A 144,179-nucleotide genomic window follows, 5' to 3' on the forward strand; every position below is an offset into this window, starting at 1 on the left:
TGGGATTTTGGGATTGTCAAGCGATGGGATAAAAGTCAATCAGCATTTACAGACGTTAAATGTCCAAAAGTAATCGCGAACTACAATAAGAATATGGGAGGTGTAGATATTCTTGATCAGTCCATAGAATACTACCGGTCCTTCATCAAAATGAAAAAATTTACTCTAAAAGTCATTCTTCATTTTTTTGACCTTTCAATTTCGAATGCTTGGCGATTGTACGTATTAGAATCAATTGCAACAGGAGCACCCAAAAATAAAATAATGGACTTATTGGAATTTCGAATGCAAGTGGCAGATGGTCAAGTCAATGCCCCAGAACGTAAAAGAAGAACTGATATTGATCAACAAGATGAGAACCTGTGCCTGAATACGTCTAAGTTCCGTCGACAGAACCTACCTTCTATGGTCAAAAGGTATGACGGGTATGACCATCTTCCATCATTAGATGAAATAGAGAGTCCAATATTGTGCAGAATGGAACGTTGCAAAAGTAGATCTAAGATACTATGTACCAAATGTAAAGTTTACCTTTCTTTGTCTAGAAAACAAAACTGTCTGCAGGCTATCATACAAAGTAGATATGTTTCAAAATAATTTTTGAGTATTTTTATTATTTTTTAAGGAAAATCATTATTTTTTTGTTATAATTTGATTTACCTTTAATATCTAAAGTGACAACTTAAAAGTTCGCACTACTATAAATATTAATTAAAAATATGTTTTCTATGAAAATATTTGTTTTGTACCATTTTACAATAAAAACCTGACGCAGTCACGATCGTGCACTAAAGCAGTTTAAGTCTGAACATCACGATCGTGCTGGATCCCCCTACGCTAAGGGAGACGAGGGGGGTTTTTTTAAATATTTATTTAGAGTACCTTATATAATAAATAAAGATGTTCAGTAGTAAAAATCTTAATTTCAAAAAATAAAAAATCAAACCTGAAAGGGATATAGGTACGTTTTAGAACCTTTAAATATCTGTATACGAATTTTATGTGAAATCAATGGCTTTTATCTCAGATAGTATGTATTAGTATGTGCTGTTCTTTCTCACTTATAATAAAGAAATCTAATTTTTTATGATACTTGCCTTTTTTGTCATAAGTGTACATAAATGTACCTATATATTAATTTTACAAAAATCACAGAAGTTAAAATGACAAACCAAAAAAGCACCAAAATGTCCTTAGTAATTAGATACATTGGGTACACATAAAACATCGTGTATTTTTTCTCCCATCCATACACAAAAAGAGTGGGCGCTGAAGCCGAATACCGAAACCTATCATCAAGAAAGCCATTAGTTTTGATGTAGAACTAGTTGTGAGAGTTATGTCTTGATTTTGTAGCGTTCCACATTGCAGGCGCGATGTTTGTTCAGATATAAATAAATAAATTATTTACAAATATCTCTGTTGTAATTATGTTTTGTCTCAATGAAAGGTCAGTTATTTTCTTGGAATACTGATATTACGGACGGACAGAAGACACGAAAATAAAAAGTAAGTCCAATATTTGTTACTTTAGAATAAAAAAGTTACGCAAAGTATAAAATTATGAAATTTTAATTAAATGTTTTGCTAAATTCAAATATTTTTGTTTAAACATATCGTTTGTGTTAGCTTTACTATGCATTCTTTAGTTAAACCAAGTAGGTTCCTGATAAAAGTCTTAGTCCACATGTTTATTAAAAACAATTTCCAATAAGTTATTATTTAGATAACTGATATGAAAAATATTTTAACTCACTTATGTTTTCTTTAGGCGATAGCCTTGTAATAGATTTTAGATCACATTTTTTTCCTTTTTTATCATTACGAGATTTTTAGTACTTTTCTTAAATCTATTTTTATAAATTTATTTTTTTAAATTTTTATTTACGTAAAGTATTTAGTTATCAAATTAACAAAATGTTTTCTAATAGATGCTTTCTATTATAAATTTATGATTGGTTCCTTCTTTATATTTTTCTCATTTCGGGTGAGAGGTTATCACTCACTCATCACACTATCTTTCCCATAGTGATTCTACACTGCCTCTCCCAAGAGAAGGTTAAGTTCCTGCAATTTTAATTGTTTGTATTATACATATATATATATATATATATATATATATATATATATATATATATATATATAAACAACACAGTTTATTAGGGCTGCAGTCAGTAGGTTTGGCCGGGATGTTATAGAAACACTCTTTTGACTTTTGGTCGAGCTTTCGGAATTCTTTTATTCCTTCTTCAAGACACTGTAATTAGAAGTAAGTGTAAATATTTACAACATATCTCAAATTGTCATTACAACTTACTAGTCGTTGAGATTATTTTTCTAAAGCTACGACACTCAACATTAAAAACACACATATAAAATATAACATTTAAAATAATGGACAATATACATTTTAAAATTTAGTTGGAAATTTAAAATTTTGTTAGTGACACCTTTTCATGGTGTGTTTTGACTGATCCATGGAGAACAGAAAAAAAAACAAAAATAGTGTGATTAAAAAGTAATTAGGAGTTCTTGCTATTATATTAATGGAAGTAGTATCTTAAACCTGTCTTGATAGTGTGCAACATGTTTTGTATGCAGGTATATTACGGTGTATTATATGTGTGTTTTTAATGTTGAGTGTCGTAGCTTTAGAAAAATAATCTCAACGACTAGTAAGTTGTAATGACAATTTGAGATATGTTGTAAATATTTACACTTTCTTCTAATTACAGTGTCTTGAAGGAGGAATAAAAGAATTCAGAAAGCTCGACCAAAAGTCAAAAGAGTGTTTCTATAACATCCCGGCCAAACCTACTGACTGCAGCCCTAATAAACTGTGTTGTATGTTTATATCGACAGTCAATAATATCCAGTATTTCTTGTATTATATATATATATATATATATATATATATATATATATATATATATATATATATATATATATATATATATATATATATTCAGGGATTCTACAGTATTCACTGCCTTCTCTCGCTCAACCGTTTCCATCTCTCTCTGTTTTCCATTCTCCATCGTTTAGGCCTCTCTTACTCATGGCGTCGTCTACTTCGTTCCTCCAGGATTTTCGGGATCGTCCTCTTTTCCTACTTCCTATGGGTCTCCATTCGGTTATTCTCTTTATCCATCTGCTGTCGCTAGTTCTTCTTACATGTCCATACCACTTTAGTCTTTTTTGTTCTATATATGTTAATATGTCTGTTTCTATTGATGCTCTTTGCTTTATTTCGTCATTACTTCTTCTATCCATTCTTGTTACTCTGCAGCATCTTCGCAGGCATTCCATCTCTGTTGCTACTATCTTACTGCTGTTTTTCTTGTTTATGATCCAATTTTCAGTCCCACATGTCATAATACTTCGCACTAATGTTTTATAAATCTGTGTTTTTGTCTTCATATTTAGGTGTCTATCCCACCATACTGAGTTAAGTTGTCGGATTGCTGATGTTGTTTGTCCTAATCTTTGTGTAATTTCTTCCTCCAAGTATTTGAATTTATCCTTTCCTTTGATTGTTACGTTGTCATCAATCTGTAGATCTTCTATGTCTTCTTTACTTGTAGATAGGTACTCTGTTTTCGCGAGGTTAATATCTAGGCCAGCCTTGGTATATTCTTCTTGTAGTTTCTTCATCATGTAGCTGAGGTCGTCTTGGTCTTGTGCAATCACTACTTGATCGTCTACAAAGCTTAACGTATATAGGTATTCGTTCCGTACCGGTACTCCCATGCCTTCACATTTTCTTTTCCATGTAGTCAAGGCTTTCTATAAGTATATTTTGAATGGGGTTGGAGATGTGGAACAACCCTGCAGGAGTCCTTTTGTTGTGGTGAAGTCTTCTATGATTCTTGTTCCCATTTTAATGGACACTTTATTTTCTTTATACAGAGCTTTTGTAGCTTCTATGAGTTCCGTCTGTATTTCTAATTTGTACATTGCCTCCCATAGTTCTGACCTTGGTACAGAGTCATACGCCTTTCTCAGGTCCACAAATGCCAAATATATATCTCTATTTTTTGATTTTTTCTTTTCCAACAGTTGTTCCAGTGTGTATATGTGGTCCATGCATGATCTTCCTGCCGTGAAGCCTGCCTGATCCTCACCGATTTTGCCTTTTATCGCTTGCTCTATCTTTTCTCGCAGTATCTTCCCATATAATCTTCCTATTGATGATATTACGCTTATTCCTCTGTAGTTTTCGCATCGTTTTCTATCTCCTTTCTTAAATATAGATGTCATATATGCTTCCGTTCATTCCTTTGGGAGCTGCTCTCCATTTATGGCTTTCTGAAATATCCATTGTATCATCAATTGTTTTGTTTTTATCTATAATCATTCATTTGTCTTGTCAACACTACAAACTCGTGTAATATCTTCATTTTTTCATTCCAAATAACTTTCCAGCCATTTTTAAATATTTTTGAAGAAAAGTTTCTATACTGACGTTGTATTACATTTTTTGTCTCTAGTAAAATGCTGAGGTGAGCGTCATTGAAGTAGTGCCACGACACGGCGTCACGGAAGTAGCGCCACGAAATAGCGGTTTTCACGTACTCACTACTCTCCATCAATTCGTTTTTAGTCATCATCTATTTATTCTTAGAAGGTTTAAATTAAAAACTGCATCAAAATACCTAACAAAATACAGTATTAAATAAAAAGTAAATCATTAAAAGAATATCTGTCAATAAAAGATGTAGTACAAACAGAAAAATAAAAGAGCGATACTAGAATTCAATAAATGTCATTCGATTAATAACAATATTGAATCATCTGTTTAATTTTTTATGACACTTCTCGCTTTAAAATAATTTCATATAAATACAATGTCGGATTTTTACAATTTATTAGTTCAACTATTATTGTGTTAAAGTGCGACAAAAAAATTATTAGTAAAACCAACATTTTAAGTTGGATTTACGCGACGAGGGGAGTCCGTTGTATCCGTTGTTCAACATGTAAACTTTTTCAATTTTATTAAATTATATAAAAAATCTATAGAAATAATAAATAAATAATAAAATAAGTTATGAATTTGACTTTTGTTTTCCAAAACTTCCACAAAATTTATTAGAAAATCTTATCACTACAGCTATTTCGACAAAGTGCCTTTCTCAAGCGATCTATTTTTGGTATGTGTATAACACTTTATAGTCTATAACGAAATAAATTGAGGAGGGTAGAACTGTTTGTCTGAAGTTGGTCATGCAGAATTATGTCTGTGTTTTTTAATTTGTTAATTTCCATAGATTCTAATAAAGAGAGCTTCTTTATTTTGGATGTGAAGAATTTGAAATGCGTCATTAAAATAATGATTATGATTTAGAAGGTGAAGTTCGTATGTAGAATTTGTTTTTTTGTTATTGAAAGCTCTTTTATGTTCTGCTATACGTTTGTTAAAAGTTCTACCAGTTTGACCGATGTAAGTTTTTGGGCAGTCAGCACATTTAAGTTTGTATACACCACTGTGTAAGTGCTTTTTATTTTGGCTCTTGTTGTTTTTAATATATTTGCCTAAGTTGTTTGTTCTAAAAGCTGGTGTTATCCCTTTCTTTTTATGTGTTTGGTTATTTGTGTTGATATTTTCCCTGTATATGTAATCTGAGCAGAAGGTACTGGGTTTTTTCTCTGGTAGTGGAAATATTAATTTCAGGGCTTTCGTGTGTAGTTTTTGATTCAGATTTTTATTAATTGTTTGCTCGTCGTATCCATTGTTTACTGTTATTTGCTTAATGATATTTAATTCTGTCTCAAAGCTGTATTTTGACATCGAAATTTCTGTTAATCTATGTAACAGGCTATGATAGGCTGCCAGTTGATGTTGTGTTGGGTGGGATGATGAATTGTGTATAGTCGTGTCAGTATGGGTAGGTTTATGAAATACGGAGAACTCATGTTTGTGTTTATGTCTAAATAAGTAATAATAAAATTACTTTATTCAATTTTAAAAATATTATTTAAATTTTAAAAATACAGATAATATGGTATGAAGCTTCGGGCTAGTCTACAGTACCTATCGCCTACTGTACCACTTTTTTTCTTCAACATTTAGAACTATATTCTATAGTTCTAAATATGGATATCTCTCCAAATTTTTTGGGAGAACTTCCTAATCGTTGAAGCTGGTGCATATTTTGATCTAAAATTAACGTTCACATACACTAGATATCAGAAATCTACAATTGGCTACATCTTGACTAACAGGCATTCAAGACAATAAATTCAGCCAGTATAATTAGCAACCATAGTATGCTGTTGGGTAAAATTAGGGTAAAATTCAGATTAAAAAATAACCCATATTCAGCGATTAAAGGACACAAAAAATAATATGATGAAAGAGTTGCTGGTGTGAGCACATATTCCCTAACATATACATTTCCCTGACATTCAAAAAAATAATACGTTTTGTGTACCATATCTGTTTTATCGACAAATCCAGAAGGTAATTAGGAAGCAACAAAGATATAAGTCAACTAAGAATGAAAAAAAAATAATAATAAAAAAGAAAATAAAAAAATAAAAAAAAATAAAATAAAAAAATATAAGAAATAAGTAAATAATAATTAAAAAAAAAATAAATAAAAATAAAAAAAAATAAGGAACTTGGACAGTCCACAGTAAAGTAGCTATTGAATTAAATAGATAGCTGCAGAAGAGTTTGCTGTGGAACTCTGAGGACCTCATTACCTATTTTATATATAAATAACTAAAAAGTACCTAATAGAAAAAAAAACTAGAAACAAATTACCAAAAAAAAAAAGACTTAGTAATAGATTTAGGATAAGATTGTATAAGAAACAATGACTAATGAAAAAATGAGTAAAAATTGTAAGATTGGCGAATGGATTTAGTGTCCGCAGTCATAAACACAAACAAACAACAACAACAACTAAGAATTAAATGAATATCTAGAATTTTATTGAAAAATAATAAATAATAACATTGAAATTCACATCTAAACATATTTTTTAAATTAATACCAAACTTTATAACAAAAAGTTTATATCTTATAGAATAATATAAGTGTGACGTTTATTTCTAAGTAGCTTAATTTTTAAAACGTTAAGTCAAAGTTCATGAAATGTTTATGTTTTATTTACGTTTTCAATGAATAGTTCATATTTTTCTGTTGATAATAGTTCGCTATAATATATACAGGGTGGTCCTTAAGTAATTGTAAAAACAAAAACCGTAGATTCTGCGCTTTAAAATATTACGATTTAAGCCAACTTGCTTTAATAAAATATTGATATTAAGAAAGATACAGGGTGTTAAAGTGGAAATTTAAAATTTTATTTTTCACTATAACTTTTACGTTTGTAAATATTTTTAGACAAAAATTTACAATTGGATGCTATTAAGTAGGTTAAAATATAATGTTATGCATACTTTAATGTAACTGATAGAGGGCGCGACATATGTCACATGTGTGGCATAAATTTGAGCTTAACTTTTTTGCTCTTTAAGTTAGCTCTATTTGTGTTAAAAAATATTAAAGATACATTAGTTTTACAAAGAAAAGGTATACTTATTAGTAATCTCAAAATTCAACCGTTTTCGAGATAATCGCATTTTATAAGTCAGCTGTATAATAATATTTGTGCGGTAAAGCACTGAATATCTGTAGATAAGCATAATTCATAGTTTATTCTAATTAAAACAACTCAAAGATCATAATGTTACATCACAAAATGTCTGCTATTATGGCTGCTAAATGTCTTATTGGAGAAAATATTCTTCATCTTCTTCTTTAGGTGCCGTTTCCGTATTCAGACGTTGGCCGTCATTATTTTTACAATTTCCCTTTTCTATCGCTTCTTAAGTTTCTATAATGGCGTTGTATTACTTTTTCTCTATTGTAAAATGCTGAAAACCCAAAATATGTGGTTTATGCAAGATGTTATACCTCCACATTCTAGAAAGAAGGCAGTGAGAACATACTTAAATACAACTTTCCTGAACGTTGAATTGGTCGTGGTAGTCATATTCCTTGGCAATGTGGTGAGATATTGATATAATTATTTAATTCATAAAAAATTCCAAAGGAATACTTATTATTCATTACACAGTAAACACACAGGCAATTTAATTCAATATAATATTAGTTCGTTAGTAAATCATAATAGTCCATTTGTTCGAGATGTAATTATAGTTACTCGTAAGCTGTAACGTAATCATATAAATAAGTAATGTCATCGATAGGTTATTCCATGTGTATATAAGTAACCAATAAACGAGAAACATCACAGTTTAACACATTATTTAACCTCTGCGACAAATAAGATATAGTTATACAAAAGAATATATTCATCCATTATACATTATAGCCACCACGTAGCCCAGAATTTATTCCGCGTGATTTTGGTGTATGGGGCGCATTAAATCAAAGTGTTTATAAGAATCCCATAAACATTCGCAACCAACTATGGGAAGAAATAAATACTGCAGCAGTTTCTTTAGAACCAATGATGCTAGTTAATATGAGACGATCTTTTATAGAATATATTGACAAATGAATTAAAGAAAATGGTAGTCATATCGAACAGTTACTTTGACAAAAAGTTATGTTATTTAGTTTAACTATTTCTTAATTTGGTTTGTAAACAAAATGTTTTGATTATGACTTTAATTTAACATAAAACGTAAAATCCTATTATTCTGTTATTTTGTCAAATCCTATTATTAATTATCCTGCTAATATATTTATTTTATTTAATATTTCGTTTAAACTATTAACTTTATTAAAGGTATTTTATACCAAAATCCCGCTGGGCTCATGGACATCTACTTCTGTAGGTATTTTTTCGGCGCTGTACCTACATACCTGTTTGGCTGTATTCAGCAACCATCTGCCTAGACACTGATTAGATGTGCAATCAGTCTGTATTTTTATTTGTATAATTGTTGCTGCCTGTTGTTGGCGTGGATATTTTCTTGGAGTCTGCTGCTAAAATTTTTCGGCTGTCTCTCTCAGTTGTGTGTACTAGAGCCTTTCTTGGATGGTAACATTTGTTACCCTATCCTGCCATTGTTATCTATCGATGAACCTGTAGCACATCGTCTCTGTTCTTTCTAGTTTCTTCCAGTTAGTATCTGCTGCAAAACTCCACACTGATAGTGTTAATAACGTCGCACTCTAATGTAGGCCTGACAATTATATCTTCTTGGCTTTCCATAGAGAGATGGTCTTGATTATATATGGCTGGACGCTTTGTCGCTAATGCCTTCCTCTTGATTTGTTGCGTGTTTCTGATGAAATTGAATTTTCAGGTGAAGTGAACTTCCAGGTACTTAACGACGCCTTCCCCTTGGATTCGGTTCCCTTTTAGCCTGATTTCTTCTTTTGGGACCTGGCCTGGTAATTGAAGATGATTGGGTCATTTCTTCATTGATATTAAGTTTGCGTTTGTAGCTCTATTCTCTCAAGGTGATTTTCAAGTTTCTCGATGACTATTCTGTTATCTTTTGTCGCTGTGTAAATTGTCGCTTCTTGAATAATTGCATTCTAGACATCTTTTGGTCTACTGAAACCTGGAAAGTTGGGCTGGTCAGGTATGCTCTCTTCACATTGGAGGATAGAGCTTTTCTACATCATATGCTTTTTCTCTCTCCAATATGACCATTCCTGTACTTCTATTCCTGTTAAAATCGATTTTTGCATCGCTACTAATTCTTGCTAGTTTCAGCTCACAATTTCTTCCGTTTATAAATTCAAATTGGCATTCCCTTATAATTCTTCTTCTTTCCGCATGTTTGTACAGTCTGGTAAATATCAGTCTCTCCAATATTTCTCTTGGTGGTTCCAGAGGATCTCAGAGATATTGGTTTGTATCAGTATCAGCATGTATCAGTTTCCAGACTTTATTGCCAAAGCTCGTATTAATACCAATCGCATTAGTCATAGTCATAGTCATCTTTATTGATCCTTTAAGACATTCAAAATAAATGTATAGGATACGTCACTACAGAATTTGGTATAAAAAACATTAATGTGTATAATACAATATACACAGTGTAAAAAAAATTGACAAAACATAAAATATATAAAATAACATTTTTACAAGTAAAATATGAAGCTATTGCAGTTTGTCCTCAAGATATTCATTTATAGAATAATATGCTTTTCTTAAGAGTAAATATTTAACATTTTTTTAAATTTAGAGATAAGTGGTATTTCTTTCACCGTTTTTGGCAAATGATTGTATAAGGTCAGTCCCATATATCTGAAGCAATTTTGAAATTTGGATGTTCTGTGTTTAGGAACTCGTAAAGATTCAGCACTTCTTTTATTGTAGTAGTGATTGTCTGAATTTACTGAAAATGTATTGATTTCCTCTTTGACATCTTTGACATTATGATACCTAATTAGTTTCCCATTTATAAAATACTAAATACTAATGGAAAAATTTTACTGTTATTAAAAAAAATATATTTTAAATGCGAAATTCTACATTCCTTGATAAAATTTAAAAGGATTTGACGATGATATAATTTTTAAATTTTCTTCGTTCGTCTACTTGACTTTATTTGCCTTCTTTTTCAAATTGATGAGCAACTAATTTTCTGGTAGCAATAAAATAGTATTAACATTTATTTACCAAGCAATAACATACTTTTTCTTCATTTAATAAGATAAGGTTTTAATATGTATAAAATTATAAAATTGCGTCTGTCCTCCTAATATCACTTGTCTTTTGTTTATATTTGCACACAGCCCCAACAGTTAGTTCTATAAAATTATCTTCTAGGGATAAAATTGAATTATACAATCACTTATTTATGTTGGTTTTAATTTAATTCAAACTACGTAAAGAAATGGGCTATTGAAGCATTTTTGTATTGTTCCCTTCAGAATATTCGTGTTATTAGTGATCAGTGGGTAGTTTTTATCTCCGATAGTTTACATTTGGTGTTTTTGATTTGCTGGTAGGTACTGTTTACTGCAAATATTTGTTATTATTTCTAAACTAAATAAAAATTAATTAGTCTTCACATAAAGCAACTTAAAAATTACTTGCGAAATATATATTTGTTGTGACATGCTTTATTCTTTTTATTTTTATTCCAAAGAGGAGGGGGCTATCCTAAATAGGATTCCTCCAAAAGTTTTAATCTGGGGTCATCCCAACTTAATACCATCCACATTAATGTCTTCTATAAGCCTCTTCTATCAGACCTTTGGTCATCCTGCCCATTTTCTATAAAAAACTTGGAATTCCTCAAAACAAAACAAAAGTGAATACTCCGTTACTCGGAATTTTCATATCATTGTTTCATATCATCATATTTCTATCTTTGGTCATACGAATATTAGTCATATTCACTTACATATTTGGCCTAACCTAGATCAAAATGTTTTTTATGGACTTCTTCTGTACTCCTTTCACGAACTTAACACTTAGCAATTTTTCGTATGAGGTGTTTATCATTTCAATATAATTGTTTCAAATGTTTAACGACAAGTTCGGTGGGGTACATTTTCCCCAAAACTTGGTTCCGGGCGACCTAAATTGATTTAAGTAGACGTACAAGAAGATATTTTAACTCAGGTCACTATCGATCCCAAGATAAGTAGATATCTACAGATACTGTAATAAGTCGCTTTTCCATTCATAGTATTTAATATTTTCTATTTTGAAAAGATAAGAATTATACTTTACTTCACGACGGTACATTATTTATTACCATCTGATCTTCCACTGAGGTTGCAATTTTGTAGATATTTGCTTACTTTGCATAATAATAATCACATGCTTTTATCACATTTTATAAAATTTCTGTAAAAACCACTTTCAAACAAAATTTTCTGTTGACATTATTAGCAAGTACGTAATCAGCCCAAATGAGCTTCCCCCAAGAATGAATGGTGCAGAATACATACGTTTTCTTTAAAAGCACATGATGGAATTAATAAATGATATTTCTTCTAGGCTCACGTCCAAATTTTTGGTTTATGTATGATAAAGCACCAGCTCATTACACATTGGAAGTTTGAAATTACTTTAATTTACCTTTTCCACAAATGTGGATTGGTCTCTCAATTTGCTTGGCTCCCTCACGCAATCCTGAAATTAATTCATCCTTTAAATTAATATTTTTGGAACAATATTATTACACTTCTGTAAAATAACCTTTATTAAAACACCAACAGTATAACACTATTTGATGATTTGAATAATATAACAAATTTTATTCAATGACAACTATTCAAAAACTCAAAAAATACTACTGTTAGTTAATTTGTCAATTTTATGTTATATTTTCTGACGTTCCAGATATTACAAGATGTTTCGGGATTTTCTTAATACTAGATTCTAGATTTTTTTAATACTTCATCTTTTTCGTCAAGGGACTTTTTCTATATGGTATAAATCTTAAGGGAATGTCATAACACTGTTCCTTCCTTTAATTGTTCGCTTCGAATAACTGGTCTATCAGGGACCGACTGAAGCTAACAGGATGGATCAGTTCCTTGGTATGGAGCTAATCTCTTTATATGAACTACCTTGGGTATACTTCTTGCTAAAAACTAAATGCGGTAGATTAGATCGTTTCTTTTATGCAAGATGGTGTACGGGCCTTCCTAGTTTCATTGAAGTTTCGGACAAAGTCCTTTCTTACGTTTGGGATTGCATAACCATACTGATCACCTCTTATGAAAGTTGCCCTAGTAGCGTGCGTGTCGAGTTTGCTTTATCACTTTGAAGCTTCATTCAAACTTTTACGAGCAAATTCGTAGAATTTTTTTTTCAAATTTTTTATTCACATCAGGAATGAACGTTCTTCTTCGTTGAGAGGCAATCTTTCGAAAATAAGATCATAAGGAAGCTTCATTTCTCTTCCGGTAGTCATAATCTTACTTACTGACTTACTCCGTGGCGTTACAACCCTTCGAGGGTTTTAGCCGACTCGACAACATGCCTCCACTGTTTTCTGTCTTGAGCAACCTCTATCCAATTCTTCACGCCCATAGTGCTTAGGTCTCCTGCTATTTTATCTCGCCACCGGAGACGAGGGCGTCCGCGTGGTCTCCTTCCAGTTGGGACTTCCTCCCACACCAGTCTTACTGTTCGTTCGTCAGAATGTCTTCTGAGGTGTCCTGCCCATTGGAGTCTTCTAGACTTTATTTCTTTTATGATGTTGGCGTCTGGTTAAAGTTCGTCGAGCTCTTTGTTAGTTCTTATCCTATATTGTCCTGATGCTTCATCCAGCATAGGGCCAAAGATCTTCCTTAGGATTTTTCTTTCCCACACACATAGTCTTCTTCGTACGTCTTGTTAGTTGTTTCGATTTTATAAGGTTTTGGAGGGCAAAAAGACATCTGTTGCCGGCCTGGATCCTGTTGTTTATTTCTTGTGATCCGTTATTGTCTTCAGTTATTGTTGTTATAAGATACTTGAATTCTCTAACGCGCTCAAAGTTAAAGTCATCGATGGTGATGTTGTGACCTTGTTTTCGTTGATTTGGAGCCCCATCTTCTCTGGTTCCTTCTCGAACCTCACAAGTCTCCTTCATCCTTAATCGTGTGTTTCCTATTAGATCAATATCGTCTGCAAATGCCAGTAGTAAGTTTGGTCCTTCTCGATGAAATACTGTATTGGGTTTTTCGATTCTTGCACTTCTGATTATGTGTCCAGAGCTAAGTTGAAGAGTTGTGGTGAAACTGCATCTCCCTGTTTTAGTCCATTGTTTATTTCAAATGATCTGAGTATTGTTGTCCAACTCTCACCTTACATTGTAACCGTTCCATACACATCCGTATCAACCTGACTAGTTTTTTTGGAAAGTTCCTGCATCGCTGTCCACAGTCTGGCCCTGCATACTCTATCAAATGCTTGTTTAATATCCATGAACATCTGATGAAGCTCACGATCAAACTCCCAGCATTTTTCCATTATCTGTTTTATTGTGAATATCTGGTCAATGGTAGAGCGGCCCGGTCTAAATCCGCATTGATAATCTCCAACGATTCCTTCTGTGTATGTTTTGGTTTTTTCTAGCAGGATGTTTGCAAGGATTTTGTAGGTGGTGTTTAGCAGTGTTATTAGTCATCATCGATGGAGAATAACCAGTTGCTTTATGCTCGGAACTTTTATAGGCGACCAGGAATAGAGAATATAAAATTTTTTTCAATCTTTTTAATTATCAGCGACAAAAATTGAAAAATATTGACAAACAGTTCTATTATGTCTTTTGACATTTTCGTTTAATTGTGGATGGAGAGGTGTACTGCGAGGTTTCAGAATTCAAAAGATTTTCATTAATTCTTCCCATATTTCTTGTATAAAATTTTGTCTATCATCAGAATATAAATCTAAAGGAACTCCATGACTTCATACAATGTGTGTTATGAATGCTTCTGCTACTGTAGTCGCTTTTTGATTAAGAAAGAGTGCAATTTCAAGCAATTTTGAAAAATAATACATTTCGACCATTAAGTACTTGTTTTCTCTCTCTCTCTCTTATCGGAAGTGGACCACTGCAAGTCGTTCAGAAGGCTCCCGGAAAGATATTATTCTATTTTACCATGACTTCTTGTTCTAGGACCTTTTCTACCGTTACATAAATCGTATTTGGCACACCAATCTCCTACATCTCATTGGCAACTGTTCTTTTAACTCCAAAATGTCCTCCAGAAAGGCTGCTCTGAAGTTTTTTCAACACCCTTTTAATGTGCGATATTAAGTCATTATCTTTCTTTTTACTCTTTTTAAGGTTTTCCAGGGAAGCCTAATAATTATCTTCTTCCTTTTTAACAGTGGTCATCCAGAGACTAACTTTTTCAATTATATTCTCTTGGTTTCTTAACATTTCTATTTCATTTTTACTAATCACTAGAATTTCCTTCAAATAAAAAACTTGAGAATCCAGAGTATCTTTTTCCTTTCTGTTGTTAGTTGTGGGAAATCGATTTTTTAGAGAATTATAGGTACTATTCCATCTAGACGACCTTCTGATTGCAATTATTAATTTGCAATTATTTTGCAAATTTGCCATTCTTTTTGTTAAAGATTTTGCAGTATGTGCAGTAAGAACTTGTTCCAGAAAATCTTTAAGTGCTTGAGGGTACGCAAAATGCAATAATCTTTTAATATCGGCTTCAAATTGTTGCAGGCTTTCGTTATGTTTTTGATATCGAACTTTTAGCTGACTGTGGAAAATCTGCTTTAGATGTTGCTGACCATATCTTATCTTTAAAACTTGAACAAGAGATGAATAACTAAGTACATCCTGGGGAAGAAATTAAAAGATGGGTGCTGCCTGTCCTCGAATCGAGACTACTAAACACTACTGCCATTTCTTCCTCAGTACAGCCATTTGCTTTAGCTGCAGGTTCTAACTGAAAGCGATAAGTTTTCCATGCTGTTTAACCCTGGAATGTGCGTGGTTTTAAAATTTTTCTAGTTCTATTTCCGTCTGGTTGAATTATCAAAGCTAATGAAACTGTTTTTTCAGATTTGACATTAGTTACTAAAAATTAGTTACTAAATAAATAAAGTGGAATTTTTGTTTATAATCGGCTATTTGTCTTTCTTAATTAGTTTTTAAATCATTTTGATGTTATACAATTTTATTTTCTAAATCGATTTTTGTATCGTTCTGTTGTTCTTCTAATTTGTCTATTCTACTAGTAATTTGACTTACGTACATCTAACTGAAAATTTTCGTGAATTTGTGCTAAACTATTTATGATTTCTACCCCTACTTTCTACATATCTCCATCTCCTCCTACTTTTTGTGTCTACGCTTTTCCTTCAGCTCTTTCTTTTCTTCTCTAAAATTCAGTGAATCTTGCATTCACATCTCATTAATCCCACCGCTTTTACCAATGTTACACTTTTTTAAAATAACTTTTTTGTTGACATACCAACAATATAACAATACTTGACAACAACTTTTACTCAATGACAACTATTCAAAAACTCAAATACACTGTTACTTAAATTGTCAACTATCTGTGTTTATATACATTTTCTGACGTTCTAGACATTACGAGACATTTCAGGAATTTTCGATGTCATCTTGAATATTCTAGAATTTTAATACTTTTTCTTTTTCGTTAAGGGACTTTTTCTATTATGGAATAAACTTTACGGAACTGTTGTAATAATATCAAGTTGGCTATTTACAATGAACTACTATATAATTGTTTTCAACTTTGGGATTAATAACCAAAGTGACAACAAATAAACTGAATGAAGTAATAACACTATCAGAAGAATAACAAGGTTTTAGGTCGGGAAGATCATGCACTGACACTATATTTATAACGAGGCAAGTGCAAGAGAAATCATTAGAATAAAACAAACCTGCATATCTATGTTTCGTGGGTCTTAAAAAGGCATTTTGTCGGGTCAAATCAAAGGATGTTATCCACTTATTGTACGCAAGAGAGATACCTTTAGGAATAATCAAAACGATCGAAAATATCTACCAAAACAACACAATAAAAGTAAAAGTAGAAGAAGAACTAACTGACCCTATTGAAGCTGGCAATGGGATAAAACAGGGACATTTCCTGAATCCTCTATTGTACAACCTGGTTATGGATGAAATAATAAAAAAAGTAAGAACCAAAAAAGGATGCAAAATGAGAGAAAAACAACTTAAAATAATCTGCTATGCAGACGACGCAATACTACTCTCTCAAAGTGAAGATGATTTACAACGTATGCTGCACCAATTCAATATAACCTCCAGAAAATTTAACATGTTAATTTCCCCAATCAAGACAAAATGTATGGTTAGCTATGGAAAGTTCGAAATAGAAGTGGAAGAATAAGTGAACAGAGCAAACAGAGCCGCAGGTTGCCTGAATTAAACAATATGGAGAAATAAAAATATCGAAAGAAATGAAAGGCAGAATTTACAAAATAGTCATCCGACCAATAATGACATACGCGGCAGAAACACGACCTGACACAGAGAGGACAAAAAGGATTTTAGAAACAGCAGAGATGAAAACACTTAAAAAATTGTAAAACACTATGGAACAGGGCTAGAAGTACAGATATACGACGTAGATGCAAGGTGGAGAACATCAAGGACTGGGTAAGAAATAGAAGAGTAGAATGGAATGATCATATAAGCCGAATCACAACAACTAGCGTCATACAGATGGCAAGAGACGGTCCATTAATAGAAAGAAGGGAGACCACGAAAACGATGAAACGACAACTTACTGGAGGCACATTGAAAAACAGACAGTCATGTCTAGATAAATAGAAGAAGAACTTTTCGATAAAATTCAAAGAGATGCTGGTATAAACCGACAAAATCGAGCTTATAAAGTGGTTATAGTGACACAGTCTTTAGTTCAGCATCTAAAAAAGTGTGTATAACTTAGTAGTGGACACCTCGATTTTTATTATCATCCTGAATTAAATAGCAAAAATACTAGCGCCATTTTAATTAACATCAAATTTTAAAACATGCACATATTTTAATAATTTAAATGGCCTCTATACTTATTTTAGACCAATTTTATTTGATTTTTCCACACAACAATAAATACGCAAATTATTATCCTAACTATTTATGTCTGTTGAATACAAATGAACCAAGATTATATATGCTTCGCTGATTACCTAACTAAAATGAAATAAAAAATGTCATAGTATGATACAAATTGGCTAATTCTCCAATAAAAATATCTTTAAAAAATTGAGTAGCTGTTAATAACACATTACGTGATCTGCGAAATATTTCATAAATTTGCAAACGAATTATTCGCATTGCTCAATGTTAATCGTTGATAGTGTTTCAAATAGTTTTGGTTATTTTTAAAAGATTTGAGTTCTCTAAAAATTTAATGACACTATTTTTTTATTTAATTAGACATATCGCAACATGTTAAAAAAAGGTATGATATTTGAATATAAGGCAGAAAAAATTTCATCTGCTAATTAAATCCAACAAAGGCCAGGAATAGTATAGTAATCATCATCATTAGAGCCGTACAATCCGGTTGAGTTTATGATCAACGTCGGTTTAAAATTCTCTTTTAGGCCAATTTATCCTCTGTCTTTCATAGTTTGCCGTGTGTTTTTACTGCAATCATAACTGTTTTACATTTCTTCCTGTCTCTAAATTTTTCTTTTCAGTTTTTGGTACTCACGTCTAGGGTATAATATAATGAAATTTAGTTGGTTGTTTCTCAATCTCTTTGAAGGTTGGCTTTTCATATGTTGAATCCATTCGAGGCGAAGTTCCTTTATATTTCTGACAATATTTACCGCTTTTACTTCATTTTTCAATTTTAGGATTTATTTCCATTCTTATTTCTCCTTCCCTTGTTACATTTGGGTCTAGCATTATTCTCATGAACATGAAGGCTGGAGTTTGATAATGCTGAAGACAAAGAAAAATCATGCAAAATAAATGCAAACTGCAAAAAATTAGGGACCAAGGCATCTATATTAATCACGATCTAACTTCAACGGAAAGAGAAATGCAGAAAGAAATAAGACAAAGGGCAAAGGAAGAAAAATGAAAAGGAATCTAGTGAGAATTGGGTTCAACAAACTAACTATAGGAAAGTAAAAAAAAACGTAATAGACACAAAAGTTAGAAGGGATCCAGAAATAGGAAGTGGGCACTATTTATCAGTAATAAAAATAAAACAAAATAAGTGAGATAACAACATTAACAAACTTCAAGAAAAGCAACAAGAATATGAAAATATTAGGTGATATAAATTGAGAAATAAAGAAATTCTGAAAATTACCAGATAACCATAAATGAAAAGCTAGAAAATACTAAAGAAAAGGTAGAGGGTCAAAACGTAGAACAACTATGGAACTACTTTAAAGATATTATAATAAATACAGTGAAAGAAGTATGTGGAACAACTAAGAGGAGCAATAAAAGAAAATAAAAGAAATAAAACAACAAATTAAAAGAAAAAAAATGTTTGGAAAATCTACTTACAAAATAAAACACCAGAAAGCTATGAAGAATATAAAAAGGCCGAACTTTTCTGGCGAAGAAAATGAAATAATAAACAGATGGAGAGAATATTTCCAAGAGTTGCCACAAAATCACTGCTATCAAGAAGAAAACAAGCTGTTAAACCAAAGAATAGACGAGGATAATGTAGATCCTATAACCATAAATGAGTTGAAAAAAGCTATCGCAGAAATGAAAAAACGGGAAGGCATCAGGGTATGACAGAATAAGTGAAACGGTAAAAAAATGGGACAAAATGCAACAATTGTTGTTGACAAAATGAGTTATTATTAAAGATATTTAATGCCAGATGAAGAGTAGAATAGATACCAATTGACTGGCAGAAGGCTCAGATAGTACCAACAGAGGCATTACCAATAAATCTAACTGCTTTGAGAAGGTTGGAGGTCTTCGAGATGTGAATGTTTCGAAGTCTCCAGTGGAAATCTTCAGGAGTACTAAGAGCTGTACTTTAAATGCATTGGTAGTATATTGGCAAAGTCGTACTGCGCATATTTAATTGGTTGTATTCTTCTTTATATAGGTTTTTTGACTTATTTCGAACTAAAAATAAGCAAGCAATATTTCCAGATGTATTTATCCTCCAAACATTTACTGAATATTCTTATATATATATTCTTTATCTTATATCTCTATATATATAAGAATGATATCTTATTTTGAACTAAGTATTAATCCAAAATTATAAAACTTTTTTGCCAGCACTTATTATTCAAAATAGGGTACAATGGATAGGGACGACTGGAGAGAAATTCTTGAGGAGGCTAGTACCCACGCAGTGTTGTAAAGCCAGAATGATGATGATATTCTTAAAAAGAATTTTTCATAAATTCATCTGTAAATTTTATATTAATTACGAAACATACACATTTGCGTTACCGCAGTCAATTTCATAGGCACATGCATCTCAACCATTGCATTCCATAGTTCCAGGTACTACGTGTGGTGTACGTTTAAAATATTCCCATTACTTTTCAACCATTTTTCGAAAAGTAAATATTTGATCAATTACCGACATTCCAGTGCTGAAGCAACACTGATAGTCGCCAATTATTGTATTAATTGAGCCAGTATATTATTAAGCCAGTATTTTATATGTAGCATTGATTAGTGAAATCGTAGCAATGGTATAACATAATATTTTTGTAACTTTTTTTTCCTGTAGTACTTTTTTAAAAAACCAGTTTTTAGTATTTTTTTCTTTGTGCATAAAAAATGCCGAGTAAAAAAATAGATTAGAAATGAATTTTCATGTTATTCGCAGGTCCACAAAATATCCATTGGATCTTACTTACCTTCTTCTTCTTCTTTGGGTGCCGTGTCAGTATTCAGACGTTGGCCGTCATCATGTTTACAATTTCCTGAAACCTTTCTCTGTCGGCTGCTGCGCGAAATAATTCTTCTACTGTGGAACCACATCATTGTCTAATATTACGCAGCCATGAAAGTTTCTTTCCATCAATCCATCTCTTTCCTTCCACTTTTCCTTGTATTATAAGGCGAAGTAGATGGTATTTAGGTCCTCTAATTATATGGTCGAAGTATTCTGTTTTTCTCCTCTTTTATGGTGTTTATGAGCAGACGTTCTGAATTGATCATTTGAAGAACATCTTCATTGGAAGTGTGCGAAACCCACGATATCTTTAGGATTCTTCTATAGCACCACAATTCGAATGCTTCTAACTTGTTTAGCATTGTGGTTTTTAACGTCCATGTCTCACAACCATACAATAGGATGGACCACACATAACATTTCAGGACCTTCTTACGAATATTCATCGACAGGTTTCTGTTGCATAAAACTGGTTTCCAGGTCATAAAAGCCTTACGTGATATTTCGATCCTGGTTATTATCTCTTCATCAGAGTCACAATTTACATTTAACCAGCTGCCAAGGTATTTGAAATGATTTACCCTTTTGATCTCCTCTCCATTAAGAGAAACCTGACCTTGATCTACAATGATCTTTCCAACTGCCATCCACTTTGTCTTTGAAATGTTGATTTTTAGGCCTCTCCGATAACTTGCTTCACTGACTAGATTTAGTAATGTTTGGAGATCTTGTAAATTTTCTGCAAGAATGGCTGTATCGTCAGCGTATCTAATATTGTTGATTTCTTTTCCACCTAGTCTTACTCCCTCTTGTCTGTCATCCAAAGCCTCCCTAAAGATTTCTTCAGAGTACAGATTAAAAAGAGTGGGTGACAAAACACAACCCTGCCGTACTCCACGTTTGATGGATATTTTTTCAGTCGAACTGTCTTCAATTTGAATAGAGGCTACTTGATTTTAATATAAGTATGTCAGCAGTCTTATATCATAGTGGTCAAGTCCTGTTGCCCGTAGGCAATCGAAAAGTGTATCGTGTTGTACTCTGTCAAAAGCCTTCTCGAAGTGGATGAAAGAAATATAAACATTCTTTCGGAATTCACAACTTTTTTTCTAATAGAGCGCGGTTTGTAAAATCGATTTGCACCTTCAATGATTATATTCCTCAGTTGTTGTTCGTTCATTACTTCTACAACATACATGACATTTTTCATTAAACTCCAGAAGCAAAAGTCAATACCAGGTTCATATCTATTAGGATATGTACCTCTGGATGGCCAATACATATTCGCATTAAGCGTTTAGAGTACTACCCGAAATGATATCCCATAACTTCGACATTGTGATATTTTATATGATTCTAATGTTTACCAGTACTTTGTTTGCTCTGGAAATTATTTTCACCATTTAATTTGTTTGTAAGGATTTCTGGCCCCATTACAGTATACTCTACCATTCCTGTCCAAACATTTACTTTAAACATCCTGTGATGAAGAAATCTTTTCTCGTGGGTGTTTTCTTGTCCTATGCATGTTGACGATTCGTAATAGCATGTCTGTTAGGTAGGTAGCTTCTTCTATAATAAACAAAACATGATTATTCATAAATATATATATACATAATAACAAATTATTAAGATCATTTTAATAGTTAATTAATAATTGAAGAATTATTTAATTTTTTCTCTAATTAAAAATTAAATTACATTGTATAAAAATTTTCCGAATTATATGTTGGCGAATTTATAATAATCCACAATAAATATAACAGTAAAGATAAAATAACGATTCAAATAAAACATGATGAAATCTTTTATAATACACACGGGTGTTTTTATTAAAATATACATGTTATGCTCGGAAAATGCATTGGTTTTTTCTCTATATATTATTGTTTCACGAACATTATGTCAAAATAACATCATTAATAATTTAAATTACTAGTTAATCTTCAAAATCTATTGTATATTCTATACAGCATAAATAAAAAGGTAAGCAAAAATATCGTGTACTAATACCTTTAGCAGTGCCCTATTGATTTATTTTCACATTTTTGTATATTATTTTAATCTTTATACAAACATAACGAACTGATAGCATTGAGACGTTGCCTAGTTTTTCTCCAAATCTCATGTAAACAATTATTTTATTTATTGGTCTGAATTCCATGACAGAACCTTGAATACTATTTCGTATAACAAAACCTATTCCAAATTCATGTTGATTGTTGAACTATCAATATAAAATACTATTGATTTGCCGTTTTTTTTTGTTTCCACTATCAATCAACCTGATTTCCTGCGAGATCTGTGATATCCATATCAATCCTTTTGTTGTTTTTGTCGCTGCTACAACCCAGTACCTGCTGAAAATATTCAAGGATGTTAATGTTCAGATCCTTTTTTTCCGTGACCGTCGTCGTATATCCGTTATATTCCGACAAATTTCGTTAGTTTTCATGACAAGAGGGCCGTTTACAAGGTAAGATTGTTTGTTCTATTCTTAATCCCCTTTTAGACGACCATTTCTTCCTTGGAGGTTGGTTACCCGGTTAATCTCCAGCAGAGTTGCTTAGGTTTACCAAGGTTCACCGTATACCCACGTGGTCAAGACCACACTGCTTGGAGATGAGGATAGGATTTCAGTAGGAGTAGCTAAAGGTGTTATTTGGAAGTAATAAGCATAATGCCTATATTTGTAATGCCTATCCGTTTCAGATATTGGCACCATCATGGCAATCTGTACTTTGCACATTGCTGCTCTGAAAGATTCTGGTTGTTGTGTTGAACCTCGTACGTATATTTTTCAGTCAAGAAGTCCTTAGTCTTCCTGATCCTCGTTTTCCTTCTACTTTTCGCTGTAAAATTAATTGCAGCAATCCATATCTTTCGCTGTTCCTCATGATGTGACCGAGGTATTCGATTTTGGCTGGTTGTAATGTGGTTGACAGCTGTTTTTCTTTTTGTATTCTTAATAAACCGTCCTTGTTAGTAACGTGGTCGGTATAAGATATTTTTAGGATTCGAAGATAAAGCCCCATTTCGAAAAACTCAATTTTCTTAAAGGTAGCGTCTGTGATTCGTATCAAGATAGGGGTATGTTTTAACTCTTTCTATTCGTTGACCGTTCAAACTGATTCGTCCAAATTACTGTTCCTTCTTAAAGATCATCATATATTATATTTTCTTAATGTTTGGTTCACCTAGATCCACCTTCAATCGGATGGAGCCTTCTTCAAGAGTCATAACCTCTCTCTTGATACAAAAGTAAGAATGCTGCGATGCTACGTCTTCTCTGTCCTTTTTTATGGTGTTGTTGAGATGTGGCTATATTGGAAAATACTTAAGATCCCGTGGACTGTCACAAATGAGGTGAACCTCAGAAGAATGAATAAGAACCGAGAGGTATTGACCACCATCAAATCCCGAAAGTTACAATTCTTCGGACATATTATGCGAAATGAATCCAGATATGCTCTCCTTCAAGCCATCCTGCAAGGAAAAATATTTGAAAAACGAGGTCTAGGAATAAGAAGAACATTTTGGTTAAAGAACCTCAGAATCTAGTTCAATACAACATCTGTGCAGCTTTTCCGCGCTGCTGCAGATAAGATAAAGATTGCCATGATGATCGCCAACATTCGTAACGGATAGGCACATCAAGAAGAAGAAGAAGGGTTTGGTGAAAGTACATACCTATGATTTACTTTTGTGGTCCTTTTCATAAACGGTCTTCATAACTGTCCGCGTATCTGATGTTATGAATACATTCTCAGTTAATTCGAATTCCGGCTTCAACATACTCTATTGCTACTTGAAATATTTCCTCAGAGTATACGTTTAACAGCAGGAGTAATAGTATACATCCCTGTCGGATCCCATGTTTGATTTTTATATTATCTGATTCTCCTGCCTCTGTACAGATAGATGATGTTTGATTCCAGTAAAGATTGTTAATAATTCTTAGATCACCGGTGTTTATTCCAATATTTATTCATATCTCCATCAGCTTGTCGTGCTTTACTGAATCGAACGCCTTATGGTAATCAATGAAGCATGCATAAGTATCGCAATTCATGTCTTATTTCATGTCTATCAAGAAATGGCACTTCTATACTAAAGGGAACCTCTCTCGTACCCACGCATTCCGAAAAGCAAACTGTACACGGCTGATTTTTTCTTCGATGGCTCGTAAATATTTTTGTTAAGCGTTGAGTACCGTCGGTGTTAAATAGTTTTATGAATTCAGCGTATGCATATGATATTCATGCAGTATGCAGATGATACAATAGTGTTTTCCAATACCATAGAAGGGCTGCAAAACTTAATGAACAAAATAACGGAAACAAGTAGAAAATATGGACTGGATATAAACACCAGAAAAACCAAGCTAATGATCATCAGCAAGGAAAACATAACTGGAGCAAATCTGTATGTGAACCAAATGAGAATTGAACGTGTCTCACAATACAACTACTTGGGAACTATAATCAATGAGTCGTGGGACAATACCCAAGAGATTATATGTCGCATCACAAAGGCAAAAAGACCATTCTTGACTATGAGTTCTGTGTTCAAGAGAAATGACCTCACCCTAGAAACAAAAATAAGGGTTCTTAAATGTTATGTGTACTCGGTGCTTCTGTACGGAGTAGAAACGTGGACATTAAAGGCGGAAACTCTATCAAAACTTCAGGCTTTTGAGCTATGGTCATACAGAAGGATCCTGAAGATATTATGGATAGACAAAGTCACCAATGAAGAAGTACTGCGGAGGATGAACACAACTGCGGATTTGGTCAACATCGTAAAGAGCCGTAAGCTGCAGTACTTGGGACATATAATGAGAAATCAAGGCAGATACGAGCTACTTCAATGCATTTTTCAAGGTGAAATTTAAGGAAAAAGGGCCCCATGACGAAGAAGAATATCCTGGCTTACTAACCTGAGAGCATGGTATAGAAAGACCTCAACACAGCTATTTCGTATAGCAACCAATAAAGTCATCATAGCCAACGTTCGGAACGTACAGACACCCTAAGAAGAAGAGCATATGCATTGTCAGATCCAGGAGCGTTACCATTTTTTAGTTGTGATATTACTTTGTCCGCTTTATCTGACGTTATTGGTAAATACTCATGTAGGTAGGATGTAATTTTTCGGACCTATTATTATTAAAAGTTCTTGTATGTATGTATTTGGTCCATATGCAAATTTCTTGTTTTTTATCTGTGACTCTTTATATTAACTCGATCTATGTAGACCTCACAGTGCGTTCCTTATCTCTGATGCAACTTTCTTTCTGATAAAACCTTGTCGAAAGGTTTATTATTATTAACAATTATTATAAATTTAAATATATAGAGCATAGGTGGTTCGTTCTAAAATCACATGTGAATAACTAAAATAATCGAAAACTCTTTTCAGATATTTCAGCTTTATTTAGAAATGACGCTCGTAATATTTACACATTAGTCCGGTTATGTAAATTTTTAGGTAAATGTATACCTATCCGAATTTTTTCCATTAGTTCCGCAACTATTAGGCCTACCTTTGGTAGAATTTCTACATTTTTAAAAGACTACAAACCATTATGTATATCTAAAAGATTTTCACCCAAAACTGTCCAAACTAGCAATTAATTAGAGCTGAGTCTGAAAATGAGAGCCAGTACGTTCTACCATTTCAAAGCATTAATTATTTCATCTTTTAACCAGTGGCGGCTGGTGTGGTAAAATTTTGGGTAGGCCAAGCCAGCAAATTACATATAGCTATGTGTAATCAGTGACGGATCCAGAGGGAGGGGTCACGGGGTCATGACCCCCCGCCCCTAACTAATTTTTTAATGATTTCTCTGTTCATTTTAACTTCTGCGTTGTATCTAATTTTTGCGATTTTAGATTTTGCATCTAGCAAATTGCGAACACAAAACGCCTTCTTCTGTACTTCCTTAAAGGACAGGAAATTACTTAAATGTTCCTTGCAACTGGAGTGTTTTTTTGAGGAGGCAGACATATTTTTTAAATCAAAGTATCCTTCACAAGTCCATACACATTTCTTATTAGAAAATAACAAACACGGTCAGCAATATAGTCTGTTTTTCGTAATACTTCCAGACAAACATTTGTAGACATCATACCAAGAGCAATTAAAAGTGCGCACCTTTTTCCCATATTTTTGTCAATACGCAATGTTAGAGTAGGCCTTTCATTCATAATATTTTTTTTTTCTATCAATTTCAGTTCTTCTAGATAATGGCGATTCCAATAGTGAAACAACAATGTCCAAACACTCACTATCAACATTACTATTACTGCAACTTGGTAAAGCGTCATAAAAACTCATTTTTATTGTATCAGTTATAAATCAATCTCACATATATAAGTTGCATACAATCAGGCGATATAGAAATCATGCAAATGGGATTTTTTTTCTTCGAATTTTACCAATTTTTTTTAAATTTATTTGGGCAACCGTGCACTTGTTTCCAATTGTGTTGTTTGTTTAAAAATATGTTACAATTATACATTATTACATATTTTTTTATCATAATTTAAAAGATAATTTATATTACAATTCGATAATTACATTACAAGTGACAACGATGGTCGACGTAGGCCCGATCGTCTGGTGCCTAAGCAGCAAGCATAAATACGACAATATAAATCGTTGTCCGGCAAGCTGCTTAACTTCAAACGCTTTTTGTACGGCGATCTTATGTGAGCTGGGTCGGCCCGTTACGATCGGGCCTATTAATGATATTTAAAATGCCTAGAGCAACCAAGAGGTAGGCGAAGACCAGGAAGGCCTAGAAGAAGTTGGAGAGAAGGAGTTGATAAAGAAATCAGAGAAAGAGAACTGGAGGACGATCTATGGAACGATAGAATGAGATGGAGATTGGAAATCGGAAGACGTCGAAGAACGTTGTAAACCGACATTATATATATATATATATATATATATATATATATATATATATATATATATATATATATATATATATATATATATATATATAAAATGCCTGAATACGATTCGATGCTTTCTGTGGTAATATAATAACATAGTTGTTTTAACAGACGTTAATATATTGAGTGATTTAGTACATTTAAAAGTTATTTACATGCATTAACATAATTTTTGAATATATATTTTTCAATTTTAAAGCTCTTAAAATTATTGGGTAGGCCCGGCCTATCCTGCCTACCCCCAAAAGCCGCCACTGCTTTTAACCTTCCAAATTGACCACCTAATTTAAAACTATGCATTGGCACGTCACTGGTTGTAAATAATATTAAAATACATAATCGATAAGACTTTTCTTAGAACATTAAACCGTATCCCAGTAGGAACCTAGATAAATAAATACAATTTATCAGAACGATAAAATTTTATTTATTTAGGTCGTCAAATTAGTAACAAAGAAATTAGTCCCTCATTAAAATTTGTTTACTGCAGTGGCTTTCGAGAAATTTGTTTTGGTTAGTAAATTAAAAGTTTTTATAAAAGTGAAGTGTATAATATTGATGGTTACGCATAAGGTATCTTAGTAATTAAAACAAGAAGTACTAATCTAACAATTTTATTGCAAAATAATCTCCACAATTTTTAGGATCAATGACATCTTGACAATACAACTTTCCTGGTAATAAACCAATTTGGTTTCTCATTTTTCAAAATGAAATAAAAGATTGCCAAAATTATATAATGTTATAATCCCTATAGTTGTCGGTAAATTTTCTATAATCTTATAATTTTAGATATCCTTACTATATTTTTGTCCTTCCGATGTACAATGTCTTACGTCATTGAGAAATAGATGAAATAGTTAGGAAATAAACCAGATATTGTTTTCCTCGTTATTCCTAAATGGTCGAATTATATATTTTTTAAATTGAAGCCGTCTATCAAAGAGAATTTCTATTAGCATTATGTTATATGAAAAACTTTTGTTTTTGTAACCAGATTATCATCGAAACTTTTTTTCGGAAGCCGTCTTTTATAAACCGGTTACAGATATCTTATCAAATTAAAATAAGAAGTGCTAATCCAACAATTTTATTGCCAAATTAATCTCCACAAATTTTTGGTCGTTAGCCAATTGAATTGTTGTACATTTTCCATTATTAATTACACGGACTTAAGATATTCTTGTTAATATTGATAAGACTTATTTTTCCTAACAAAATATGATCTTTATTTAATTAAATGAATAAGTATCTCTTCTTCTTCAGGTCCCTTCTCCTATCGGAGGTTGGAAATCATCATCGCTATTTTAATTTTACTGTCCGCGCTTCTGAATAATTTAGCCCTAATAAGCTAATGAGCTGCAACCGAACCACTGTCTCAAATTTCTTAGTCAGGATATTTTGCGTCGTCCTGGGTTTCTCTTCCCTTGTATCTTCCCTTGCATAATTAACCTAAGTAATACGTACTTCTCGCCCCTCATTTTATGACCCAGATATTGAATCTTTCTAATTTTAACAGTTTTTATGACTTCACATTCTTTCTTCATTCTTTGTAACACCTCTATATTAGTTACTTTTTCAGTCCACGATATTCTGTGGATTCTCGTGTAGCACCACATCTCAAAGGAGTTTAATTTTTTGATTTCAGACTGTTTTATTGTCCACGCTTCCATGCCGTATAGTAAAGTAAAGAAACGTAACAACGTAGCATTCTTGTGCGAATCTCTAGATTAAGGTTACGGTTGCAAAGTAAGTTCTTCAATTTTATGAACGTGTTTCTTGCCATTTCTATTCTAGATCTGATTTCTTTTGTTTGATCTCCATGTTCGGTTAGCCACGTTCCTAAATATTTATATGTTGTTACTCTTTCGATCGTTGTATTATTGATGATCAGGTTATCTACATTTTGTCGTTTTTTTGAGAATATCATTGATTTCGTTTTCTTGAGATTCATTTGCAGTCCGTATGTCACTTGCAAATATGACCGTATCGTCCGCATATCTAATATTATTAATGCTATTTATGTTGACCAAAATACCTTCCACAATATCCAATAAAGCTTCTGGAAATATCACTTCACTGTAGACGTTGAATAAGAGTGGTGAAAGTATGCACCCTTGTCGAACTCCTCTAAGTATACTTACTTCCTCTGTCAGTTCTCCTTCGACTCTTATTCTTGCTTTCTGATTTTGATACGAATTCGATATAATTTGTAAATCTCTACTACCTATGTTTTTGGTGTTAAGAATACTTAAAAGCTTTTCATGTTAAACTCTGTCAAAAGCTTTTTTAAAATCTATGAAGCAAGCATATATGTCCTGATTTATATTCAGACATTGTTGTGTCAAAACATTGACTCCGAATAATGCTTCTCTAGTTCCTAGACCCTTTCTAAAACCCATCTGTGAATCACTTATTTCTTGTTCTAATTTCATGTGGATTCTGTTATGTACGATTTTAAGGAAGGTTTTCAATGTGTAGCTCATTAATGCAATTGTCCGATAGTCATTGCAATCTTTAGCATTTGTGATTTTTTGAATCGTTACAAAATTGAGAGAAGCCATTCTTTTGTGTTTTATGGCATAAATAACTTCCTCTTTCATTATATCGGTCCCGTGATTTCTCCGTCAACTTCTAATTGTTCTACTTTTTGGTCATAAAATAGGTGTTCAATATATTCTTTCCATCTAGGTAATTTGTCTTGCGTTTCAGTTATAGTGGTACCATCTGCATTTGTTAATATCCCGATTGGTTTGTTACGATTTCCTGAAATCATTTCTTTAACCTTCTTATGGGTGTTGAAAGTGTCATACCTTACCTCAAATTCCTCAAATTCTTGACATTTAATGGTTGTCCATGTTTCCTTAGCTTGTTTGATTTTCTGTTTTATTTGTCTATTAATTTCTTGATATTTAATTTTATTTTTGTTTTTATGTATTCTTTTTTCGTCCATCTTTTCGAGAATTTCTTGTGTCATCCATTCTTGTTTGGCAGCTTTTGTAAATGTTAGTGTTTTCCGTCCCACAGTCTCTATTGTGTTCTTTATATTTTTCCAATTTGTTTCAATATCTGTAGTGTTCTTATTTTGTTGTTTTATTTCTTGGATACTCTGATTTATTTTATTTCGAGTTTCTTGGTATGTATTTGGTTCTCTTAGTTTATCAATGTATATTTGTGGTCTAGATCCTTTCATTAATGGTTTTCTCAATCTTACATTGATATTTGCTACTACTGGGTTGTGGTCCGAGTTTACATCTGCTCCAGGGTAAGTCTTCACTACTGTAATAGAGTTCTTCTACCTGTTCCTTATCAAAATGTAATCTATCTGATTTCTTATAATTCTATCTTTGTTGTCTCCAGGAGCTTTCCACCTGTAGAGCCGGCGGTTTGGTAATTCAAACATTGTATTCATAACTACCAGTTCTTCTGTTTGGCACATCTGAATGAGTCTTTCACCACGCTCATATGTACCTCACACAACTCTTTCAGTGGAACGTTATCCTAAATCATCTTCAACATCTATGAATTAAAGGTGAATATATTTATTTGATATTATGGTGTATATTTACTATCTACTAGATAAACATGTTTGATTGTTTGTTTATATAATTTTCTAGAAACCATTTTAATAAATATTTGAACATTGTTAATTATGGATTCTATTGGTATTATGATGTTTAGGTCTTTCGTAATTTTAATCTCTAATAAATAAATATATCCAGTCCTATAATATTTGTGATTATGTGTACCAATATTATCGTTAATTTATTTTTCTTTTCTTTATGCCAATTTTTTCTTTTATTTTTAAGATTTTTTCATCCTCCTATTGTTTTTGTCATTCTTGGAACATATTGCGGCTAAACGCAGGATAATTAGATTTTACTTTTACGTAAGCAATTGATCCTTTGCATTTTACGGTAGACCACGGTGAAGTATATAAATATAGTTTTTTGCATAAATCGCTTCCAAGTATTACTAGAGATTATAATTTCTAAAATGGGTAATCCAATCTAAAATGGGCAAACTAATTTTTTCTTGCAATAATTTTGTAATCCCACTAAAACTTTCAAATTCATTTTGAAAATTTAACATTCGTCAATTAGGAGAGCCTAAGGACATTCGTTAATAATTTTTGAGCTAATAAACAATTAGAATACATTTTTAAATTGTTTACCATTTTTTTTAAAGTACGGATTGAAAACACTTTAATCAGGATACAATTTTATCTGGACCAGAAGTTTTTCCATGTTTAAGTATGGACCACAAGTTTAATTTTATATTTTCGATATCTACACTTATTTCTCCTTGGTCGTTTTTGATTTTTTTTTATTGAATTCTTCTTGAATTTTCCTGTTTGTTATTTACTTGAGCTTCTTGAAAACACCAAATAATTGATATTTCCATGTCTCTGCATTTATCGTTGACTTCCTGTTCTTTTCCTTCTCTGATTTTTGTAATATCAAATATTTCTTGATTTGTTGGTATTTGTTCTTGCTAGTTCTGATCGTTTGTGTCTCTTTTTTATTCTGGCTATGTTTGTAGATGCTAACATCTCCTTTTAACACCTTTTTAAAATATCTGATCCACTTTTTCAGTTTATTATCTATTTCTCTTACCAATTGTCCCTCTTCTTCTTGATAATATTTTAGGTATATGAATTTTATATTGATTTTTTTTTATTTTTAACCTCGTGATAAACATTTCTACGACGTTTACTTTTTTTTTTTAATAATGACCAATTTTAGTTTTAAAAATAATCTTTTCTGTTGTGTATAAATCTTTTTATCTTTTTTCTCTTCTTCTTCAAGTGCCATCTCCGCGGCGGAGGTCGGCAATCATCATAGCTATTCGGACTTTTGAGACGGCTGCTCTGAAAAGTTCATTTGATGTACATCCATACCACTCTCTCAAGTTGCGCAGCCATGACATTCTACGCCTCCCTATGCTTCTCTTTCCTTGGATCTTTCCCTGCATAATCAAATTTTCTTGTTTTAATTGTATTTAAAATTTCTATTTCTTTATTCATCCTTCTCAGAACCTCTTTGTTTGTGACGTGTTCTGTCCATGATATTTTCAGAATTCTTCTGTACACCCACAGCTCAAATGATTCCAGTTTTTTCATTGATGTAGCATTCAAGGTCTAAGATTCCATTCCATAAAATAAGGTCGAAAAAACATAGCACCTCGCCAACCTAACTCTTAGTTCCAGTTTTAAATCCCTGGTACATAGAACTCTTCTCATTTTGTTGAAATTTGCTCTAGCCTTTTGTTTAAAATATATAATGTGTTTATACACGGTTCACAATTTGTCGATAGCTCACTACAAGTTTAACCCTAATTAGAGAGCTGAAATACAGAGAGGATAGGTAATACGATATAATAGTAAAAACCAACCTGAAACTGACGGTTTAAGATGTTTTTGACTAACCCACCTTGTATCTGAAGGAATACAATACCTTATAATCCTATTACGAGGATATTTTGAATGGTTACAGACGTGTTACACCAGTGTCGTAGAGTATATGATTGAAACATTTTTTTGAACTAAATAAATATATTTTTTAAATTGTACTTATGTAAATTGTATTTTTTAATAAAACTTCTTTATTTTATTCAAAAATAAAAAGTTTCTTGCCATTTGTAAAAGATACATTTATTTAATTAAGGGGAAAGGCGCCAAATGTCGCCTGGCATAATTTCCAATGTGTTTTAAATGTATCCATTATTTTCGAATCCGTAGAAAACTAATAAATATTTTTGAAAAATTTAAACGCAGAATGAAAGATTACATTATTACTGAGGGCAGAAAGTCCCTGAAAACTTCTACAATGTTTATTTTAATATGTTATGTAACAGGGGTGAAAATAAAAGAGAAAATATAGTATAATTTTTAATTGAAAATATTGCATGCAAAAGAAACTTTTTATTTATTGTAATAAATATTTCATTCTGCCTTTAAATTTTTCAAAAATGCTGTTTAGTTTTCTCAGGATTTGAAAAAAAAATGGATACATTTAAAACACATTGAACATTTTGACAGGCGACATTTTGCGCCTTTCCCCTTTAATAACTTACGATGACAACTATTATTACTTACCTTATATAATTACGATTAGAAAACTATTCAAATTCAAAATAAATAGGATCAACTTCGGAATCCGAGTCATCTTGAGGGTTAATAATTAACGGTTATGTCTCTACGGTCGCATCAATTATGTTATCAAGATCCCACATTTTTTGTTCTTCTTCTATTACATGCCTTATTGCATCTTTCCAGTTTTGTTCTGTAATATGTTGTAAAGACTCGTATAACAATTCACGTACAGCTTGTATTTTATATAACGTATTTTTTCTAGCCACATAACTTTTCATTTGTGTCCAAATGAGTTCAATTGGATTTATTTCGCAGTGGTAGGGTGGAAGTCTAAGGACTGTAATGTCTCGCCTTTCCGCCATTTTGCCAACTACGTATTCCTTGAACTTAGATTTGTGTTGCCGGGCAATTTTTAGAAGTTCTGCTTTTACCATACTATAATTGAATTTGGTGGTATGTGTTCAATCATCTGCTCAAAATACTCTTCGAAAACATCAGCTGTCATCTCCTCGTGGTAGTCTTTTGTGCTTTTGAACTGAAATTCCAACAAACCATGCTTAACAAATCCTTTTTCACTGCCAATGTGAGAAATTATTAATCTACTGCCTTTACCAGAAGGTGGGGAGATACCAGTAGACCAACCTTCCATAAAGGCTTGCCTGGAGCTTAATATATTTTTATCTGACCAAATTTTTTTTAGAGTATGACCTGAGTTTACCCCCGTTTCATCCTGGTAGAAGATGGGCCTTCCTTCAGCCCGGAATTTTCGTATGGATCTTAGATAATTTTTTCTCCAACATATTATCTCCTCCCGGTCAATCAAAAGTGATTTTCGGTCTGATTTCTCCCACCGGAAATTTAATTCTTTTAAAACTTGCCACAATTTAGTTAGTCCGATATGAGGCAAATCCGGGTCTTCTCTAACTTCTTGTAAAATTTTGTTTAGGTTTGGTATTTCTTTTTTGAAAAAAAAAATCCATGAATTTTCCTTCGAATACCATTTTTGGCAAATTCATCAATTTCAATAGGCTTTTTCCCTCTCTTTAAGTGTTCGTTTGTGTTTGGGTTAGCTATACCGTGTTTTTTTCTTTCTGATAGGAACCTATATATATATATATATATATATATATATATATATATATATATATATATAACTATATATATATATATATATATATATATATATATATATATATATATATATATATATATATATATATATATATATATATATATATATATATATATATAGTTGACTCTCCTACGCCAGTCATGTTGGCACAACTTTCGACTATGTTGCGAACAATGTTTGTGGGATTCTGAGAAACCAGAGCATTGTGAACATTCAGGACAATAGTCTTCTCTCTTGGTGAATAGACAGACTTACTGACTGTACGCAACAGTACCTGAACATGCGATCAAAAACGTACTAAACAAAAAAATTGTTTTCGTTCGTAATAACTTCACCCTTTTAAGTTAAGTTTCGAATATAGACTGAACAAACGAGGCACGTGGCCAAAGCATACCCATTATATTATTAAAAATCTGGAAAATTCCATCCTAATTATCTTGCAACGAATAGTACCTTCGGATATGAATTCCAGGTTTTCTAGTAAAGTGATTAAACGCGAAGATTAGTATTGAAAAATATCCAAAGAGATAAGGTATTCTTATTTACAAAATTGTTAATGGTTAAATTCTTATTTTTATTAATATAATATAATTACATAACATTAGCCGTGAAATTTTTCATTGTTTTTTTGCTAAATATATTAGTATTAAAATATTATTAATATTATATATATATATATATATATATATATATATATATATATAACAGTATTAAAAAATATTATATTATTATTTAATGAATAAACACCTCAGGAACGCCTATGGTTTACGACCGTTTTATGAGTTTAGGCACATTTCGTGCTCTCATTAATTTATGAACGGAGAATAAGTCAAGAAAAGTAAAATTAATTTTAGTAGTAAAGCGAAAGTAAATTTTGCAAAATAAATATTTATTTTAAATTATTTAAACAAATTACTCGGTTAAATAAACAATTCACCAATTAACTAATTACATTTTTATAATTGATGCAACACGGCACTCCAAAATAAAAAATACGTGAATTTTCGTTAATTAGAACCGGGATATTACGACTTTTATGAATTTGAAGTTATGAATTCAGTTTTTGAAATACTAAAATCGAGGGTGCAAGTCGCTTCGCTTTAAAACCCATTATATTAAAGCCTTTAATGCCCTTGTTTATTATATATTGTTATCACCAAATTTATCAAAAGCAGTTGTTAGTTACCTGTTTTAAAGAGTGTCTTGGAAAAATCTTAATTTCCCTAGTCTATTAATCCCGTATAAATATAATATTTAACTTATACATGCCACAAGAAAACAGTTGCAGAGCCTCAAAGTGTTCTGAAACATTACAAATTTCATCCCTACAAAATACACTTGGTACAGGAAATAAATGAGATGATCCACACAGGCGACTACAGATTTGTGAGATTATGACTGAGAAAATAAACAGATACTCAGATGATTTGTTTTTCGAATAAGATGGCACATCTTCGCATTATATTATAAACGTAAGCCTATACCTGAATGAACGGTTTATTGGGCAATGGATTGGATGAAGAGGTCATGTATGAGGAACAAGATGCTCGATTAAATTCACCTGGACTTCCTCCTATGGTACTGCAGTACGGTCGCGTTAATCCGAACGGAATCGGGGAAATGGGTTGTTCTGATGATCGCATCTTTCGGATTACCTATGATTTTTTTATTGGGAGAAGAAAAATTGCAAAAACACAATGAAAATAACTGAAAATGCTTTATGTATATTAATAAAATATTATATTATACAAATATATGTATACAATATATTTAATAAATACATATTATCTATATAAATTTCAATGGGGATCAGTAAAAAAATCTGTAATTTTGCCTGTCTCGACGTGCCTATCAAACGGTCCGTCTCTTATACGCCTCAGCATCATGATCTCCTCGCTGCTGTTGAGGTTGTCTTCTACCCAACTGATGACCGTGTTCAGGGCTTTAACAGCTTTTGCAACAGAAATTTTTGAAGCAGGTGGTTCATCATCGACATTCCCCTCTTCGGTTTCGTCATTTTCAATGGCCCTTACAATTTCTTCATCCATGAGCATTTCTTGGGTGTCAATTTCTTTGTCACAGCCATCTGATCCCCATTCTCTAAGAGCTCAGATTTAGTAATTATTGTCGTGTTGTCTTCAGCCAGCTGAGCGACAAGGGACTTTAAAATGCTGTCTTTTTCGTTGGATGAAGAGTCGTCAACATAACAGTCGTCACTAAGTTTGGGCTCAAGTTTTTCCAAGAAAGTTGAATCAAACGTTGTGAAATGGATGACCAACAATTTACTAAATTGAAAATAACATCCTTGAGATTAACTTTCTTCAAAGCTACTACCAGATCCGTTCCACTTTGCTCGTCAGCAAGAATGTTAGAGAGTAAAGCTTTTCAATAGCGCAGTTTTGTGTTCTGGATGACATTCTGGTCCATTGTTTGAATCATAGCTGTCGTGTTGGGTGATAAGATGATGGCAGCAATTTTACCATCTTCAGTACAAAGTTCATCAACGGATGGATAACCAGTTGTCCAGCAGAAAAACTGCCTGACGACGAACATCAGGGACGAATTCAGTTTTGAACCAATCCATGAACCCCTTATCACCCATGCACTTTTTTGCCCTCGATACCATACGGGAAGATCAACAGATTTTACTGCACGAGGCTTGTTAGCCGTCCTCACAATAAGCAAACGAAGTTTGTGAGTCCTTGAAGCCTTTGCACAAGGCATAAATGTGATTATTTCTTTCATAATTTTTCGAACAGGAGCGTTCTTTTTCTTGAGATGACACCAATGTTTGGTCTGGTAACATGCGCCAAAATAACCAACTGTCATCTGCATTGTAAATTTGCTCAGGTGTCAAATTGTTTTTAGTCACAAGTTCTTCAAATGCAGTTGGGAATGGTTCGACGCCGTCGGCATTACTCGAAAGTTTCTCACTAGTATTTTGAGATGTCCAACTCCATGACGTCGTTTGAAGTTGTCCAACCAACCCTTACGTGCGCTAAAAGGTTGGTGATTTGGTGACATTTCACGATGGAAATGACTGGCTTTTTCACACAACATTTTATCACTCACCGGAACAGACTTTCTCCGCTGTTGTAGGAACCACATGAACAACGCACTTTCTACCTTCGGTTGATGGTTTTCCTCTTCCCTGGACCGCTTTCCGTTTCGCTGACGAACTTTTTTGATCTTTTCTTTGTTCTTCATAATTAATGTTCGTAATGGTAGATTTGCCAATACCGAACTGTTTTGATATGAAACTGTAGGTAGTTCCTTGCTGTATCAACTTGAGAATTTTGGTCTTTTGTTCGATAGTTCGATAGTCAAAGTTACGTGTTTACGTAGAGCCTTAGTGATACGAGAGCACTAACAGAACTAAATATGTAGGTGGACAAGAAAAGTAAAAATCGATGTTCGTCATGTTGATTCATGTCGATTCAATCGTGAGGGAGGCAGGGGGAGTCGCGCGAGCCCGTTCGGACTACCGCGTCGTGCGGACGACCTTGGGTTCGGATTAACGCGACCGTACTGTATTTAAAAAACAAAATCTATTTCCTCATTGGAATAACTAAGACGAATAATAGTACATGAATGTAGTCTAGTAACCCCAGAAATGCTTCAAATCGAACAGCGGCTTTATAATAATTGTATGAACGTTGGTGGATATCATTTTAAACATTTAATTAAATAATTGTATAATAATAATGGTACAAATTTCATCTTAACGTAGTTTTTGATGTGACGATAAAACTTTGAAATTTACACTAGCAAAACATAATGAGTTACGTTTAGTTTATGGGTGCTTGAATTCTCCAGCGAAATACTTGTTTAATGATGTGCCACACATCGTTAATTCCCTATTTGAAATTTAAAGATTTGTGGTCTATATAGAGATCTATATCGTTAGAAGATTCCCTTTGGAATAAAACTCAAAAAAATCTTAGGGAAATCCCAAGAATTCTCTTAAATATCAGGGTGGACTCTTTTGAGGAGCCCAGCCTTTATTTAATCTAAGCGTAGAATGAAAATACATGTAAAACATATAAGAAGCAAGTGTTTCAGCAGAAATAGATATTCAACTTAAATAGTAGGGGTGTAGAGTTGTGTTATAGAGGTAGCACCTTTTATCGGAACGACCACATCGAGCGTCATAGGCGGGAGATGGTTCTTGATAACTGGTCCTCATAAGACAGCTAACTCTCACCTATGGCTCTACGTGCCACACCCCGGGCAACTGCATTGGTCTGCAGGCTAAACTAAGTGAGGGTAGCCAGATATGGCGAAAATTTTACCGAGCGATTGCCGGTATAAGCGATCTCCCATTTGCTGACCAACGGCTTCGGGCGGATGAGTTGGTAAGTGGTAGGGATCAAATTAGCACGCAGCGTCTGACCCAGAGTGGGCGGCTGCCAATAGCGTCTGTGTCCAGAGGATCGGCTAAAATACAAACCAGAGAAGGCAACGGGAAACCACTCTGGTATATATTTCCCAAGAAAACTACAATGAAAGCACAAACAGAAATGGCCCCTAGTCCCCGGCAGATCTTAGATGATCAAGGGGTGCGAAGAATCCCCGGAGGAATAGCCTAAATATTTTAAATACAAACTTTAAGATTGCAACATGGAACGTTAGAAGTCTGTTCGAATCAGGAAAACTAGCAAATGCATGCCACGAAATGAAACGTTTAGGGTTGCAGATATTGGGTTTGAGTGAAGTTAGATGGCCAGGTTCAGGTAAAGTTAAAACCATGAACAAAACTTTCTATTACTCGGGTAATAATGATCCGGTTCATCGTAACGGGGTTGGAGTAATTTTAGAAGACAAATATAACAATGCCGTCACAAACTTTGTGCCATTTTCGGACCGATGTCTTCTTATTCAACTATCCGGAAAGCCATTAAATATTAACATCATTCAAACTTATGCCCCTACGGCCGATAAACCCATAGAAGAGCTAGAAGCGGGGTATGATGACGTAGAAAAACTTATAAAGATGACCAAAAAACGAGACCCAACATTTATCTTAGGTGACTTTAATGCTAAGTTAGGTAGAGGAAAAGTTTCTGGATTGATCGGAGACTTCGGACTTGGAGCAAGGAACGACAGGGGAGAGAGAATGAAAGAATTCTGCCAACAACACAACATGGTAGCGACAAATACATGGTTTAAATTACACCCTCGCAGATTGTACACTTGGACTTCACCACAATACAATGAAAACAGAGTAATCCGTAACCAAATAGATTACATATTGGTCAACAAAAGAGATCACAATGCAATCATCAGTGCAAAAACATATCCTGGAACTGACATAAATTCCGATCATAATCCTGTTGTTGCAAAAGTTCGCGCAAGATGGAAACTAATAAAGAAACAAAAACCTCAACACCAATTATTAGACATCAAATTATTGAAAAACGACACCATACATCAGACAGTAAATAAAGAATTAAACAAAAATTTAGGAAATATCGACCACAATAGAATTAGCGAGTACGATGACATAAACGTTCTGTGGAAAACTATTAAAGAACAAATGAACAATGTAACAGAAAAACATCTAAAAGTAACACCTAGAAATAACAAACAGGAATGGATGACAGAAGAGATTTTACAATTAAGGAACAAACGAAGAGAATCTAAAGGAAAAAATGACAAGGACGGAGAATACAAAAGACTAAATAGAATAATTCGAAAAAAAATAACCGAAGCAAAAGAGAAATGGCTGGAAACAAAATGCGTGGAAATAGAAGAACTATAACAAAGGCACGATTTTTTAAATTTACATAAAAAGGTAAAAGAGTTTACATCGACTACCAAGAGAACGACTTTTCACACCATGCTGAACACGGATGGCAAACTGCTAGAATCAACGGACAAACTGAAAGAATGGGAAAACTATATTAAAATTCTTTGTCACGACATACGAGAAGAACCAAGATTGGAAAATAACAACGAAGGGTCAACAATTCTGAAATCTGAAATCATAAATGCAATTAATCATCTTAAAACAAATAAAAGCCCAGGTCCAGACGGAATATACCCAGAAACGTTAAAATTAATCAGCGAAGGAAATATCGAAATATTTGTCCTTTTATTCAATCGCATTTATGATACAGGTAAAATACCCCAAGATTGGCTGGAGTCAATATTCATCCCACTACCAAAAAAGCCAAACCCACAACACTGCAATGAGTTCCGTCTGATAAGCCTTATGAGTCATGCAGTAAAAGTCCTACTAAAAATCGTACATAATCGTATCTATAGAAAGTGCGAAACAATCATCGGAGACGATCAGTTTGAATTCAGAGCTGGCATGGGAACGAGAGAAGCCCTGTTCAGTTTACTAGTTCTCACCCAAAAATGCTACGACCAACAGAAAGATATATTTATATGCTTTATAGACTTCGAAAAAGCATTTGATAGAGTAAGACACGACCTACTATTAGAACGTTTGCAAGAAGTAGGTTTAGATGGAAAAGACATCAAATTCTTAAAAAACTTGTACTGGAACCAAAACGCCAGAGTTAGGATCGAAGGTTCCACATCCGCAGAAGTAGAAATTAGGAGAGGAGTTAGACAAGGATGTGTTCTGTCGCCTGCCTGTCTGCTGTTTAATCTTTACTTCGAGTTTCTATTTAAAGAAGCATTGGAGGATTCCAAGGATGGAGTCAAGGTGAATGGCGTAAATATCAACAGTATCAGATACGCCGATGATACAGTGTTAATTGCGGATTCCGACTTAGGTCTACAACGACTCATCGACAAGACCAACTCGACCTGTAAGCAAATTGGTATGAAAATAAACATTAAAAAAACCAAAGTGATGTCAATCCGAAAAAACCAAAACGTACCTCAACCTTGCACAATAAATGGGCACATTTTAGAACAGGTCAATAGATTTAAGTACCTGGGATGTTGGATCGATAGCAGCCTAAATCCTGATCTAGAAATAGGATCGAGAATAGAACAGGCCAGAAAATCTTTCGAAAAAATAAAAAAACTGCTTTGTGATTCTCGAATAAAACTCGAAATTCGACTACGTTCATCAAAATGCTACGTCTGGTCGACTCTTCTATATGCAGTTGAAACGTGGACCCTTAAAACATCAACCGTAAATAAATTGGAGGCCTTTGAAATGTGGATCTACCGGAGAATACTCAAAATTTCATGGACATCGCATACCTCAAACGAAGAAGTACTGCATAGAATAGGCAAGGAAAAAAAATTTTTTAACACAGTAAAAGTTAGAAAAACATCATACCTAGGCCACATACTGAGAAATAATAAGTACTAATATGCCCAACTTATGGTGAAAGGAAAAATCGAGGGAAAGAGAAGCCTAGGAAGGAAAAGACTATCGTGGCTCAGAAACATCCGACAATGGACAGGGCTAAATTTTGAACAGCTAATAGAACAGCTGAAGATAGAGAAGAGTTTAAAATTGTAGTAGCCAACCTCCATTGCGGAGAGGGCACTTTAAGAAGAAGAACTGAATGTTTTTTACTTTCTGCTATTGAATGTTTTTTTCGCAATTACTGCTTATACTAATGGTAGCAAAGAAAACTATTTCTAGAAATGCTTTCTATATGTTTTTTTTAACTGGTATATATTTTATGCATGTATGCAATGTATTTTATGTGTCTAATAGGAACAAATAAACTGTGTGTAGTGCATTACTATGATAGTTGTTACTTTTCTTCTTAAGCATAGATGGATAGATGGAAATTATTGGGTCGAGTTTTTATAACAATAGAACGATATACAAGACAAATGGATTAGATTCTACAGAACAATATTAATCAAAATTCTCTGACAGTATATATAATTGATCGGGTCGTAAATGGATCGAGTTAGTAGTGACAAGAATTTTAAATATTATTTGTTAAATATCAGTTTATTTTTTCTCGTCGACATGAAACGTCGTTGTATATTCTATATAATTATTATATTTTTTTCTCCAGTTGATTTTCTTAGGGATAATGCCCAGGAGTGCATTAATAGTGTACTACTTGCTTCTGATATTTCAGATGAAGTTATTTATGTAGTCAACGTAAATTTGACATTTCAAGTACCAGTCATATACTATAATACCAAGCATAATTTTACAAGGATTCTTTGTAATAAACCAACAACATTTATTATGGCAGGTAATGTTTATGAGACTTTAGAAAATCTTTACAATCAAACACTGCTTAACAGTCGAGCGGTATTTATAATTTTAGTCGCCGAAATAAGTCCAAAGATTTACAAAATACTAGACGATTACAATATATATAAAGTACTTGTTATTATTAAGAGTACGATGCAAATGTTTGTGTACCAAACTAGTAAAAAAGGTAACTATCAAATGATGCCTTTAACTCTTACCTGCTCAGCACTAAAAATAAACGATTTGACAACTGGAACTACAGAGATCAGCACACTGAAAACAATGTATAGTTTCTTACCGCCTGGAATAGTGAACCAGAAAAACGGTGTATACATAGAAATAGTAAACACAATTATGTTAAACATGAACGTTACTATGGATTTCATCAAAGCAGAAAGTTATGATGCTTTTTTCGTGCCTAGCCAATTCAAAACGGATAAATGTGATTTTTTTATTTCTCCAATCTCTGAACATATGATTCAAACTAACGTTCTTTTGGATAAAACTAGTACGGTTAATATAGACCTGCCAGTTTTCGTTGTACCTCGGATTTTGAAGCCCAAAAATAGATGGAATATATTCTATGAAGAATTTTCGTTGGTGGTATGGTTGTGCTTTTTTGCTGTAGCATTCGCGTTGTATTTGTTGTTTATGTACTTTTATAAACGAGTAGAAATTAACCAAAATGTTGATATGTATATTGCTATGATCAGCATCCTATTTGAGGGTTGTACTAATTTACACATAAAAAGCGTGGGCTTAAGAGCATTGCTGGTCAATTATTTGATATTTTGCTTAATATTAACAACAGTATACAAGTCGAGAATGTTCGACATTATGATTAGAGATATTCCTTCTGAAATTTTTGAGCACAGTCAAGATATTTGGAAATATCCCAATTTTAGAATGTGTTTACCGTCTGCTGCAGTTTTTTACATTTTCAATGCATCAGTTTATCCTCCTTATAGAGAACTGACCAAAAATAATCGATCGTTTGTAGATAAAGGGAAGAACTGCTTGGAAAAAGTAGCTAAAGACAAAAACAAAGTCACGTATCTTTTGTTGAGTCATACAGAATATTATGTTCCTGATTTTTACCTGGATGAGGATGGCAAATCGCTAGTCAATATTTTTGAACTCGATCAAATGTCTGCTTTCTTATGTCTTTGTTTTAGGGAAGGGCATCCTCTTTTTCCGGCATTTAACAGTAAATTAACACGACTAAAGGCATCAGGAATTATTAACCACATTATTCTTAAATCTTCTAGTAAATATAGGAAAGCTGAGGCGTTGGCAAATGCCAAAGATCTTCTCCAATACAACGCCTTAAATGTGGATCATTTGGGGAGTACTTTTCTTATATATTTGTTTGGAATTATGTTCAGTGTGATTGTGTTTTGCTTAGAATATTTTCGTGTTATTTAAGAAAAATAAAAATTTTTGCTAGAGAAAAAAGAAAAAAGGTTTTTTCCTAGTACTTTCGCACTAAAAATGTATTATTGATTAGTCAAAGCTATTTGAAGTTCAATGTCGATAAAATTATATAACTGTAGTGTGCCCATAAAGTTTTATTAAATTACTCATGTGATGTCAGAAAATATTCTCGAGTGAATAAAAAATGAATAAAAAATAATGAGTTTTTCTTTTAATTAGAAATTACTTACATTTTATAAATTTCTAAACTCGGAACTAAGAAGGAGTAGAATGCGAGGACAGTGAAGGTGAGTCAACACCAGTCCAACCTCTTATGTTTTTCAATCACGAATGTTTTCATATCTTCCCAGTCTTCTATTTTTCCTTCGCTAATTATCTTTAAAAAGTTTTGGTATACTGTTTCTTATAACGTGGCCAAGGTATGAAGTTTTTCCATTTTTTATGTTAAAAAAGCGTAGAAGAGAGAGTTGATGCATGGAAGAAATATGTCGAAGTAACTTTTGCAGATGAATGGCAGAATACCATTGAATACACGGAATACCGAACAAAATCTCTGATTACCGTCGAAGAAGTCACGTCAATTGTTAGAAAAACTAAAGACGACAAAGCTGTTGGACTTGACAAATTTTGTGCAGAATTCCTAAAACTTACGGATGAACAGAGAATAAAATGGATAACAGCTATATTTAGCAAAATATATGTTACACTTCAGAATAATTAGCCTAACGAGCCACTTACTTTAAACGTTTTTAATAAAAGTGATATACAGCAAAAAATATATAAAATGGGAAGGACAAGACAGTGTCATGAACACAATTTGGATTCCACGATGCCTTAGGAACACGAGAGGCTCTATTCGCTGTACGGTGTGCTTATGCAGAGGTGCAGCGATGTTTTTGCAGACAGCTGAGCTGGTTTACAAACAATAATTTTGCGCTTATCAGATACATATCAGTAGAAAATGTGGATTGGACCTCAATACCAAAAAGAAAACAAAGTATATGGTAAGCGCGAAATATTAAATACACGGCTTTTGGTTAACCAACATGCCAACCAACACCCACTGTACTAAAATAAAATAACGCATAGGGAAAGCACCATCAGCGTTCATTAAGATGAAGTCTCTTTTCAAAAGTCATGATTTACCACTTGGTACAAAAATCTCCATTATCTGATATATGTTATTATATGAAACTTTCTGAAGTTTCTTTACGAAAGCTCGGGGCCTTCGAGATGTATTACAGACGCATCTTAAGAATTTCATGGGTGAATTGTGTGACTAATGTTGAGGTCTTACGCAAATTATAATGTCTTGGCCATTTTATGAGAAATAAACAGAAATCTGGCTTATTGCGGCTCATTCTTCATGACAAGATATTTGGTACTAGAATATCAGCAAGAGAAATAATATCTTGGCTTCAAAACCTAAGAAAGTGGTGCAATAGCTCTACAACCGGACTATTTCGAATACTTATCCGTCGCTTATCTCTCTCTCTGAAGCATATCCCATACATGGGATGGGATTAAGATCTGGCAATTGTTCTGGCCACGGTAAAAGTGTAATATCCCCATTATGAAGCCAATCTCTTACTATTGCTGCAGTATGTGGTCTTACATTATTCTGCATGTAACGCAAATCAGGACCTGCAGCAGTTGCAAGGACAACAGGTTCTAAGAGAAGTTCAGTATATTGATATTCATTCAAAGTGCCTTTCAGAAAAACCGGAACAGTTCGATGATGAAATATTCCAGCCCACATGTAGGCCCCTATATGGACGAACACCCTGTACATGCCTGAGTCTCTCTTGTTGAGCAGATCCTTTCAAATTTCTCACTCTTCTTTTATAAGGAGGTAGAAGAAACAAAACCTAGCTTCATCTGTAAAAAACACAGGACTCCATTCTTGTCCCAATATACATGATATTTTGCACAACTTAATATGAGTCCATGATTTCTATGACATGGGAACCCTTAGTGGACGTCTGGCGTGCAGGCCAGCCTCATGTAATCTATTCCTCAAAGTTTCGTCACATACATTAATGTTGTAAGTACTTTCTAAGACCCCACATAGTTGTCGTTTATAGTAGTGGCACTTCGACGACCTCCATGTCTTTCATCTACGTTACAATCGCGAAATCATGCTCCGCGACACGTCAAAATGACGTTTAACATCAGCTTGTGAAAGACCAGCCTGAATCATTTTTACATCCGTACCACTCTCTCAAGTTGCGCAGCCATGACATTCTATGCCTCCCTATGCTTCTCTTTCCTTGGATCTTTCCCTGCATAATCAGTTGGAGCAAGGTGTATTTCTCTTCACGTGTAATATGTCCGAGCTATTCAAATTTTCTTGTTTTAATTGTATTTAAAATTTCTATTTCTTTATTCATCCTTCTCAGAACCTCTTTGTTTGTGACTTGTTCTGTCCACAATATTTTCAGAATTCTTCTATACACCCACAGCTCTAATGATTCTAGTTTTTTCATTGATATCGCATTCAAGGTCCAAGATTCCATTCCATAAAATAAAGTCGAAAAAACATAGTACCTCGCCAACCTAACTCTTAGTTCCAATTTTAAATCTCTTGTACGTAGCACTCTTCTGATTTTGTTAAAATTTGCTCTAGCCTTTTCTATTCTGATTTTGATCTCCTGAATGTAATCATTTGTGGAGTTAATCATTATTCCCAGATATGCATATTTGTCCACTTGTTCGACGTTGGTTCCGTTTATTAGAAGGTTCTCATTTCTTTGAGTTTTCCATGTTCTCATAAATTTCGTCTTCTTGACATTCATTCTTAGACCATACTCTTTTCCATACTCCGCTATTCTGGTCACCAGTCTCTGAAGATGTTCAATATTTTTGACTAAGATCACAGTGTCGTCCGCATATCTAATGTTGTTAATGAGAACTGCATTTACCTTTATTCCAGCTGTTTCACCCTCAAGAGCGTTTTTCAGGATCTCTTCGGAGTAGAAATTAAAAAGAATTGGCGAAAATACGCATCCCTATTTCACTCCACATGTAATTTCAATTTCTTCTGATAGCTGTTCGTTAACACGTACTTTTGCTCGCTGTTTATAGTATAAATTTGATATGATCCTGAGGTCGTTGTAGTCAATCTTCTTTGATTTCAGGACATTCATTAATAGTTTATGTCGTACTTTATCGAATGCTTTATTATAGTCAATAAAACATGTGTATATATCTTGATTGACCTAGACCTTTGCGAAAACCAAATTGTGTATCATTAACGTCTATGTCCAGTTTGTGATATATTTGGTTATGGATGCCTTTTCTGATGATGGATGACGACATTCTAATGGAGATATTAATAAATATTGGAATAAACACCCGTGATCTAAAAATGTTTAGCAATCTTTACTGGAATTAAAACATCGTCTATCGGTACAGAGGTAGGAGAATTCGATGATATCAAAATCAAGCGTGGGGTCCTACAGGGATGTGTACTATCACCCCTGCTATTGAAAATATCATCATGATCATTGGCTTCACAACCCATGGTGGGTCTTGGCCTGCTCAAGGATAAGTCTCTCAACAAGAAATAGAAGATATTGAAATCGGAAGTCGAAGTAACAGAGAATGCATCAATAACATCAGATATGCGGACGACACGGTGGTATTCGCTGAAAATTACGAAACTCTCCAGTAGTTAATGAATATGATCACAGAAATAAGTTAAATATGAGCTTCCACTCACTAAACATTAAGAAAACAAAATATATATGATGATGGAACAGCAATTTGGACGAATCAGTGTGAACGATCAACGAATAGAAAGAGTTAAAACATACACCTACCTTAGTACGAATGTCAACGAAAATTGTGACCATTCTCTAGAAATTATATGTAGGATAGAGAAAGTAAGATTTGCATTTCAAAAAATGGCTCAGCTATTTAAATGTCATGATTTATCAATACCCATAAAAATCAGGTTACTAGTATGTTGTATATATACTAATGTACGGAGTTTAATCGTGGACTCTTACAGACTCTACCTGAAAGAAAATTGAGACTTTCGAAATGTGACTTTACTATCGAATCCTGAAGATATCTTACATTTTATCCACTATATATACTAATTAGGACGTTTTATTAGGAATACAACAAAAAAGAGCTGTTAACCACAATAAAAACAGCTAAAATCGAATACCCCAGTCACATTAGGAGAAACAGCGAAAGATTGTATTGCTGCAACAGTTGCATTGCTGCAACTAATTTTACAGGAAAAAGTAGAAGGAAAACGAGGATCAAAAAGGCGAAGGATTTCCTGGCTAAAAAATCTACGTGGTTTAACACAACAACCACAAATCTTTTCAGAGCAGCGCAGCGTGCAAAGTACAGATTGCCATGATTGTCGCCAACACCCGAAATAAATAGGCACTACAGAATAAGACCATTATACATCTGTCTTTGATTAATTTTTGATGATGAATCATTTGTTCCATCTTTATTCTGATTAGGAAATGAATTTGAAACTGTCGTCCTGTAGCTATGACTACCTTTTGTAGACTTCATGTTCTTGATGTCTACTAGTATATTATCCATTTGATTTATTGTTTGACCAATCGAAGGCACCCAAGTTTTTGCTTCTCTACTTCTAAATTTTTTGTTTGTCCATTTCTTCCTTGGACAGTATACTTATGTCCTTAGTAGTTGTGTTTAAACTCTTCTTTATCTTATTCTCCCCGTATTGTACCAAATATTTAGTATTGGCCTATTTTGTTTTTAGTGACTCACAGCTTTCTATTCCTTTTAAGGCATTCGTGATTAAGACATGAATAAGATTTAATTAAAATTAATATGCAATTCTTAAAACAGATTGTGAATCTTCGTATGAACCCATAAACTCGATGTAAACTCAAACACACCGGAAATTTAACAATTGTATTGCATTTATTGTATAATTGGCAATAAAGAAGCGATTACTGAATGGTTGTCAGTCTGTGAGTAGTTTCGGCATTCAAAAGTTCAAGGTATAAATTCTGAATTCGGTTTAAATGCGATAAAACATGTTTACTATCTGATGTATGTATCATTTTAATTATTTATTTAGTTAGTCGCGTATACAATAGCCTTTACAACACAACTATTTGGTCATTTCCTAATGATTTAAAAGTTCTCGGTTTAGTTTTATATTAGGTAGAGTAATGTATAAATATCAATATTGATATCGGTCTGTGATAGAATTTTGATACTATTGTTACATATATTTCGTTAATTTCCAACTTCGGTATTTTTTAAATACTCTTTCTCTTCCTCCCTCTTTTTATCATTTTCTCCTATATCTATTATTTGGTCTGTCCATTTTATCTTCAGTCTTTTTCTTGTACCATCTCTCTTTTGGTCCATTCTATTGATATTGTGTCAATACTAATTTAGTTTCCTTTTTCGAATTTTGTATACTACTGGTTCTTGATGCTTATCTTGATGGTTGATCTTGATTTTTATATTTTATATTCTTATAGGTTTATATAAAATTTTTATTACTTTAGTAGTCTACTACTACTGAACTGGACTACTAAGATAACAATAGTAGAAAACCTCTGATTTTTTTTATATGCATTGATTTGCTTGACATTCTGACAGTGGTTAAAAAATATCTCAAAGATTAAAATTTAACCTATCCCAATACGTGTTGCTTTTTCTCGGGGAGTGGAAAAAGTTTATAAAAAGAACGGAAGAACTATTTACGGAATTTTTCAAAAATCCGTTAGAATACAAAAAATAGCTTTTTTATTTCTATAAACTAAAAATTAAACGAAATATGATTGTTTAAAGGTTGTATTCGCATACTTTTAGCACCATCTTCAAGCCCTTTTGGCGCAACTCTTTTTAAAATAAATTTTTGCAGTTATTCAGAAAAAATCGATTAAAAACCTGCTTTTTTGAGGTGTAATTTGTAAACTTTAAGTCACGAATAACTCCAAAAATATTGACGAAAAAACTTTAAAACACTTCTTTGTTTTACAATTTACCATTCTAGCGATCACCATGATTTTTTCTTAATTAACTTTTTCCACCAATGAGTTGGGGTGGTAACCATCCTCAGGGGAATAGCACATATTGGCATAGGGTAGATTTTAATCTTTGAGCTATTTTCTACCTACTGTTAAAGATATAAAAAGAATTCTGAGCAGAAAACCGTCATATCCTGGTCTAATATATATTTCTATATACCGATGATTAAAAAAATGCAATACCAAGGAAAAATATTTTTTTAAATATTTATTTATGGAAGTAAACATTATAATATTCTTAATATTTCATAACATTATAAACAAATTTGAAACCCTATATATGTATGTGCGTGTATAAGTGTGTATATGTGCGCATATGTATATAGTATCCGTATATTTAATATAGTAGCAAACAGTATTTATGTATTATATATCGTGGCTGAATGGATAAAGTAATCTAAAGCCAATTAAAAAAAATTGCAACGTAATTTTCAAATTGTTAAACGTCGAAAAATTAATAATGAGTGAGCTCCTAATTGGTTTCTATACACTCAGTTACTCTATGGAGCATTGATCGAATTAAGTGGTCTATATCATATTGCGGAATACTCATCCAGATTCTTCTTATGGCGTGCCACAGGTCGTCTAAGTTTACTGGAAGACATGGCAGACCTACCATACCTCACACATGTTCAATGAGTGACAAATCAGCTTATCTTGATAACCACTCCTATACTTCTACACCAAATCTCTATACCAAATTCTTCTTTACTCTTCTATACTCTTCCAAATTCTCTTATGCGCCTATTAGAGCCACCCAAATAAAACTTAAATTCATCACTGAAGCAGACAAATTCCATTGGCCACTCCCGTTTTGCCGAGCTCTGCACCATTCTCAGCGTCGAGCCTTATGCTTTGGTGTCAAAGGTAACAGCAAAAATGAACGCAAACTCTCACTCCTATCCCAAGTAATCTTTAGTTCATTGTTCTTCTTGAGACTAAACTATCTATAGCTGCAACTAAATCATCTCTTACTTGATGTCCACTGTCCCGTCTATTTCTGAGAGAAGTCTAAGATGGCGCACATCACAGCCTTGCACTTGCAATATTCTAGAACGTCCAGATACGACGCCGATAAGTCTCATTATTGGACCACCTCCTCCAAACTCTTAACACAGCGTACTTTTTCGAAGTCGCTTAAATGACGATATTGCAGACGACCGCGAACTCTCGGCATTTTAAATTTTTGGGTAAATCAAAAACAATCCAAAATGACTAAAAATTACAAATAAACTGAAGTTAAATACACAGAAATAAACTCTTTTATCTTTTTTGTTTTTGCAAAAAAAAGCAATAATCTTCAGTTAACAAAAAGATAGCAAGGTAAAACCTTTATTTCATCTATATTTTTAGATAAGACTTATACAAAGTGTTGCATTTTTGGCCATCAGTATATTTTTATCTTTTATATTCAACCTTGTTATTTGGCTAAATTTTGGTTTTTCAGCTACTTGCTTTATATGCCTTTAGTGTGTTGTTCATCTGTGTTTCCCTTGCATCTATTAAGGTTGGTATGGATATTGTGTTGTACCCACCAATTTTCTTTCTCTGTTTATTTCTTTTTTCTAATTCTGCAGAAATTTAAATAGCGAATACTAATGCGCCCACATTCGTACAGAACCAATTAGAACAAGTGCTGCAAGGTATTTAAGCAGAGCACACAGCGACCTAGTTTGTCTTTGTTTTTGTGTATTCTTCTTTCATTTATCAAGTTTAAAATTTCTTTCGTTATACAGTTTTTATTTTTCCCTTTTACGTTTACTCTAGTCATCAGAGATAAAAATGCCACTAAATCTCTAAAACTTATACGAATAAGCTGAATTTTGCTGAGAATGTCAATTTTGGAAGCCCAAATAAGATGCAAAAAAGTTTACCACCCCTATAGGACAAAAACATGAGAAACACATGGGAAAAACGGACAAAATCGATTTAAAAAATATATTATTATGTACTCTGCAGAACAAAATGTTTAGAATAAAAAATGTAGCTGAGATAATTTTGAACAAAAAAATTAAAATGCGTTTTAAAGAGACCGAGTACAGCTTTCATTTAAATTGTATATATTTATATTATATATATTTTTGTATTTTGCCGGAAATGAAGTCAGTTCCTTGTATACCGTAGGCCCTAGATATAGCAGACTACCCTGTTATACTCCCAAAGCCGCGACAGCGGTATAAAACGGGAGACTATTATATTATACATTATAATATTCTTAATATTTGATAACATTATAAACAAATTTGCAACCCTATATATGTTTGTGCGTGTATAAGTGTGTATATGTGCGCATATGTATACAGTATCCGTATATTTAATATAGTAGCAAACAGTATTTATGTATTATATATCGTGGCTGAATGGATCAAGTAATCCAAAGCCAATTAAAAAAAATTGCAACGTAATTTTCAAATTGTTAAACGTCGAAAAATTAATAATGAGCGAGCTCCTAATTGGTTTTCTATACAGTTACTCTATGGAGCATTGATCGAATTAACTGGTCTATATCATATTGCGGAATACTCATCCAGATTCTTCTTATGGCATGGCTCAGGTCGTCTAAGTTTACTGGAAGACATGACAATCAATTTAGGTTTAGACCTACCATATCTCACACATGTTCGATGAGTGACAAACCGGCTTATCTTGATGACCACTCCTATACTTCTATACCAAATCTCTATACCAAATTCTTGTATGAACTCCATGGTTTCACGAAAAATATCAGGTCTTGCGTTATCCTGTTGAAAGATGGTATTTGGAATGGTTTGTAAGTAAGGACGTAAAACCGGTTGCAGTACTTCACCAAAATATCGACGAGCTGTCAGAGTATCGTTAGTAAGAACTAGAGATGATTTGCTTTCCAAACAAATAGCACCCTATACCATAATGCTTGATTGTCTTGCTGTATGACGTTTAATAACCAAGTCTATAAAACGTCTCTCACCTCGAAAACGTCTTACCCTTATGCGCCCATTAGAGCCACCCAAATAAAACTTAGATTCATCACTGAAGCAGACAAATTACATTGGCCATTCCCGTTTTGCCGAGCTCTGCACCATTCTCAGCGTCGAGCCTTATGCTGTGGTATGAAAGGTAACAGCAAAAATGAACGCAAACTCTCGCTCCTATTGCAAGTAATCTTTAGTTCATTCTTCTTTTTGACACTAAACTATCTATAGCTGCAACTAAATTATTTCTTACTTAATGTCCACTGTCCCGTCTATTTCTGAGATAAGTCTAAGATGTCGCACATCACGGCCTTGCAATAATCTAGAACGTCCAGATACGACGCCGATAAGTCTCATTATTGGACCACCTCCTCCAAACTCTTAACACAGTTGATGGATTAGCTTCAATTCTTCGTGAAATTTCTCGTAAACCAAACCCAGCCTCTTTCATGCCTACAATGCGTACTTTTTCGAAGTCGCTTAAATGACGACATTGCAGACGACCGCAAACTCTTGGCATTTTAAACTTTTGGCTAAATCAAAAACAATCCAAAATGACTAAAAATTACAAATAAACTAAAGTTAAATACACAGAAATAAACTCTTTTATCTTTTTTGTTTTTGCGAAAAAAAAAAAAGAAATAATCTTCAGTTAACAAAAATATAGCAAGGTAAAAGCTTTATTTCATCTATATTTTTAGATAAGACTTATACAAAGTGTTGCATTTTTTAGCAGTATACTTTTGATTTTTCTGCTACTTGCTTTATATGCCTTTAGTGTGTTGTTCATCTGTGTTTCACTTGCATCTATTAACGTTGGTATGGATATTGTGTTGTACCCTCCAATTTTCTTTCTCTGTTTATTTCTTTTTTCTAATTCTGCAGAAATTTAAATAGCGAATACTACCGCGCCCACATTCGTACAGAACCAATTACAAGAAGTGCTGCAAGGTATTTAAGCAGAGCACACAGCGACCTAGTTTGTCTTTGTTTTTGAGTATTCTTCTTTCATTCATCAAGTTTAAAATTTCCTTCGTTATACAGTTTTTATTTTTCCCTTTTACATTTACTCTAATCAGAGATAAAAATGCCACTAAATCTCTAAAACTTATACGAATAAGCTGAATTTTGCTGAGAATGTCAATTTTGAAAGCCCAAATAAGATGCAAAAAAGTTTACCACTCCTATAGTACAAAAACATGAGAAACACATGGGAAAAACGGACAAAATCGATTTAAAAAATATATTATTATGTACTCTGCAGAAAAAATGTTTAAAATAAAAAATGTAGCTGAGATAATTTTGAACAAAAAAGTTTTTAAGCCCTTTTTGTGTCGAATGAACCGTACTCTCAGAAACAACGCTTGAAACGACCGGCGATTTTTAATGTCAGTTACGCGCGCGAAATTAATTTTAAATAAAATTTGAATCAACTCGACAGTAAGAATTCGATAGCTTTTGATCGGAGTGTCCTATCGACAAAAATTAAAATGCGTTTTAAAGAGACCGAGTACAGCTTTCATTTAAATTGTATATATTTATATTATATAGATTTTTGTATTATGTCGCAAATAAAGTCGGTTTTTATAAAGGTGTTAAATAAATAAACATTGCGCAATTTTTGTCATTTTTTATGATTCTCATGAGATCAATAAAATTTATTACTTTCGGTGACCGGTCACTATGGAATGTTCATTGTTAAAGCCTAATCTTTATTACCTACAGCATAAAATTTCGATTTTGAGTTTTGGCAACAAATGAGAGGAATTTGAAATATGCCTAAATTCGCTGACTTTAAACTTTCTTATTACAAACGATCTAAAACGTTTAAAACTAGTTCTTTTCAATTACACAAGTACGTTTTTCGAAACATTTTTTTCAAATGTCCGCCATTGCGTTTTGTTTTAAGAATTTTTATTTTTGCTAGTAAACTATCACCTAAGGCGACTTCTTTTTAAAATCTTTCTCGAATTTTATGCTTCAGATTTGCCGTTCCAGAGATTAACCGTCCATCATGGAGCAGTAATTTTTGGACGAAAAATTTTTGGCAGCTCTTTACAGGAACAATGGAAAAAAATATAAAAAAAATTTTTTGTAATCTTCAAAAGTTGTATACTAATATAAAAAAAGTTTAATTGCCATATATAATATGGCAAATTTGAATGAACTCCGATATCAAATGCAGGACAATTATTCCATGCAGCAGACGATTGAGAAGCCTTCTCAATAGTAACACAGATTAAGAGTACACATGGTCTGTTAATCTCCGATGGTAATCACCAACGTCGAATAGCTCTGATATGGTACGTGAAGAAGTCAACAAATACGGGACAGGCAACAGCATTAGCGAAAAAGAATAATTAACTAAGGATCAGATCTTATGCCCGATATAACTCAAGAAGAAATCAGAAACTTGTTAAGAGAAATGAAAAATAACAAAGCCCTAACATGTGTTGACGGCGTAATTATAGAGGCTGTAAAACACTATTAAAACGGATTAAAGACTTTTTAATATATGCCTTGAAAATAACATAATCCCATCTTGAGCTTGAGAACTACAGATCGATAAGCTTTATTTGTCGCCCTTATAAACAACTATTCACCAAACTAAGTGCTAAACGCTTGGAAGGGGAACTTCTTTCAAATAAGAGAATATCCAGGTCCCAGAAAAAGTTACGGCAATTAAAGTCTTGATAGAAAAATCTGTGATCTTTAGACCCTTAGGCTTGGTGTTTATCGATTTCCACAAAGCATTTGAGACAGTAGAACTAACATCAACAATAGCAGGACTGGAACAATGGGGAATAAATTACAGATACATAAGGCTTATAGAATACATATCCAGTAATACTACAACAACTGTAAAACTTTATGAAGCAACAGGTAAAATTAAAGAAGGCAAGGGAGTTAGACTTGGACAAGGGTATACCATTTCGTGAAAACTTTTTATAACTGTCCTCGAATACGCAATGAAATCACTGTCTTGGGAGTACACAGTAATGAACTTACCAGACGCCCCAAGAAAAACCTCCCTTATCCTCACACTAAACTGCTGAAATCTTCCAAAAACGAAATTTCTCAGGAAATCTCCACTTATAGTTGAGAAATTTCACTTTTTTATTAATTTAATTTATTTTCCATAACATCTTTTACAAACATTATAGCTGCTCTTTAGTATGCATTAAAACGTTGAGTTAAATTTGTGGGACACATTCATTATAGTATTTATTATAATAAATGTTGTTTATTTAAATTAAATTAATTTGTAGACATAAGACTAAAAATTATAAGGTACACTTCATATTTACCTTATTGTTTTTATGGTCTACGACAAACAAAAATACAATTAAAATAATTATATGGCAAATTCTTGGGATCCATTAATACCTTGATCATTCTACCAAAAATTGTTATTTTTTTGGTTGTTTAAATCGGACGAGGTCAATGTTTCTAATCATAACAATCAATTCATTACGAAAACCAGTCGGAGTGTAGATATTGTTAAGTATTTAAAAAGATTTAAATTAGAACGTACTATGGTATGGACTACACTTTTTTTATTTGTTTTTTTAACGCATCTTTTAGTTATACTACCTATATCTTAAAGTTATTTTTCTACGCCTCATCTTTAAAGTTCCTTATATGACACCGATTTGTTGCACTTAAACGCGCATCTGTTTATAGTAAGAGTGAAAAGTAAAAAAAACTCCATAACGTTACTTTATTTCACGATGTCCAAAAGGTAATACAGTTGATTACTTGATTAGTGTAATTATTGGTCCTCGTTCTTCTCCTCATTCCTCGAGCCCTTGTCAGGGCGTGGTGAGACTCTAAATGTTATTGGCTTGCTGCCTTCATTGGCTGCGATCCTGTGCCATATGGACGGCTTCATGTAGAAATTTTCCCACCAGACTTTTCATTTGGTCTGCCCATCGTGTTGGAGATCTTCCTCTTGGTCTTGGGGCTTCTACCTTTTCTTCTACTATCAACAGTTCCATGGTACTCGTTCTTCTATCTATGTGACCGAAGTAAATTAGGTATGCTCGTTTTACTTTTTTTAATAGCTTGTCTGTTATATGAAGCTCTTCGAACAGGTTGGTTCTATGTTCTGTTCAAGTCACGCGTAGAATTGTTCTATAGACTCACATTTCGAAGGCTTCGATCTTATTCCCATCGATTTTTTTGAGTGTCCATGTTTCAGCTGCGTAAGTAGCAATGGGAAAAATAAGGGCATTGACCAACCTCAGCTTATTATTTCTTTTATTGTTCGATCTTTCCATATTTTAATCAGTTTATCTGTTGCGTTTGCTAGCATTAAGGGCCATTGCTAACCTACGCTTGATTTCTGAGGAGCAATCGCCATTGTTGGTTATCAGGGAGCACTCCAAGAATACAAATCTGTCTACCACTTCGAAATTTGTCACTTGGTGTATGTGCGGTAGATTGTTATTTACTCTGTCTACGATCAATATTTTTGTTTTTCCGGTTGTGATCTGAAGTCCGAGTTCTTCGCTTATCCGGCTTAGTCGTTCAGTGATGGTAATCATTTTGACTTCATTTGCTGCTAGTATAAGTATATTATCTGAGTATCGCAGGTTGTTGATTTTTCTGCCTCCTATAGTGATTCGTTCATCCCTTTCGTCTAGTACTTCTCATTATAGATTCAGAATATATGTTGTACAATAATGGTGATAGTATGCAGCCCTATCTTGTATCTTTCTTTGTTTATATGTTGAATATATTCCGTTTATTTTAACTATGGCTGAGTTTTTATCATACAGATTTCTTATTAGGTTAACTAGTTGGTTAGGTACTCCCATATTTTCCATTATACTTTAGAAGGTATCTCATTTTACTGAATCGAAAGCTTTTGTGTAATCTACGAAACATAGCAGCATTGGTATGTTGTGTTCTCTCGCTTTTTCTGTTATCTGTCTGGTGTTCAGTATCTGCTCCCGCGTTCCTTTTTTCTGATAGGAATCCGCGTTGTTCTTCGTCTATCTCTGGGAATATAAAGTTCTTAAGCCATTCATTGGTTATATGTAGCAGGATTTTGCTTGCATGGGAAATGAGGACCATAGTTCTGTAATTGCTGCATACGGTTATTGATCCGTTTTTATGGATAGGAATAAATGTTGATTCGCACCACTCATCAGACCACTCACCTGTGATCCATATTATGTTGCACATATCCAGTATTACATCTACGCCAATCTCGCCCACAGTCTTCGCTGGTATGCCATCGATCCTTGGAAATTTTTTTATTTCTTAGTTGATTGAGAGCCTTCTCTACTTCTGCTCGTAAGATTATTGGTTCTGCCTCTCTGATTGCATGTTTCTTGTGTTCTGAGACTGATGCATCTTTTGAAGTGTCTTTGTACAGTTCTGAGCAGTAATTTTTCCTTGTCTCTGCAATACTCTTTATGTCGGTTTTAACTTGATCTCTCGGGCCAAATATTTACCTTTTTTAAATAGCTCATGACTGTCATGGCGGTTTGCATGTGGCTACAGTTCTTGACACACGATATTTATACGATTTACACGATTATTTTTCTGTCTGATGTCCATACCTTTTATGCACTCTTTTTCCACTGAATATATTTATTCCATTATTTTTATTCCATTCCACGTTTTATTTATATTTTCTAATATTTGTGGTTTTTCTTTGTTTATCAGTTTCATCTGGAATTATTGGCAAACCTTTATTTAAAATAAAATATGTCACCTAAGACTTTAACAGCACATGAAACTTTTATAAGTTAACATATTCTTAATAGTGCAAATAATTCGATGTGATTTAATGTAGTAAAGTAGTTGCTGCTACCTGGTACACAAATGGCTCAAAAACATCGGAGGGTATGGGAGCCGGCATAGTAGGGACAAATCAAGGGATACATTTCCCGGTAAGTCTATCTAAGGATATGACAGTTTTCTAGGCGGAAATAACTGCAATCCATCACTGCGTGGAAGAAATAGAAAGGCAGGAAAGAACGTTCTGTTGAGTTGCCATCTTCACAGATAGTCAGGCAGCGCTTAAGGCACTCAATTCTGTAGAAGTCGATTCTAATCTAGTATGGGATTGCGTATGTGCCCTAAATAAACTAGGAGACCGTAGCAAGGTTACGGTAGCTTCTGCGGATTTGCAAAATCACTAACAAGAACGGCTACAAGGAAGTGGGTAGCTCACAAATCTCTAGAATGGTGGAGGAATTCACCAGGACAAAGACAGGCGAAACAGTTCATTAGAAAACATTTGCCAAAATTTACGGCAGACCTAATAAGCAAAGACAGGAAAACAGTCAAGGCCATATTAGGTCTTCTAACAGGGCACTGTAAGCTGAATAGGCACTTGAAGCTGATGGGATTATCAGATGATGACCTGTGCAGATTCTGTCACCTCGAAGAAGAAACAGCAGAGCACATTTTATGTCAGTGTGACAGTCTGGCAAATGTGCAGTTCTTTGCATTAGGACAAGAAAATCCACCGGCAAATAGCTACTTGGAAGGTACAGTCTCGAAGTTACTAGACTTTATAAAAAGGGTCAGGCTAGAGAATGTTATCTAGGACTAGAGGACCACAATAGATCTGAAAAGGTCGCAGAGGAATAGCCAGAAAGGCCACCTCTCTTAATCTAATCTAATCTAATTAAATAGTTATTCCTAGTATTAATATTCGTGAATTATTATTATTATCTTTATGGATAGTGAGCATCAAAAATTTGGATTTAAGTTCCTCTCACCATCTTCTTCACTTTAAGACTTGAGCCCAGGGTTGCTTTTACATAAACTGACTAATTCTAAGCAATTTATATTCAATAGAGTTTTTTTTCACTGAGTCAATACTTTTTGAGTTATTTGCGAGTGAAAATATTCATCAAAAAAAAACACGTTTTCAAACTGTTTTTCACAAATAATTCAAAAAGTAAGTATTTTATTGAAAAAAATATTCCTAGCCAAAATGTAGCTTATCAAAACTCATCAAAACTAAGCGAGTTAAAGTTGGTGCCTTTTTTATAAAAAAAAATCGTAAAAATCAGCCCCTAATTAGCACCCCAAATGAAATTAATCCTCGCCGCTTTACAATTTGCTTTATTTATGTATTATTAAAAAAAAATTGGTTTAAAGTAAAGATATTTTTTAAATTTAAAAAAAAATGTCTTTTTGTCCAAATAACTTAAAAAGTATTAGTAATACGAAAAATTTCAAAGAGTAAAAAAATATAGGCTTTGCTTTTCTGAATATTTTGGTTTTTTTTGTTTTAAGATATGGCTGTTCAAAGTTTGCTTACACTCGTGATTAGTGACTCGTTCAAGCCCTTTCAACTACAACCCTTAAATAAGGGTTCAAAAAATTATTTTAAATAATTTAATTGCCCTTAAAGAAAACCTACAAAATGGTTCTTTAAGCACTTCATAGCTTAAAACCTAATCGAATTATGGTAAAAATCCAATCACATATTTTAGGAGATATCAGAAAGCGTATGCTGGATCATTGTAAGATACACATAATGTGCTATTAAGGCATAGACATACTTTCACCCATCCATACAAACTAATAAGGGTTGTTTTTTAAGTTGAAATAAAATAAATTAATAACATTTTGATTAAAAAAATTATGGTATTTATAGCTTCAATGAAAAAAAAAAATACAACTATTCGAATTTCTTAGCAAGGAGTTGTTTTTATAAGGCTTCATTCCAAATGACCATCTTCTTTTTGCAAGTCTATCCAAACAAATCCATCTCATAGGAGGTCTGCCTCTGGGTCTTTTGTGTTGGTATGGTCTCCAGGTTAAAATTGATCTGTGCCATTTGTTTAGATCGCTCCTAGCTACATGTCCAGCGTATTCCCTATTCAAATCATTAAAGTTGAAATGGGAATACGCTGGACATGTAGCTAGGAGCGATCTAAACAAATGGCACAGATCAATTTTAACCTGGAGACCATACCAATACAAAAGACCCAGAGGCAGACCTCCTATGAGATGGACAGTTGATCTGAAAAGGACTGCCGGGAAAAATTGGCTACAAGTAGCGTACAATAAAAAACAATGGAAAGGAAGACTTGAAGAGGCTTATGTTCAGATGTGGACGTGAATGGATAGACGAAGAAGAAGAAGAAGAAGAAGAAGAAGAAGAAGATCCTAACAAATATGTGGCTACTTCCTGTGATGTAATTATTTAACAATGTTACGTTGGTTACTACTTGTGATATACTAAAATTATTAACAGAACGTAAAATAGAAGGGAGGTAGGTTCAGGTTGGATTAATATGAGAACAACAGAATTATTTCGAAAAACACGAAATCGACAGATCTAAACTAATTTAAAGTGGAGTAGTTTTCGCATACTGTTGAGTTTTTTCGCAATATATTGTAGTGCTAGAGATGCATTAAGTTATTCAATTTTTAACACACAAATTTGATTATCATTGCAACATTTCATTAAAATTCATCTGTTTGTATTATGTACTATACAACTAAGAACATCCATATTAAATTTTCTAATAATCAACATAAAGAAAATCAAGGATTTTTGTTTCAGAAACCATGGCAATGAAAGAATGGGTAAGAAGGATGCAACCTTTTCAGCTGTACGTGGTACTAGGCTTGACCATCGCCTTTTTCTTACTAGAACTAATTGTAAGTCACCTCACTCATGCTCTGACACTATTAATGGACTCTTACCATACTTTGTGTAATATTATGGCATTGGGAGGATGTATTTTAACTATTAAGGTAAGTAGTGTTTCAACATATACGGATTATAAGATGTTTTAAATATTTTATAATTACTTCTAATTCTATATCAAAAAAAGTTTGCTTAAAATTTTTGTTTCTTGATTGATTATCATGATTAAACCCAACTTGTACTTAATGTACAGCCATTTTATACATTTCATTATATATTTTGTGGACTTTATATTATTTACGCGGTATTCCTGTGATATTATTTGAAGATAGCTCATTTACTGATTTAAATCCACAATTTTTCATATCCAAAGAAATATTTAATGATAGATAAAGCAATGATTATTGAATGACTTACACACTGAAAATAACAAGATCATTTATAATAAAAAATATATTCAATATATTAGAAATATAATGCTAACATTAATACTATAATACTATAATACTATAATAATCAAAATAAATTCCAATGGTACATTGGTGAAATGACTGGTGTTATAAAAAACTGACTAGAATATTGTTGGAATTAATTGTTGTGAGTTTTTGATCAAAGATGTTGTGTTGTGTGCTGTATTATGTCTAGGAAGAACTTTGACAGTCTGCTACAAGGAGAACCTATGCTGCTGCAAATTGGTACTGAGTCTGAGGGGTACATTCTCTTTGTGAATTTTTGGAACTCCGTATAGGTGTCACGTCCTGCTGTAGTGTGGCTTTAATGTTCTTCTTTGGGTAGTCTGTTAGGTATTCCTTAAATTTGTGCAATATTTTATATATTTTGTTATCCAGTGATTTGGTTGGGTCCATTTTTATTTTGGTGTAAGGTCGATTTTGCTGCCAATTCTTGTATTTTTTCCTGATATTCACTTTTGTCCATAATTACAGTTGCCTTGTCGACTGGTAAAATTGTGGACTCATCTTCTTTTAGAGCTTTGATAGCTTTGGCTTCCTCTTTACTGACATTTACTTTTGATTTCATTTCTCCATTTCCTTTGTGCATATATTCTTTACTTTTGTGTGCTGGTAGTACTTGACAGCTTTTTCAAAAAAAGTTAAAAAATCCAAATAATTATTGTACAGAAAGCTAAGTCTCATACCCAACTATATAATTAAGAAAGGTCAATGGAAACTTATTCTCGCAAAAATGAATTAAAACAGTCCAAACAAGACGGTAACAATTCTGGTAGGAGTGGTTAATGATGATCCATCTCGGACATATATTACGAAATTCAAAATACCGTATACCTCCTATCTACACTTTTGCACGAAAATAAGTTGTGCATTTTCTCTAAAATTTCATTGCGCATGTCCCAGCAATATCTCCTCAAAGTCCAAAAAAGTATCAACAGTGAATATTCCGTCTAAAACAATACCTTCTATCTCATTGCATGTGAACTGTGATTCCGCCTAGTAAATCTTTAAAACTAAACCATCTGAATAATTTTATTGTGTTTTATCTAATGATAATACTACTGGAAACATGTAAGTACAACTTATTCAATCAATGTATTTATCAGAAAGCTCAATCTAAAACCGATATCAACCGAATTTAGTCATGTGTGGCATATTCTATTATTACACATTTCTGAGCATTTGTTAATACAGGTATCCTGTGTCCAGAGCTGTCAGGATTCTTCAACTCCTGACAGAAATCGAATTAAAAAAAATAGAGAAATTATAACAGACTTGGGAGTTTTTGTTGAAATTTCAATTGAACAAATGCCTGTGGTTATTTATAAAGAACCAAGTACAAGTTTCAATTTCCAAGCAGAAGGTTCAGATAATTTGATGAAATGCTAATTAAAAATGCAGAAGAAAATACTGACGAAACTACAGACCTCTAGTTGACAATGCCTGAAAATGAAAATGTGTGGATATCCAATGCAGAGGATAATTATATGACGAGTTCCTGATTATGAAAATATGGACTAAGGAAGAAAAAGAAAGAAGAATGTACATCAAAGTGAATGGCAGTGAAATAAAAATAAAATGCTACAGATGAAGGGTAAGACTTACGTTTTGTTTACTAGAGACAAATATAATCTATTTCGGCGTAATACCAAAAGAGATGAAAGAAAATTGGGACCCACCTGTGTCTTTAAACTATGTGAAAAATCCTCCAAGAGAAACTGCAGACAGTTCACAGAAGAAATTAGAACGAAAATTTTCAATTCCTTTTGTGATAAGCAAATGGGACCAACGGAAAATTTCTGTTTGTTCGCATGTCGAAAAAAAAATGTGTGGCTGGGTCAACGACATAAGGAGACTCAAGCAGGAGAGAGGAAACTTTACGTTACGCATTAACCAATGCAAATGAGAAACTTACTGATTGCAGGACCATGTTTTTGAATACTCTTGCCTTAGGATCTTTTACTGTTCAAAATTGGGTAAAAGAATCGAAATACGCAATGGAACCTGAAACTGAGTACTTGAAGAGTCCAGAATAGATAAAATCATCAAAGCCAGACAGTTTAATGCTTTCAAAAAATTTCTAAACCAATTTTTTGATAAACTTCCTAAACAACCATCGCATTATGTAAGGAAAGATTCCAATAAGCTTTATCTGAAAACTTAAGCTTTAGGGATATTTGTATTTGAGAAATATTTCAAAATGAATAACTTGAGCTTATACCAACCTAAGAAAGATCAGTGTTATTTATGTATTGAACATGTGAATAGCAATTTGAATGATGAAGCTTGGCAAAAACATGTAATGAAAAAAAAAGATAAGACTCGAGAAGGAACGTGACAAAGAAATGGCTAAACAAAATGATTTGATTATGGTAACAATGGATTTACGTTTAAAACAGATCAGCATTTGAACGCAACCGCCATTTATTTCAAAACCAAATTGATTTCCCTATGAGGACACTTAAGAATCTTATTTCATTTTCGCATTTGTGTTGAAGAATGTTTTTTTTTATTATTTGACTAATAATATTTTCAATTTCAATCAAACAAATTATTTCAGCCAATGTCTTATTCATCAGCCTCGAATCAAAATATCCATGTCATATCTCCTATCTGTAGAAAATGTACCGACAATACCTCCTAACTACAATAAATTAATTTCAAAACTTTAAATTAATTTTTTCTGGACATAGATTTCTACATGAATTTACTCCAAAACAAGTGTCAAAAAAAATATATGAAAACAAGAGGTAACCCTAAAAAAGGTTTTTCGCCTCTCCTACAAAACTCATGTTATAGCATATACTAGATATTGTCATATCACCGACGATATTATGTTTCTTTAACTCATAATCAAGTGAACGTTTGATATCAAAAATGGATTAGAATATTCGTATCGGTATTGAAACTACAACAAGCACGAAAATAAATACCATAACAAAAAATTAGTTTTGGTACCGAACTTGAGTTAAATACACAAGGCAGTTGAACAATCTTTAAAATGCAAATACATTTTTTCAGGTCGGGTTTGCAGACCTAACTCGTATTAATAGCGAGATAAATCTTAAAAAATTATTTATATCGTAAGAGAGGTCAAAGCACCGACAACAAGGTATAGGGATTTAAAGTGTAGGTAGATAAATTTGCTTGTGCATATTTATAATTTAGTAATAACATCTGTCTGGACAACCGAATGTCGAAATGTAGTTGACCCACCAGTTATTTATTAATCTAAATAATATATTCAACGAAAATTAAACTAATAAATTATTCTGAAGCCATTTTATTGTGGCATTTTAAAATTATTTACTATTTTTATTAAAAATTAACCACAATTTCAGTTTAAACTAAGTTCATTTTGAAGTTTCGATTTCTACTTCTGAAATTTTGATAACGATTTCCGAATTTGTTGATACAGACACTCACCTCTTATCAAAACAAAAATGTAAAACTGATAGCAATACGTGTTTTAGAATGTTTTTTATAAGGGACAAAAAAATCGACATTTTTATGTTTTGTTTATTTTTAATTTTAGAAACTTTTAACGTTAAACGAGATGAATAGAGTTGTGGGCCTCCTTCAAGCTGGTATGCGACAAACTCTGAGTTACTGACCAGCTGGGTGTCCCCCAAAGCGTTGCAAGTCGTTTGTGGCGTCGGTTTAGAGACACTGGGAGTCCAGCCGAGCAACATCCAGGACGTGGTCGCTCTACAACCGTCGCTTAAGACCGATATTTAATTTTAAATGCCAGAAGGCAGCCAACAATCACAGCACCCGAGCTGGTTAATGAATTACAGCTTTACAATCGCGCTGCTTACAGAATTACAATCGCGCTGCAAGATTAACCTGGTGTCAAGAGTTTCAGAATTGGACTGACAATGACTGGGCCACAGTTTTGTTTAGTGACGAGTCTAGATATGCATTTAATCCAGATTCTCGTCGGACAAGAGTTTGGAGACGATCCGAAAATGGAGAACTATCTCAATGGAGAACTATATCAAGTTGTAGGTCACGTCTTTCACCACATCGCTTTCTCTCTCTTGCCGGGCCTTCGTGCATCCCCAGGTGGAAGTGGGATTCATTACTAGAGATCACCTGATTTTATTCCCGGTTCCATAGAATTCATTCTCTTAACACCAGAGCAAACGGTCATACCAATGTCTAACTGTGAAATGTAGCACTCAATGTTGGCGATAAGAAAAAAGGTCAAACTGTCGTATTTGGCGATGTACTTTACGCATACCAACCATCCTTCCAGGCTTTTCAAACCACTGATTTGCGGTGGCTCGACTACTACTGAATCTGTATCTTAGAGCCAAAATTCTTAATCGCCGATCTCCTCACTCTGTGGTCCCTATGTGACGTCCAGAACCCTTGCTCGGTGTCCTCGGCTTTCTTGATACTCGTTCACACTGCTGTTATACTGTTGATATTCCTAGAAACTTCTCTTAAAACAGCGGACACAAAGTCGTTAAAATAGCAAAGAACAAATCATTAAGTGGTAGAAGATGTATCGGCCGACCGCGCAAGAGATGGAGTAGCAATCTTCCATAGAGGCAACAGCCCGTCAATGAAAAAGCAAAATTGCTTATATAAAGGAAGAAAAGGAGTAAACTTTCCACCAACAACAAAACAATATTTAACAATAACTGTTTCATCGGTACATATTATGTCAATAACTACTAGGTACTAGGTCTACTTAGAAAGTTTATAACTGAAATGAGTCGATGTAAAGGTTAAAGTTCTTGCGGGTTAAAGTAAAAAGTCAAAAGTCTGAAAATAAATGATCAATATCGATATTACACTTATACAGCAAATTTGAAGAGTGAGAACATGTGAACCAAATTAACATTTATGATTCAAGAAAATTACTTCAACATGTTATGTATGTTCACAAAAGCATATGATTAGCCCTCTCACAGCAAGATAGACAACCTCAATAGTCAAAATTTTAATTTATTAAACTTAATATATTACGAGCTTTAAGTAAATATGCATAATAAAACAGATTCATGGAACTCATTAGACAACTAAATAAACTTTCTTCTCTGTAGTTTTTGTACTGTTTTTATTTACACGGATGACATGCTATTTTTCTGATAATTGTTCACACTTACTGCTTGAGAGAATACGGTAAATAATCTTCACCAAATCCGAATAAAAGGAAAGTATTTCCTATATTGTTATTTATGGAATCATTTTCTTTCGACGTATACAGGATGATCAATTAACTTTTCTAACAATATTGTACATATGTACATAAATATAAAGCTCCCCGTTGCTAGCAGTAAATTTTGTTTCACCAATACACATTTACTCTGTTTTTCTTTATTTACTTTTAAGCCCGAGAATTTACTCTATAATGACAAAATAATGTCTTTTTACAATTCTTCAGTGCTTATTCCAAGTATATTTTGTACAAAGTTGGGTATAGGCAATATCCTTTTTTTGAATTTTTTTATGCGAAATCGTGATGTTATATTTTAATTTGTGATGATCTCTAAAACCTCAAGAAATTATTATGAGATTCTCGGTGACATCAATGCTAAAGTTGAAAGAGGCAAAGTTGAACATGTAGCAAATGCTTTTGGAGTAGGCGTTGAAACGAACGTGGAAAACTACTTCTTCACTTATGGTCATAAAAAATACGCCTTATAAACTTTATCCTCGACGAATATAGGTACACGTGAAAATCACCCCAAGATAGGAATAATAATAAAATCGTATGAAACCAGATGAATTATATATTACTCATTCAGAGATCTCAAAATATGTCTTGATCAATTGAAACCCTTTTTTGGCCAGGTTAGCCTTGGAAACAATTGTAATCACTCAACTGACATTCTGTAACGTTAAAATGTTTGTTAACGTCACACTGTCAGTTACTATTACGTTTATTTTCCCATGCATGTTTACATATTTGAGATCTATCAAATTTTCTATTCTTAATGTAAGATTGATATTCACTTATTCTAACATTTAATAGTATTGATGACCTAAATAAAAATGATTGCATTCGCAAGGTATTTTATAAATACAATTCTTTGTTCTTTCTTGTTCATTGTTAGGTTTCGTTATAGATAAAATAGATCTCAATGTGTTGGTTGTTTTGAATGTTGTTAAAATATTAAATTTTATTTCCTTTTATTATCTTTTAAGCTTTTCTGATAATCCTTTTATGTAGGGTTTCGTTATTTTCCTCGTCTGATTCCTTGTGTATGCTGTAGGATCTTGTTCTAAGTTGTTCTGTTCCATTTGGTCGATTGTTAAAAATTCCTTATTTATAAACGATAAAGGATAATCATTTTTAAATAAAACAGATGTTAACAAATGTTTCTCCTCTAAGAATGAATTTTCATTAGAACAAGTAATTTTGGGTCTATCGTATAAAGATTTAATGATTAGACCTGATTCTTATATGCAGTATCGTTCTTAGAGGAGAACATAAGGTTCTTAGAGATTAAAACATCGATGAAAGGTAGTGTGTTGTTATATTACTTTTTCAGGGTAAATGTTATTGTCTCTTCTTTATCGTTTATATTATCCAGGAATGTGTCCAACAACTCTGATCCATGGATTTTAAATTTTGTTTAGAAATAATAATAATAATATTTTGTTTTAAAATCTTCCATAAATATATCGGCTAATAATGGAGATAAACTAGAGCTCATTGCTAGACCAAAATGTTGTTTATAGAATTCATTATTTAGTTGAAAATAGGCATTATCAGTACATAATGTCAATAATTCCATTATAGCTAATTCATATGAGGATTCTCAGAAAAACCTAAAAAGATAGAAAATAAATTCAACATTTAAAACAAACACATTTTTTTTATTGTATAATGGCTTAGGCATAGCCAATTAGCCAGACAAACACATTGAGATCTATTTTATCTAAAACTAAACCTAACAATGAACAAAAAAGAGCAAAGAATTATATTTATAAAATAGCCTGTGATCATTTTAATTTAGGTGAAACATCAATACCATTAAATGTTAGAATGAGTGAACATCAATCTTATATTAAAAATAGAGAAGTTGATAGATCTCTAATATGTAAGTATGTTGTAATTGCTTTAAGATGCCACAAGAAAATATCTTGAGAACAATCTTCTTCTTAGAGTGCCATATCCCTACAGAACGTCGGCGACTACCATGCTTATAATATTGTTATACTGATCTCGGTCTTGCGCTACGTGTAGCAATTGATCCGCTGTCAAACCTGTCCACTGCCGCAAATTCCTCAACCAAGAGAGTTTCTTCCGTCCTATCCATTTCTTTCCTTCGATTTTACCGTTGAGAATTAGCCGAAGGAACTCATATCTTGGTCCTCTGATTATATGTCCAAGATATTCTAGTTTACGCCTCTTAATAATATTTAATAGAGTTCGTTGATGTCCCATTCTTCGAAGAACTTCTTCGTTTCTGGTTCTGCTAGTCCATGGAGTTTTTAGTATCCTTCGATACAACCACATCTCAAACGCCTCGATTTTATTCATGATATCGGCGTTTTTTAAAGTCCAAGTTTCACATCCATACAAAAGTACAGACCACACGTAACATCTTGTAAACTTTTCACGGATTTCCAAATTTAATGAGTTATTGGATAATAGAGGCTTGAATTTTTGAAATGAGTTTCTTGCCTGTTCAATTCTACATCGAATTTCGAAGGATGGATCCAGATTTTGGGTAATCCAACATCCAAGGTATTTGAATCTCTGAACTCTCTGCAGCGGTTGTTGGTTTAATATCAGTTGGGTTGCGCCGATGTCCACTTTACTGGTCACCATGTATTTAGTTTTATCGATATTTATCGACAGTCCCCAATTTGTGCATTCCATGTCAACTCTATTGATTAGCTCCTGCAGATCGTCGATGTTTTCAGCTAGAATCACAGTATCGTCTGCGTACCGTATATTGTTAATTAATTCTCCTCCTATGATAATTCCTTTTTGATCTTTTAAAGCTTCCCTAAATAGATTCTCAGAATACACGTTAAAGAGGGTGGGAGACAGTACACAGCTCTGTCTTACGCCTCGTTCAATACTGATTGGCTTTGATTCTCTGTTGTTGGTATTAATAATGGCAGTTTGGTTCCAGTAAAGTTTGGCAATAAGTTTGATGTCTTTCTCATCTAGTTGGATGCTCTGCAAGGCGGTAATTAATCTGGTATGCTGAACGCGATCAAATGCCATTCAAAATCAATGAAGCACATATATACGGGTTTTCTTACCTCCCAACATCGTTGAAGGAGTGTTTGCATAGAAAATAGTGCTTCTCTAGTTCCAAGGCATCTCCGGAACCCGAACTGCTCTTGACTAATTATTTCTTCGCACTTGTTAATTCGGTTTAGAAGAATATGCAACAGTATTTTAACGGCATGGCTCATTAAACTAATGAGTCTACAATCGCTACATTTCTTAACGTTTGGTTTCTTAGGTAGAGGAATAAAGATCGATTTTAACCAGTCCGATGGAATTTCACTGGTATCATATATTTGATTGAAAAGTACAGTGAGTTCTTTTATATTGTCATTTGAGAGTAATTTTAGCCATTCGCTATATATTTGATCTGGTCCACTGGCTTTGTTGTTTTTGGCTTGGTGTATGGCTTTTTCCACTTCAGCTTTTAAGATTGATGGTCCTGTATTTGCACTTAAGTTAGGTAGTGATCCTCGATCATCCTTAAATAATGCTTTAATGTAGTTTTCCCATTCCTCCATTACTTCGTCTTCTAGGGATAGTGCATGACCTTCATTATTCGTTAATGTTATGGGTGTATTTTTTTGTGTACTGTAACTTCTTTTATTTTCTTATGTGTGTTAAAATCGTCATGTTTTCGTTGCAAGTCTCTGAGTTATTTCTATTTTTAAGCTGTCTTCTTTCGTCCATCATTTCGATTATTTCATCTTTCATCCACGCTTGCTTTTTATAATGGGTGACAGTTCCACTTTGCGTTGCTGTATCTGATACCAGTCTTTATGTTATCCCATCTTTCTTCGACTGTTGGTACATTGTATACTTGTGTGATGTTGTCTCGAATTTTTTCGTTCATTGTCTGCTCAAAGTGATGTTTAAATTCTTCTTCTTTTAGTTTTTGTCTATCGTATTTCTTTGTAATGGAAGGCTTTTTGATTGTCTTTAATTTTAGGTTGATTCTAGATGCCAGTAAATTGTGATCGGTGGCTGCGTCGGCACTTGGATATGTCTTAGTACATTTACATGAGTTTCGAAATCTATTGTTAATCATGATATAATCTTATTATATCATGTTAATCATGATGTAATATTGAGAACAATATTAGACTATATACTATTTTTTTTTATATAATTTTGATAAATATATATGTTCTTGAAGAGTTCTTGATTTTCCCGTTTTAAAACCGGCTTATGATGCTGTCTCTATTTGATTTTATTCTTTTTTGAATCTGTTTTTTACTAAACAATTTACAATTTATTTACTTAAACTTAAAATATGTATATTGTAGGTAAGTTATAGATCAGAAAAAAACATTTGTTTGATACTTACTTTTTATTTCCGAATTTTTACTATTTCGGATTAAAAATTTTCCTTTTTCTCTCTTTTTTTTTTCTAAATTCTTAGAATTATTCCTATAAAAAGACTATTAAACGAAGATATTTTTAACTTTTTAATGATATGTAAGCAATAATCACAACATCTATACAATTGTAAATTATGTTTCAAATAATTACAAAAATGCTTCTAAGTATCTATTTTGGTCGCTTTATAATAATCGTCTAATGTCAATTTACTCTTATTTACTTTATCATTTTATAAATTTATTCATTTTATTTAATGTTTGCGGTAAAAGTTTGTTGTTTATTACAAAGTACTTGGTAAAGCAAATAATTTAAAATATTGTAAAAAACATTTTAATAATAAGGCACGCGTTCACAATGCTCTGTTGGTGTACAGGGTGTCCCAAATTGGTATGTTTTGCAGGGTATACCGAGAAGTAGAGGAGATAGAAAATAAGTGGTTTAGATGCTATGACTTATTTTTTCGCTAAAGTAATGATCAGCCAATCAAATCATCAAAAGGTTGCCACATCAGGGAGATACATGGTGATCATTGAAAAGTGTCGAGGGATATAATTATATCTTCTTTATTAAAAAAATTAAAAAATATATTGGAACTTTTGATAGATATATTAAGGTTACGTAGGTATGTATTTTTAAAAATCTATTTATTTTTTTATTTCTTATGAAATAATACTACTTCTAGAGTATTAACAGCAAATTTGAAGTAAATTTGAGCAATACTAGCGGAGTTATAGATATTTGAATACCGCGCGATCTGTACATGGCAATCTCATTTTAAAAACTTCATAGGCGTTTTTCCCGAAACATTATTTTGCCGCTCGTTAGGCAAGATTTCTCGAGAATGAACCGATCGATTTTGGTGAAACTTTGCACAGTTCATCTTTATAGGATGTAGCATTTGTAAATTCCTTGGTATATATTGAAATCCCCTCGTATATGAATTAAAACACCGAAGAATAATTTCCATGTATTTTTGTTTCCTATCGCACAAGTTAAGTATTTTCAGTTCCTCTTTGCATCGCGGAGTTAAAATAAACCATTTTAGAGTTTCTTTATATTTCACAGATGCGTTTTTCCTCGGTATTTCTTTTGATCGAAGCCGCTTTTTAGATATTTTGCGCGTTGCAAATAGACAGAAATATTCTCGTTTATATGTTTTATTTATACTTATATAAGTTACATAATCTTACTATAAGTTGGGAAGCGAATGATTTTTAAGAATTAACTCACTCTCGCTAAGGCGGCTGTCGGTTGCAGTTGCTTACAGTGTTAGTCAAAATTTTTCTTTAAATTTGTAATACCTTCGTCCTTCGTCTTTTTTTATGGGATTAAAGGACGAAGGGATTAAGTTAATAGTTACAGTTAAAAGTATTTACTGACTCTCGCTAAGGTCATTGTTATGAGCGGTTGACTTGAGCGTTTGTCCAAATTTCACGTCGAATTTGTAATGTTTTCTCATTCATTGTCCTTTTTCATGGAAATCTAGTGTGTAGTGGCAGTTAATAGTAGCAGTTCAATGTGTAGTTGCAGTCTAAGTGAGATTTTGAAAGATAACCACATTTTGCCATTGTGTTCAGTTCTACCTGTTCCAGTTTTTTAAAGAGAAAAGTTTCCAAAATTTGTGTTCCAGAGTCCCAATTTCAACCTCAATGTAATAAGAAGCATTTTAAAACCTAATTCGCAGTGTGAGATGTTTTTTGTTCCAGTGGCAAACATTTTAGTAAGTTCAGTTTCCACCTCCAGAAGTTTTAGTAAATTTTAGTGAAATCAAGGTAACTTTTTTTGTTTTAAACTTTCAAAGTAAAAATAGACATTTTTTAAATAATAATAATTGCTTTCATTAAAATTTAGGAATTTGTAATAATTAAAATTATATGTCTTAAGGGTGTCGTTAGCTCTCATTTTAATTGATGTTTTAAAATTTTATGTTGACATATGACAGCTAGCTTTATTATTTTTGACATTAGTTTGTTTTGGTTTTTTAAAGAACGTTAACCTCTCTATGAATAGTGTCATTTTAAAGATATTTCTTTATTTGTAACAATTTTTTTTGTAAGTTTTGTAACACCTCCCACTTGTAAACAGAGTTTGTAAACGGATAGAACATATTTAATAAGTTTTTTCTTCTTTATTATTTTGGTCTAAATCTTTGTAACCATTTATATCGTAATTATTTTTGCATTATCTGTACATGTAACTGTTTGTGGAGAGACAGTAATAAACGTTTAATTTATTTCTCTGAACCAATTTTTTTATTTATTTAGAAAAAAAAGTTTTTAACCCCTTTTTGAGTTTCATTTAAAAAGATATATTTATCATTTCTAATAATTATTTCAATAGTTACAACTAGTTGTTGAAATCGTTATAATTTGGCACCTCGATGCGGCGTCCTTATTTTAAATAGCTAGAGGTCCTTCCTGGTGTTTTGTTTGTCCATTTGTTCCAGGAGATTCATGTAAGCACCCCTTTGTTTAATTTTTTTTGTAGTTGCTCCAATCCCCTTGCCATTCACTTATCCACGACCCAGCTACTCCAAATAAACCCTGAGTGCCGTTCACATAAGTTTTGTTTATTTTGCTTGCCCTATCTCCACCTCCAATAACTCCTGTCCCCAATTTTCAACCCATCATAGTAATACCCTATGTGGTAAGCAAAATATTTCGTTACAAGGATTGTTTCGTGATTGAACGCAGAGATTGAAAAAAAATTAAATTTAAACTTTTTGAATAAGTTTGAATGAAATTTCGTCTCATATTTTTTAGAATTTTTCCGATTCTCATCGTTTTTAAAACATTTTCTTCATATTAATGAAGAACGAGTCGACCGATTCAAAATCGCGAAACAATACTCTAAAGATGGGCTGTGCAGTTTCAGCAAAATCGGTCGATCCGTTCCTCAGAAATCATGCCTAACGCACGGAAAAACTGAGAGCGCACTTAGCGACCGCGCGATATGCAAATCTCAATAACTCCGGTAATATTGCTCGAATATTCTTCAAATTTGGTGTGAATACTCTTGAATTACTATACGTTCATATGAAATAAAATGAATCGATTTTTGAAAATACAAGACGTATGTAACCTCTTAAGAAAGGGTTCAGTGGCGTACAAAATTTTTTTTTTTTAGGTAGTCTAGCTAAGGAAATATAATACAAACTTATGTTTTTTATATGGGACACCCTATATATTTTGACATTTTTCGTTTACATTTTTAATTTTCTTTCACCAGACTTAGCTTATATCTATTTTCAGTCGTTGGAGTTAGTGTGCAAATAAATTGTTTATTTGGTATCACGTTAAAAACACTAGAAAAAAAACACATTCGATTATGCGGATACTAATCACACACGCAAGAATGCTTTCTAATCATTATTCCTTAGTGTTAAAGTAAGCTTTATAATTATTGTTTTTTAAAAATCCCCCAAATAAAAAATCAGGAGGATTTAGTTCTGGTGAACGAGGACCATAAGCTTCAATCTACCGATTATGAAATTTTTAAATAGTTTCCAACGAATTATATCCGGCAGCAGCTAGTGTATCGTCAAATACATGATAAACTAATTTATTATGCTTGACAAAATAACTAACATTAAAACCGACTCGCCCTTACCTCATGATCCCCTCAACTACGTTAGGATTTGAGTCATTTCAATATAATTCATTGTGTCAGTTAATTATTCCTACACTATATATACGAACTTAATCGTTTGGTATAATTTTTGTTGGACACATTGATATATCAAGACTGGTCCTGAATTTTCTTTAGTTTCAATAAATCAATAGTTATAACAAAAAGTAATATTAGTCAAAATTCACAACTGGCCCTGTATATTAATAAAAGATGAGAGCAGATAATTTTTAATAAGCATTTGTTATTTTCCATAGGGGTCTCCGTACGAAGTTGGAGTATCTGCAGTTCGTCATGATTCACCCTGTATAGTAATAATATATCAGCTATATGTTACGCTACTGAATGTTTGTTCATGTTTTTCTTGATAATTCTAAGCGATTGCTATGTTTAAGTCATCTTTCTGGTCCAATTCCCAACAAACACAAAACAATAGTTAAATTGAAAAACTCGAAACAACAAACGTTGTTATATAAAATTTAATTTGTTATATAAAATAGATAATAATAGTGAAAGACTGTTTCAGTAGTCAAGATTTTGTTGCGCAGAAAATCAAGGGTTATTGAATATTGAAATAATTATAGTAGTAATACAGTTATTTAATCATATTAAAGTTATTTTCGATTTAATAAAATAAAACAGTGTACGAATAGAAAGAAAGAAAAATGAATATCAGAACTTCAACATTTCCTCTTCGTTTACGACAGAAAGGCTAAAGAAAATGATGTGATTTTAGGAGTGATTCTTTTATTGCATGAGAAATTTGAAAATTACTTAGAAGACATCGAGTACATTATATCAGTCACATCATTCTGAAATATTTTAGGATCTCTTTACCATTCTGAGTGTACTAACTTGACTTCTTTTGGAGAGAGACAATATCAGAGGCGGATAGGGCATGTAATGCGGATGGAACAAAATGACCCAGCTAGAAAAAAGTTTCTTAATAGACCCACTGGTTAGAGAAGAAGCGAAAGACCCAGAACAAGGTTCCCTGATAACATCGATGAAGACATAAGAAATATGGGAATACGTGCTTGGCGGAGGAAGGCGATGGATAGGGACAAATTGGAGAGAAATTCTTGAGAAGGCTAGAACCCTCGCAGGGTTGTAAAGCCAGAATGATGATGATGATGATGAATATGAGAGGCTACCTTGTCAGAATTCTATGGAGCCTCATTTTTATAGTCTGTTCTATTTCCTTACAAAACGTTCTCCATGATTCCCTTTTTGCCCTTCGCTTCCTGCGTTCCTTATTATATTCAGTTACAACTTTGGAATAATCGCTCCATTTATCTGATCTTTTGGCAAAATTAAATTTTCGGCTGACTTCTGTCCTTAGATTTACAACATTATCATTCCACCAGCTTAATTTTTTGTTGGAATTCCTCACTATCTCCGGATAATTGTTTTCGAACGCTGACATGACAACTTCTTGAAATTGTTTGGCGCCTATATTAGATCCATTGTATTCCTTATCATCCCTTTAACACTATCTCAACAATATTCCACGTCTGCTTGATATGCTTCCCAGTTTATTTTATGGGGGTTAGTCTTGATAAGCTTCCCTGATAGGGTCATTAGCTATTATTTCAAAACAATGTGTCGATGATCTGAGCCAGAGATCTCACCTGACACATACCATTTTTAACAATTCTATACACGTCAGCTGTGCCCACTGTTATATCAAGTATCTCTTTTATTTGTGTTCATACCCAGATCAGATGGTGTGCTATCGCATCACAGCCGATGATCAATGCAGTCCATTTTCTCCACAATTTCTCACTAGCTGTTTCAAGCCCTTGGTGGTAATTGTTTGGGATTATCATATTATGGGAGGTGTGCTGATGCGAGAATTATCTCCTTCATACTTCCTGCCTCTATAGTCTTGTTGTTTAATCTCTGGAACAAAGATTCAACAGATAAGACATTATACATGTCTTCGAGACTTGGGCAGATTGGCTTTATGGAGGGGAATTCTTGATAAGTTCTAATTCTAATTATATTATTTATAGGCCAAATCGGACATTGTATCAAAATAAAATTGGCCTCGCAAAATACCCGTGAGAGAATTCTCACGAGCTATTGTATCGAAATCCGTAATAATATACAGAGCATTATGTTTAAAATAAGGAAGTTTTAGTCAACTTCTGATATCACCGGAAGTGACAAGAGGCTCTAAATATTTTAGAATAATTGGGCATATCCAAAAACCCATATCCTAACGGTTAATTTTAGGTCTAATTTAAGAACATACAAAAAATCACACTGTATCAGCTGTCTTCCAATACCCAGAGATCTTTTATTTTGTGCTTGTAGTACATCCAGTGCTGCCTTATCAAAGCTACATCGAACCTTCTTATAGCAACAGTAAGTTCTGCCGAAGCTGCCTAACTACGCTGAAGGTTTGCCTGCATAACTCTGATTGGATCCTTTGAGGCTTCTGATGGTTTTGAAGAATATCTTTTTAATTTTGTAATATACATTGAAATGAGCAGTTTGTCTTAAAGTTTCGTCATGATGCCTTGATTTTGTCTCTTTACACGGGTCCTGATAATTGTTTCACGAGCTTCTTTCTCGGGGACGCAGGTGATGACCAGGGAACCCTTGGACATATTAATACGATCGACTACATTTAGGTTCCTCCCTACAGTCCCTCCGTAGTCCTCACAACCTCAGTAGTAAATTTTTTTTGTATACTCAGTACAAATTACCCACAGGGCGCCTGCGCTAAATGATGTTTTATGAAAATGCCGAAGTTAAATATTATATTTATGGGATTAAGCCACAACTTACTTAGTGTAGAAGTTGATTCGGACTTCCGATAGGAGCCTTATCCACTGCTTACTGTGTGCTCCAGATCGTTGATGATAATGTCTCTTTAAGCCTGATTTAGTTAAGTATCAGGATAGTGTCTATGTGCCACCGTCATCCTGAATACTCTTGTCACATTGCTATATGACCTAGTATGCTTGCTAGAGTTCTTTGTTTTTTTAGCGAATCTTTATTGCGGGGGTAGTGGTTTCTTCCGAGGCTCCTTTTTCTCTATGGTTTTGTCGATACCTTTGGTTTTACCTTTTTCCCTAAGATTTTGTCGATTTACTATGATCTATGTCCCAGCAGAAATTTTTACCTCTCTTGATCCTGTTTTGTTGAGCTCCAGAGAGGTGTTTTTGCCTTTCATTTGCATTTCAGAGCCCTCTTATGAGCGGTCTCTTTTCTCAATCATCTTGTATATCTTTGTTTCGACGGATTGGGATGAAATACTGTCAGGCTAAGGCTATAATTACCCAGAGTTTGCTAACTCTCTTAGGCATTGCTCAAGGCAACACTTTCTCCCCTGTATCATACAACGAATCTGACCTTATGATGAGCCAGTTGTAATGCAACTGTCTGTGATTTGCCTGTATTTAAAATTATTATATATCAAAATATTTTATATAAGTTGGTTATAACTTGCAATTCCTATAAACCAATTTTCATAAATATCGTGTAAATAGTTAAGATACGTTAAGTCACGTAAAGGCCGGTTTTCACGCTACGTCTTATTGTACGTTTTGTTGGATAGGACAAATCCTATACAATAAAACGTGGCATGTAAACAGCAAAACGTACGTCTTGTCGAATCGAAATGAAATCCAAGGTCAGATCGTAGAAATGAGGAAAGAAGCATAGTTTTGCGAGAACTGATAGGATAAAACGTTACGTGAAAATACATGTTCCAACAAGTCGTCCGATCTTGACTTATTTGACGACTAGTTCCACTGCAGTTCGTTTCATTTTTCCCAAAAAAAGCCTAATAATGTCAGATTTGCGGCAATGCACCCACGATTTTCTCGGGGAATTTATTGAATTGTATAAAAGTTTTTAAGTAGTTATGTTTTAAAATCAAGTAAATTGCATTACAGGTTTCAGGAATTATTTGGCTTAACGCTGGTTTGGATATTATGATTGTGAACTCCAAGTCCTTGACGCTGCGTCCTGTTGTAAGATATCTGAGAGTTGCTGTGAGTCTTTCATGGGGTGTAATGGCTTTTCTCATGAGGTGTCTTATTTCACTATGTATGGTGTTACCAACTTTAGCAATTGACAATAGGCTGATGTGTCCATTCGCAAATAATTGCGCCAGTCATCTGGTTCGCCTTTTTTAGTAACGAGACGTGGGAATACTGGCTTCTTTTTAGAAGCCCACTCTCTTGACCATCTTGTCTTTTCCCTCTTCATCCCCTTTTTCCTCAGTCGTAGTATCTTTATAGTTGAAAAAATTAAAGAAAGCAGCCGTGTTTCCTCCATAATAAAAAAAACACTAAACAAACTTCACACAACTCAAGACTCTGAATTAGAAATGAGGTAGAAAACGGAAGGAAAAACGTAGACAAAACGTACATTTTGTCGTACGTTTTATATGATCCACAAAACGTACAATAAGACGTAGTGTGAAAACGGGCCTTTAAGCACGATTACTTTGTATCGTGTGTGAGATGAATATAATTAGAACGTTTTTCAAATTCAGACTCGTCTTCACTTCCTGAAATAGTGGCAGTCCCTTAATCTGGGGAATTCCATCCGAATCATCTTGCAAAGGATAGTAGAAGAACACAACATGGCCTTAAGCAAAATTCTTTCAACTAACGACGGAAACTTTGGTACTCAAATGTATTACATGAAACTATGAAAAAGAAGAAACGAACGATGAACACATGAAAAAACATCAAAAGAACTTTAATTAAAAGAAATAACATGAAAGGAGTAAAAATCATGGCAAGAAATAGGAGAAAATAAAAAAAATCTAGTAATATCGGACGGGATTCTATGCATGCAGGTAATTAATGCGTGTAATTAGCAGCATCGGCATTGCTAACTTTTGCAATTTAAACGCAACAAGGTTCACTTTGCTCCACTGGAACCTACATGTGATGTATTATGATGATATAAGCAGTGTATTATAGGTTGTAAGTACAGTAGAAAATCACAAGAAAAAGATTTCTGCAGCTCATAAGCTAGGTGCAGTTCAACAACCAGAGTGGTATCGCATCTATTTACATATTCCTACTAGAGTTAAACTTAGAGTTTTAACTCACAAAGACGTCTAGATAAATATTATAAAATTATAATTTTTGATAGATAAAGATATAGAGCTAGATAGACAGCATTAAGGCTCTAGTCATACCAACCTTTGGCTTGACGCAGTCCAAACAGTTGTTTAGATATAAAACAGAAAAGAAATTGCTTCCTTTAACGAAATAGAAAGCAGATTTAACGCAATAAATATGCGATATTATACAAAAAAAAGTTAACTTTGCCAAGAGGAAGATATTTTGAAGGGACAAAAGAACATGTTTTACATCACCAGATTATTTAATAATATATCCATTACTTCTAGATTAGTAGCTAAGAGTCAAAAACAAAATAACCTATTAAGATATCTTGTATCAGAAATTTACGAACAATGTTAAAGGAAAAAATTAACTATTAGATTTATACGATCGATTATACTGTATTTGGATAACACAATAATAATGTTTACTATGTAATATGTATGCGGAAAGTGTATCTACCATGGACGTATAAACACAGATGGACTCAGTTATTTACATAAAAATGTGAAGTGAAGCCAAAATTATTTGACTAGGTCACATTCTCAGCACCTTCAAATGTTGTCACATTTTTTTATTAAAATATCTTATTCACGTATCGCTGAAAATATTACTATATTTATTTTATACTCTACAGGTGCTATCAAACCAAAATAATAATTTATTACTTATATTAATATATTTAATTGTAATTAAAACATCAAGTGTGCACATAGTGTGCATATCATTTAATAATAGCGTATAACAGATATCAACCAATTATTTTATATGTAGAAGTACTGAAACCTATTTATTAATGGCAACGGTGTTTACATTTCTCTGTCTTATGGCTCTACGTCAAACCAGAGAAAAACCCAACACAGAGAAGCGACAGCTCTTTGAAGTTACGTGGCCAAGCCGCCAATGACAGCTAACAACCAGAAAATTAATAGTCAGTGGGCATATCACACAATATAAATTCTTCGAGCGTAGGCGCAAAATTTCGGGCCAATGTTTTTTAAATGCATTCATTTTTTCCGAATCCTGAAAAAACTAATAAGTATTTTTGAAAAATTTAAACGCAGAGTGAAAGACTACATTATTACTGAGGGCCGAAAGTCCCTGAAAACTTCTATAATATTTATTTTAATAAGTTACAGGGGTGAAAGAAAAAGAGAAAATTTAGTGTGATTTTTAATTTGAAATATCTCATTCAAAAAAACTTTTTGTTTATTCTAAGGGACTTTCGGCCCTCGGTAATAATGTAATCTTTCATTCTGTATTTAAATTTTTCAAAAATATTTGTTAGTTTTCTCAGGATTCGAAAAAAAAAATGATTGCATTTAATTATCGTTATGAATCGTATTATATGAAAATATTGAAGGTACTGCGTCATGCGCCAATGTTTTTCTTCTATTTCCTTTTACAATAACATTATCTTCAAAATGCAGTTCACAAATCCTATAATTATTATAAAGTGAATCCATTTTGAATAACAAATCTTCTCGTCTGCAAGCTTCTATCCACACTTTGGCACTACAAATTTTTAACAGAACAAATTTTAAACAAAGAACTTTGTCTGTATTTATAAATAATACTTTATTACTTACAATTATAAGAGTATTAGCACTGTTATTCTATGGTATTAGTATATTCTAAGTATATTGTAAGTAATGAAATATTTAACTTTTGTCAATATCTAATCTTAATAAATTTTCAGTTTTCTCCTGATGAAGTCACAAAAGTGTCACTAAATATTGAGATATACAACAAATAAAGTTTTAATATTTTTTATTTGTAATTCCCATTTAAAACTCCTAAATATTTTATGTATTTCGATCCATATATTTGATCTTTTTTATTTATATTTAACGAATTAAAAATTGGCAGAAAACTTTTGTATATAGCAAAAAGTAGATGAGTACCTATTTAGTTTTTTCATAATTTAATGTAAGTTTGTTTATTTGCAACCATGTTTTTGCAATTTTGAAGTCTTGTTCTGTTGGAATTTTAAGATTTTCCCAATTATCGGTCTAATTATGTTTCCAACAATTTTTAGTTTGAGCATTTTAGTAATTTCTTTGTTTCGTTTAAGAGCGTAGACGCAAAATTTCAGGCCAATGCTTTTTAACATTTTTTTGGAATCCTGAGAAAACTAACAAATATTTTTGTAAAATTTAAACACAGAATGAAAGATTACATTATTACCGAGGGCCGAAAGTCCCTTAGAATAAACAAAAAGTTTTTTTGAATGAGATATTTGAAATTAAAAATCACACTAAATTTTCTCTTTTTTTTTCACCCCTGTAACTTATTAAAATAAACATTATAAAAGTTTTCGGGGACTTTTGGCCCTCAGTAATAATGTGGTCTTTCATTCTGCTTTTAAATTTTTCAAAAATACTTATTAGTTTTTTCAGGATTCGAAAAAAATGAATACATTTAAAAAACATTTGCCCCAAATTTTGCGCCTACGCTCTTAAATCAAATATTCCCGTGTATAAAACCCTCTATATATTTTTATTTCTTAAAAATACTATATTCGTATTGTTATTGTCTTCGAGCGCGCCGACATTTGGCCACCATCTGTTGATTTTTTGACCTAGCCTTCGGAGACTTGCGTCTTTCAATAAAAGAAAAAGCACTGTCACCAAATTTAATGTTTTCAGTTTGAACTAGGTATCCCTTGGCAGACCAAAGTTTATTTTTTTATAGCTCGGACAGACACGTCGGCGTCGGCTTACTGTTCGAAAGTCAAACCAATACTATTATGTAATTAGTAATAACTAATAATAATTACAAAGCAATAGTAATTACCTGTTATTATTCTTAGGAAATCTAAATAAACTTATTCCTTTTCCTGTCACAGATGAACATCCGCGAATCGCACAAATATATCCAGCCATTTTAAATATAAATTAAACTTTTAACTATAAACTATAACTATAAACTTATATATTTAACTATAAACTATAACTATAACCTTTTAACTATAAATAAATTATATAAATGGTCAAATGCACTTGTTGCGTCGAGTATTTACCATAGACGCCTACGGACTATCGAATACAACCAGAATTAAAGAATAAGCACGTGTTTTTGACAGTAATACAACCAGAATCGGGCATGCGTATACAAAAATGGTACCCGCTTTTGGACCGCTGTGTCGCTTCTATGTGTCTCTGTTATTCTAGGGTCAAACTTCAAATGCTGTTCCATGTCATGTCCATGTTTATTTACTTTTTACCCAAGATGAGGAAAATAATACTTAAAAAAAAAAATATTATGTTTTTCGATATTTTGGCTGTATTTTAAGTGATATTTGTAAATAGTGAAATAAATAAATTATAATAATGGTGCTACAGTTTTGCATTTGCAAAAAAAACGAAATGTTTACATCCCAATGTCTCATTTAATTTGTAGGTACTGTTTGTTTACATTATTTAAGATGACGAACTGAGGAAGCCTGTGTGTTTACATTTTAAAATATGTCTTTCATAGGCGTACCATTGGGTTTATTCATATCAATTAATGTATTGAACAAGATATTAGTTCATGAAATTAGTATAGATATTTTTAAATTGTAAGTAGACATCATCTGATTAAAAAGATCTGTTTAGTAGCTTTTTAATTTAATATTTCTCATGAATTAACAATAAATTAGTGAAATGAATAAAACTCATTTATTTTTCTATGTAGGTTTCCAAATAATATTGATTAATGATGAAACTTACTCTAAACTTCAACAGAGAAAACAGTATAAAAACCTTTCAAAAGCATCCTTTTTGGTTATTTAAACTTGTAAGGAAGCTGAAAAATATTTCAGATTTTTTAATAAAACTATAAATATCTACAACAGACGAGTTAAAAACCTTATGAATATTTTGATTAATAAAACCATAAAAAATGTCGCAAAATCAATCTATGAGCATTTTGGTGACCATATGTATGATGAAGATGCAATCGATGGTCACTCTATGCAACTTTTAAAATTGGTTCTTGAGAATTATTTTAAAATTGGAATTCATCATGAAACAAGGACTACTTTAGATGCTAACACCGTGCGCATAAGAAGCGTTCTTACTAAGACTGTTTTATTTCGCAATCAATAAAAATTAATTTCTATACCAACATCTTCTATTATGTCTATTTACCATTTTTACTTTAATATTTCTGTTCGCTAAATAGCTTTCCAATAATTTATACATTTTCACGCCTACTTTTTAATAAGTAGGTATATTTGCAAATAATTTTATGTCAAATGCCAGCAAGAGCTTTGGAATGATCAATAAATAATTTTGTAGCAGAAACCCTTACTACGAGGAATCTATTCGTATTGTATTAAAACAAATTTGTCACAATTTGAAAAAATATGTTTTAACACATTATCAATAAATATAGGTATGTACTTAAAGTTGACAAATGTATATTTTTTAATTGTTTTTTTATCGTAGGATTATTTGATACCTATTAAAAAATTAACTTGAGCTCAAATATATTTTATTGTATTAATTTTAAAGCAAATAAAATTGTATTTTATTTTTTCTATAAAAACGTGTTTTTATACATTATTACTACTTCCAATTATTAACGTCTGAATAATTATCCCCGCGAGTAAAAATTCAAGCACGCTTATGCTCATTGAGGAAGTATCACAGTCTATCGATACCCGTTTTACTCCCCTTTACCCTCTTGTCCAGGAATATCGAAGCTTCAAAACAGTGTGTGTTTAAGCTTAAGGTATCTTATTGCTGGGTCCATCTATGTTTATACGTCCATGGTATCTACTAATGGTCGGAAATAATTTTTAATCACCACGAATAGATTTATACATTTACGTCAGACCTTGCACGTAATTCTATATCAATCTGAGGTATTACATTATATCATTGAAGAAAAACATTGACATTGTTACTTTAACGGATACCTATATAGTTGTCAATGTTGTACACAACGTAAACTGATTATGATTAACGAGGCATGTACTTCTCATTACCAAAACAAACTATTGAATTTTGTTTTGTTGTCTAGAAGTAGAATGATTCATATACACATATTTGTTTTGTAATGCATCAAAAAGCTATGTATTATTATTTAATAATTAAATTGATATATTGGTATTGCCTGATTAGAACTAAAGGCTAGTAAATTTACAGGAACAGGAATTACAAAAATTTACATAAATTATAATATTTAATTTTTGATAGTTGAAAAAAAACAAGATTTATATATATATATATATATATATATATATATATATATATATATATATATATATATATATATATATATATTGAACCCATGTTCTATCCTTCTATTGTTGGATGTAGGTCTCCCCCAGTTCTCTCCATCTTTCCCTATCTTGAGCTGTTCTCTGCCATGTGGGACCTCCTTGTTTCCTGCTGTCATCTTTCCACCTCATTTGTGGTCTGTCTATTGATCTCTTTGCATTGTATGAACGCCACTTTTCGATGGCATTGTTCCATCGTCCGTCTTAGAGACATTCATGGTATCCAGCCCATTTCCATTTCAGTTTTGCTGATTGTTCTATCGCGTCTACTGTCTTTGTTCTGGTTCTGATCCACTGGTTACGTTTTCTATCTTTAAGTGATATACCCAACATTTGTCTCTCCATCGCTCTTTGTGCCTTCCTTATCCTATCCAAATTGGCCTGTGTAAATGTCCATGTCTGTGCTCCGTAGGTGAGCACCGGTATTATACAGGAGTTATATACCTTGCTTCGTAAGTATAGAGGGATTGTTTGATTTATTAGAACGTAAGAAAGTTTGCCGAACGCTGCCCATCCCATTCTTACTCGTCTCGATATTTCGGCTGTTTGATTTTCTCTGTTAGCTCTGATTGCTTGTCCTAGATATATATATATATATATATATATATATATATATATATATATATATATATATATATATATATATATATATATATATATATATGTATACTCATTTACCTGTTCTATTTTTTCTGTTTGTATTTTTATTGCCTCTTGGTCTTCCGTGTTTGTCATTACTTTTGTTTTGTTGAAGTTAATTTTTAGGCCTTTTTGCAGTGATTTTTCATGAAGTTCATTCAGCATTAATTCTAGTTCTTGTCGTTCCGAGGAGATCAGGAGTATATCATCCGCATATCTAAGGTGATTTAGGTACTTTCCGTTAATACATATTCCTCTGTTTTCCCAATCTGTTGATTTTTTATATCTTCGAGGGTCAAGGTAAACAGTTTAGGTGAAATTATATCGCCTTGTCGGACTCCTCGTTTAACTTTTATATTATCCGTGTAAATATAAATATAAATATAAATATATAAAATATAAATAATATAAATATATATATATATATATATATATATATATATATATATATATATATATATATATATATATATATATATATCACAAAAACTAAATAAATAGTAGGTACAAAATAATATCTTTAAAAATAACTAGGTATATAATTGAATAATATCTTGATATTATTCTTATGTAATAATAATATCTTGAATATATTGGATATAATAATATCTTGAATAATCTTCTCAACAATGAATGAAGTAAAAAAATAAATCATCGTCGTCATCTCTGCAATGACAATAAGCTCAACCTTTGCAGAGTTGGCATTTCACCCATTTCTCATCATGCTTGTCATTGGAGTATGGCTGGAAATAATATAAACACTGATCATCATCATCATCCGACGAGCTCAACTATGACTCCTTTTTTTTCTTCGAATCGTTCTTTTGACCTTATTGGCATTCTTTTTCCTTACTTTAGCTGTCTCTTCTTCAAGTGCGATCTTCTCTAGTGTTTCTGTTAATATAGCTGCTTTTCTCTTTCTTCTATTTGTAATATTGTTCTTAGTAGTCGTAGGAGCTTTTGGAAAGGGGCAAATACTATCCAATAGCTCATTAGAAGTATTTTGTCGAAAACTTGTCGGTTTCTCTAGTTGTTGTAACTGTTTTGGACGCTGTTCCATTCTCGCCAGTTCCATCAGATATAGATTAAAGTGGTTCTTTAGAGGTAGACGGCAGTGATGGCACAGGTTCTCTTGTGGCAAATTTAACCAGCGTAAGATTATATGGCTTGCCAGTGGGTAAATATGGTGCAAACTTGTACTCTTTTAAATATATCCCTATTAAAAGGAAATATACCAGTAACTTAAAACCACTTAGTATATTGGCTGGATAAGTATTGGGTAGTGCTTCAGCGACACAAGTCCAGATAAACAATAAATGGTCATAGTTTGACCGTGATTATTCTTTATCCAAGCATCCATACAATTATTCAGATAATATTGTAGTGGTCCGTAGACACTACGCTATAAGGGCTATTTGTACGATGTGTGTGGAGAGAAAGACAGAAGAACAATGCCCGTTTGTCGACAAAAGTCAATAGTTTGAAGACCTAGGTGCAATCTATGGTTGCCGTGTACAAGTTGTACCTTATTTTCAGGGGATGGCTTAGTATACCTTGCAAAATAGTTCATGAAGATTAAAAAAGTGTCTATGTCTATCCAGCCCGAACCATTAGCTTTCCCGATTGAACCTACTGGAGCTCAAGTAATGAAGTATGGTTTGAACCACTTCCTTGGGAATATCAACATTGGTGAAACCGTATTCCCTATTGTATTTAAAGCCAGGCAAAAAGTTACTAACGTACCTTTTTCCGCAGACGTAACGGCTCCTACTTGTTTTGTCTCCTTTTTAACACAATTTTGCTCGGCTTTTGCAAAGTAGAAACCCCTGTCTCATCTAAATTGTATATATTTGCAGGCTCAAATCTGTCCCTCTCCATCGCTCGGATTAAATTGTAAAAAAAATTATCAAAATTTCTTCTTTTTCAAGTTCCGCTCCTATCGGAGATTGGAAATCATTCTGGCAATTATAATTTTGTTGGTTACGCGCGTGAATAGTTCAATTGAACTGCATCCAAACCATTCACGGAGATTGCGTAGCCACGAGATTTTACGTCTTCCTACGCTTCTTCTGCCTTTGATCTTTCCCTGCATTATATTCCTTAGTAGTTCGTATACATTCATTTACCCTGTTAAAATTTATACCCTTGCGTGACTTGTCGCTTCTGGTACTCTTATTGATAAGGTGAATTTCCTCTTCATGAAATTAGAAAACCAATTCATTGATGCCATTTTCGTAAAGTGCCACTATTCTGGAACCTTTAAGTTTTTCTTTAAGCAAAATTTATAGGACAAAGAACGAACGTCAGTTGGTGTAAGTCCATAATACAGCTCCGCCGAATTTTGTATATATTTGCACAATATTTATTTCATCTTCCACTGGTAATACTTAGTTTTGTGAATTGTAATCAACGTTAGAATTCTTAATGCCGCTTTTAATTTTTTTAATGTATCTGCGCAGAGTCAGATGACAAATTTTAAATTGCCTGTTCTAATAGAGTTTTTCGAAGGACTTTCCGTTTTTCTTATGTTCTGGAACGTGGCAAATATCTGTAAACCAAAATATAAAATTAAGTTAATTCAATTTGTGTATAATTTTGCATGGGAACAATTGTAACATTGTTATAATTGTCTCCCATCAGAGGGTTACAAATGTCCACGTTCTTAATTTTGTCGAAAAACAATAATTCTACAAGAAAGCTTTTAATTTTGTCCCTTGTAACTTTTACATTGAATACTACAACAGTCATGGAACGTACAATGATATTTTTCAAAGCACTTGCAGCACATTTGCTTTCCTTTTTAACAAAATAAATATAGTAATCAGATATAACATACCCATCTAAAATTTGCACAACTTGCGCGTTGAACTTACACAAGAAAAGAGAGAGGACTAACGCCCATTTAATAAACCTTCGCAAAGTGAAGCCAGTTTTGATGTGGCCGCCATGTTTTGGTTGGTGCCTGTACGTTGCCCACTGTATGTTATGTTCAAGAAGTGATTATATCAGTGTTCAATTATAAATTTTGAAAAAATCTATTTATTAATATATATCCATTATTCTCAATCTACTGAAGAAATAAAATATGGTTTAGGCTTCAGTTAATTTCACATGATTACGCGTCCCTTCTCTTTCCTTGTCTAACCCGCTGAATTTACAGCACTATGCGTCTTTTATGTCAACCTCAAAGTGACGCCAAATCTGAATCATCCCAACAATGAATATGGCTACTGTTATAATTGTGCCATGTTACAACTAAACAATTTACTCGATATATTAATATTTTATATTATTTCATAGTAATCTACTTTTGATTGACCTTACTATTATATAAAAATCTAAATAATCATTCTCATCGCACTACATAATTTACTTTTATATTATAAATATTTTTTTAGTATGGAAAAGATACTCCGAAACAAGTATTCGAAATGAAAAAGGCACCAAGCGTAACCGAAAGTATAGGAGAAGAGTTAACATCTAACCCGGCCAAGTGCCATGACCATAAGAAAACAAAAGCGTCCGTAACCAGGTCCAACCAAGAAAAGAAGTTAAAAAATACGTTTGGCTGGGCCAGAACTGATGTTATATTTATGTTAATATGTTGTGTGTTTTTAGCTTCGTTAAGTTTTTCTATTTTTATTGAAGCATTTCAGACATTGGTTCATATCGACCATCATGACGAGATGCATCATTCCATATCGGTTTTATGTTTAGGTAAGAAAATTGACTTTTAGATTTAAATTTAAAAAAAACAACAACAAAAAAAGTATATTTACATTTTCTCTGAAACTTTTTTTTTTATTTTAGGAGCATGTGGCTTATTACTCAACGGAGTATGCTACCTGTTGATTGGTGGATATACATTCCATCAAGGAAGTTTTCTTTATGTAACAGAAAGCGGAAATGTAGTTTTAAGTAAAATAGTAGTTGACCAGTCTTTGCAGCAAGGTGCAAGACGATTATCAAGAAGCAAAACTATCCATCCTATGATCGCAAATCAAAAACAAAGGCAAGGATTTTGGGAAATGACCAGAGATGTAAACGGTAAGTGTACAACAGACTTGATTATTTTATAATGGTAGATTGCTGGAGCAGTCATTATTTGGGAGCTGGTTCTTTCAATTTTAAGTAGCTAAGAGATAATAATAACACACCTTGTGACACAGATAATAATAACACACACGTACTGCACTCGCTGAAGGTGCTGCGCTGGAATATCAGCCGGTGGTCACTCAAGCGGGACGACCGAGGCAGCGCATGAAAAGTCTATAAACGAAAACATTTTGCGCTTCTAGTACAAGGTGACGAACCTCGGTTGAGAAACAATCGGCTATCGACAACATCTGTATGCAGAATTTTGGAGGGATTACCTAGAAATTCAAGTGTCTGAACAGCGAATAGTAGATAAATATCGTGTAATTATAAGAAATAATTTTATCCCGGAGACTAGACGCGATACCATCAGAAGCGAAGTCGAGCATGAGATTCATAACCAAGAGCTAGTTGTAGATCAAGTCTTTAATGAACTCCCCAATAAGCAGATTCCTGAGCTTCATATACAAGAACCTCAACCTGTTAATACACAGCAGGACAATGAGTTGCACGATTTCCTGGTAAGTGAAATGGCACGTGCAGTATAAGAGTTTATTGGGACAAACCAACTTAGCAGACAACTGCTACCAAAAATAAACTATTTTAAGAACCTACGTGCAAATTGTGAATACTGAAGTCCTTCCCAATTATATCGTGGAAGCCCATACATTAGAATATTTGCTGCTATTAGAATGCTGTTTTACTGTGTAGCAACAGCAACTGCTAACATTATGGGCATTAAGATCAGAACACGACGGGGTACTAATATCGGAAGGACTAAAAACAGAATTGCACCCTGGAAAAAACGACTGCTAAGGAAAATTGAATTATTGCGTAGGGATATTGGACAAATTACAGAATACATCCGAGGAGTAAGAAGTAGAAAAGTAATTAAAACAGCTGAAGTAATAATTCAGAACACTCCAAGACACTCACAACATACAGATAACAACACGGAATAACGATAACATGGAAATAGTCCCACCACAGCTTAGTTCTTTTGATTCCATATCGTAGGTAGCTAGGATGAGTGAATTTTAGAGGGAGTGTGAGCCGTACGGCTAAATCTGATTTTCGTATGGTATTTTTGCCGGGGAGATCCTTTCGGACAAGTTCCGGTGTCAATTGCATCTTTAACCTTGTTTTAAGTAGCTAGTATCGATGTACACTAGCCCAGGGGGACCGACGGCTTTATGTGCCCTACAAGTATGATGAATGGCTTGTATAATTTTTAGAAATGAAAATGTCATTGTTAGTGCCGTACTTAGGACATGTGATGAGAGGGCAAAAATACACATTATTACAACTTATTATGCAAGGCAAAATTATGCACGAGCAAAATTAGAACACAGCATAAGTAAAACACAGTTCAGTTTTAGGTCAAATATGTCTGGATCAACAGAAAGATGTTTACGCCTGTTTTATCGACTATCAGAAAGCATTCGATACTATCAAACATGGCAAACTCATAGAACTATTACATCTTACAGGACTTGACACTAAGGAGATCCAGATTATAAAAATCTATATTGGAATCAAACAGCACACATGAAGAATGGACATATGGTGAGTGAAAACGTAACCATTTTGAAAGGGGTTAGACAGGGCTGTATTCTTTCGCCACTGCTTTTTAACCTGTACACGGAACAAATATTTCTAGATGCACTGGAAGAGTACAACGAGGGCATCAAGATTAATGGCGTACCAATAAGTAATTTTCGATATGCAGATGATACTGTTATACTGGCCCATAACATCGAAAATTTACAGATGATGCTAAATAGAGTAAATACAACTGGCAACCAATTTGGACTGAAGATCAATAGAAAGAAAACTAAATTTATGGTGATCAGTAAAAAGAACATTCAACATATCGACCTGAATATTGAAGCCGAACGTATTGAAAGAGTACACCGATTTAAATATCTGGGATATACAGTAAATGATAAGTGGGACCCAGACGTAGAGATTAAGATCCGAATTGAAATAGCAAGATCCAAATTCATCAAAATGAGAAAGCTCTTAAGCAACCGCCACCTAAGCGTTAACCTCCGATGACGCGCCACGAAATGCTACGTACTCTCTACACTACTTTACGGAGTTGAAGGGTGGACGTTAACAGCAGTAACTATAAAGAAGTTAGCGGCTTTAGAAATGTGACTGTATCGACGCATACTGAGAATACCTTGGACAGACAGAGTGACCAACACAGAGGTATTAAGACGAATAGGTAGAGATGGAATTGTTAACAACTGTTAAAAGGAGGTAAGCGTCATACCTGGGTCATGTGTTCCGTAATGATAAGTACAGTCTGCTACAGCTTATTGTGTCAGGCAAGATTGAAGGTAGAAGAGGTTTGGGCAGAAAGAAGAAATCCTGGCGGCTGAGAAACTTGAGAGAATGGTTTCAAATACCAGAAGCAGCGAACAAATGTGGGAAAAGGAAGAATATCCTGGCTTAAGAACTTAAGGGAATGGTTTGACTGAAGTAGTGCAGAACTTTTTAGAGGGGCAGTCAACAGAGTCCGCATAGCCATGATGATTTCCAACCTTCGATAGAAGATGGAACCGAAAGAAGAAGAAGTGCCGAGAATCGAACTCGTGCAAACTAAAGCACCAATAAATCTGATGGCGACCACTAACGAGGTAAAATGAAGCCGGTGATATCGATAAGTAAACTGTAAATGCAAGCTAAGAAAGCTTACAGGTCGATGATAGGAATATTTATATTATACCAGTACCTACATCAACAATTTACCCGTATAAATCAATCATTTTGTACTCGTTTCGTCGAGTAAGAACGATAAACAAAATAAGTATAGATGGTTGCAGATCGACAATTATTTGGTACTTGTATAATAAATATTAAAATAATATTCAATTCTATTATAATATTAGTTCGACTTATGACTCCTATATTTATCGTTATTTTCTTCTTATATTTTTATCTTATTTCTGCTGTAGTACATTTGTTCAGCTTTTTCTTGTTAATGCTCCTATTAACACGTTTTACATTTTTCCCAATATACAATTCAAGTAAATTCATTTTCTAGATAGTGTTTCATATAGAAAAACAATATTTGACTTTGTTTATGAATTTTATTACATTACTGAGAAATAATTCTCCTACATGTTGCAGCAGTAATCAAAAGGGTTTGTGAACGCATTTTAGGCCATTTTATTTGGATAAACATTGTATTATAAACAGATCAGATAATTTAGATATAAAGTTAGGTTATGTAAAATGTATTTTAAATTTTTTGTGTGGATGTCAGTAGCCCCCAAAAGAAAAAAGGCCTATTTAAAGGATTTATTAGATCCGTTGTTTTTTCGATGGTGCTGTATAATATATCTCTTTTTTATTTATTTATTTATTCTATAAAGTCGATGTGTTTTGTTTTAGGTTGTATTTTGGTTGTAATATGCGCTCTTCTGGTATATTTTACCGACAAAAATACTGCAAAATACGTAGATCCTATCATGGCGATAATATCTTCAACTCTGATAATGTTCTTAAGTTATCCCTATAGTAAGTATTCACTTGAAAATAAGTTAAAAATGAGTTTTTTAGTAAGTATTTAATTCAAATGTTTAGTTTCTGAGGTATTTGTGTCTGAAGCAGTATGGTATACTATGTTTTTTTATATTAACAATCATTAATTTTTTACGAAATGCAATGACATAGGAAAGATGATACTTGTAAATGAAGATAATACTATTCTATGAAAATATATTTCTAATAGCTCTATTTGGAATGTAGCAAGTTTTGATTGCAATACTAAAAGAAGAAGTCAACTACAGGAATACACCAAGTCACCAACACAGTTTAACCACAATTTTGATATGATACCAATAATAGCGGAAGAAAGGAGGTCGCAAACACATCGTCCACAATTTTATACACAATACATATGCAACACACAATACGCGCATATTTAATCTATATTACCACATACACACCTACAAAAAATAATACAAAAACACATCTAAAATAATTATACCACACAGACGTAAATATAGATAAAGTAAATAAAACTTACAAACACTTAATTTGAAATTATGATACAGTTTTTGTTTATTATTAACACCTCTAGTAGGTAGTTTTTTATTCTAGAACTATATTTTTTAGTGAAAGAAAGCTGCCTGATTCTTCTACAGACCATGCCTGACACGATAGATATCGACACACTGAAGATCCAATTACTAAATCATTTTCCAGATATTGTAAATATCCATGATTTTCATATATGGCAACTTACTGCCAATAAAGTAATATCTACTGTACATATTATCTTCCAAAACCCTAAGGTTTGTAAATTTACTTTTTTTAAATTATTATTATGTATATTATATATACATTGTTACGATTTTACTGTCATTTAATTTATTATTAAAATGCTCTAACACGTAGTTTATTTAGTTTACCTTTATTTACACTTTTATTTTACACTAATATATATATATATATATATATATATATATATATTATCTCGTCGTCTTTTGTCCCTACCTTAACTGATCTGATACCTCTGTCAGTTCGTCTCGTATATATATATATATATATATATATATATATATATATATATATATATATATATATATATATATATATATATATATATATATATTATCTCGTCGTCTTTTGTCCCTACCTTAACTGATCTGATACCTCTGTCAGTTCTCCATGTTTCCTCCATCTTTTTTTCAATCTCTTTCAGTTTCTGTTCAAAAGAGGAAATCTTTTCAATTTTTTTACCTTTTCTTCAAACGACGAAATATCAGCAGCAACTTGATTTTATAAGCAAGATATTTTCTCGTCGAAGTCAGAAATGACCTTAGAGATTTCCAAAGAGATGTTAGCAGACACTTCACTTTCCAGAGAAGAAATCTCGTTAGAAACATTGCTTTTTGGAGACATAAAGTGCATCGAAACTTTGTTTTCTAAAGATGTAATGTCACCAGAAACTTTCTAAATCGACAAGATGACAGCAGAATGCTTGTCCTCAAAGATGTAAGTTTCTGGGACAAAACCCTCTTCTTTCAAGGCTTACTATAGTCTTTGGACTAATTCAGACTTTTTTCCAACATAACTTAGTACTTTCTCTTCTAGGTGCAATCGTAAATCTGTTATTTTTAAATAACTTACTTTCCCAGAAGAAGTTTAAAGCGTCTATTCACCCTTCAGAGGAAGATTTCATTAGACTTGTAATTCCACATTAGAAAATTCTAATTACTTCAGACCGTTAAATTTAATTGACCGTTTTATTAATTTTCTTATATTATTATCTCTTTTATATTTTAGGTTTATAAACAACTTATAGAAGAAGTAAAAGAATTCTTTAACGATTACGGTATAACTCAAGTAACAATACAACCCGAATTCTTTAAGAAAAATGCCAGTATGGATAGTTTGAATTCGAAATATGCTCCCAATTGTTTAGTAGCATGTCTTGAAGATGGATGCAAAGATAATCACTGTTGTCCAAATTACAAAGTAAGCGAGAATATTTATTGATATCTACTTTTAAAGTAACATATATTAACGAAGGAAACAAATTATTAGTTTCATACTATACTTCATAAAATTCTAGCAATGAGATTATGGGTAAATGCATTCAAATATAATGCCTCATTCGCGTTTGTTGCAATTACAAAATCAAATAATACATCGCATTAGCAAGCTTTTTAACAGATGTTAATAACCTAGATATACTTTTAAAAATAATAAAATGCAAATCTGATTTACCCTGAGAAGAAAACAAGGAAGAACACTTCTTCCTTCAGCTACTGTCTGTTGTTCTTCTGGTCTGTCATTAAATAGTTCAAAAACTGTCATTTATATACGTATATATACCAAGCTGTCCGAATTTCTTCTCCGTTTATCATCTTTTCCCTGTCGAGCCTACAATTGTATCTTCTTATGATACCAACCATTTCTCTGCTTTTTTGACCATATTAAATAAGTCGTGTATTGAATAACCGCCACGCAGGCTAACCTCACGTAGGCTAAATCTTACGTAAGCCTGTCTTGCCATTGCACATAAAATCTTCTTTCCCAAATGCGATATGTGCTACGAAAGTTGGCTATCACCATGGCAATTTGAACTCCCGATGCAGATACTCGGAACAGTTGTATAGAACTGCAAGTGAACCATTCCCTTAGGTTTTTTAACCTATACATATTTCTTATGACTATTCTGAGTTTACGTTAAATATTTCCTTTCTAATCAACGGTATTAATTGGTATCACATCCGTGTGTAAAATGTCTTAGACACTGTGGTTTTCTCGTTTTAATTGCCCAATGTTATCTTTTTATCACTTTATCAGGAGATTTTTAAGAGTCTTCAATATGTCTACCTCGCAAATGCCTCCAATATTATTTGTGGAGCGCTCACGTTTCTACACCATACAAAAAGTTCGAGAAAATATACTATTGAAGCATCCGTACTTTCAGTTTCAAACTTAGGTTTCAACTGCATAGTTTTTAAATGCAATTGGTGCCTTCTTTTGTGGATGGCCGTAGTTCAGCGGCAAAATACCGACATTCTAAGTCAGAGCAAACGAGTTTTACGTTTTTTACGAGTTTTACGACATTTACATTTTTTAAATTTCTGCCTATATTTAATTCCACTCCTAGCTATTTACTACTACAGTGGACTCCCTCTTAATCGGCCACCTCGGGACTATAATAGAGCCTAGCCAGTTGACCAAATGGCCGGTTAATCCGATGTGCAGGCATTTTCATGAGAAAAATCGAGTACATACCTACATACATATATTAAATACATGTACAGGAAGGTGTATATTAATAAAGATCACGGAATATACAGTTGAAAAATACTATTTATTTCTATGTACACATACCTACATATATTTAAATATTTTACAAACTTGTTTTAAAAAAATCGGTAGCTTTTTTCTGTTTCTTGACATTAAGTGAATTTTTAAAAGCTATATATCTCCATTTTTTAAAAGCCAAGATGTCTATTGAAGATCACCCAGGTTGTTGTTTAATATACTTCAATGCCAACTCCATTGCAGCCCCCGCTTCGGTGTGGCCGATCTTTTCCTCTCCGTCAACGTCATCATCATCAGTCTCCTCATTTGCATAAGGCTCTTCATGTGTTGCTAGTGTAATTATTTCGTCGTCTGTCAAAAATTCGTTATTAAGTTCCTCGTCACAGTTCATCCATTCTTTAATATTTTCGGCCTGCAATTGGACATTTTCGGATAAGTTTGGAGATCTTGAAGAATGGTGGTAGAATTATCTTCTTCGTGTGATTGTTGACACTCAACAAGTTCCTCAATGTTGGCCCAAAGTATTCGCCAAGACTTAATGAAGGTAGAAACAGGAATTTCTTGGAAGGCAGAAGCTAACATGTAAATTACGTCCTTGGAGTTAATTTTTTTGATGATATCAATAAGATTGAGATCTTCACTTTCTGCGCATTGTAAAATTTCGGGCAGTAATTTACGTCTTTTCAAGCTTTCAATCACCTCTTGATCCATCGGTTGTCACATTAGGAGGAAGAAAGATAATTTTTATGTCATCTGTCTCAGTTGGAGCATTATCCAGAAGTAGGACTCAGAACTGAAGAGAAGAATCGGCCTTGGGTGGACAGCATTTGGAAAACTGAGAGAAACTTTTAAAAGTGAGCTGCCCACATGCCTAAAGAGAAAGGTATTTGATCAGTGCGTCCTCCCAGTCTTGACATACGGAGCAAAAACTAGTTTTTGAAGGAACCACAACCAAAGAGCTTCATCTACTATCTCGAATTTCGTTTTTTTTAGTGCATCTAGTTTTTAGATTTTTATCTGATTCCTTTTGGCCGCAGAACTCCTCGATTGAACGCCGATCCCTGCGCCAGTCATTCACTGTACTTTTCCCCACATTCAACTCTGAACAAATTTTCATTACCGATTCACTTTTGTCGATCGGTTTAAGCACACGTAGACGTTTTTCCATCGTCACAACCACACGTTTGCGCTTTTCACTCATTTTCTCACAAGACGAATTTAATCCTGCTCGAAAGCAAAAACAGAACTGACAACCGGGAGCGAGAGACGATCATCAAGCGGCGCTTGATGATCGTTTCGTCTCGTACGCAAAATAATAGGAAGGGGGAGTGGCCGGTTAATACGACGGCCGGTTAATGCGGGACCGGTTAATAGGGAGTCTACTGTATGTAAAAATTATACTGATTTTTGGAAATTAACCCTTCCGACATTCAGCTGACTGATGACATACTCAAGAACCAGATTCGGTCGTGTCAAAGTCAGCATATCGCCTTGTTTTGATTATTTAAAACCTTTCAATAAGTGTATTCTGTTTGCGGATCATTCCTACTGTTAAGTCCTTTGTGTTTTCTTTTTCAGTCAAATATATTTTGAGGGGATTGTGATGTTTCATAGGATGTTTTATAAATGAATTCTCTTTATTGAATTAAAACACAATTTTAACACATATATATTTTTATTTTAGGACAAGAGTATCACGAAGTCACACTCAAAAGAAGTAATACCTGGAAGCACCACGCCTGACCTAAAATCTGTCCGGATTTTAAACGACGAGCTGGCTCACCTTCATGACAGCAGTGCTAGTAGTTTGAATTCAAATCTTCCATCTGAAAACAAACAATTGACTCCAGTCCATAATTGTGTTTCCAGTGAGACCTCAACACAACTTCAGAAACAACAAGAAACTACAACCTCATCCTGCGATTCGCTTAGCGCAGTAAATAACGAATCACTATCAGAAAGTGAGAATAAATTGGCGATTACAATGAACATACCTTTAGAAATAGCAAATGAAGACACTGGTGATAATTTAACCAAAGATAATAATAGTAAAATAATTTGTAATGACGTAACTTCTAGAGAAGAACAAACAGGGCAAAATAGCGAAGTAAAGGAAGTAGTAAATGATATAAACACAGTTGACTAAAATTATAGTAATATTAAATGTTAAATGTAAATATTTATGTTTTTATATCTAAAGTTGCAAAGTTTTAAGAATAGTAAGAGAGGAATACTAACTTCCTGGGTTAAATATGCTGAAGATATTTTAAGACAAAACTGAAAGTTATAATATAAAAATGTGATAAGCAAAATATAATTAGAATTTAATAATACTATATTACATAACAAAAGTGGAAAGTAAAATAATTTGTACAAGTGAAGTCAAATGGGAATTTAAACTTAATACAAACATTAATTTATAATTTAATTTACATATCTCTCATATCTTTCAGCAGTCGGCTCAAAAGCTCAGTGGACTAACGAGATCACTTTGTTGTGAGTAGTTTAGTAGATCCGTGATTCGAGCTACACGCTAATGATACAGTTTTCAAATAAACTACAAAGTGAATCTTTTGAATTAGAATTCGCTAGTAAATCGAATTGGCCGACTTATGAGTAGTACGATGACAGTGTTACTTTCTGCATATTCGATGGCCTCTATATAATAAACAGTAGCATCAGAAAGGAAGTATATCCTTTCTTTCCTTTGACTTTATTCTATATACGAAATACAAAACAAATAAGCAAGTAACAAATAGGAAATGTCATAACAAATATTCGAAATAAAAAAAAAACAATATCATATACACGTTTAATTTTTACCTTATCAATTTATACAAAATAAAAATAGACGACATGACTCGTACTACAACAAATATTTATTTAAAGTTGACAATAATTACAAAGGTTATTACACAAAGTGACAATTAACCAACGAAATATTCTATGGTAAATACGGTAAATACTTTATATACAAAAAGTTAAATCTTCAGTGACATAACCATAACCAATACATATAAAACACAAAAAATAATGACTGTCACAGGCTATGAATAAATTATTTTTTGGATCAGGTACCCATAATAAAGGGAATAAATAGGTTTTGGTCAAAAGCGTTAACAAAGACATAATAAAAATGAAAATTAAGAATGCGCTTAATAGTTGAGGAGCAACTGAGCAAAACGTATTAAATCCAAAATATATGATTTTGAGTTATTAACAAAAAACTAATTGAATAAATAGAGTAAATTGAATAAACCTAGTTAAAATAAATATTTTATTGACTATAGAATCTTATTAACATTATTTTTGACAGAAAATTGGAGTTTTGTGTTCAATTTCGGAGTTTCCCATTTTTAAAGCTTTCATTTTGTTGGACTTATCTGTTTGCTTAAACATTGTGTGGATTTATAGCATATTGCTCCATATGAACACCTAAATGTCAAAAATAAAACGTCAGTATACAAAAATACTATTGTTTATTTAAAAAACAAATTTTTTTAAATATGTAGGCCTGTACCATCTAGACAATCACATTCCTTTTCCATTTCATCAACTTCATTGGGGTGTCATCGTCTCGATTTTCTATAATGTCTTTATATCATTTAAGGTCTTCTTTTTCTGCCCACGTATTGCCAAATTCTTGTATGAGTAAATGTTTTAAAAATTTTCATTTCTTTTGTTTTAGTGGTCTTCCTAATCTTGCGGTTTCTAATGTCAACTGTGAGTCGTTTTTACCTTTCTTAAGCAACGTTTTAGGAACTTCAGAGTTACTTTCGAACCTAAAGTGTTCAAAGCAAGTAATGGTTATTGGTGAAGGATAATTTTTCAATATAATTCTTAAACATGTGATATTTCATCATTTTTTTTTTAAATATGATTACAATTGTTTAACATTATATAGAATCCAATCAGATGAAAGGCTTTTTACAGCTCCAAAAGAGCGGTAAATATCTTCATATTATTCTTTTGTCTTTAAATAAGCACATTTTCTTAAGACTTTTTCAGCGCACCAAATATTCTGTTGGCTGATAAGAAACTGTGACCTCTAACAGCGAATGTAAGATGAATTTCAGTTCAGTTTTCAGGCGATTTTTTTTTTCAGACAATAGTAGAGGGCATGGATAACATGGGCGTTTTTATTTTGCCTTCCACATCCGTCATAAAATAAACTTTTTGTTTATTTTTAAGATTTAATAAATCCATGACAAAGTAAAGCAGATAATACTTCCATCGATCCTCGTCCAGCCATATCTTCTATCCATGTGTATAATACGGGACTTTAAGCGTGCATGTCAATACAGCGTAAAACGTGAAAACTCACTTGTTGAGCAAAAAAAATCATCATTAATAGATGTTCGTGGAAGGGGTTGCACTTGCTGCATATCAAAGAAAAAGGTGATTGAATCCACTGGCACTTCTCTTGCTAACTCATAAAAAGCCTTGCCCTTTTATTATGAATTCTGCACTTTAACATAAAGTAGCTTTTTTTCCTGTCATCCTTTGCCATTTTAATTTTGTGCTTTAATGGAGTACACAGAGAACAGCAATCAGATGCAGGGGAAGAAAATCCGATATTGAATTTTGTTCTAAAAATAGAACTCTCCTTCTAAAGTACCTAAGTAAGCATAAGCAAGATACATTCTTACGCATAACAAAATGAACAGAACGGTGATTCCCATCTTTTGGTAATTTGCGCAAAGTGAACAAAAGTTTCACTTTGGATATGATGGACTTATGTCAGTTTGTTTGCATTTTTGTTTGATTTTGAATTATCCGCATAGCAATATATATTGTATTTAAAGCACATTGCCTAGTGTAGTATTTACTAGTGTAGTATTTACTTGAAAAATGTGTAAAACTGGATTTATTGCTTTTTTCTCAGTTGCTCCTCAGTTGATTGTTATATAAACACGACATAACATATTATTCTGAAGCATAAATCATTTAAAGGCATAAGGCAATAATATAAGCAATATTTAATTAATATAAACGTAATACAAAAGTAAAAAATATCTGAAGACATATAATAATAAAGTAAATTATTAATAAAAGCTCAATGAATAATGAACTGAATAAACTTTGTTAATAGAGGCAAATCAAAATAGTGTCAGTGATACGTATTTGAATAAAATTGAAATCACTAAAATGATAGAATAAAACGATAAAATTAATACTTGGTATACGAATGCAAAAGTTTCACAAAAATTAGATGCATTAGATGACAAACAATTGTAAACTTACAAAGAATAAGAGTAATGTAACAAACAATTTTGCACAAGTAAACCTATATCAGCAACAATATAATGTATATAACTGTGTACTTTACCACGTGGGGCGGCTTTTGGCCGCAAGGAACTGCGAACACCCTACTTGGGAGATCTTCAGGAACAAGATGATGATTATATTTCCGGTGTCGACATATCGCGCAAAAGAAATGTCGCATAAGTCTTGCAGTTTTTGGTATTTCCTTCCCCTTTGATTCGTGCCTCCCGCATTTAGATGGGATTGATTGCGGGTACAACTTAGATATAATTTCTATATCTCCATTTAATATTTAATTTAATAGTTACAATAAAAGTTGGTAAATTGCAAGAGAGAGATCGGGTTTCATCACTTGGTGACGCTCATTCATTGATACCTGTTAGAAGGAGCAAAACGCTAGATAAACCAGGCCATACATATACGTCTTCCATTATTGTTTATTTAAAGTCCTTAATTTTGTGTAAGTACGCTGTAATCAGTACGCTGCATTATTTATTCTATAAAAATAGTTATTTTCATATTACTGCGTTAATCCATTCAGTTTCTTTTGTAAATAAACTATGAACATTTGAGTTCCGCAATAGACATATTTGTACATATTTAATTCTTGACTGTTATATGAAAATCGTTCTGTAAATTCTTAATAAAAAATAAAATTGCAATATTTAAAAATTTACTTTCCAATTACATATTCTATGAAATGTCACTGATTTTAAAATCTAATGGCAAATTCCTAAAAACGAAAGAAAAAGAACTTTGATATACGATTATACAGGTCCCGGTTGATCCTCGAATGGAATTATTTCATTTGGACTTTATGGGCTTTATTTGGAATTAGACTTATTGTAATTATAAATTTATTAAATAATTTCATAGAACTTTTTGACACAAACGTGCATCCACTTGTTTGTCAAATTTTATTCTTCAGTCAAAATTGTATACTAAAAATTTTCAGAACAATTTTATTTTAATATTTAATTGTATTATCCAATCTAGTACCATTTGTTGTATGTTTTAAATAACTATAGTATTGAGATCATTCAAACAAAAATTTACGAAGTAAAGTATGTTAAAGAAATACTTTTAATGAGAAGCGTTTTCCAGACAACATCTACCGAGTCAATTAAATTTTGTTTATTGTCCTATTTTTTCTTCTCTTTTTTAATAAGGCTGTGCTAACGTTCATATCATTTATGTTTTTGTAGATTTTAACTGTGATTTTTATATTAAAAATAAAATAAACTATGTAGTGTAACACATAAAGAGATTAGGTATTGTAAATATAATTTTAACTACCTGAGTTTTTCTTTAATGCAAGCAAACACCTAATTTTCCATCGCCATAAAATGATACAGATAGCAACCAGTAAAATTTTATGTGTCAGTATATTTTAGGAAACAATTTTTTTATTATTATGACACAATCTTTAGCAATCAAAACACAAATAAAGTTCTATAAGCTAATTTGCTGGCTGCGGAGCAAGGGGCTCCTGTTGGCGTGATGAGGTCTTCTCCAGTGACAAGACCACTTTAAGTCACCTATTGGCTTGGTGTTCTAGCAGAGGTTGGAGTAAGGGATTACTATGTGATTCCAGTGCTTCATGGTGCTTCGTGCTGTATTTAGTGATTATATCCTGTACGAATGGGATTCTTAGGTCTTCATGAAGTATTAGGTTTAACACATACCAAGGTGCATCAGCTATCGTTCTGAGTATTTTTGATTGGCATCTTTGAATTATGGCTGTGTTTGACTTGCTCGCACATCCCCAAAGTTGGATTCCATACGTCCAGATAGGTTTTGTGATGGTTTTGTATACAAGGATTTTGTTTTCAAGGCTCAGTTTCGATTTCCTGCTTACTAACCAGTTTAGATCTTTCATTCTTAGGTCAATTTGTTTCCGCTTCTTAAGAATATATTCCTTCCAGCTGAGTTTTGAGTCAAGATGTATTCCTAGGTATTTAGTGCTAGAAGATTGGGAAAGTTGGATATTGCTAAGTGAAACTGGGGGACACGGGTCTCTTCTCAAGGTAAAAGTCACTTGGACTGATTTTGTTTCATTCATTTTAATTCTTCACTTATAAGACCATGTCTCGATTTCATTCAGTTGTACCTGTAGAATGTTTGATACTATAATTTATTTTCGTCGGCTGCAAGGATGACAGCATCATCTGCAAATGTGCCGGTGATGGTTTCATTAGTGGAGGGTAGATCTGCTGTGTATAGCACATATAATATTCGTCCAAGAACGCTGCCCTGTGGAACACCAGATTTTATAGAAAAATTATTGGAATTATTTTCATTCACTCTTGTTCGGAATTCTCTCCCACTTAGATAGGATTTTAACAGTTTCAGGTACGTGATGGGTAAAAATTACTTGATTTTGAAAATCAGGCCTGTGTGCCAAACCTTATCAAAGGCTTAACTAACATCTAGAAAAGCAGCTGAGCAGTAGTGTTTGATTTCTATTGCAGAATTTATGGTGTGTACTATTCTATGAACCTGCTGTATTCTCAAGTGTTTTTTTTTAAGCCAAATTGGTGGTTGGGTATCCATTCCTCCGTATTGGGATTTGAGTTAATTTTTTGTAACAGTAACCTTTCAAGTATTTTGGATACGACTGGTAGTAGGCTTATTGGCCTATATGATGAAACCTTGTTTGGATTTTTTCCTGCTCTTGGTATTAGTATTATTTCAGCGGTTTTAAAGAGCTTTGGCCAGTAGTTTAATCGTAGAATACCATTGAAGATGATAGTAATCAGTATGATTCCTTTATCTGGTAGTTCCTTCATCATCTTAGGTGTTATTTTGTCCAGCCCAGGAGCTTTTCTAATGTTTAAATAGTGGATTTCTTGTTGAACTTCATTTTTGGTTAGTGGTCTGATTACTGGTATGTTCTCTGGAATGTTATTTATGTCCCTTTCAATTTCAATATCTGGAGCGTCATTGTTGGGAGTAAATACTTGAGCTAGGTGCTCAGCAAATAGCGTTGTTTTTCTTCATCACTTCTGGCCCACTGTAGTGTTGGTCCCTGTTCGTTTCTAATTGGAGGTACTGGAGTCTTAGGTTTTTTGGAGTTCTTGATCGGTTTCCATATTGAGTTATCGTACCGGTTTAGATTTGTTATGTAGTTTGTAAATGACAGTTCTTGTGCCTCTTTAAGTTTGGATTTTAGTTGATTGCTTAGCCTGTTTAATGTAGTCTTGTCTGCTGGGGCATGGGTTTGGTGCCATTTGGTCTTAGCTTTCCTTTTTTGAGCTACCAACTTTTTAATTTCAGCTGGGATGTATTGGGTTTTGCTACCTGTATTGTTTGCAGGTGTAGCATTTTGTAGAGCCTCTATAAGAGTGTTGTTTAAAGCCGTTAATGTTTCGTCTATCTCTCTTGTTGTTTTGAGGCTTACTTGTAGACTAATATCTTCTAATTTGCTGCGGTATTTTTCCCATTTAGTTCTTCCAGTATGTAGCCTTGGTGTGGCCGTTTTGTAGACTATAAAGCTACTGATGGTTGCTATAATTGGGGAGTGATCAGATGAGAGATCATAGTTCGGCATGACCTCCATGTAACCAGGAGAGATGCCCTGAGTGATAAATAGATCCAGCAGATCAGGTGTTTTGTTTGGATCCGTTGGCCAGTATGTAGGAGAGCCTGTTGACAAAGGGTGGTAGTTGTTTTCATGTATTAAGCTTACTAGTTCTCTGCCTTTAGTTGTTGTGAGACGAGATCCAAATATTATATGTTTGCTGTTGAAGTCTCCCCCTGCAATAAATTTATGTCCTAGAGTTTCGAAGAAGTTTTTGAAGTCTTCTTTCTTTAAGTTGTATCGGGGTGGGCAGTAGACTGCTGCGACTGTTAGTTCGTAAGACCTCATACTGAGTTTGATAACTGTAGCTTACAAGCAATTTTCAGTATAATTTGGTAGTTCTCCGTGTTTAATAGTATTTTTTATCAGAATAGCTGATCCAGCGTGGGCTGTATTGTCTGGGTGGTTTGAGGAATAGGTTGTGTTAGGAGGAGATATCTTAAAGTAAGTTTGACTTGTGAAATGGCTTTCACTTATTAACAGAATGTCAATTTCGTTGTGTAGTAGAAATAACTCAACCTCATTTTTGTGCTTTGGAAGTCCATTGGCATTCCACTCTGCTATTTTAATGAAGCTATTGAATTTTAGATATAAGCGTTGTCAGCATGTTTAGGACCATGCTGTTTTGTTGTAGTAATTATTGGAACATGTTTTTGAATTCCTCTAAGAATTTGTTCATCATGTCATTAATGTTTGATTGTTGTTCAGTCTTCTTCTTCTTAAAGTGCCTATCCGTTCCGGATGTTGGCGATCATCACGGCTATCTTTACTGTTGTTCAGTACCATTTCTTATTGCATTAGCATAGCTGTCTTGCGATTGTTTTGGGTAATGGGTTAGAGGCACTGATGTTGTTGTACGCATTGTAGGTCTAGTTGTTGTATTGTTAGTGTTTTGTTGAATATTCATACGATTGTTGGCATTGTTTGGCTTGAGTAAGTTATGATAGAATTGGCATCCTTTGTAATTGGCTGGATGTGCACCATCACATAAAGCACACCTAGAAGGGGTATCTTTACTTTTTTTGCAGGCTGACGTATTGTGTTCTCCACCACATTTGACGCACCCAAATGGTCTGTTGCAGTATGATCTTGAGTGGCCATGTTGCTGACATCTCATGCATTGGGTGATCCCTTTTGTTATTTTTGGAGGTTCCACTTGTGTAGCTCTATTTTAAAGATTTGTCAGTTTGTAAATGTCTTTGTTGTTTTCTGCTGGTTCTAAGTCGACGAAGAATATATTTAAAGGTTGTTTCGTTGTTCTACTTATGCAATTCATCGCGTTTCTAACCTTATGTCCATTTTTTGCTAATTCAGTTTTTATTTCATCGATGTCCGTCGTAGGGTGTAGGTGTTTGATGACTATTCTATAGGCACGCTCTTCTTTAGGTTGATAAGTATGGTGTACTACATTTTTGTCCCTTATGTATTTTATTATTTTCCTATATGTGTCTGGTGTATCGTAACTTATCTTTACCGTGTTGTCTGCTAAGGATTTTGTGATGTATTGTATGTTTTCTTCTATTAGATCTATTTGTTTTATCATTTCATTGTATTTAATTACTCCGTAGACGTATATTGGAGGTGGTTTTGATGTTTTATTTGCGTTTTCGTTAGTTTTAGTGGATTCTTCTTCCTCTTGGTCTGGGAGTGTTAGAGAACTATATTTGTTATTTGTTACTGTCTCTGATGGTCTATTGGTAATATCTACTTTTCTTCTTTTCAAGGTTTTTTTGACTACTTGCCAAGGATTTTCTTTATTTTGCTCGCTCTCATCAAATCCTAAGAATTCTTCATCGCTAGTTGATCATCTTCTATGGTGGTGTTGGTTATTATTTATTACATACTGTGTGGGAAGTGGTTGAGCTTCAATATTCTGAGGTTGCTGGTGTTATGGTGTATATGTGTTGCAAGGTGGGACATCCTGTATATCTTATAAGTCCATTATTTGTTGATAACATTTGCTGGTTGTAATTAATTCCTGGCCCGTTAAAAGCAGGTAATGTATTCATTTTTTATCTACTAGTCAATTAGTTGACCACAATTATCAATATACTGATAAGCTAATTTATGATTTAGAAAAAGAATTATGTTCTTTTAAAAATTTGTCTACAGCTAATTTATTTGATAAGTATGCACAAATACGGTTGTTTGAAATTCTGGATGGAAAAAGTATGTTTTTTGGATATACAAGTGGTCCGAGTTCTAATAAATAATCTTGTAATTTGAGGCCCTCTATTGCAGAAAAGATAATTGCCTGCTCTTTGCTAGGAAAAGTTATTGGTGAGTGAATCAATGCTTTGCCGTTATTAGTATTCATTTTGGTCGTTTTCGATTTTTCGGTTTCATCAATTCGGCTAAGTATGGATCTGTTTTATTTAAAGGTTGACGAACAACCAGATTTTAATAATTGCTCTTTTCATTCTAACCAATTTGTTAGGTTAGTTAGGACAATAATTTATTCAGTTTATTATCATGCAATCAAACAAAATCAAAGTTTTCTTTACTCACGTATGATTTCCTGCACTTAAACAATCACTATAATCACTTTAGTAATAATTTTAACTTGTTAATTATCGGTTTTTACTATTAATATTTCAGAGCTATTTGAGAAACCAGTTGCTGGTAGCACGATGTGTAGATCGTTGTTCATGTTAGTTTTAAAAATCATGTAATTTGTTTTGTCCTGATTTACTTTCAGTCTATTCATATTCACAACTGAGCGTCCACCACAGTTTCGTTTACAATATCCAGAATGTTGTTCAAGGAAGATCCTAAGATATTCGTGTCATCGGACAATTTTACAAGATGAATGTTGACTGAGTGGTCCAAACTATCAAAAGCATTTCGTAAATCTAAAAGATTCCCAGAGAAAGATGTTTATTTTCATAACTGGCAACAACCTTGTCCATAAAATTCAATATATATTATAAATATCCATTGACTTTCTCTTTAAATAGCCATTCTGTATATGACTTAATACATTTTAAGAATAGAAAATGGTCAGAAGAATCGCATACATCGATGATTCAAATAATTTAGAGAAAGAAGGAAGCAGACTTATAGGACGATAATGTTCCAGGCGTTCAGGATAACCCTTCTTAAACAGATTTGGAAAGTTGGGAAAGGAAAATGCTCAGAGATATTTATGGAAGCAAAAACACGGTGGAAAGCTGGGTGCGATGAACAAACAGGAACTAGAAGAACTGTATAACGAACCAAGAAAGACGAGGTTAAAGATGATCTTAAAACGGAGCCCAAATATATTAAAAGTGTTTAGCATTGAAAGAAAATGTGTTTTATTGTTGTTTTCAACACTCAAATTTATGTTAAAATCACTTGCAATAAAAACAAGACAATTTTCGGTAAAAATATATAAAAACAACACTCCAAAAGTATCCATAAATTGCCGTATAGAAGATTTTAAACGATGATATACATACAAAATTAATACTTTCTTATTACTCAAAATTAATTCCCCAGAAGAACACTCAAAAATGACCATTAGCTACTCCTGTATGCTCTCATTCACTTCTACAAAAAGCGGAGACCAGCCCAAAGTTTGTAAAATTGTAGTTCTTCTAATTCTAGTATACTTTACATTTCCAATGTTAACTCATACATATCGCAATGCACTTTTTGTGTCGCTGGATTTCCTCTTGAATTATGTCAAAACAGTTTCCCATCAATTGAACATTTTTGTGAAATATACCTACTAACCTTATATGTGACAAAAAGCGCAAGTTAGAACATCTGGGTCACATAATAATAAGTCAACAGCGCTATGGCCTACTGCCGTTTTTAGACTGCAAAAAAGTACAAGGCAGAAGTGGTCCGGGCAGACAGAGAATTTCATGGCTCTCTAACCTTAGAAATTGGTTTTGACTATCTACCAATGGACTATTTAGAGCGGCATCAAATATAACAAAAATACCCTTGTTAGTCATTAAAATGTGTAGTTGTAAGACATCTTAAGAAGAAGTTTTTAATGATGGTGAAAATATTTAGAAAATTAGAAAATAAATACTTCGACATGTTCTTTAACAATAATTTATACAGTTTACCATTTTTTTATCGAAAAGTAAACGTCTCAAAAAACTTCAAACGTATAAATTTTGTTCAAATATTTTCCCAATAGGAGATAATTTATGGGGTTTACGTAGATGATAAAATTGTTGTTAAACTAAATATTAATTTAAAAAATTAATTCACAACGTTTCAGAGAAATCCTTAAATCACAGTAAATGAAAAACCGGAATATCATGTGGGAATATTTATCAATCAGTCTAATGTACTGATTTTGTGAGTCATACAAACAACATAACTTATAAGCTTCAAAACCAATTAAATCACTTATATTCTTTTAATTTTATTATCAAGAATTCAAAAAATTAAGAAACGTACTGGGCTTATCAGGAGTCACTCTAAAAAATGATATAGGGGAAAGGTGGGCAAAATGGGGTACGTAAGATTTAAACTTACATATTTCATACACGGTATTAAAAATTATTTGTTTCAAGCTGTAAGCGTAATCTCTATGAAATAATAAGTAAAAAAATAATATTGCGTGACATAGTAGTTTTGACGTTTCTGACGTATACTAATATTTTGACGCATGTGTCATTTGCCCCATTTTGCCCCACCTATGGGGCAGAACAGGGTACCTCCTAAAAGCTAAAGTCAGAAGGTAAAAAATATCTTTATTTTTGTATTCATAAGTATTGAACAATAAAATACATATGTATCTTTAATTATTTTCGCATAGAGCGCATAAGTGTGTAGCATCATCGTCATCTTCATCAACTCCTGCACACGAATTATGTGCCCATTTGGAGCATGATCGGCAACGAATCCACCCTTCTTCAGAGAAGTCATGGCAGTATAGACACTCATCTTCTGCAGCCTCTTCTTCACTATCAGATGAAGCAGGAGTAGGAATTGGCATTTTTTTCTGAATAGTAGATGATGTTTTTTGTTGTTTGGCTGGTTTAACAGTGCCTTTTTTATTTTTAAGCAGATTTCTTTTTACGGTTTGGTCTGCTTTTCCTTGCCTTTGATTTTCAGCATTCCGCAACTCGTCCTTATATGGCGATGATGTCAAAATCACAGTTTTTCCACGTTTTCTGGTAGTCCTTTTACTTGTCTGTGATACTTTGGGAATTGGCAAAATGATTTGGGGACTAGCACCTTTAAAACTACTACAATTCAGATCTGGTTGAGAAGTTGAGTAAATGGAAGATTGTGCCGAAGTCGATGGACTGAAAATATTTTGTACAATCATGGATGGTTGGGACGAAGTTAGATGGATGGAAGTTAGATGTTGCTGGCCTGGAGGTGACTGGGCAGAATCTTTGAACGCTGTAGTACTCTGGACTTGCATCTCCCTTGTATCATTGAGAGAAAGTACAATGTTTGTCGTTGCAGAAGGTAAGAAATCTTCATCTTTAAAAACATTCATGTCACATGGCCAGATTCCAGTTTTTCGAAAACCATTTATAGCTGTGCTCATCGCTGCAGCCTGTATAAAAGCGGCCCCAAATAACAGGTAGAGGTAATAGGTATAAAACAAGCAGAATTGGTTTCTCTTTTTTGGCTCCGGTAAAAGAAATAAATCTTTGAAACCAAACAACAAACAGTTCCTTGGTCCTCCACCCAGTCTCCTGAACCTCAGCAAACGCACCCGATGGAAGTCCAGTCTGGAATTCTTGCTGCATGCGTTTTCTGGGAAAAATTAACATTGGGGGAACATATGTCCCGCTAGCGGAGAAACAAATTTTAGCGGTAACAATTTGACCTCGTTCAGCTGAAGTTAAAATTCCGACCTGACGACGTCCTTTCTTGGAAATTACTTTAGAATGACCTTTAGGATTTACTGTTAAGCCCGTTTCGTCGCAGTTATATATTCTATCCCCTGTTAACTGATGGGTATCCAAAATATTTGAAAGAAGGTCGAAAAATTGTTTTACTGCGACTTTATTAAACCCCATTGCTCTAGCTGACGAGGTAGCTTCTGGCTTTCGTAAGCTAAGATTAGGATGCCTATTCAAGAATCCATTTACCCAGTCTAAACCTGCTTTTGAATTTTTAAACGGATGAACAATATTGTTGCGTTCTGCTAAATCAAAAGCAAGTTCTCTTAATTCATTCATGGTCAGACCAAATAGTTGAGCTTCCACGGTGGTCAAATAAACTGCTAGTTCTGCTTCTTGTTCTATTGAAAAGATACATTTATAACGTCCAAGCGTTTTCTGAATTTTGTATTCGGAATTGTTTCGCTTTTTTTTAACGTAGCGGTCTAATGTTGTTTGGGGTATAATAAATTGCTCAGCCGCTTTCTTATATCCCATGAAACCATCTATAACTAGTTGCACTGCCTCGTGCATCTGTTGTTCACTCCAACTTTGTTGTCGATCTGTTTTTCTTTTATAATTTCTTACCATTATTATCTGAAGAAAAATAAAATGTAATTAGAATAATCAAACACCAAACATATCAATTCATGGGGCAAAATGGGGTAGTACCCCATTTTTGCCCTACCCCGTTTTGCCCCAGCTGCATATTTGTGATTATTTGTGCAATAATAAATTTAATAACACTTGAAACGTAATAATACTAACAAAATTATAAGTTCACACCTTAGACAATGACATGAAATAAATAGCTATTGAGTGAATATAGTTCCAGTCTACTTACTTTTGTAAGCGAAATATGTAAATATTGCAATACCACTATCAATCCTCACTATTCAACGAATTCATCGACTTTGGCGCGCTGTACAGCCAAACGGCGAACGGCGGCATCAGGTGATGTCGTACCACGTGAACACGAAATTCCTGGAGATGTAGCTCAATTGCACTAGTGGTTTGGAAAATAAGAGGGGTACCCCGTTTTGCCACACTACCCTGTTTTGCCCCCCCCCCCCCCTTCCCCTATCGGCAGAGTTAAAATAAAACAAGATAATTTTTAATAAGACCTGGATATCATACATCAGATATCTAGCTATCTTATCATAGAAAATGTCGTGGTAATTATTATACGAGTGTATAGATTCATGTTTAATTCTATTTTCTAAAGGAGATACACCACTGGTTCCAATATACTTCCTTGAGATGCACAATATCCTCTAGTTTAATCCTGAAATATCTTTATGGCATACATATATAATTTCAATATTTCTGAGTATTGTATGGGAAGGACTTATACCTATGCGTTTAGAATCGAATTCTTTATGCTATATCTTATAGAAGGCTTGAGCCAAATGTGAAAATATTGTTGAAGAGACCTTTTTAGAGACTTACTCATCTTTTCATCTGATATTTGTTTGTATTTGTTATCTTCTTCTTCTTAAAGTGCCTATCCGTTCCGGATGTTGGCGATCATCACGGCTATCTTTACTTTATTTATTGCAGCGCGGAACAGTTCAGTGGTAGTCGTGTTATACCACTTTCGTAAATTTTGAAGCCAGGAAATGCGTCTTCTTCCCGGTCCGCTCTTACCATTTACTTTCCCTTGGAGAATCAGCTGGAGAAGGCCGTAACGTTCTTGATTTCTCATTTGTTATATATTTGTTATGTATTTGTTATATATTTTATAATTGTATTTTTCCTGCAGATATCATATTCATATATGCCATCAAATATTCTTCTAGGGATCCGTCGTCGTTCAGACGTAAGCTTCGGAGATGGTCCAAGCTTCGGACACGTTTATCAGAAGTACATTATATTATAATTAAAATTAATTACTACTCAGTTTATTAAATTTCATGGGGTACCCGAAAAACTCCAAAAATAAAGGGTGATCCAAATCGAAGGAATTGTGGCGTACATACAATTACATCTGTGCTGGATGTATAGGCTTTGCATTGTTCTCTAGAAAGTAATGCCTTTCGTCTTTTCCAGGTATCAGAATTTCTTACCATTGTCGCTCTCAAAAACGGTTTCCAAGTGAAAATTAAAACGTCAAGAGACTTATTTTAAACTTAAATTGTGGCTTATTGCCAATAAAAATAGTAAATGCATCGAAAACTTTAACAAATATTCTTCTACTTTTTGTTTGAGGCTGCATAATCTTAATATATTGTTACATTTTTGAAATTAATTATATTCGTAACACCAACAATATTACTTAATGACAACTATAAACTTCAACGTCAACGTCAACAACGTACGTTTACACCAATGGCCAAAATTCTGGAAACTTTTCAAAAATTTTAGTTTTGTTATCAGCATTCCTCTTTTTCACAAGACTTATGTTATTTATAAGTTTATCTATAATTTTATTACATCGTTTTATGCTTCTACTCAATATTTAACATCTATTTTAAGGGGAAAATCCTCTAAAAATTTAAAAATAAATAAAACAACAGCCGTTAGCTATTAGTAGATATATTTAGAAAAAATGGTACAATGATTATTATCAACAAAATTAGTATTTGGTAGGATAACCTTTGTTTTATAGGACAGATTCAATTCTGCGAGGCATGGAGTTGACGAGACGAGCCAAATCTTCTGGTGTAATAACTCTAAATCAGTTTTGAATAATGGCTTCTATCAGTTCTCTCTTGTTGCTTGGGTTTCGGCGTGATACTAAGACTTTCAGCCTTGACCATAAAATTTTCTATTGGATTTAGATCGGGACTATTTTCAGGCCAAGGCAGAACAGTAACATCATGGTTTCTCAACCATTCCATGAAAGTCTTAGCCGTATGACAAGGCGCTCCATCCTGCTGGAAGATGCATTGTTGGGCATCCCCTTCGAACAAATCTCTGATAGTCTGCAGCAGTTTGGCTTGCAGTATCTCTTCCTGATATTTTTTTTGCATTAATATTGCCCTCTATTACTGCTAAACGTCCAACTCCATTAGTGGTCATGCAAGCCCATACCATGACACTCACACGATGCTTCATAGTGACCGTAGTACACCGGGGCAAAAGGTCTTCTCCCGATCGGCGGCGAACAAACTTCACTCCGTCACTCCCAAAGATCGAGATTTTGGTTTCATCACTCCAAATTACTTTACACCATTGTTCTTCTGTCCACCCTTTGTGTGCCAAACCCAATCAATGCGTTTTTGCCTCTGTTTTTTGTTCAGGAACGGCTTCTTTCTAGGAATTCGTGCTCGCAATCCATTTTCACACAACTTTCTTCTGATAGTGCGGTCCGATATTTGTAATCCAGTTGATTTGACAATACCGTTAATATCTTTTGCGGATCTGCGACCATCTTCTAAAGAAAGTCGGCATATTCTACGCACATCGTAGTGACTTTGGGTTTTCTGCCAGATATTTTTGCAGATTTTGTCGTTCTACGTTTGCAAACTTTCATTACACCTGATTTTGTGGCGCCACCAACAATATCACCTTAGTAACAACTACCTGATGTCACTAATAAACACTGGAAGCCGCACGAAACTGTACTAAAGGCCACCTAACCGCTTCCAGTTGGGTTGTTGACTGACTAGCAAAACCCTGACGCAATACAGTATTGCCAATGTTGCCATTCACAAATCTCGGATTTTTGGCGTTTCGCTTGAATCTGTTTCCATATTTTACTAAATAATGATGTTAATAAAAAAAGAGTGAGAAATACATAAAATATTATGCAGGAATATAAAACAATAAAATAAAAATGTAATTGTAATGGTAAACTATATAAATCATGATCATGAGACAAGTCTTGCTAAAAAAACGATAATTTTTGTAAAGTTTCCAGAATTTTGGTCACTAGTGTATATACATTTACTGACATTCTAAACTTCACGAGACTACAAATCACCTTGTGCATTAGACAGCTCATGATTTTTCTATGACACCTTAAATATTCTAGAAAATAATTCTTCTTTTTCGTCATGGAATTTCTTTTATGTGGAATAAATCTCACGGAACTACCGTAACAACAGTTTCTTAATAGGAAACATTGACCCAAAGTCATATCAGAAATAATTCTTATTGAGGCTTGAGTATGTAATAGATTTTTACTTCTAAATAAGCAGTGATGAATTATTTATTTGTTTAAAAACCACCCTGAGGAGCCCATTTTTTTATTTCCTTTTTCATTGCCAATTCTGAATTTTACCTGTACCTGCACTAATATCAACTGAGCCAAAGTTGTGACGTTTAGAACTGAATAGTGAAAACTGGGTAGTGTAGAAGACTAGAAGAGTATTGTCAAAATATGGATTCAAAAGTTCTAAGTCGGTGTTTTGTGGCTATTTAATAACAGGCAGTATTTAAGCGAGTTTTCTCTATATAACATGTTTATTTATTAAAAGAATTTATAATATAATATATTTTACTTCTTTTTACTGAAAGTAGCTTGAATATCAACACAAGATTTTCCCGTATCGTGCTCCACATTCAGTTTTGCTGTAATAGTGCCGACTGCCATGGCTAGCTGATTTTTATGAGCTGATATATTAATATTTTTCTTTCCGTTAACACAGTACTTTTTCTGAAAAACCAAAAAAAAATGTCATTTTAATTCAAACCAGTTTTTAGAATCTACTGAATATATCATTATCGACATTAAAGACACAAAAAAAGCGTCTAATGGGAGGAAATGGTATCCATAAATAAAATGGGGGGTATAATAAAACTTATTAATGAAGCTTTTATGTGCTCTTCGATATGAAGAAAGTTATAATAATAATATAATATAATAATATAATATATAATAAACGGGTACTAGTCGTATCTTGTAGGGACCAAAATTAGCCCGTCTTAAAAAATAAAATAAAGAACTCAGTGTTTAGCGCTGGGAATTAACACTGTTACCAATAGAGGATTTCATCAGACATTCAGGGTCGACAAGGAGTCTGAGATATACTTAAACAGACTGCGCTGAAAGCCCTATGGCCAAATCCATCAAGCTGCATTTGTGCAGTTGAATAAAAAGAAATCTACATAGATTGAAAACCCAAAACAGACCCAAAATATTCGACACTCCCTTCTACACAAGAGACCGAGGTGACATTAATGTTCTATTAAATATTTTTAACTTAAAAGTTCCTACAATCTCAATGAGGAGAAAATTTATATAACACTCATCAATTATGCACTGAACAGTTTGCTACAAAAGAGAATAAAAAAGATAAAACTGATTCAAGTGATTTAAAGATGAACTTTGGTAATGATTTTGGAGCATTCTAAGAAACGCTAGACAGAAATCAAAAGAATAAGCGTGTATTAATTTAAAAGACGTTTCATATAAAGAAATTAAAATATACACCACTGATTTTGCAAAAAAAGTGATACTAATAAGACGTTAAAAAATAATACTTACAGCAGCTACAGGACATTTTTTTGGAAGTCCATAAGCTACTAAAAGTTGTTGTGCTTGAGCTAATTGTCCTCCAGCAACTTGGCATAAGTCCACGTCTCCCGTCATAGCCGGTAATGGTGCTTTAGATACTTCGTAGGTTGCCTGTAATAAATTTATTCATATCATAATCTTTAAAAAATAAAAGCTACCGTTCAATAACTATTAAATTATGTTTGTCAAATAAACCGAAAATCAGCATGCGATTAGATTTGCTAATCAGCATCTATTGTCATTCATACCTTTGTAAAACCGGCTATTTGCTGCCTTGAGTCTAAAAACTATACTACTGGAATTGTTTGTGAAATTATTCCAAATAGAGTTGAATAAAATGAAATAAGGTCAATCAGGGTAAATGTGGACAGGGGCAAATGAGGACATCGAAAATAAAATCGTTAATAAAAGCGCTATGTTAAATTTGTGTATCTCCTTCTATTCTTAGCTGAAATCTACCAGCAGTCTACAAACTCACAATAAAAAGCTGTTATTTTAACACACCTGACACTGAAACTTAACCTATAAAATATTTGGTGTATTGGTTTGGTCGGCTGTTACGGTAAGTATTGTTACCTTAAAACTATTTAAACTATTGAATGTTTCTCATCACAGTTGGCTTTAATTGATTAAGTAGAACATTTTTTTAATACTTGATTTAACTGCAAACCTTTGTGAGATGTTTATTTTATGTGTCCACAATTACCCCAAAATAATATGTACAAGAGGTAAATAAAGATAGAATTTTGGGGCCATTGCGGACGCGTCCTCGATTACCCCTAATTACTATTATACAGAGACTTGGTGTCTAATTAATATTCATTTTTTCGTTACAGGTTAAAATAAATTGAAATATGGTAAGAAAATATATTAAAAAAAGACTAGAGAAAACCTACATTGCAGAAAACGTAAAAGCTGCCGTAAACGACGTCAAAAACTACAACCGTTCTTATCGCTCTGCTGCAGAATATTATGGAGTTCCAAGAAACGTTATATTTAACTGAATAAATGGAAGAAAAACTTCACTGGAATCTCTCGGCGCTGGTCGGTATAATGCCCTTTCAAAAGAAGTTGAGGGTAAACTAAAACAACTAATTTTAGCGAGAGCCGACTTTAGTTATCCAATGGATAAAGAAGAAGTCCTTTCCTTCAAAGTTATTGTCAAGATTCAAACACTTCCACTCATTTCAAGCAAAATAAACCCGGTCTAGATTGGTATAAGAATTTTATGAACCGATATCCTCAATTATCATTAAAGAAACCACAAAGTTTGCAAAATAAAAGGGCCCTGTCTTCTGATCCTTTTGTTGTAGCAGACCATTACAATAAATTACAACAAATTGTAAATGAAAATGTATTTGATCAAATGCCCGAGCTTTTCTTCAACTGCGACGAGTCTGGATTTTGTACGGATCCCTCCAAAATTAAGGGTATTGGCCAAAAAAATAAAGCGCTTTATCAACGCATTCGAGGCACAGGTCGTGAAAATATATCAATCAACTGTTGCATTAGTGCTGCTGGTTCTTATTTACCACCTCACATAATTTTTCAAGGAAGTGCAGTCTTACCAAGATGGACTGGAAGTGGTTTAGATTTTCCGGGGACCACATATTTGGCAACTCCTAAAGGATATATAAAAGAGCCAATTTTCTTTAATTGGTTTATTGGTCAGTTTATACCCCATGTGGAAAAAGTTAAAAGATGACTGCCAAATGTGGAGCCTACTCAAAAAGCACTCTTAATGTTTAATGGACACAAAAGCCATATAAGTGCAAGACTTGTACAAGCTGCCCTAGAAAACCAAATAATTTTATTTTCTTTTGCCATCAAAGACTTGTGGATAAAATATCTAACTCCGGATATCATCGTTCCGGGATTTGTTAGTACAGGTTCTTTGCCAGTGGACCAAAGTAAATTTCCAGAGAATGATTATGACCAAGTTGCGTTAGGTAGGTACAAATCTACCATTAAAAAACATATGACTGCCGAGGACACATTAACCACAAGTTTGGAAAATGCTGATACTAGTCAAATGACTTCTGGTTTCAACGTTTTCATAAGCGAATTAACAAATGATAATGCCGCTAAACGAAATTTAATTGATTTTTTCGTAAATAAATTAAAGACGAAAGTAGAAAGTTCGGTTACTCCAACACCAGTCAAAGAAAGACAAATACTGCTTAAGCAACTTCAATATGGAGAGGTTTTAACTTCCCAAGAGGTTTTAGAACGACTGCGTCAAGAAGAAGAGAGAAGCAAAAGTAAAGTTACAAAACGAAAAACAGGCAAAGAAGATAAAACTCCACAAACTAGAACAAAGACAAAGGTTCTAAAGAAAAATATTTCGGAAAGCGAATCTGATACCAACTAAGATTTGGAAAAAGAAATGCAAGAGAATATGGGACAGAGAGATAGCGATATAAGCTTGAATTATGATACCGACGATGATACGCCTGGAAACTTTTAAAAGAAGATGTTAGTTCGTCGCAGAAAAATACGATTGAATTAAGGCGAGAAAAAGCGCAGCGAGAAGAACAGATGGCAACAGATAAGCCATCCACTAGTAATATTCCCCAACTATCAGGCTGCAATGATGGTTGCCAAGATTTACTTAATCGTTATTTTACAGTAACCACTTCGAAAATATGGTACGTTGATCTGGTATCGGAAATTGTTTCCGATAAAGAAGTGAAAATGACATTTTTAGATCGACTAGAAAGTTCCTTTAGATGTCCAATGCATCTGAAGATTGAGAATGTAGCGGTAGAATCAATTATAATGGAGGTATTTCCAGGACCCAAAAATTCCGTAACATTATACTCTACTTCTCACAACTAGTATTGTTTTTATTTAATTTGTTCGTTTTAAATTTAGTTAATCACTTAGTTGACAATGTACCGTTTAGTTTCTGAATAAACTAGTAAAAGAAATTATCTATTTTATTATTTTTTTATATGCATTAAATGATAAGCTTTTGTCTTCATTTGCCCATTTTATTTTACAGGTGAGTTAAATTGGGAAAAATTGCAGTCTTCATTTACCCCGTACATTGGGGCAAATGAGGACATTTGAAAGTTGAAAGTCATAATTTCGTGAAGGATTATCTCTCCTCGATCACATAAAATATACGAAAAATTTAATCACACTAATTGTTCCCAAAATATCTTAATATATTTGAAATTGAGGTAAGTGTCCCCCATTACCCCTACTGACCTTATATCAAATAGTATGACTCAAAAAATTTATATATTTTATAAAATTCTTTATTATACGTACCTTAGCGGTTTTAATCGGTTTTAAGACCTCTACGCATCCGCTTACGACAATGTTACAATTTTTATCAAGCGTTAAATCCATATCTTGTGGTACCGTAATGCTGTCATCAGCACAAGCTTTGATATGATCAATTTTTAAACTATATCCATTCTGAAAAATAAATAAAATTACTAAAATAAGTAAAGAGATATTAAACAAAGAATTAGGTCAAAAATTTACCTACCATAATTTAGAAATTTATAAATATAAAGTTTATATAGTAGAGGCGAAGTGGTAAATAAGTAAGAACAAGTAAAGAAATAAAAAGGAAAGGAAATGAAACAAAATGTAATTTGAATTAGATATTGCAAAGTTTGGAAGTTAATATTGTCCATACGAATTGAATGAACTACAAACGAATAACCAACGCTGCAAAATCACACACAAAATTATGTGGAATAAATCATCATCATCATCATCATTGGCTTTTACAACTCTTCGTGAGTTTTTGCCGCGTTTACTATTGCCTTCCATTGATTCCGATCCTGTGCTATTATTTCCCATGGCCTTACTTCCATCTTCTCCAGGTCTTCCCTGACTGCGTCTTTCCACCTTTTTCTAGGCCTTCCTGTCGATCTTCTACCATCTGGTCTTTCCCAAAACACATTGCTAATCAGTCTGTCGTCATCACTCCGTACCACGTGGCCTGCCCATCTTAATCTATTGGCTTTTATGTATCTTACGATGTTTCCTTTCCCGAAGAGAGTCTCTATTTCATTGTTGTATCTGCTCCTCCATTCATTTGTCACGCTGTCCCTGCAAGGACCATATATAATTCGCATGATTTTGCGTTCCCATACTAATAGCTTATTGATTTCTTTCTTTCTCAATGTCCATGTTTCACTTCCATATGTCACTGCTGGTCGTATTATGGTTTTGTACATTTGGATTTTGGCACGCCTTGAGAGAAGCTTTGACCTCATTAGATGTTGAATGGCAAAGAATGATTTATTTCCCGCCAGTATTCGTATTTCAACCTCCCGTTCTCCTGTGTTTTCACTGGTAATTGTTGCTCCTAGGTATTTGAATTCTTTGACCACCTCAAAATTATGATCGTTTATGGTAATGTTTTGTCTGATTCGCTGTCGTTCCTTTTTTGATACGACCATGTATTTAGTTTTTTCTTCGTTTATTTTCAGGCCTAGGCTTAGTGTTGCTTCTTCAAAGTTCGATACTATATCCTTAACTTCCAGTGTTGTCTGTGCTACTGCATCTACATCATCTGCAAATGCGAGAATAATCTAAATGTGGAATAAATCAAAGATGAATAATCTAAAAAGAAGATTATTACATGTTACTCAACATAACCAAGATCTAAAAGCTTAAACGGCTCTAATGACGATAAAGATTTTTCCATATTATATATAACAGGGATGGCCAACTTAATCGGACTCGAGACCTACTGTCTGCCTTTCTAATTCTTTGCGATCTACCGACTAGAAATTTTTTAACTATACTTGCGAGAAATAAAACTTTTAATCTGGAATTTTAACGTTAAAAGTGAGCTGAATATCTCAGAGTTGCTCACTATATCTCAGAAAATCAATCACTGATTCTTTTCTTCTTCTTCTTTTTATGTAGACATGACTGTCTGTTTTTCAATGTGCCTCCAGTAAGTTGTCGTTCTATCGTTTTCTTGGTCTTCCTACTGATCATCTTCCTATTGGTAACCGTCTCTTGACGTCTTTACTACTCTATTTGTTGTCATTCGGCTTATATGATCATTCCATTCTACTCTTCTATTTTTTACCCAGTTCTTGATGTTCTCCATCTCGCATCTACGTCGTATATCTGTACTTCTAGTTCTGTCCCATAGTAACTTGCCATCAATTTTTTTAAGTGTTTTCATCACTGCTGTTTCTAACATCCTTTTTGTCCTCTGTGTTAGGTCGTGTTTCTGCCGCGTATGCCATTATTGGTCTAATGATGATTTTATTTCTCCATATTGTTTCATTTAGGCAGCCTACGGCTTTGTTTGCTTTATTCACTTGATCTTCCACTTCAGTTTTGAGCTTTTCGTAGCTAGATCATGTGATGCCTAGATATTTAAACCTCATCACTTGTTCTATTATCTGACCTTCCAACTTCAATTTACATCTTAATAAATTTGCTGTTTTAACCATGCATTTTGTCTTTTTTGGGGAAATTAACATGTTAAATTTTTCACTTCGCTTTGAGAGAGTAGTATTGCGTCGTACGCAATTTGGTACCTATCTTTTTTTAGTTCTTACTTTTTTTATTATTTCATCTATAATCAGGTTGAACAATAGAGGACTCTCCCTGTCTTATCCCATTGCCAGCTTCAATAGGGTCGGTTAGTTCTTCTTTCACTTTTACTTTTGTGTTGTTTTGGTAGATATTTTCGATCGTTTTGATTATTTCTAGAGGTTAGAGATTATTCCTAGAGATTATTCTCTCCTAGAGATTATTCTCTTGCGTACAATAAGTGGATAACGTCCTTTAATTTGACCCCGTCAAATGCCTTCTTAAGGTCCACGAAACATAGATTGCTGGTTTATTGCATTCTATTGTTTCTCTTGCACTTGCCTCATTATAAATATGTATTGCGTCGGTGCATGATCTTCCCGACATAAAACCTTGCTGTTCTTCTGCTAGTGTTTTAATTTCATTATGTTTATTTGTTATCACTTTGGTTGTTAATTTTTGTGTTTAATAAATTAGTTCCTCTGTAATTTTCCGGGTCCAATTTGTCTCCCTTTCTGAAGAAGGGTATTAGAATGCTTGATCTCTATTCTTGAGGAATATTGTTTTGTTCTATTATTTTTTGAATTAGTTTTAATAGTTGTTTGGTTAGATCTGGTCCTCCGTACTTTAGAAGTTCGTTCGGTATTCTGTCCTCTCTTGGTAATTTTCTATTTTTTAATTTCCTTAATGCTTCCTTTACATCTTCCTCCTCAATACTTATTTCTTCGTTTGTCGTCACCTCTGGTGTTGGTGGTTCATTATCGTTAGCTTTAGCAAATAGGGATCAAAGGTAGTCTACCCATGTTTCCTTCAGAATGTGTTTCGTTTTTATTAGTACGTTCATCTCTTTTCTGTGTCCTGTGATTATTCTCCATATTTATTTTTGTGTTCCGTAGAAGTCGTGTTCCAGCTGTTTAGAGAAGCTCGGTCAGTGTTCCCGTTTTATTTGTCTAACTAAAGTATTCGTTTCATTTCTGATTCATTTATAGTGGTTATATGCCTGTTGTGTTTGTTGTGTTCGGTATTGTAAAAAGGTTTTCTTCTTTTCTTCACATTTTGTATTCACTTCCTCTCTGACCCATGGTGTTTTCTTTTCTGGTGTGATTGTTCGTTACTTTCCTCTCTTCGAGTGATTTTGTTGCTGCGTTAATTTTGTTATTTTTGAGTTTTCCCCAGCTTTCCTCGATGTCATCGTTTTCTAATATTTTATTCCCAGCGATCTTCTCAGATATTCTTTTTCTGTATAAGTATATTCCGTGGATTTCGTATTTCGTCCTTCGACTTTGATTTTTGTTTGTATTGGCGCCGCTCTCTTGGGTGTGAAGTATTTTAGCATGATTCTTATTTTACATAATACTAGATTATGGTCACTACCTACATCTGCTGAGTTGGGGCATCTTACGTCGATTATTTTCGATGGATGTATATCTCTGTTGGTTATAACATAATCTATCATAGATCCTTGTTCACGGGTGTTATTAAATGTATATTTGTGTTGATCTCTGTGGTCTAAAAATATGTATTATTGTATTTATTATTAGCTGTGTAATATCAGCTTTCGAGATCTGAAAGAATTTTTAATCTGAAATCGATTCGGCTCTGAGCGCTAAAATTCTGGATTAATTAGTTTTATTGCTTGCCAGTGTATATTAGCAATACCTAAATAAAACAAAAGTATTAATTCTTATTTATTTATATTTCCAAATATATTAGATTGGAAAAAAAAATGTGAAACGCTCGCGATGATCGATGCAAGATTGCTAGCACTCCAATAATTTTCGTAATATTTAGGACGGGAATAGGTAGCTATATTATACTGATAATTTTTTCCTTGCCCGCGATCGACTGACCTAGGGGCCGCGATCGACGGGTTGACCTCCTCTGAAGTAAGTGGTTTTTGTTCGATATCCTGTAGTGAAAGTTAGCAGAGTTCTTGTCAAATAATAATTGTGAAAGGTGTATTGTGTCAGTAAAACGAGCCCCAAGGATTGGTAGCAGTGGACAACGATATTACATCCTGTAATAAACAAACAGGTGTGTAGTATTTTTGGAACTAGTCGACTAACTGAAAATTCTTTCGACTGGAAGAAATTGGGTTCCTGTGAGATAGGAGTTTGATCTAGGAGTTTTGAAGAGACTGTTGCGACGATAGTATGTGCGAGAGACGTTGACAAGTAGAGGAGATAGCAGGCGTGTGTAGAGCAACTGAGACTACGATCTCTAGGCAGGTAAGGTGGGCAGATTACAGTTGTTAAGAAGAAAAGGAGCCAGTAGAGAATTCTTGGAGATAAACAGTTAGTTTGCCATATAATCAACAAAGACTTTCAACCACGATCATAATTAGATGATAATTAATTTGGTTTTTTAATATTTTATTCAGTGATTTCATTTCACAATAAATATAATCTTTTAATTCAGATATAAAAAAAAATTAAAAAAAGTAATATTTCTTGAAAGAAAATTCTTTGCCTTGATTTAATTTAAAAAAGAAAACATAGAGAACAGATCTTTTATTTTAATATAAGTCCAAACAATTATTGATAATTTGTATAGGAATTTTAATGAATTTGTAATTTTAATGATGAGGATTATCGCATATGATATATGATTTTGATTAATTGTAAAATTGATTTTAATATTTTTTATGCTGTTTTAACAAAATTATTTAATAGTTTAGTATCACAAAATTATTTGGTTTAATTTATTTTTCTATTGTCCATCTTTTCCTCAAAGGCAACTGCTTAAAGAATACTTCGAAGCCAGTTATTAACGATAAGCCTTGAGATCAAATTTTAGTTAAAATTAATTTATTTGTTTTTGCAAAATTAAGCCTAAGGCATATTAAATCAATTAAACATATTAAAGGCCCAAATTTGCAAATCAAAATAATATATATATGAATATAAATATATATATATATATATATATATATATATATATATATATATATATATACATATATTGTATTAACTAAGTTAAAACGTATTGGCATATCTCGCAACAAGGAAAAAACAAAAAGGTATATACTACTTAGTGATCATCAGAATTTTATTTATAATAACTCCATCTTTAAATGAACATTCCAAATACTCCGTTTTTCTCCTGCTAAGTTTTAAACCTTTTTTCTAGACAGTTTGTCTCCACTATTCCAATTTTTGTTCTAAATCGCTTTCACTACTTCTTCTTCAGCTTTTCCCTTTTCAGGGGTAGCTGTACCTTATTCTTCGTCGCTACTTATTTCTGTCTATTGGATCTTCTTCACCTAAACCTTTCTCAAGCCCTCTGCTACACAGACCTTATATCTTCTCCTCAGTTTTCCTCTACCTCCCCTTCCAACAGCTTTATTTTTCGTCGCACATAGTTTTCATCTTTACGTCTGACAATTGCAGTCTTTGTTCTTGAGTCTTTTTTGAGATTGTAGTCACCTAAGCTCTTTTACTAATCAAGTTGTTTCTGATCCTGTCCCTTCTAGTCTTATCCAACATCCACCGTAGGATTTTCATTTTAGCTACCTCCATCTTATTTTTCTGAACCTTCTTTACCATCCACACTTCACCGCCGTACACCAACGCAGGTCTCACCACACTCTTGTATATCTTTCCTTTCAGTCTTTCCCCGATTTTTCGATCAAAAAGTACCTTGCTCATTTGGTCCCAATTAAACCAACCAGCATGTATCCTGTGGACAATTTCTCGATCTAGTGTCCCATTTTCCGTTATATAGGAGCCAAAGTATTTAAATTCTTCTACTCGTCCTAGTTTTTCACCAAGCAATTCTATGTCCCCAATCATTCCTCTTTTTCTCAACCACATATACTCCGTTTTCGATCTGCTACCCTTAAGACCTACCTCTTCAATAGCCCTTCTCCACAACTCTACCTTCTCATTCAACATTTCTTTGCTCTTCTCTACTAACACGATATCATCAACAAAGAGCATGGACCAAGGAGCCTCCTGTCTTACTTTCCTTGTTAGTGCATCCATAACAAGATTGAGCAGGTTAGGACTCAGTGAAGAGTCTTACTTTGGTGTACGTTCCCACACTTATCAATCTCTCCCACACCTACCCTAGCACTAGTTGTTACTCTAATCTCACATACATGTCACTTACAATATTTACATATTCACCGCGGAATCCCTTCTTATTGAGGTCTCACTACAGAATCTCGAGGAACTCTATCACATGCTTTTTCAAGATCAATGACTACCATATGAGCCTTTGTTTTTTTATTCCTGTATTTTTCCATTAACTGAGTATTAATAACTATTTTAATTGAAAATAAGTCTGAGTATTGGTTAGAGGGAGAGGAGAGGGAGAGGGAGGGAGTCAAGGAAAGAGAAGCATAGGGAGGCGTAGAATGTCATGGCTGCGCAACCTGAGAGAGTGGTACGGATGTACATCAAATGAACTTTTCAGAGCAGCCGTCTCAAAAGTCCAAATAGCTATGATGATTGCCGACCTCCGCCGCGGAGATGGCACTTGAAGAAGAAGATTAGTTAGAAATTAAATTTATTTGACGTTTCGACTTCAACTTCTGAATATTTTGATAACGATTTCCGAAGTGGAAGTCCAAACGTCAAATACATTTAATTTCTATCTCATATTGTGGTTTATTTCCAATTAAAATAGTAAATTTACTACAAAATCACTTTGTAACTGATATTTCCTCCCTGTATACAATTTGCTTACAACATCAGCTCCAAACAAAATCTCAATTGGTGCTGTCTATCCGACATCGCTGAGCAAAGATCCCTAGTTCGCAAATAAATAATAGAAAGTAACTTTCAATTGCACGAAAAATTAATATAGCCCTTCAAGCTTCTTATATCACTTTTCCCAATAGTTGTGGATATATTTTACAGCTGAACTACAGATCCTTAAATGACCTTCCAGTGGCCAGCAAGTGTAAAGGCGTTGTTCAGTACTGACACATTTACGCATGACGGTATCTTTTTTCTAAATGAGTAGCAACTTTTTCCAGCAACAGCGAAAAAGTGAAGTTGTCCATTCTGAGGTAGTTTTTGTAATGATCCTCATCAATGACATTGAGCAATTTCGTGTCACAATAGTTCACACGATCAACAAATAATTTCTTTATCCAACATTTTTTCTTTTTTTTTTCAAATGATAAGGACCACAAACAATGCTGCCATTTTCCTTCTCCTAACTATATTTTGCGTAGTGTTTACTCGATACATTTTTTGGTTAAGCGATATACACCGTCGTGAAAACAAACTAGAACTGGATCCTGTTCTAGTTTGTTCTAGCCCTAGAACTTCAAGAAAGTGGTTGAAATTTCATTTCGAGTCGAAATTATTCTGACATGACTGGCTGGACTGGGAGAAGTGAACTTAGGTTCAGTTTAGGCGGTGCTTTGATTCTTGCAAGGAAAACTGAGGCAAAAAGTATTAATATGGCTGCGTTTTATGGACATTTGCTGGTTTTGGAGGAATTAGAGAGGATAGATATCCGACGCTCACAACGGAGGATAAGAAGAATGTTACGGGATACTCAAAATTCTTTTTCACTAAGTGATGCTCAATTTAGGCAGAATTTCGGCTTAATAAACAAGCTGCAAATTATTTGATAAGGGTATTAGAACCATATTTGGAGGAGGGTGTTTATGCCTCTAGGATACCCAAAATGTTTAGGGTAAGTATTACTAAGCTGCAGTAAATTTAAAAATATATTAGAATATAACCACTAAGTCAAATCTTAGTGGTTATATTAACCTTAGTGGTTATAACTTAAGGATCTCCCACATCGTCTTTTTTCTTTCCTTGCCATCATGGCCAAGGAATTTGCCCTTAGCAAAATCAGCATGGTCCTCCAAAAAAGCCACCATGATTTTATTTTGCCCCACAGACAATTTAGTGCCACGATCACCGACAGCCTCTCCATCTATTTTATTTCAATTCAAAATATAATTGAAAATGGCAACTATATGAACGAACTAACAACTCAAACAAGAAAAAAAAGACGTTCACGTAATGTAAACAAAACAAACATTCAACAAGCGTTGTGCAGCGTGCAGCCAATAAACAAGAGGGCCAACCCAAATTTTCAGCAGTGTCAAAATGATAAAGTAAATATCCCCAGTTTTAAGTACAATCGAAATGAATGAGAATCGCTAGCGATTGCGACTGTCATGGCGTAGTCGCTTTTAAATTTCGACATCAAAATGAAATAGAATCAGGGCCTAAGTTGGACCGCTAAGTTGGATAGCAAGTTCGGACCGTGAGTGGAGACGAATATCCAACTAGTAGTCCTACTAAGTGGGACCGCAAGTCGGAACGTGAATGCCCAGCTTTACACTCCTAAATTTGGTTTTACTTTGGTTTGGTAGTATCATTATTTCTGTAGTCGCTGATGGTCATCATATTATATTGAAATTAGGACTAATTCCTAAACATTGTTCTTCTGTTGAATGAATTTCCGCCCTTAATGATACAAAACAGTAAGATTAAAAATGTTAATTTAAAAATATTAAATACGGTATTGCTTGCCAATGGTAAAGGATTCAAAGTTAGGATTAAGTTAACAAAAGATGTCACCCTATAATAATCACTAACAATAATTTGAGATTTTTCTTGAAAAATGTTAAGTTTTAGTTCAGTTCAATTTTAGTTTTTAAACAGTAATTTTATCAACCGGAAAATAAAATTTTAACTTATCTGGTAAGATAATCTTGTCTCTTTATTTATTTCAACATAATATATTCTGTTCGTAATACCAACGTGGTTTTCAGAGGAAGTTTACATAAATATCATATATCTATAAAAAAAAAGCAGATAGGAACCAAACTATTAGGAATTTCCAAAATTATCAAGTGACTTACGTATTTACCACAGTAAATATTAAAAATATTCACATGTTAAGGATAATGTAGCATTTTACTTTTGTAACTATTATAAAATTGGAATTAACCACAATCGAACAAATGAAACTATTTTAATTTGCATTTTTACCTCCAGCTCGGAAGGATTTTTCAAAGTACAAGTTTTAAAAATCAAAAAACAAAAATTTTTTTTAAATTATCGACTAAAAAAGTTTGACGTTTCGTTTTCTACTCCGGAAATCGTTCTCAAAAAAAAGTATTTAAGAATTTTGTTAAAAAGAGAGTATAATCGCCAAAGTTATTGAAGAGGTTATGAACATGTTATGTTCACTGAGATGTTAAACGAAACTACCACAAACTAAATGAACTGGTAAATAAACTTAACAGATGCTTAACAGAAGAAAATATCCCTGACGAATGGGGAAGAGCATTAATTATTCTATATACAAAAAAGGTGATCCAGAAGATCTGGAAAATTACCGACCGATATAGACTGGAAAGGAAATTTGAGCTATACCAATCAAAGAAGCAGGCAAGATTCAGGAAACGTTATAGAACAAGAGAACAGCCAAATAAAGTCGAACAAATAATAGAAAGTGCAATTGGGTGTAATATACATTTATGGTTGGCCTTTGTAGAATTCAAGAAAGCGTTTGACAGTATTGAAACAAACCCAATAATATCTGCCACGTAAAATACCAAAACAGATCAACGATTTATCAATTTAATTAGAAAAAAAGATCTGTAGTAAAACAACCATAAGAATACAGCTACATGAACTAACAGAAGAAGTTAGAATACAAAATAGAATATGACAGGCTCAATTCTATATTCTCACACTTGAAGATTAAAAATTGGAATGGGAAAAACTAGGATAAACATAGCGGGAGAAAGACTCAACAACTTGAAGTTTGCTGATGAAGTTATTTATTCACGCATGAAGAAACATAAATTAAAAGAATGCTATAGAAGCATTACAGTAAAAAGCAAAAAGAGTGAGGTTAGAAATGAATACCACAAATACAAAGTATATGACCAACCAACAAAACGAACACATAACAATAAAAGTAAATGATTAGGAAGTGGAGACAGTCAGTCACAACAAAAAAAAACAAAACCACGAACACGAAATTGCGCGAACAGTAGAAAAGTTCAGTTAAGCTGTAGCATATGGTAAATTAAAATACATACTAAACATGAGAATTTTTTTAAAGTTGTAATAATCCAAAAACCTATATAGTTTAATTCACGTATTTCTAACCGCATTCTGTATAAGGTTTCAATTTTCGTTTTAAAAATCTCCGAAGAAAACACTTTAACACTTTAGTTCTCTTGGAAAAGAATAAACATAAATTATTTATTTAACCAAAATAATATCGGAGTTTTCAATTAAGACTGGCGTGAGAAAATAAATAGCACGCCGATCAATGTATTCAATATGAACACTCTTAATCCGCTGGTGAATTTTTACTGCTGAAATTGCGTTAATGTGTGAATTAGATCGCTGAAACAAACTTTTGAATTTATTCCCGCTGAAGATCTTGAACAGTAAGAGGACCACCTAGCGGTCAGTTCGGTAGGCGAGACCGGCTTTTTAGCCGAAGTGCGTGTTTGAAAACACCTTTATCTTTGGGGATCCATTGCATATTTGGACAGTAATGTTATTGAGAGTATCCAGTCAATAAAATAGTATGAGGTAAATCAAAAGTAAAGATTAATTTGCAGAATGAGTCATCTTTAGTTGCAGGGGGTATATCTAAACAAGCTCACAAGTCACTGTAAGTTTTTACCTTTTTTTTATGTATTCAGCAACAGCAGATTAAATTATTATGCTGAATATTTCAATGATGGTGATCTATGAAGGGGAAAAACACCTGTTAACATTTTTATTGTTTCTTTGAGCAGTATTAGTTTTGACGATTGGTAGTGTCATCGATGCGCATCATCGCCCCGCCTTTCTACCTCATACGAAATTTATGATTGGCCGATGGACTTGGAAATGCACATATCGATACGAAATAAAGTGTATAAAAAGGGTGCATTTTCAAAGCCATAGTTAGTCAAGCCTAGCTTTACTACGGTCCCCACGTATGGTGTCCTACGCCTGGGCGCCTCCTTCACTTGGCTCTGCTTAATGCTTGTCCTAATACTCATTTGCTAGGACCTATTTCGACTTCAAAACCGAATTTTATTTTACCATCATGCCTAATTAAGATGGAAACGAAGAGGCAACTTTGGATTGACTAACCGAAGCCCTCTGTAGAGTGTCACCTCGGGGGAACAATTAAGGGTCTAACCACTTTCTGATATCCCCGGGTGCTCTGTAGAGGGCTTCGAATATACTGTCGAGAGCTCCTCTACTTAAGTACATTTTCGGGTTATGGGCTTGGAAAATATTTATCTTTGGTGTCTTGCCTTGAAAAAGGCAAGATATTTCTTACATGACAATTTCTTCGTCGAAATAAAACACCAAGTTAAGTTAAAACAATTCTCAGCCACAGAGTATGGAAAATAAATGCAGGAAGCAGAGCCCCGAGTGCACTAAGCTCTCGGAGAGCCCGTGAGGGACTGACTTTACTGACCTGAAATTCGCCAATATTTATATGCGCTGTTCGAGCGATAAAGAGGGATTTCCAGGTCAAGAGCCACTGGGAAAATTCGAGGCGGGGCGATGCGCATTGAAATGCGTACTAGTCCACAGACTATGGCATTCGATGACAAGAGCACCTAGGGAGCTGATATGGAGTTATTTCCTGTGAAGACCCTAACCTCCCTCTGGTGTTGCTAACCTTGCTAATAGGTTGCTAACCTTGCCAAACAGCCTCCGCATTTTATCCAGGCTTGTGATCGGCTGTAGTAACCGCAAAATTACTTAATCCACCCCGCAATTACCCCAGGCACTTTACATTCAATAACAGCCGTGGACAAAGATCTATGATAGATTATGTTATAACCAACAAAGGTATCTTCTTCTTCTTCTTTGGGTGCCGTGTCCGTATTCAGACGTTGGCCGTCATCATGTTTACAATTTCCTGAAACCTTTCTCTGTCGGCTGCTGCGCGAAATAATTCTTCTACTGTGGAACCTTACCTTCCACTTTTCCTTGTATTATAAGGCGAAGTAGATGGTATTTAGGTCCTCTAATTATATGGCCCAAGTATTCTGTTTTTCTCCTCTTTATGGTGTTTATGAGCAGACGTTCTGAATTGATCATTTGAAGAACATCTTCAACAAAGGTATACATCTATCAAAAATAATTGACGTAAGATGCCTCAACTTAACAGATGTATGTAGCGACCATATCCTAGTATTAAGTACAATAAGAATCATCATGAAATACTTTACACCCAAGAGAGTGGCGCCAACACAAACAAAAACCAGAATCAAAGGACTAAATACGGAATCCATGGACTACTTATACATAATAACGATAACATCGTTAACATCGAGGAAAGCTGGGAAAAACTCAAAAATAACATAATTAACACAGCAACAGAATCACATGGAGAAAGAAAAGTAACGAACACTAACATATCAAACAAGAAAACCCCATGCGTTAGAGAGGAAGTCGAGATAAAATGTAAAGAAGAAAGCATTTTTACAATACAGAACACAACAAACACAACAGGCATACAACCACTATAAACGAATCAAAGATGAAACGAATACTTTGCTTAGACAAATAAAAAGGGAACATTGGCAGTGCTTCTCAAAACACATGGAACATGACTTCTACCGAACACAAAACGAAATATGGAGAATGTTCAGAGGACAAAGAAAAGGGATGAACGAACTAATAAAAACGAAACACATTCAGAAGAAAACATAAGTAGACTATTTTCGATCCCTATTTGCTAAAGCTGACGATAATGAACCAACAACGCCAGAGGTGCAACAAACGAAGAAATAAATATTGAGGAGGAAGGGGCAAAGGAAGCATTAAGGAAATTAAAAAATAGAAAATCACCACGAGAGGACAGAATACCAAACGAACTCTTAAAGTACGGAGGACCAGATCTGACCAAACAACTATTAAAACTAATCCAAAAAATATTAAAACAAAACAGAATTCCTCAAGAATGGAGATCAAGCATCCTAATACCTCTCTTCAAGAAAGGAGACAAATCGGACCAGGGAAATTACAGAGGGATTAATTTATTAAACACAACACTAAAATTAACAATCAAAGTAATAACAAATAAAATGAATGAAATTATAACAATAACAGAAGAACAACTAGGTTTTAGGTCGAGAAAATTATGCACCGACGCTATATGCATAATGAGGCAAATGCAAGAGAAATCATCAGAATATAACAAACCGGCATATCTATGCTTTGTGGACCTTAAGAAGGCATTTGATCAGGTTAAATTAAAGGACTTTATTCACTTATTGTACGCAAGAGAGATACTTCTAGGAATAATCAAAACGATCAAAAATATCTATCAAAGCAACACAATAAAAGTAAAAGTCGAAGAAGAACTAACTGACTCTATTGAAGCTGGCCATACGATAAAGCAGGAAGATTCTCTGAGTTCTATATTGTTCAATCTGATTAGGGATGAAATAATAACAAAAGTAAGAGCTAAAAAGGGATACCAAATGGGAGAAAAACAACGTGTATTTTTACATTTGGAATTAGCCATAAATGTAATTGGAAATATGTTACTTGACGTTTCGACTTGCAGCTCGTAAATCGTTTTCAAAATACAATTTTCTGAAATATTAAACAAATTATTTAAAAAAAAATAAAAAAGAAAATCTCTTGAATTTAGAAAAAACAACAAAAACGTGAAATCTCACAAGAAACAAGTTTCGTTAATAAAAATAAATAAGGTTCTTATTTACTAAAGAATTGGTTAAACAAGAAAAGATTGATTATATTAGAATGAATATTTTTGGCTCAAAGTTTTTTCAACTGTAATGTAGGGATACAACGTCGTTTAAAAATTCCTAACCCTTAATAGACATTTGTGCATAATGTAAATAAATTAATTCAGAACTTACACAAGCTTCTGAGTATTTAACAATCGCGAGCACAATAAAAAACAAATTAAGCACTTTGGTGAACATATTGAATTAACTGAAATATGAATAGGTAATGAAAAACGTTTTATACAGAACCATTGTAATTACAATTAAGTAATTTTGCATCATATAACATTAAATGTTCCGGAGAACCTTGATTCAAAATCTAGACAAGATTTTCTAATAATAGGCCAGTTTTAATTTTAAATGATGTACTTATGTTTAAATATAAAATAATGCACAAGCTATTGAAAGACTTTTCTTCTTCTTAGGTTAGGCCCATAAGCGGCGTTTTCTTATTATAACTAATAATATTTGCGATTGCGATGACTAGTTGTGTTAGTATTGTTACGATAAATATCCTGGCCTAAAAATAACTGTAAAATATATGATGACTAATATTCTGTTTTGTTGTAGAAATTTCGCCGGAGGTTCTAGATTCAAATTATGGTGAATCCTCCAACTAGATGTTCTCGACTATTCTAGTATATCAGGATTTCGTATATAAATACAACATTTTTATATGGAGAGTCAGTTAATAAAGAAGATTCGCGCTCGCGATATTTATTGTTACGCTCGCCTTTTAATAAATTATGTATATTTAGTGATAAATAAATTAACCCATCCCGGCCAGTATCAAAGACGCACCAGGGTTGGCATCCGTCTTTCGAAGGAAGTTTGGTCGAGTTGCAGAACTTCAATGCCAGGTGCCAGCTCCCGGTAAAACCTTGAAACTCCAAGATGCATCACGTTACCTGTTCTACCTGGTAACAAGAGACACTGCCCGTGACCAACCTACCTACCGAGATGTATGGGAAGCCTTACTTCAATTGAGAGAGCACGTACTAGAGTCCGACGTGCAAAAGTTAGCCATGCCAAAGTTGGAGTGCCGCCCATTGGATTGGAGGGTTATCCGAAATATGGTGGAGGAGATCTTCAAAGACACCGAAGTCCAGGTGTTAGTCTGTTGCAATCCGCATAGTTACTGGTGCGGAGAGAAAACCGTCCCTTGTCATTTTTATACAACTGGAAGTTGTAAAAGAGGGTCCAGTTGCTGATACCAGCATACAGTTCCGGTTCCAGTCCCGACAAGGTTCCAGGAGGAACCATCTTTTAAGAGGGGGCAATGTTACGATAAATATCCTGGCCTAAAAATAACTGTAAAATATATGATGACTAATATTCTGTTTTGTTGTAGAAATTTCGCCGGAGGTTCTAGATTCAAATTATGGTGAATCCTCCAACTAGATGTTCTCGACTATTCTAGTATATCAGGATTTCGTATATAAATACAACATTTTTATATGGAGAGTCAGTTAATAAAGAAGATTCGCGCTCGCGATATTTATTGTTACGCTCGCCTTTTAATAAATTATGTATATTTAGTGATAAATAAATTAATATCAGTTATCGTGCTTTTTAATAAATTTAGATAAGAACCTTTTGATAAAGACATTATAAATTAAAGACATAACAATTAATAAATTCACAACAGTATATTATAATATTTAGTAGTGTTCCTGATAGTGTATTTGCTTCTGGACTGATGAAGAATTTCGTTATGAATATCTTGTTTATTGACACACGAGTAGACGTAACGAGAATTGGAGTACACGGTGTGAGGAAGAAATATGAGAATAGGAAGGTGAATTTCCTTTACATATTACTAGACTACAGGCTCATGGGAAATTTTTAAAGGTTCATTTGACCCAACATGAATCACATTATAAAACAATATTACAATATGTAGTATTGTAACTTTAGAAACTATGCCGTTAATTCTTATCGGTGGAAGTGACATAAAAAGTTGAGTGGTACCTAAAATTGAGTGGTAAAATAAATTTACCACTCAATGGAAGGGGGGGCTTTTTGACTAAACACATTTGTACGACATTTATAACTTAGGTAAGGAAGGTAATACAAAATTTTTCCCCATCTTCGGCAGTTTGACACAGTACAACATTCATACACAAAGTTTCGGATCGGTATATAGATAAATTTTTTTTGCATCTCCGTACATTTCGACTAGAACAGAGGTAAGAAATTTAAGGCCAACCCTTAATTTAAACTTCCATGCTTTGAATACCTATAAGAATTGGCGGCATTGTTTCTAAAGTTGTTATTACATATTATAGTATAGATTTATATGTGATTCATGTTGGGTCAAATGACCCCTAAAGGTTTCCCATGGGCTTGTAGTAGGGGAGCGCCGGGAGGGTTTGGGCAATTTTTTAATAAACAATTATGGCGTGGACATGGATAACAAATATCTAAAATTTTGAAATCATACTGATTAATGTATATCTCCTCACTATATATTTGCATAGTTTGTGTACAAATATAACAATGTGAATGAAATATTCGCATATACATACTTAAGATACTGTGTCAAAACCCTACCGACTGACCGGGAGTGTATGGACAATAAACGAATAAACACAAAAATATTACTTAAGATTTTTATTTGTCAAAAAAAGCCTTAGATATCAATGAAACAAACACAATATTCATTATTAAAATAAACTGTACTGGGAAAGATCAATGTTAAAATATATCATGTCTTTATATCTGCCACTTTGATCTGTCAAAGGATTTGGTAACCTTAAATCACTTCTTCGTATGTTACAAATGCTGAAGGCTCTCTACTAAGTATAAACCGGTTGAAGCAACTTGGTTTTTCAAAAATTTCACGTTGTAGCTATCTACAACAACTTCTTCAATTTTGGCGGTATAATGTCGAACCGGTTTTTTTCCAAACACCTTACAAACCACAAAGCTATCAATTCGAAGTCTAGTAAGGTCCTCATCCTGATCTTCATCATTTTCCAAATCTAAATCTGAAGATGAGTCTTTGTAAATCACTTCTTCCTCATCGGAAGAAGACTCGCTCATTACTTTCCTCTTTACCATTTCTATTTTTTTTTTAATTTGTGGTGTCTCTTTTTTCAGCTCCTTTTCATTGCATTGCGTTCCGGAGTATCGGTTGCTATTATGGTTGTTTTTGTTACCGAACCTTTTCTAGTTAATATTCTTTCTGGAGCTTTCGGGTATGGTTTTATTTGGAATGGAGATAAGTAATCTTTCTTGTGCTTGCTTTGAACTAGGGTTTCGGGCTGTGACAATGTAGAGAGGCTGAATTGCGATGACACCTCCACATCTTGATTTTAAATTTCACTTAATGAAGAAACATAGGAGTCTTTTGATGTTGAAGCAACTGTTTTGTCTGTTACAAATTAGCATAGAAAATCTTCTTCACCAAAAATATTTTTATCCCATGGCCAAAATCCAGTGCAACGAAATTCAGATTTTATGTTGGAAGGAGTTGCAGATCGATTCCAAGCTTTCATACATATTGGTGCAAGGTCATAAATTGATAATGCCTTCTCTGGATGAGAGATCATCCAGTCATCTGCTCCTTGATTGAAACACCTTTTAAATGGTCCAAAAACAGTCCTATCTAATGGTTGCAATTTGTTGGATGTGTGGGGTGAAAGTGTTAGAATTATAATTCCATTATCTTTGCAGTAATCAATAGCAAAAACAGATAAATGGGATTCATGATTATCCATTAATAAAATAACTTGGCGTTCTTTAGAACTTCAGATGAATGCACTAAACCGGTTGTACCATACTTTTCTGGAATACCATTTAGCATTCTCTTTGTCAATTTTTTTCCTTGGAAACACCCACACTGGTGGAAGTGCTGTTCCATTCGCTCCAATAATACCCACTTGAGTAATCAATTCTCCTCTCTCACGCGACACTACTTTACCAATTTGATGCTGACCTTTAGTAGCAACTACTTTTGAGTTTTTTTAACTTTGGTTACGCCCATCTCTCCAAATGAAATATGTCTGATCTAAGGAAGCTGTGCCTTTTTAGAATCTCCTCTAACTTACCTTAAAATTTACCGACTGTAGATTTATTGAAACTGAAAATTCTCGCTAAGCTTGTATTCTCCGGGTTCGTAAGGATAGTTCAGATTGTCGACTTAAAAATCCAGTAAACCAGTCCTTCCCAGCTGATTTGTTTACTTTCCAAGGCTTTGGAAATTTGACTTCGTTTTTTTCGGCAAATTCGTATGCTAATCTGTGAGTCTACTTCTCTAGCTTTCTTTACATATAAAGCTAGTGTTGATTTTTTAACTTCATGCTGTTGAGCGCTTTTTCTGATAGAAAACTTGCCAGATAAAACATCAGCTGTTGCACTTCGCATAGCTTCTTCGGGAAATCGTCCTTCGGTTAGTCGCTTATATTTATACGGTATGTTTTCTGTAACAATTTTATAAATTAGGGAGGGTTTGGACACTTGTAGGAGGGTTTGGACAGGTGTCCATACCCTCCCTCCAAACAGTTGAGATAAATAAATACAAAATTTATTAAAGCATCTTTATATATCGTAAAAATAATAACAAACTTCTATTATTTATTAGGCTTACCTAATAGTAATAGGGAGCCGTAGAATGTCATGGCTGCGCAACCTGAGAGATTGGTACGGATGTACATCAAATGAACTTTTCAGAGCAGCCGTCTCAAAAGTCCAAATAGCTATGATGATTGCCGACCTCCGCCGCGGAGATGGCACTTGAAGAAGAAGAATAGTAATACTCCATCAGTATCCCAAAACAAACAAAACCAGCTAATTAAAAACACAGTTTCAAATTGCTAAATATTAGAACAACAGCATGGAAAATTTCGAAAATGGCCGAACATCAAAACAAACTAATCTGCTGACTTGGCGTCTAGACAGATACTAAGAATACAGAAATGCACTTCAAGTTATACCTATTTGCGGTTACGCTTGTTGTCTAGTGGAATGGGAATTATAAGAGTATCCAATGCCTCTCGCTGTCCAAACCCTCCCGGCGCTCCCCTATATACCAGATATTTAAGGTATTGGGAATGACTCTTAGATTTTGCTATTTTGACTATGCAGTTTGTTACTGCGGTATTTGCGGTGTATTACTTATCGAGTATCATCGTACTTATCAAAAAATTGGTTGGCAACTAAATTATTAAACTTAATTAGCAGAAACTAAATTTTTTTAGGAAGCCTTATGATAACTTGCCGTGAGCGGTGAGTGTTTTTTTTTTGCTCGGATGTTTAAACCTTCAATGGTTCTCAGGACGTATCTTTTTCCGAAAAGCTGGATTTGATTCTGAATTGTTGGGATGTCGTTTAATTGATGGAAGTATGCTGCGGAATAATCATCGTTTGTTCATTACTTTCATTATGATTTTCCTTTTAATTGCCGCGAGTATGTTGATCTGGCTTTTCACAAAACACAACGCAGAGGAGCGCCGTATACATGAAAATAGGTTTTATCTACGTTTGGTACGTACATAGGAGAGTCCGATGGTGTGCATTTTCTAGTTGTGAGCATTTTCATTGCTCCTAGAAGATTACAGTTGAGCGAGTGGAGCTTCGTGAAGCAAAACGTTCGCTTTGCATCATCGAAATGGATACGGGATGAATTGGGGTTTTTAAATAGTATTAACTATGTTTTTGTGGAGTTTAGCGCGTGACTCTCCATTTATAGCACTATCTTTAAATATTGAGCCAAGGTGCATCTGAACTTTGAGAATAGAGCAGTATGTTAATCATTCAGGAGTTTATTATTAGATCGACTATTGGGTTGGGAAAGGTCGCTTGTGTTCTGCCTATAAAATCGGCGCTAATGTTAAGGCTTGTGGGACTCCTGTTTGGAAACTGAAGGGTATAGAAACTTTGTGACAATTTTCGTATAAATTATCCGGTCGGAGAGGTAGAAATTTAGGGTTCTCCGAAACGTAATCAAAATCCAGCTTGGTGATATTTCTCGAAAAAAAAAACAGTACCAAAACTAGTCGCAAGCCTTCTGAATATCGAGGAACATGTCGATTGCGTGTCTGTGGTGTTTTATGTTGAAGTTCACTGCTTTAATCAATGCATTAAGTGGGCAGTGACCAGCTCTGAATCCAAATTGGAAATTGCGGATGATGTAAATTACGTCTAGGAATGCTACGAATCAGTTCGTAAGAATTATCTTATAAATATTGCCCAGTTTGTTTAGAAGAGAAAATTGTCGGAAAGACTCTATGTTGATGAAGGGTTTTTCTGATTTAGAAATCATGACAGAGCTGACTATTTTTGGTAAAGTAGAAAATTCTTCCAACAGAACTAGCAATAGGAATATACGTTTGCAAGGTTTTTGACATAATATCTTCTATAGCTGCCATTTGAAGCTACGACGGTATGCCCGTCTACTACTACTAGGGCAACTATCAGATGATTGTTCACTCACTAGTAGGAAAGGGGTTATAGAGTATACATTCAACTTGTTTCTAGTTGTTCTGTCCAAATCGCTGATGGAAAATTGAGATCCCCGGGGTTTAAAAAGTAGCTTGGAGTGAATTTTTGAAGGTTTCAGCATGTTCTTGCCTTTTGTCAGTCACAATCTTCACTATTCTATCATCCTGCTCTTCCACTACATACCTTCTGGCCTTCCATCTTTCGCAATATTGAATATACTATTATCTTTCATTCTCATTATAAGCTGGCTCTATACAGCGTTCCACGTTAAGAAAATAACATTTCGGAGATAGGGCCATGTATTTCTTATGGACGATAGAAGCGCAGTGATGCCACGATGAACACAAGCACGATTCAGGGTTGTGTAATTTGTATTTTCGTTTTCACAGACATGAATTAAATAATTGTTTTTTTACGTAATTGACCAAAAGTGTCCATTCGAAACAAGAGAAGAAAAGTAGGGAAAACGATTTTAATTAAATAAATAGTATTTACAAAAGATTATTTTATTTTATCTTATTTTAATTATAGTAACGACAGTTTATTTGTTTTTCGGTAAGAATATCATATACCATGAATCATAGAAATCAGTAGAAAATATTGCTTAGTTAAATCATGCACTTTGCCGGCTATTAAAGATTTAAAAGCAAATAAACAGACCGCTTGGAATGCGTATATCTAATTACTAATTGCAACTTAAAATAATACGGTGTGCGTATGTCAGCGATTTTATGTCGTTCTCTGAGACTACATAATGATAATAAGGCTTTGTGGTTCTTCAGTTGTTATTCTGACTTTACAGTTAAATGTTAATTGAAAATCGAAATTCGAAAAATATATCGACAATCTAGTAAACCGCATGCCTGAGAGTTTTGGCAACACTGATCTCCATAAGCCTAATGTTATTTTCTTAACGTGAAACGCTCTATAGATATTGCTTCTGTAAGATCTGTTGACCGAAGGCAGAATTCTTGATTGAAGAATCTATGTGATTGGTATCAATTCAGATTGTTTAGAGCAGCAAGTTCAAAAATAAAAATAGCCATTATGATTGCCAACCTTCATATGGAGATGGCACTCTATGAAGAACTTATTTTTTCGTTTATCGCATTGTTTTCTTATATCCTGGTTTATTACATTGTCTCACCTAGGTCTTCCTATTGTTCTGAAGCTATTTTCTTGTGGCATTTTAATGCAATTTACTAATTTTGTTGGGAATAAGCCACAATTTTACTTTAAAATTAAATTTATTTGACGTTTCGGTTTCGACTTCGCAAATTGTTCTCAAAATACAACACATTAATTAATTAAACAAATTTTGCTTTTTTTTTGTTTGGTAAAACATTCTTCTAATTTAATTTTATCTGACTCATTCATGTTGACAATTCAGACTATTAAACATTTTAACGTAGATGACTTTAAAATGATATTGTCAATATTTTTGGGTTGGGTTCCTGGGAAAAACCAGGAAAAAAACTCATGATACTATCCCGACATGGTAAATATTTGGTCTTACACTTATTTGTACTCTCTCAATATTAACCTCAAACTCTGATTTTATATGTATTTTATTTTAAAATATAAATACCTCGATACGTTATTGACTTTCTAATAGTGGTATTTTCTTTCTTTTCATTTCGTTTTTTAATTTTTTCGTTTTTCGTTTTGATCTCATAGTATTGTTCGAATATACGAAGCGGAATATTGCAGTGTTTGTATTATTTTGTTTTTAATCCTTGATGCCAAAACATAGCATGTCTCTAAACGCACCCGTAAATATTGTTGCTTCTCTTATAATTTGGGTTGCTGGTTTCTTGGATAAAGTTGGGTATCCAATTTTATGTGTTGGTATTATCAGAATATTTAGTAATCTGATTGAAAATGTATTATGGTCTTTATAGGACGTTTTCTTTATATGATGTTAGTAAAACATCATCTATGTCTTCTTCTTCTTCTTCTTCCTCTTTACAAGCAGTTCTGCTTGGTCATTGGCGAATAAATACCTCTATGGAAGTTTCTCACACCATCTTTTGTGCGGTCGTCAGATACTTCTTCTGCCGATTCGTCACTAATCTCTGCTTATGTGGTTATTCCATTCTTTTTTTCTATTTTGTATCCATTCATTTATACACTGTACATTACATTTTCTTCTAATGTGTTCACTTCTTTTTCGATCTCTCAGCGTATTTCCTGTAATTCTTCTCAGTACTCAGTAGCCTTTGCCTTGTGGCTGGGTCGGGTCTTTTTTCTGAGGAAAATGTCATTATTGGTCTTACACTGGCTTTATAAATTCTTGACTTAATGTCAGTGATAATGTGTCTTTTTCGCCATATAGTGTTATTAAGGCATCCTCTCAGTCTACTTGCTTTTTGTACTTGATCCCTCACTTCTTTGTCCAGGTCTCCATAGCTATATAGTGTAATTCTCAGGTATTTTATTTCCATTACTTATGCCAGCAATTTTTATTTTACATCTGGTTGGTTCTTTGCTGACTACTCTTGTTTTAGTATTCTGAGATGAGATTGTCATATTAAATTCTTTTGCTCTTATGTTAAATCTGTGGACCAGTCTTTGCAGACTATCTTCATCTTGGGCTATCAATATCGCGTCGTCTGCGTAATAGAGTATTTTTATTTCTTTGTTAACGTTTTTAATGATTTCTTGAATGATCAAATTGAAGAGCATGGGGCTCAATGAATCCCCTTGTCTTATTCCGCTGCCTATTTCTATAGGTTCTATAAGTTGTCCATCTATTCTGACTGCCATTTGTTATTTTGGTAGATGTTTTCGATAGTTTTTATAATATTTAGTAAGATGGATTACATCTTTGAGTCTTACTCTGGTAAACGCTTTCTTAGGTCAATCAGACATCAGACACAGAAATGCTGATCTATTATACTCTAGTGATTTCTCAGTAATTTGCTTTATAACGAATATTGCATTTGTACACGATCTTCCATTAATTGTTAATTGTTCTGTCATTGCTGCTCCACAATATTTCAGTAATTCGTTTGGTATCCCGTCTTTATCTACTGCTGAACTTCCTGTACATTTATATTAAGTTCTTCATTTG

The 144,179-nt window shown here is 33.4% G+C and overlaps 3 protein-coding genes across 9 annotated transcripts; 1 reads left to right on the forward strand and 2 right to left on the reverse strand.

The window, feature by feature from the left end:
• Nucleotides 1-1,305: 1,305 nt before the first annotated feature.
• Nucleotides 1,306-103,842, forward strand: ZnT77C (Zinc transporter 77C). 7 transcript variants are annotated; one of them, XM_072520411.1, is made up of 8 exons: nucleotides 1,306-1,509; nucleotides 61,632-61,825; nucleotides 89,783-90,101; nucleotides 90,195-90,431; nucleotides 93,882-94,007; nucleotides 94,608-94,786; nucleotides 95,781-95,972; nucleotides 98,962-103,842. In XM_072520411.1, the coding sequence occupies exons 2-8, from the start codon at nucleotides 61,637-61,639 to the stop codon at nucleotides 99,421-99,423; spliced, it is 1,704 nt and encodes a 567-aa protein (XP_072376512.1). In that variant the 5' UTR covers nucleotides 1,306-1,509; nucleotides 61,632-61,636; the 3' UTR covers nucleotides 99,424-103,842. The 7 variants fall into 7 exon arrangements, with proteins under 7 accessions (XP_072376512.1, XP_072376511.1, XP_072376515.1 ...); XM_072520410.1 differs by lacking the exon at nucleotides 1,306-1,509 and adding an exon at nucleotides 10,760-10,947; XM_072520414.1 differs by lacking the exon at nucleotides 1,306-1,509 and adding an exon at nucleotides 22,191-22,309.
• A 7,736-nt stretch (nucleotides 103,843-111,578) lies between these two features.
• On the reverse strand, nucleotides 111,579-112,502 carry LOC140436216 (uncharacterized). Its single transcript, XM_072524917.1, has one exon. The coding sequence runs from the start codon at nucleotides 112,500-112,502 to the stop codon at nucleotides 111,579-111,581; it is 924 nt and encodes a 307-aa protein (XP_072381018.1).
• A 3,860-nt stretch (nucleotides 112,503-116,362) lies between these two features.
• On the reverse strand, nucleotides 116,363-134,890 carry LOC140441178 (sporozoite-associated mosquito saliva protein 1). Its single transcript, XM_072531692.1, has 4 exons — nucleotides 134,795-134,890; nucleotides 120,706-120,855; nucleotides 117,400-117,540; nucleotides 116,363-116,568 (listed from the first exon to the last, which is right to left on the reverse strand). The coding sequence occupies exons 1-4, from the start codon at nucleotides 134,858-134,860 to the stop codon at nucleotides 116,410-116,412; spliced, it is 516 nt and encodes a 171-aa protein (XP_072387793.1). The 5' UTR covers nucleotides 134,861-134,890; the 3' UTR covers nucleotides 116,363-116,409.
• Between the last annotated feature and the right edge of the window lie 9,289 nt (nucleotides 134,891-144,179).

This window comes from Diabrotica undecimpunctata, chromosome 1 (assembly GCF_040954645.1).
Source record: "Diabrotica undecimpunctata isolate CICGRU chromosome 1, icDiaUnde3, whole genome shotgun sequence".
Taxonomy (NCBI): domain Eukaryota; kingdom Metazoa; phylum Arthropoda; class Insecta; order Coleoptera; family Chrysomelidae; genus Diabrotica; species Diabrotica undecimpunctata.

Bases quoted from the DNA above. Each gene is read 5' to 3' on its own strand.
- ZnT77C (XM_072520411.1), top strand. From the start codon at position 61,637: ATGGCAATGAAAGAATGGGTAAGAAGGATGCAACCTTTTCAGCTGTAC. The intron at 94,008-94,607 runs GTAAGTATTCAC...TATATTTTTTAG, and splicing joins GTTCTTAAGTTATCCCTATA to TGAAAGAAAGCTGCCTGATT. The intron at 95,973-98,961 runs GTAAGCGAGAAT...TTTTTATTTTAG, and splicing joins ACTGTTGTCCAAATTACAAA to GACAAGAGTATCACGAAGTC.
- LOC140441178 (XM_072531692.1), bottom strand. From the start codon at position 134,860: ATGTTCACCAAAGTGCTTAATTTGTTTTTTATTGTGCTCGCGATTGTT. The intron at 120,856-134,794 runs GTAAGTTCTGAA...TTTATTTTTCAG, and splicing joins TTAAATACTCAGAAGCTTGT to AATGGATATAGTTTAAAAAT. The intron at 117,541-120,705 runs GTACGTATAATA...AATTTATTACAG, and splicing joins AACCGATTAAAACCGCTAAG to GCAACCTACGAAGTATCTAA.
- LOC140436216 (XM_072524917.1), bottom strand. From the start codon at position 112,502: ATGCACGAGGCAGTGCAACTAGTTATAGATGGTTTCATGGGATATAAG.